Genomic DNA, 144,179 nt, shown 5'->3' with positions numbered 1-144,179 from the left:
AAAGAAATAGTTTCACATTTTGTGAAATATGCTTGTTTGCTTTTTTTTCTCCTCTTTCTTTCTTGAAAGGTCCCATATTGTAAAAAGTGAGATTTTCATATCTTTTATATTATAAAGTAGGTTTAAGTGCTTTATAAATACTGTTAAACTATCAAAACGCTCAATATACGGAGAAATACACACAGCCCGTATTCAGAAATTGTGCGTTTGAAACAAGCCGTCACGATTTCTGTCCATTTGTGATGTCACAAATATACAATATTTGGACCATTACACGGTTTTAAATGTAAACATTCTAAATGTGTCCCAGTTTATTTCCTGTTGCCTTGTATTTTAATAACATCAGCTGACAGGAAGTAAACATGGACCCAAACTGTTGCCTAGCAACGCAATTCCGTTGCAATTCCGTTAAATGCACTAAAACGGAGCGTTTCAGACAGAGGGTGAATATAGGTATATTCAAGCAGACAGTACGAGGAAAATAAAGTTTTTTTTAACATTACAGCATGTAAACGTGTTTCTAGTAGAAACACAAAATACAAGTAAGAACCTGAAAATGAGCACGATATGGGACCTTTAAATTCCAGAAAAGAGCTTCTAGATTAATACATAAAGCTTCTCACTGTGAAACTACAAATCCATTATTCATAAAGTCAGGTATCTTAAAATGTTTGGATATTGTGCATGTAAAGACATTAGAAATAATTTTCTGAGTTAGGAATAAAAGCCTTCCTGTTAGTATTGAAAAAATATTTAAATTAAGAGAAGGACGTTATAATTTAAGAGGGTTGTGTGTTTTTGAAACAGGTAAAGTGAGAACCAATGTAAAATATAGATGTGTCTCAGTTTTGGGAGTCAAATTATGGAACTGTAGAAGTGTATAGTGATGAGTAGAATTTTTTGTAGCTCTCTGTTGAGCTCTCCTCCTCCAGTTTATCTCCACTGACTTTATAAACGTCACTATTTTTGGGGACTTTATTTAGCATATTCTGTGTGTTCTCTTCGGTCCAGATGTCAAGCCTTCTGCAGAAGTCCAGGTCAGTCCTCTCCAGGGTCTGAAATTAGCACCCGCCACCTGCCAAATGTCCGTAACTTATTGGCAATGGCGGATAAAATGGCCAGGCCATCCGCCCCCATGGTCGTAGTTGTAAGTTTCACTTTTAGGTGACTTCTATTCAGGTTGTGCCCCCTTCTATCAGTTACTGAAGGTTCAAATGTCGACGTTAGAAGATTATTTTGTCTCTTCTAGTACCTACTCCATCGAGCGGGACCATGTCATTTATTTATGGGGAGGAAAGAAGTAGCCAGCAGTAGCTCTATAATCTGGTGGTACGGCAGCGGATACTGAAGGAACTGGCCTTCTACCTCCGAGAGGTCAAGGCCCAGTTACGTGCTGGTTAATCTTGTGTGACAAAGAGAATTTCCAAACAGACGGGTTAAAGCATAATAATACAATTTATTCCGAACACTTAATGTTGCATAAGTAAAATAAAAGAGTTTACAGATATCTGGATCCAACCTACATGTCCCTGACAACATACAGTGCATGGGTCAGTTCGTGAAGTCTGAACCCCGAGCTATCCCTGATCCAGCCTATTCATGGTTTACACAATATTAATATTCATGAGCTTATGGCACGTGATGTTTCTGCTGCAAGTCTTCTTCGTTATCTCCTTCTGACTCCTTCCTCTTCTTGACCTTGCAAAAGAAAAACACCACCTGCCTTTCCTTCCTCACAATCCCTCTATTCATAACAAATACAACAGTCAGGTTCACTTTTGTACATAATAAATCCAACAATACCTAACCTTAAATATACATAGACTGTATAATATACACAGAACCCTAACCCTGTATCACTTGCCTGACGGCAGCAGGGGGAGGTTGTGTGTATGATCTACTGTAAGGACACCAGAGATGGAAAGTTTTCACCACTCTGAAGGAAAATGTCAACACCTGTCCAGAGCATTAGGGACTCATTAGCTCCAACACTGCACACCGTTAGACTGGCGTCCGGAGGTTTACAGTCTATCTTCAGTATGATGCAATCCAATACAATAACACCAACAGCTTCAAAACATAGATTTGAGTTGAATCAAATGTCTTCATAATGAATTAATCAAAGCTTTTACAAGTACACACTTTATTGTATTGTTATGTCCACCCTGTTGTCCATTTCACTCTATTCAAATGACTTCTCCAAGTATTGAGATGTTTATATAGTAATCTGTATCAGCTCTGGTGGAATCAGAACAGGAGAAAGTGAAGGTATACATCATAAAGTCGGGTTGATTTAAGATAGGGTCCTTTTTATTTTTTCATTTTGTTTTTATTGTATGGAGTACGGATGTTAGGTAGCTTTTTCCTTTGGACTGTTTCAGATTATGTCCGCATATATTCAGGCTAATAAAATATAGATTCTTCTTGGAGTCCTTTACTGGTTTATATCAACTACCTCACTATTACTCCTGATAGCGACCGTGTTTCCTGAGCGGAGCTTGCAGGGTGAGAGAGCTAAACATTTTTCTTTTTTCTTTTTTTTTTAGCTAAATCCATTATTTTATTTTATTTCTCTCTTTTTTATTTTGTTTTCTATTTATTTACTTTTTTATTATTTATTTATTAATTTATTAATTTATTTTTATTTCCCTTTTGTGTGACCAAGACCAACAAGGGGTGGAGGGGTGGTCCTTTTTCAGTTTTATTTCATGTCACAGTCACTGAGTTATATTCTATATTTGATAGATGACCTTTACCATGTCTGTAAAAAACACCAATAAAAAAAGATTTGGAAATGAATAAAATATAGATTGTGTTGTAGTTTAAATAACCGGTGAGAGCTAATTCCTTCTTTATTAGTTGAAAGAGAATAAACAGATTGTAAAGAGTTTTTTTTTACAAGTGAAGACCACACACAGACAAAATCACTGATGTCTTTCCCAGCATTAAATGTATTTGATATTTTCCCCGTTAGTATGAAATAGTGTACGAACAACTCCGAAACAGGACTTCAGGGCTTCTTTAGAGTTTTTTGTGGATGCGTGTCGGCACAAGTTGTACAGAACAGATATCTCTTGAGGTACTTCCTGAACGTCTTGTCTCGTAGCCCGTAAACGACGGGACTGATGAGGCGAGGCACAACCTGAACAAACACTGAGATAGTGAAGCGAATGTCCAGCACCCCTTTTGGGAACAAATAAGTCAGACCGTCGATGATGAGATGGAAAACGTAGGTGAGCATGCACAACAGCAGCTGGAAGCCGTGGAGGAGGACCGTGTTCCTGGCTTTCTTGGCGTCTGTAGAAGCTGCCTGTGCGGTGAACAGGATCCTGAAGTATGTGTAGAAAAGAGTGAGCCAGACAATGACCAATAACACGGTGTTGGACACGTCTCTCTTCTCTGTCAGATAGGGTTTTCTGAAGATATTCTCTCGAAGACAAAAAACTCTAGAGCGAAAGAATTCCTGCGATTCTGTCGCCAAAGCGACGAATAAATCTGGTAGGATGGAGAGCGTACTTATCACCCAGATCAGACCGATCACAACGTACGTCTTCCTGACCGTACAGATGTTGGTGCGGTGGAGAGGGAAGCATATGGCGATGTAACAATCGACGGCCATGACAGCCAGCGTGAGGGGATTGTTTAGGTTGGCGAATACGGCTGTCATCAACAGAACGATACACAAGGAGACGTTGAGAGTGAAGACGATGTAACTCAGGACCTGAATGAGGGTGAACAGGGTGAGCAGGATGATGTCATTGATCACCAGGTGGATGTACAGGATGTAGCGAGGGTTCATGTTGAAGACCTGCAGGGACGGACACAAGTGGTTAGGAAATAAGAGGACAAGAGTAAAAACCACGTTACTGACTATATTAAAATCAGGGCTGTCAAAGTTAATTTAACGGCGCTAATTTCTTTAACCTATTAACACAATGTAGAGTGAAGATACTGGTATCATATGAAACTAAAACACCTGATGAATCCATCGGGACAAGCCATGTAATTTTAGCTTGTCATGAAGGAGGCTCCAAACTCACGCTAAAGTTTGGCAAGGAAAAACTGTCATGGGCATTTCCAAAGGGGTCCCTTGACCTCTGACCTCCAGATATGTGAATGTCAATGGGTTCTATGGGTGCCCACGAGTCTCCCCTCTACAGACATGCCCACTTTATGATAATCACATGCAGTTTGGGGCAAGTCATAGTCAAGTCAGCACACTGACACACTGACAGCTGTTGTTGCCTGATGAGCATATTGTTTTATGCTAAATGCAGTACCTGTGAGGGTTTCTGGACAATATCTGTCATTGTTTTTTGTGTTGTTAATTTATATTAATTATATTATCATATTAATTACATTTATATATATATATATTTTATAAAATTAGACTTCAAAATCTAGATATTTCATATTTTAGTATCTTCACTTGTTCGCAAGAGAGACAATGTATTGAAATGTCAAATCATCCCTCGGCCTTTAAATTCAGTTGTATATTTCCTCGGCTGCCTGTTTTGTATGGAGGACCACAAGAGCCACGTAAATAGTTATAGAGCATTTAATTGGTTAATAACTAATTATACAATAAAAATAGGCATTAAAGGTCCCATATCGTGCTAATTTTCAGGTTCATATTTGTATTTTATGTTTCTACTAGAACATGTTTACTTGTTTGCTTTATAATATAAAAGATATAAAAATGTCACTTCTTACAATATGGGACCTTTAATAAATGTGTTTTACAATTTGTGTTGTACAATAAAAATAGGTATTAATAAATTATTATTGATTGATAATGATTGATGGATTAATATTTCATTTGTAAATTATTTTCATAATTAATCTTTTTATTGCCCATTAAAATATCAAACAATGAAATACTTTGTAATTTTGTCCATAGAGTAATAAATTGATTTGTAAACACATTTATTAATACCTATTTTTATTGTACAATTAGCTATTAATCAATTAAATGCTCTATTACTATTTACGTGACTCTTGTGGTCCTCCATAGTTTTAATCCACAATTTTATAACAGAAAAAAACAGTAAATAGCAGGAGGGGTGATGTAAATGCTAATGTATGTACAAACACTGATGTAAGTAGAGAGAGTTTTCTTCTTGTAGGTTTGTCATCACCTTAAAAAGCCGGAAAAATATGATTTTGTGTGTTGTCTGTTGTTAATTGATTTCCAATAATAAACATATACAGTACATACATTTGCATAAAACAGCATATTTGTCCACTCCCATGTTGATAAAAGGATTAACTACCTGACAAATCTCCCTTTAAGGTTCATTTTGAACAGAAATGAATGGATTGACAGCCGTGATTATAATATTTATCAAAGCACACGGCTTACTCCTAAAGAAATCAAATGTACACTTTTTTTAGAAATAGACATTACTGAGACCTGATGTTTAGTGAATGTGTGTACCAGGGTACCGTTGACGTAGTTGATGGCGATGCAGAGAACCACAGTGATCACATTCTTGATTATGGCGGTGTTTAAAGTGTCCCGGTAGACGGCGGTCGTGAAATTCCTGCTGGTGTTTGAAAGACTCATGAGTCAACCGACGAGGTTCTCCAGACCTGTTTTACTGGAGAGAACCGTCGGGTACGTTACAGAACATAATAATAGATTAATATTATATTTGATCAGCAGGTCAAGTTCTTTGAAAAGCTTGAAAGCATCTCTCATAAATACAAAGCTTTACAATGTTAAATGAAAATTAGATTTGGACTCATACAGGCCATAAACGGTAATAGTTTTATTTTGAGTTAATTTCTCACTGATATTTGCACCATAAATGAATAATGTGATCATTTCTGTATTCATCACCTTCCTGTTACAGATCAGAGTGTTTTTTTTAGATTATTATTATTGTGCTCTTTAAAGATTCCACTTATTGCCCTGAATAAAGAATAAACTGAAATGAAATAACATCAATAAAATAGCCTGCTAGTTTTTATCAATACAATAAAATCTGAACTGCAACAAGTGTAAATAATACAGTTAATAATGACTGGTCCTGGTATCGTGCATACTGCCTCACTATCAAACATCATTTATATTATTAGTTACACCAATAAGTCTGCTCATACTGTATATATATATATATATTTTTTTTTTTCAATCAGACATTAGACATAATCAGACATGATTGTATGAAATAGATGTTTATCAACTTAAAGATTTTGTCTTGTCATAGCAGGAGAAGACGTGTTGCATTCAGTGTCCCAGTATAACATCAGCACCCTGAAACCAGACAGCTAACTGGAATACAGTTATTAATCACACCTGTTGGTTTTCCTGCTGTTACATGTAAGAACGCTCAGTACATTGTATGAAATAGATGTTTATCAACTTAAAGATTTTGTCTTGTCATAGCAGGAGAAGACGTGTTGCATTCAGTGTCCCAGTATAACATCAGCACCCTGAAACCAGACAGCTAACTGGAACACAGTTATTAATCACACCTGTTGGTTTTCCTGCTGTTACATGTAAGAACGCTCAGTACATTTGCTATAACTGGTGGTGCACCAAAACACAAAAAGTTTTAAGGTTATAACAAATATATTCTGAGCACACAAATAATGAACATCTTGATAGGCACGGAGGGAGATTCCATCCATGTTAATGAGAAAAAAAAAACATTATTGTTATTTTCAAGAATGAGAATGAGCCACACGCACAAAATCTTAGTAAAAATGAAGATATGGCCTCTTAATGAACACAGAATAACGCAGAAGGAATATGTACCCACCTTGGTAATAGTCATGTATGTTAATCCTCCACACAGTGGGTCAGATGTCTTTTATACAGTAGTAATTAAATGTAGATGTCATGGGATCAGGAGCATCGGTTGGTTCAATGTGTGTGTTTGGGCTTTCATTAGCAGGTAGACATTAACGAAGGCCTGAGACTATTTACACACAGTGTGCTGTTCACCTTTTTTGTTTAGTTTTGCTTCCCAGCTGTACACTTTAGATCAAATTACAATAAAATGACATTACTGTGCATTGATTTGATGCTTCTGTACAAAGTGACTTACTGTAGAACTTAAAGGGGACATATCGTGCTCATTTTCAGGTTCATACTTGTATTTTGTGTTTCTACTAGAACATGTTTACATACGTTAATGTTAAAAAAAAGCTTTATTTTCGTCATCCTGTCAGCCTGAATATACCTGTATTTACCCTCTGTCTGAAACACTCCGTTTTAGTGCATTTCAATGGAATTGCAACGGAATTGCGTTGCTAGGCAACAATTTGGGTATTGTATATTTGTGACATCGCAAATGGACAGAAATCCTAACAGCTTGTTTCAAACGCACAATTTCTGAATACGGGCTGTGTGTATTTCTCTGTTTATTGAGCGTTTTGATAGTTTAACAGTATTTATAAAGCACTTAAACCTGCTTTATAATGTGCAAGACCTGAAAATCGCACTTTTTACAATATGGGACCTTTAACAAAGGCCTGAGACAATTTACACACAGTGTGCTGTTTGCCTTTTTTGTTTAGTTTTGCTTCCCAGCTGTACACTTTAGATAAATTTACAATAAAATGACATTACTGTACATTGACTTGATGCTTCTGTACAAAGTGACTTACTGTAGAACTTTAAATAATCTCCTCATGTACACCTGCCCTTTAGGCAACAATACAACCACAATCATTTCAATATGTAGGAACTTAATAAAAACAAAAAAACTTTACAAAAAACACCTTTTTCTTGTTAGGGAATCAGGGATAAATGAATTCTGGATAAATAAAGACAACGATTAATGGCAAATACATACAACTTTTATTTGAAAATAATAAAAAGTGCAACTTCAGGACCCGCTGCTTCAGTTCTCAAGATACAAGGCAGTAGAATATTTAACTCAAATTAAAATGAACCAACAGACTTTCCAGCTAGATACGTGAGGGCGATGCTGCGTGCACATTTATATCATAACGGGGAAAAGGTAATTTTCTCTTAATAAACAACAAATGTGGACAGGGAAAGCACCTGTGGATTGATAACACCTCGTCACTTAACACCCCCAAAGTGAAACTCTGCCGACCGGCTCCTCTGCACCGCAGCGCCGGCAGCTCATGCAGACCGGCGCCCGTCTCCCACCACGCCGCTACCGGGCGAGGGAGCGAGAAGTCCCGGTATTGTGCCATAAAGTGATCATCCGTCAAAAATTGATATCCACTCGTGGGAGCGCATGCAGCATGTCATTTGCATGATATAGGCAATAATAGGCTACAATTGTTTCCGATTATGTGTTTGGAATGTCAAATTTCCAGGTTTATATTTGGAATTAGACTGTAATAATAATGGATGGGTTATGGGGATGGGTTATAGAAATGATCTCCTTTGCATTATGGCTATGGATTATTTGACGTGCTCTGTGCCCTAGATTATAAACCAGCACAGTACTTTTTTACCTTTGCTATTACCACGGACATACATTGATGTGTATTTGCACATAATGACCGTTTGATCCAGATAACAGCAGCTGGAGACTATAAACTGGCCGATAGCAGCAAGATGGCGCATGTTGATGAAGTCATACACAGGGAGAGTGACCTGCAGTAACGTTTAACATTTCTTTACTAATAAAAGTGCTAATAAACTAATGAATACAAGGTGCAAATTCTTAGTATCGATACAATCGATTATTTACCATGCAAATGGATTTTATATCGATATACGTCTCCAGTGAAGGACAACTTGCAGAGTACCTATTGATGTAGTTGGATCGTAGGAATATAAATCGATACATCGATGTAGTAGATGACTCGTTACACCCCTGTTAGTTCTAAAGACATAAGACGAAGCCCTCTCCTCTCCTCTCCTTTCTTTCCCTTTTCTTCTCCGCTCGTGAAAATGATAAAAATTCTGCAAAATCAGCAGCGGTCATAATTTTTGCCGCTGCATTCATATTGGGGAAACACTGAGTGTACTTTCACACCGTAAAGTCTAACCCTCTTTGTTCTCAGTGGCGTTTAAGATGCATCCATCTATCTATCTATCCATCTATCCATCTATCCATCTATCCATCTATCCATCTATCCATCTATCGCTCTATCTCCCAGCCAACATTCGTATGTATGGCCCATGTGGGTAGTAAATGGGCTGAAAAATGGGCCCTATATGGGATTGCTATGGTTTCCATAATGGCCCAATTTCAATTGCCCACATGGATTCCATGAAGGATTACAATGGGTGTTATACCTGGGCAACATACCCAAGACCCATCTTAGTCCCAGCCTTAAGTTCTATGTGGGTACTACATGGGGACTCCATGGGCTGAAATATGGGTTGTAAGTGGGTTTTTCCACAGTTTCCATGTTGGCCCCATGCCAGTTACCCTTGTGGGTTTCATGCAGGAGTGCACTGGGTGTTATATGGGCCCAATCTGGGCAACATAAACCAAAACCCATCTCTAATTTCCCATTAGTGACCCACCTAGGTCCCACATGGGTAGCCCACTTGGGGGAGCCCATGTGACAGGGCTACATTTGTGTTGCCCATTCTGAGCCCATACACTAATTTCCCATTAGCGACCCACCTACAACCCACATTAGTTGACCCAGATAAGATGCCCATTTTGGTACCCAGGTACCTCCAGCATAACCCATGTGGGGCCCAAATAACCATGTTGGCTGGGCTATCTATTTATCTATCTATCTATCAATCTGTCTCTCTATCTGTCCATCTCTCTATCTCTCCATCCATCCATCCATCTATCTATCTATACCTATGGGTTGATGTTTGCTCTCACTGTACACAGCAGATACTTTTGTAAATGCTGTCTAAATATTTGGTCTCGTAGCCCGTACACCATGGGACTGACAAACCTGGGGAATATCTGGACGATGATATAGGAAACAAAGAGGATATGTACATAATGTTTCGGGAACCAGTACACCAGGACCCTCTGTAACAGATGGGATACATAGGTCAGCATACACAGCAGCAGCTGAAAGCCATGAAGCAGGATGGTTTTTCTGGCCTTATGTGTGTCTCCATCGGCTGATTTAGCCGCTTTAGCTGATTTAGCAACTGAGAAGATCCGGATGTACGTAAAGAAGAGCGTGAGCCAGTTAAGTAGATAGTGTATGCAACATCCCTCTTTTTCAAGTGTATAGGGTGTCGGAACAGTATATCCCTGTTACAATAAATAGTGGAATAAAATACCTGTACGGGCTCTGTCGCCAGAATAACGAAGATGTCCGGCAGGGCTGAGACCGCACTCATGGACCAAATCCAAGCAATCAGAATATAAGTTCTCCTGATGGTACAGAACTCAGCATGTCGCAGCGGTAAACAGATAGCGATGTAGCACTCCACCGCCATGACGGCTAAATTTAACGGGGTGTTGAGGGTGGTGAAGACGCTAAAGGTAATAATGAGGCAACACAAGGAGACATTGATTTTGTAGAAGACGTAACTGAAGACAAAGAGGCTGATGGTCGTAGTGAGCTGGATCATGTCGTTTACCACCAGGTGGATGAAGAGGATGTAACGGGGATTCACATAAAACACCTGGAGGAGGGGGGGGGGGAGGGAGAACGGAACCAGTCAGTTAAATCATCTCAACTTTTTTATAACTTTAATCCATCTATTTCTTTCTTAGATTATTAAGATCAATATCATTCATTTATCAGTTATTATAAATGAATCAAATTGACCTTTATGGAGCCCCAGAGGAGAGAATTAAGTACAGATAAATAGAGAAATTAAATAATAAGAGGAATATAAAACTCAAATTGGAATAGAAGTAAAAATAGAAACTACACAAGAGGAAAATTACTAGGTTACATTGGTGTTGTGGTTTGTCAGCAAGGTATATGTTACATACACAGACTAATATATATGATTAAGTAATGATACCTGGTGTTTATCTGTATTAACCCCCTGAGACGCGCTGACTTTACTGTCTTTCAGAGGCTCAAGTAGGTTCATTTTTAGTACTCGAGTGAAGCTACTAATATCATATGAAACTACAAAACCTAATGAATCCATATGTTGGGAAGGAGGTTAAATAACGCTCCAAAGTTGGGCTGAATTTTATCAAGGAAAATTTGGCATGGCCATTCTCAAAGGGGTCCCTTGACCTCTGGCCTTCCAACAAAACAGCCCCTCTCCTCTATCAGCCCTAATGTTACCTGCAGCAGTTCACATCAGCAGAGGGAGGAGGACAGGAGGACAGGAGGACAGAGGACAGGGGACAGGAGGAAGGACTGATACTGACTGATGTCTGTTTTCTTCAGTCTTTAAAGACTTCACTTAGTATTTTCGTGTCAGGAATATGATTTTATTTATTAACATCCTAGATTGTTTCCAGTGAGATATTAAGGAGTTTATATGGTGGCTTTGCTGCTGTAAACTTTACTGTTGCTGCTCTAGAAACAACATTTAGCCTAGCTATACATAAAATACAGTATATGTATATGTATAGCTAATATGCACACTTCAATATTTGTTTATTTATCGCAAGTCATATCATCATCGCAATATTGAACAGTGTTATCCTCATATGGTGCAGGCCTAGTGTGAGAGGATGCCCCTTGCGTAGTATGAGAGTTGTGTGGAAGAGTGCCAGTTCTAGTGCTACCTTTTTGTACAGCGTGGCTGTGGCTTACAAAAGTCAACAATAAGTAATATTCTTATTAGGAATAAATTTGCCTCCTGCGTGAACTGTGCATTGCTGAATAGGGAAGGCCTAGCTACGTTACTGTATTTTAACATCGGTCATAATGGTGGTACTTGGAGGGCCAAATATTTTCTTAGGTGGTACTTGGTGAAAAAAGTTTGAGAACCACTGCACTAGAGCATTCAGAGGATGGATGGATCAGACCAGAGACCTAGAGCATTCAGAGGATGGATGGATCAGACTAGAGACCTAGAGCATTCAGAGGATGGATGGCTTTCCTAGCTACATTAACAATAAAGGGGTTTCTGAGCAGTTTACACAACACAAGTGCTCGCCATCCAATCACTGAAAAATGCAATTCTTGCAGAAATCTCCAAAATTCAAAAGTTTTTGATCCCCATCACAGCATGGCTTTTTCTATGGTGTTCCTCAAGGTCTTGGAGTCTTAATGGAACAACTTATGAGACATAATAGAGCATGGGGATGGATTCATGTTTTTCCTGATTTATGACTAGAATAACTTGACACACAGGGCTGAGCAGCATCTCAAATTAATCTTGGGCTTTCAGATGATGTACACCACTTCTATGTGACATCTACAGTTGACCTGCTATCTCCCCCTAAAGACCCCCTTAAGACCTCCTATACCCCCTAAAAAAGACTAAAACAACTCTAGAGGGTATATCTCAGAGGGTATATAAATATAATAGAAATATAATGCTGTATAAAATGTAATAAAACAGTATAACATATTAATGCACTACAGTGTAATACAAAAACAATGATAAAGGATTGTGACCTGGTGTTTTCTGAAGGTGTGAATCAGGGTACCATTGATGTAGTTGATGGTAAGGCCAAGACACAGAACAATCACATTTTTGGCCACAGCTGTGGTGTAGGAGTCTCGATAGGTCGGACCGGTCGTCACATTAGAACCATAAGAAGAGGAATTCATTGAGCTGATTTGAGGATCCTGCAAGCAAAAATATTTGAATGTTAATTCAGTGCAAATTTAAACCGAATGTGTTCATCTTTATATCAATAATGTCCTATTTTCACATTTTCCCTCCATGGCAGGAATACCTCGGTAAATAATTCAAAGGACAGTAAAGTAAATGTAAAACCAAGTAGCTCATCTTTACTTTTTATAGTAAAAGCATTCATCCTTAAATATTATCCATCCAGAAACATCACGCTTATATTTGCATGGATCGTAAATGTTCCACAATGTTAGTCTTTTCTTCAGTACCAAGAGTCACATGTTCAGTATTATTTCAGAAGGACACCGTCACACTTTTCCAACAAGCTGAAGATCATTTATGTGAAAGTGAAAAGTGGAAATCGTATTTGCTTCTGTAAAAATCGTCTAACAAGTTTGAAATGAGATCAACAAATTGTGAATATATTGTTGTTGTTGAATGATCATCTCAAAACAACAAAAACAGGCTGTCATTTTTTTAAATGAACAGCTTCTTTAAACACACGTTTACCATCTAGTTGTTAAATTGTATGTTAGAAAAGTGTGCCGTGTTTGAGCATAATATTTTCATACAGTTCAAAAGGGTTTCAGTACTATAAACAACAGCGTAATAAAGTACGGCACTAATACAGTGTGACTCTCTTACCTCAGATAGTACACTCCACTTTATGAAATGGGTCTGAAATCAGGTTCATGGTTTTATATGAAGCAGGATGATGCAGGACGACCTGCAGCATGTCAGAGAATGGTAGGTCATTGGACCAGGACCTGTCAGTAGGGTTGGCCGACTGTTTCATATTGTCCAATCGTGGCTACTCCAGATTTCGATGGGCGATCCGATCTACAGGGAGCATCTCCGTGGCTCAGCGTCTGGCGGAGCTTTAAAATAATACAACCTTTAAAGGACCAGTGTGTAACATTTCTGTGGCTCTATTAACAGAAATGTAATATAATATTAATAACCATGTTTTCATTAGTGTATAATCAGCTGAAACTAAGAATGGTTGTGTTTTCATTAGCTAATGAGTCCTTCATATCTACATAGGGAGCGGGTCCTCTTCATAGAGTCCTCCATGTTTCTCCTCCATGATGCTCCTCCATGATGCTCCTCCATGTCTCTCCTCCATGTTGCTCCACCATGTTTCTCCTCCATGTCTCTCCTCCATGTCTCTCCTCCATGTTGCTCCTTCATGTTTCTACATTAGCCCAGAAGGGACAAACCAAACTCTGGCTCTAGAGAGAGACTTTCACGTTTTTACCTGAAGGCCACCGTAGTTCTCCGACACTCTGGTGAAACTGCGGTAACGTGAGCCGCAGAGTCTTAAACCGTGGTGCCGCCCGCCGCCATCTGACTTCCTGTTGCTCCATAAAGTTGTGTTATTATGGCCAACACCGTTACCACGGTTTAACACTCATCGGCTCACGTTACCATAGTGTTGTAAAGGGAGGAGTGAGAGGAGGGGGACTCAGTTGGTTGCAATCTGCAAACACACCACTAGATGTCACCAAATCCTACACACTGTACCTTTAAGCTGCAATTCATAAAAGAGTGAACATTTTATTTTAAATATTTAAACATTACTTTTAAAAATCTGTTTCTGTGCTTGGTGCAACTATATCACATCATCATGTTCTGTTTATCATTGTTATCATTAATGTCACAATAAACAAGTCATTAACTAGGGCTGTACCAAATAGTTCCAAGCGTCATTCATAACGTTGACATTCAAACTATTATTATTATTACACCGCTGTGTTGAATACTCGATTCTGATTGGTCAATCACAGGGTTCTAAAGTCTGTTATTTCTTTACAGCAGACCGTTACTATGTATAACAGACCGTTGCTATGTATAACAGACCGTTACAATTAGGGATGTTAATAATTAACCTTTTTAACCGTTAACCAACATACACTGACAAACGCTATCGGTTAAAAAGGTTAAAGGAAATATTAATAATTAATTAAAAAGCTGAGAAAAACATCCGCTGCTACGTATAACAGACCGTTGCTACGTATAACAGACAGCTGCTACGTATAACGGACCGCTGTTACGTATAACAGACCATTCCTACGTATAACAGACCGTTGCTATGTATAACAGACCGTTGCTACGTATAACAGACCGTTGCCGTGTATAGCTGACCGTTGCTACGTATAACAGACCATTGCTACGTATAACAGACTGTTGCTACGTATAACAGACCGTTGCTACGTATAACAGACCGCTGCTACATATAACAGACCGTCGCTACGTATAACAGACCGCTCCTACGTATGACAGACCGTTGCTACGTATAACAGACCATTGCTACGTATAACAGACCGCTGCTACATATGACAGTACGCTGCTACGTATAACAGACCATTGCTATGTATAACAGACCATTGTTACGTTTAACAGACCGATGCTATGTATAACTGACCGTTCGTTGCTAAGTATAACAGACCGTTGCTACGTTCGCAGTTCTGATGTCGGACTCTGGAGGACCACTTTTGTGTCAAATTATTGATTTCTTTGAAGCTAGTATGACATGGTTGGTACCGATGGATTCATCAGGTTTTATAGTTTCATATGATACCATTATCTTCACTCTAGCTTTAAAACTGAGCCACTACAACCTCCGAAAGGTCGTTTGCGTTAATGCATTAAAGAAATTAGTGGCGTTAAGCTGTTATTATCGCGTTCACTTTGACAGCGCTAGTTGATATACTATGAAAAATAAAACCACTTAATTTTAATTCAACAATATCTTAGAAATGATTACAATACAATATTATTTCTTACAACAATTTAATTGCAAAGAAAACATAGTGACCATGAATTGGAAAATGAGGGTAATATAAAAACAGTTTTTCTCTACACTCTAGTTTAAACCTTAATGATGAGGTGATCCACACATTATAAGTCAATAAATAAAACCGATAATGTCAGGTTTCTCCAAATTTAAGTGTTGGTAAATGACAGTGAATTTAGCTCTAAGCCGGACCACTGCATAGGCCATGACTTGTACTAAAGACGTGGCAAATAGAATTAAAAAGTCAGTTCATGTAATCTTATTATACTGCAGCTTTGATTACTGCATTAGATATGAAAGGTTATCACTAATATCAGATGAGGATCATAACACGCTACAAAAGTTACATAATGATCTAAAATGTACTCAGCTATAATCCTCTCATGAGGCTGGTGAAAAGTTTAATCACAGAGACATTTGTTGCGACTATATCACATCATCATGTTCTGTTTAACATTGTTATCTTTGATTTCACAATAAACAAGTCATAAACTAGGGCTGTACGGAATAGTTCCAAGCTTCATTCATGACGTTGACATTCAAACTATTACTATTATTACACCGCTGTGTTGAACCCTCGATTCTGATTGGTCAATCACGGGGTTCTAAGGTCTGTTATTTCTTTACAGCAGACCGTTGCTCTGTATAACAGACCGTTGCTACGTATAACAGACCGTTGGGATGTATAACGGACCGCTGCTACGTATAACAGACCGTTGCTACGTATAACAGACCGTTGCCATGTATAAAGGACCGATGCCATGTATAACAGACCGTTGCTATGTATAACAGACCGTTGGGATGTATAACAGACCGTTGGGATGTATAACAGACCGTTGCTACGTATAACAGACCGTTGCTACGTGTAACAGACTACTCCTACGTATAACAGACTGCTGCTATGTATAACAGACCGTTGCTACGTATAACACACAGTTGCAATGTATAACAGACCGTTGCTATGTTTAACAGACCGTTGGGATGTATAACAGACCGTAGCTACGTATAACAGACCGCGGCTATGTATAACAGACCGCTGCTACGTATAACTGACCGTTGCTACGTTTAACAGACCGCTTCTACGTATAACAGACCGCTGCTATGTATAACAGACCGTTGCTACGTATAACAGACCGTTGCCATGTATAACAGACCGTTGCTATGTATAACAGACCGTTGCCATGTATAACAAACCGTTGCTATGTATAACAGACCGTTGCTACGTGCAACAGACTACTCCTACGTATAATAGACTGCTGCTATGTATAACAGACCGTTGCTACGTATAACACACCGTTGCTATGTATAACAGACCGTTGCTATGTATAACAGACCGTTGGGATGTATAACAGACCGTTGCTACGTATAACAGACCGTAGCTACGTATAACAGACCGTTGCTACGTTTAACAGACCGCTTCTACGTATAACAGACCGCTGCTATGTATAACAGACCGTTGCTACGTATAACAGACCGTTGCCATGTATAACAGATCGTTGCTATGTATAACAGACCGTTGCCATGTATAACAAACCGTTGCTATGTATAACAGACCGTTGCTACGTGTAACAGACTACTCCTACGTATAACAGACTGCTGCTATGTATAACAGACCGTTGCTACGTATAACACACAGTTGCAATGTATAACAGACCGTTGCTATGTTTAACAGACCGTTGGGATGTATAACAGACCGTAGCTACGTATAACAGACCGCGGCTATGTATAACAGACCGCTGCTACGTATAACTGACCGTTGCTACGTTTAACAGACCGCTTCTACGTATAACAGACCGCTGCTATGTATAACAGACCGTTGCTACGTATAACAGACCGTTGCCATGTATAACAGACCGTTGCTATGTATAACAGACCGTTGCCATGTATAACAAACCGTTGCTATGTATAACAGACCGTTGCTACGTGCAACAGACTACTCCTATGTATAACAGACCGTTGCTATGTATAACAGACCGTTGGGATGTATAACAGACCGTTGCTACGTATAACAGACCGCGGCTACGTATAACAGACCGCTGCTACGTATAACAGACCGCTGCTACGTATAACAGACCGTTGCCATCTATAACAGACCGTTGCTATGTATAACAGACCGTTGGGATGTATAACAGACTGCTACTACGTATAACAAACCGTTGCTACGTATAACAGACTGCTGTTACGTATAACAGACCGCTGCTATGTATAACAGACCGTTGATACATATAACACACCATTGCTACGTATAACACACCATTGCTATGTATAACAGACCGTTGTTATGTATAACAGACCGTTGCCACGTATAACAGACCGTTGCTACGTGTAACACACCGTTGCTATGTATAACAGACCGTTGCTATGTATAACAGACCGTTGGGATGTATAACAGACCGCGGCTACGTATAACAGACCGCTGCTATGTATAACAGACCGCTGCTACGTATAACTGACCGTTGCTACGTTTAACAGACCGTTGCTATGTTTAACAGACCGCTTTTACGTATAACAGACCGCTGCTATGTATAACAGACCGTTGCTACGTATAACAGACCGCTGCTACGTATAACTGACCGTTGCTACGTTTAACAGACCGCTTTTACGTATAACAGACCGCTGCTATGTATAACAGACCGTTGCTAAGTATAACAGACCGTTGCTAAGTATAACAGACCGTTGCTATGTATAACAGACCGTTGCTACGTATAACAGACCGTTGCTACGTATAACAGACCGCTGCTAGACCGCTGGATGATAGTGATATAGTAGATATCGAGTTGACAACTATGTAAGTGCAATAAAACTTTGCAAGTGTAAAGCCAAGATACATTATTACACCTGTTCAACAAGCATAAACATGATGAAACGGTTAAACATGGAGGAAAGCAACGTTTCAATCTGCGCTGTCCGCTGTCTCTCATCCTCTGCTGCTGTTTACACAAGCAGAGCGCGTTAGCTCAGCGGCTAACAGCTAACCGTAAACACGTGTAAGTTATATAGTTGAGTTGTGACTGACTTTAGTTCCTCTAGTAAGCCGTGTTTCAGTGTATGTGTCCCGGGAGTTTATTGTGAAGGAACGGAAGACGTGAAGCTGTGATGCGCTGTTATTGACGAGGCTGCAGACTACAGAGCCTCTGTGTTACTAATTTATTATCTTCATAAAGTATAGGAGCAGCGTAACCCTCGGCTACACAAGACTGAAACTAAAGCTGGCAGTAGGGTGTGTAGTCCAACTGTTTAGGTTAGTTTGTCATGTATCTTACTGGTAAACTGATCAGCTGGCTGTAATCAATTCTAGATCTGATAATCTGCAACCACTCTCCTCGTTTGTGTGATGCAACCACATTTGGTTTAAACTCCTGTATTCAGAGCCCAGCCTTATAATTAATCTGGATACAACGATGACCTTCATTTACCGACAGCATGAGGATAAACGTTATTTCCTAAGATGTGCCATCTTTGGATGGCAGTTTACTACACACAGATACCTTCTGATGTACTTCCTGAACGTTGTGTCTCGTAACCCGTACACAATAGGACTAATAAAGCGAGGGAGGATTTGGTATATGATAAAGGAAACGAAGCGAATTAAGACAACAAAACTTGGGAAATGGTATGTGAGCACTTGATTTAACAGTGGCTGCACATAAACCATCATACACAACAACACCTGGAAGCCATGAAGGAGGATAGTGTTTCTGGCCTTTTTAGCATCTGCATTAGCAGCTTTGGCCACAAACATAATCCTGAAGTACGTGTAGAACAGAGTGAGCCAAACCATGACCAGAAACAATATGTTGGATACTCCCCTCTTCTTTTGACTGTAGGTGGTCCTAAATACAGTTTCCCTGTGGCAGAACACTCTGCTATTCAAGAACTCCAGAGGTTCAGTGGCCAAAAGGATGAAGACATCCGGCAGCACGGACAGCGAACTCATCGTCCAGATTACGCCAATTACAATATATGTTCTTTTGACCGTACATATGGTGTTGTAGCGGAGAGGAATGCAGACTGCGATATAGCACTCTGCTGCCATAAAAGCTAAGTTGAGGGGGGTGTTCTGTGTGGTGAAGATGGCTGGCAAGATGAGGAGGCAGCAGAGGTGGACGTAGATGGTGTGGAAGGTATAGGTGAAGATGAAGAGGGAGATGCTGGTCGTCAGCTGGATCATGTCGTTGACCACCAGGTGGATGAAAAGGATAAATCGAGGGTTCATCTTGAAGATCTGAATTGAGCAGAAAAAATTGGGGGTTAGATTGCCGTATATTACACATCTCATGCTATACAGACACATTGTTAAAATGTACGTTATTACACCTACACCAATATTTCTAACAGTAATGACTAGTTGTCTCCTCAATGTTTGTTCTACCATCAGCACTCGTTTTGTACCACTTGATATGCGTCAGTCGCATTTATCTTAAACCCCTGTGATAGTGACATTACATTTAGTGACAGAATTATTCAGATTGGATCAACTGGCTATAACATGATGTTCACATATTGTCAAAGTCAAGTTAAAGTTTATGTGGAAGTGTTGCTTACAGAACAATTCTATGTGAGTAGAGGAATTGCAATTATTTAGAAAAAAAAAATGCATTCTTGCAAACGGAGAATGGTGGTGTGGTTAATATGGTGCCTTCAGATGAAACTGGTGAGCTCGTGTTTACAACATGGGAAGTCGTGTACACGACATTCTTTGCATTCAAGTGGTTAAGTTGTGAAGAACACCGCTTCTAAGCAACGACAATATTAACCATGCTGTCGGTCAAAGAGGATAATGATTTAGCAAGCTATCAAGTAGGTAACAATGCAGTAAAGGTATGATGACAGAGGAAGAAGATGAGGGCGTTGGGAATATCAACATTTTTCTCAGACATATTATAAAATTATGAAGAAAAACAATATACGATTTGTACTGTATAGCATCATTGCATCATTTTTCAACCCAGTTTAGATGAATTTTCTGTTCATCAGACCACTAATGAGACCAGAATTATCTCAACAACACCGACTCTCTCTCTGTCTGGCTCTCTTCTTCACCGTCTACCCATGGCAAGGCGGCCGGCTGCTGCACTGAGGAGCCGCACCGCCGCACGCCACCCACAACGGGACTTTGCGCTGGTTTTTCTATTGGGATGAAAGTTGTGCTCCCCGACGTTCAGACCTGTTAGAGACCCACAAACCTCCGGTATCGCCTGCTTTCCGTTAATTTATCTCCAGCAGGAGGAGACGGTAAACAAGAGAGAGAGTGAGATAAACAGTCAGTGTGTTGTGTTCATTCTGACGGTGGGATTTGTGTAATTTCACTGTGCTGATTTCACCTGTTCACCGCACACACAAACACTGCTGTGAAAATAAACACACTAAACTAAAAATAAAAGGAAAACCCTCAGTTAGCTGATGGAACAAGTTGCTCAGACTCAAACCAGCATGAGTGAGCCTGCAGCTTGGAGGATGACCTTTGACCTGCAGCTTCTACTATAGTCCTACTATGTCCTTTCACATTTTAATAACAAGCTTCTTTTTTTTTTAACTTTGAGCACAAACTTAAATTATTTGTCAAAATGACTCAAATAAATATGACATATCATAGAAATGCCAAAACACAAGTTGTGTGATATTGGTGCTCCTTTGTCATTCTTGCATTAAGACTCTCTTCGTGCAGTCACTGGAAGATGACTGTACTTTTGTAATGTTGCTCTCTATTATAGAATAAAACATGGTAGTGAAGCTTCAAGTTGAATAATTATTTTTTTTTTTGTTCCAACATAGCTACCTGTCCACTAAATTGATGTTTAGTGCCTTTGGTATTCAAGTATGAAATAATTAAACCAAGTAAACATGCAATTTACACATGTGAACCTGTAGTAGGATAAAATTGACATAAGACAGGTTACAGGAGCTAGAAAATGAAGTGTTGATGCAAAAATAATCTGACAATTGTTATATTAACCAGAAGGAGAACACTATATTTTTAAAACCAGCTGTTTGGGAGAAAAGCAGCTACAAAAGAAAAGAGAGAAAATTAAAGGGAGGAGAGATATTTCCAACTTTCTTTCCTTGCTTAACTAATAAAACTTTCTCTTTAGTAGAAATATAATTCCACACACGTGATGCTTGTTGAATGTGTGGATCATAGTGGCGTTGATGTAGTTGATGGTGATGCCGAGGACGACAACGATCACATTCTTGCTGACAGCCATAACGAACGTGCTCCTGTAGTTCGCCGCTCCTGTCACGTTGCTCTCCCCTGGTGTCACATTCATGGCAGCATCTGATCAACTTGTTAAAGCAGAAGACAACATATATGATGGTAAAATACCACATGTATCATTTTCCATGCTTATATATTCAGACTTTTTTCATTTTTAATGAAATTATTAGAAGTCAAGTGGAGCAAACAAATACATACTGACCTCAGATAGCAGAGTCTGATCCGGAGATGAATCGGATTTAACATCATGGTACTTGGTGGAGTTTTTTTAAACAGCAAGTGCGTGTGCACACTTCTGACATGAAACAAACCCCCACCATGTGTGACGTAGTAGATGTGTATTTTTAGATGTAGCCTGGTATTAACTATGTGTACACAGTTTACCACAGTGGACAACATGGGATGGTTCTACAGCTGAATGAACTCTGAAGGAAGAAATTAAAAAACTCCTACATGCTTTGGAAAACAATTCACTGTTTTGAAACACCTCGAAACGCTGTCACCATTCTGTTATCAACATCCTCCTTCTCTTCCCTTCGTGGTCTATTAGTGATTTTAAAAGCAATAACACACATAAAAAAAAGTTATAATAGACATCTTTATTGTCTAATTTGTCTTTGACTTCACAGACACGGATACACTTAAAGGGACTGTACGTACGTTTTTACACATATAAATGTTTTTGAATTGTTTTTTATTGCCAATGTGTGAACAGGTTGTAACCTAACCTAAAAAATGAGACCTTCTACAACTATGTTTCCTCTCTCAGCGTGTAAACTGCTTTTAATATGAAGAATGCGGGCCGTTTTTTCCGGGAAAATCCAACAGATGTGACCAGGGTCTGAAATTAACTTGTTTCACTTCCTGCCTCTGTGGCAGACAAGTATTTATTTTTGTCTGCCACTCAGAAATTTTATCTGCCACATTTGAAATCTCTGCGCTAAATGAAGGAATAACTTTCTAGATCTGATGTCATTAAATGTTCGATATATTTTACACAAAAAAGCATTATATGCATTGTAAATTACAGTGTTCGAAGGAGGGTAATGTACACAGTACTGTACTTTGTTATTGTCATTTATAATGGTTATTTGCATAAAAACACACAATTTAATGATTATGATTATTAATATTTGTTTTGATCAAAAAAAATCTTGGCAAGTTGTTATGAAGTTAAATAGGTCAAAATTAATCTAATATCTATTTTTTATTGATGTGAAAACATCTCCTTCAAACAACTGGATTTATTCAAGTTTCTCACCAAAAACGTAATTTTACGAGATTGCATTTGAAGGATCGCGATAACGTTGTAATTGACCTTCACCCAATGAGCATTTTGCTGAGCAGACCATGAACGTGTCATAATAATAACTCAGTGGAACCTCCGTTAACGTTAGTAGCTCCGCTATTTTACCAGTCAGAACTGTGCTGCTAACGGCTGGCAACAGCTAACGTTACTAACTCTACTCCAGCTGATTTCAACACAGGTTTGCTGTTCACAGTGTCGCTTTATCAGGTAAAAATAGGGTGCATCCCCTCAGGTTTAGTAGCACCACGCTGTTGAGTGCTTTTTTTTTTCTCTCCGCCGTGTCTCCGATCAAACAAACTGAAACATGATACGGCGTGCTTTTGCGTCATTGTGCAGCGTAACTGTGGGAAAGCATCAATAAGAGGAATCGATAGTCACGGAGACATGAGATGCCAAGAAAGCGGACAAGTACAGTTCTCTATTCCTATCACTAGCATTTTCCCTGCCTGCCAAAGTGGCGGATGTCCTGATGATTTCACCTGCCACTGCCAACAATTTACCCACATTTGGCGGGTGCTAATTTCAGACCCTGATTGTGACGTCATCTGCGCTCGCAAGTGCCTTTATTTTTTTTCAGCTCCGTTACAGGGCGACCAGTGTGCAACCATAGCTAATGTTCATGGAGTCCGCTAACGCCAACAAACAACTGGCCGCCACCACAACTCAGACTCCAACACAAACTCCACAAAAGCACAACAAAAAACAAAGTTGTGTCTAGTGTCAAGCCCGTCTGGCATTACACAAGGGCGTTGAAGTCCTATAGAGTCCCCAGTCGGCGCCCTTTCCAGGACGCCAGCCAGAGATTCCAAGAAGATCGGGTACTCCGAGCTGCCGTTTGGTGCATAAGCGCAAACAACAGAGACTTGCTCTTAGCGACCTGCAGCCGCAGAGAGGCAACCCTCTAGTTCTCCAGTGAGAACTCCAACACAGCGACACTCAGCCGGGCCCCCCATATCAGTATGCCCACATCCGCCCGGTGCCTCTCACCCTGGGCTACTCCTGAAAAGGCGAGACTCCAGCCTTTCTCCAGGAGTTTGGTTCCAGAACCAGAGCTATGCGTGGAGATGAGCCCAACTATATCTACTTGATACTGCTCCAACTCCCACCCCAGCTCCGGTTCCTTCCCCGCAAGAGGGGTGACATTCCACGTGCCAGGAGCCAGTCTGCGATGCTTGGGATCAGCACGCCTAGATCCCCGCCTTAGCCTGCGGCCTGGCTCATACTGCACCTGACTAAATGCCTAGCCCTACAGGGGGGGGGCCCACAGGGTGGCGGCTCTATGTAGTTGTTTCGGGCTCTGCCCGGCCGGGCCCCATGGGCCAAGGCGTGGCCACCAGACGCTCACCGGCGAGCTCCCCTCCCAGGTCTGGCACCAGGAGGGGGCCCCGATTTCCCTATTCTGGGTGAGGTTACACACCTCTTTCGGTGCTTATTCATAGGGTGGTGTGAATTAACTAAACTATTAACTTAACAAAAATTAACAAATTCAGTCTCAGTAACTCAATTTACCAAACATATAGTTTCTAACTTGAAATCAACAAAGTAAAGGACATCATTGGGTAAGTTTTAGGATTCTGATGTTTCTGTAAGCCCTCGGTATTATAATCCGTGAACTGATTCTTACTGCGGGCTCATTTTACACAACAGATACCTTTTCAGGTACGTCCTGAAAGTCTTGTCTCGTATGCCATAGATGATTGGACTAATGGATCGTGGAAGGACCTGTACAATAATGTAACAAGCGAACAGGGAGTCTGGGTAATTCTTTGGGAACCATTGCAGCAGAGCCTCTTTTAACTGGGGTGTTGCGTATCCTGCCATACAAAGCAGCACCTGAAACCCATGGAGGAGGATTGTGTTTCTGGCCTCTTTAGCATCTTTGCTACCTGTTTGTGCTGTGAACAGAATTCTGAAGTAAGTGTAAACGATAACAACCCAAACTATAACCAGATACACAATATAGGTCGTATCTCTCTTCTTGATGATGAGGGGATTTGGGAAGACAGTTTGTCTGAGACAGAAGACTCGGGAATGAAAGAAGTCCAACGGCTCCGTGGCCAAAGTGATGAACAGATCAGGAAGAACAGACAACATGCTCGTCGCCCAGATTAAACCAATCAGCATTAACGTTCTCTTCAAGGTACAGATCTGCATGTGGCGAAGGGGGATGCAGATGGCGATGTAGCACTCCACCGCCATGCAAGCCAGGTTCAGAGGGGTGTTTTCAGTGGCGAATAGAGCAAGCAGGATGAAGGTGCAACAGATGGAGACATTTATTTTGTAGAGGATGTAGCTGATGATGAACAGCAGGACCGTCAGCGTCATTTGGATCATGTCGTTGACCACCAGGTGAATAAAAAGGATGTAGCGTGGATTCATGTAGAAGATCTGACGGTTGGAAAAAAGAGTGAAGGTTTGTTCAAAAGTACACGTAAAACAGTATTATACATGAATAGCACCACTTACATTAAAGAGACATTCTGCCACCTATTATTTGGATGTCCAATCAGTGCTAATTGTAAATGTAGTCCACTAAAGAAATTTCAGACAGAGAAAGCCATGCCGGCTGTGTCTACATGTACCAGGATGCATTGTGCGCAAACAGCGAGTTCACTATGTCTGATAAATAAACTAAATAAACTCACAAAATGTCAATAAAGGAAATATTCTTACACCTAAACAGAAAAATACATCCGTACACCTTCTGAATTAAGGTTCTGACACTCACTCATCTCACTCATCTTCAACTGCTTCTCCGAGGTCAGGTTGCGAGGGCAACAGCTCCAGCAGGGGACCCCAATCTCCCCTTTCCCGGGCCACATTAACCAGCTCTGACTGGGGGATCCCGAGGCGTTCCCAGGCCAGTGTGGAGATATAATCTCTCCACCTAGTCCTGAGTCTTCCCCGTGTCCTCCTCCCAGCTGGTCATGCCTGAAACACCTCCCTAGGGAGGCGCCCAGGGGGGCATCCTTACTAGATGCCCGAACCACTTCAACTGGCTCCTTTTGACGCAAAGGAGCAGCGGCATTACTCCGAGTCGCTCACTGATGACTGAGCTTCTCACCCTATCTCTAAGGGACACGCCAGCCACCCTCCTGAGGAAACCCATTTCGGCCGCTTGTACCCGCGATCTAGTTCTTTCGGTCATGACCCAGCCCTCATAACCATAGGTGAGAGTAGGAACGAAGATTGACCGGTAGATCGAGAGCTTTGCCTTTCAGCTCAGCTCTCTTTTTGTCACAACGGTGCGGTAAAGCAAATGCAATACCGCCCCCACTGCTCCGATTCTCCGGCCAATCTCACGTTCCATAGTCCCCTCACTCGCAAACAAGACCCCGAGGTACTTGAACTCCTTCACTTTGGGTAAGGACTCGTTCCCTATCCGGAGTAGGCAATCCATCGGTTTCCTGCTGAGAACCACGGCCTCAGATTTAGAGGTACTGATCCTCATCTCGACCGCTTCACACTCGGCTGCGAACCGATCCAGTGAGTGTTGTAGGTCGCAGACCGATGATGCCAACAGGACCACATCATCTGCAAAAAGCAGCGATGAGATCCTCAGCACACCGAACTGCAAAACCACCTCCCCCCGACTACGCCTTGATATCCTGTCCATGAATATCACGAACAGGATTGGTGACAAATTGCAGCCCTGGCGGAGGCCAACCCCAACCGGAAACGAGTCTGGCTTATTGCCGAGAACCCGAACACAGCTCTCGCTTTGGGCGTACAAAGATTGGATGGCCCTGAGAAGTGACCCCCTCACCCCATACTCCCACATCACCCCCACAGCATCTCCCGGCGGACCAGGTCATACACCTTCTCCAAGTCCACAAAACACATGTAGACTGGATAGGCATACTCCCAGGCCCCCTCCAGGATCCTCGCGAGAGTGAAGAGCTGGTCCGTTGTTCCACAGCCAGGACGGAATTCACATTGTTCCTCTTCGATCCGAGGTTTGACTATTGGCCAAAACCTCCTTTCCAGCACCTTGGAGTAGACTTTACCAGGGAGGCTGAGTAGTGTGATACCCCTGTAATTGGCACACACTCTCTGGTCCCCCTTTTTGAATAGGGTAACCACCACCCCGGTCAGCTTCCTACAGCTTCCAGCTCTTCCTCTACAATAGAGGGTATATCAGTCGGATTCAGGAGTTCCAGTATAAACTGGAAAACACAACCAAGACCAGCAGGGTGATTTTTGTGATTGGATTTAGCTAATTTAATGGTTTGCCATACAAGCCGACAACAAGCAGAGAGATACAGCGAGGGGAAAAAAGCTTGTAGAGCAGTCCGGCATATTTTCAAATCTTACTTCGTGAATTGAGGATTTATTTCAACCAAACCAGAATTGCTGATTGTTGGAAACTAGATAGACTAACAGACTAATGGTTTTGTTGAGTTTTATTTTGATTCTCTCCAGTTTGCATGAAGTGTGTTTTACGATGTCTTAGTTTGATGTAAGAGAGAAACTTAAACTCAGAAGGTAAATGGTTGTATTATTCTGTTTATATGTAAGAATATTTCCTCTATTGACATTTTGTGAGTTAATTTTGTTTATTTATCATACGTAGTGAACTCGCCGATTGCGGGCAATGCGTCCTGGTACATGTAGGCACGGCTCCACAGCAGGAGAGATCAGCTTTCTATGTCAATATAACAGCACTGGGGAATTTCTTTACTGGACTACATTTACCATCAGCACTGATTGGACATTCAGTAACGTATTTTAAAACTGCTGTTGTTCCCCTTTAATGTGCTCTCTGCAAGCAGGTGTCTGTACTCATCACAGATTGTTTGTGAGGGAAGATGTACCACTCTGTAACACCACCGAACAACTGCAAGTGGAATGTTTTTATATGGAGTAATACGTCTTCTCGAGTAAAACACTATTGCTGATCATGTCACATCAGTTTCAGAAGTGTTCTTCTGACAGTTAAACTTTTACTTATATCAATAATTTAAGGTGATCAATGTAATGAAAGGAATGTCTTACCTGGTGTTTACGAAAGGTGTGGATGAGGCTTGCATTGATGTAGTTGATGGAGATGCCGAGAACCACAACAATCACATTCTTGGTCACAGTTTTAGTAAAAGAGTCTCGATACTCTATAACCACGGTCATATTGACAGATGACTCGCTCATCTCTAACAAAGGAGAAAACAGGATAGTAAATATGGACAATAATTTAAAGGAAATGCATTATTAATCCACATGTGAGATAATCACAACAACATGCACAGTTCTCAGATTTAAGACCACAGATTCCTAGAAGAAAATGTATTATTATATACTAACTATTCTTTAAACTATTAATATGAGTTTTATGTGTTGTTTACTATTATAAACATTATTATTATTAAAAAACACACATAACGTTCGTTAAACTGAGGAAAAAGTTTTAGTTGAATGACTTCCTGATAAATAGGGAAGCATTGTTGGAATATGTTCTAAAATGCAAGTACAACATACACACTTGTGTGTGAAATCATAATTATATTCTATAACAGCATCACTTCACATTAAATTATGATGCGGTAGAGAGTCCGAGATTTACACTATTTAAACTGGATCATGACAATTTCCACAGTACTAGTTTTTACTCATCTACAATATTTCTACCTGTATTAATATAATTTAATATAATATCATAGATATTCAAATTTAATATTTTTACGACCAAAATATCTGAAGCAACAGTTGGACATTGTTGCTGTGAGGTAATAGTTGTGAATTCTATGTGTTCTGGCAATCAGGATGAGAGAATTCAAAGTATAAAATGTCCTGTAACATTAAAAAAAAGTCACATTAAACATAAAATACACCTGTAAACTTCACCACAACAGGCCTGTATGGGTAAATCTCTCATAGACAATACACAACCAACCAACACGGTTATATACAGTTTATATGTCAGTAGTGTCAGAACACAGTACCAGGTACAGAACAGTTCTAAGCAACATGAAAGAACTGGTACGCAGTTTATTCACTGTGGTTTCAATACTCCATTTATTTCTACAGTGACAGTACATACCTTACCACATGCACATAGACCAGGACACCAGATAGACCAGGACACCACATAGACCAGGACACCATATAGACCAGGACACACACATGCTGCTTCAGAAAAGCTAAGACTTTATATGTGGTTTGGTTGGCTGGGGTGTGCGTACGTATATTTAGATACTGCATGTGTGTGTTTGTGTGTGTGTGGGGTGGGGGGGGTGGGGGTATTCAGAAACAGATTGTGCGCTGTTGCGGCCGCTAAACCTGCACAAACAAATAAATAGTTGTGTTTATACGTTAAAGAAATTAGTGGCGTTAAAACAAATATGCGTTAATGCGTTATCACGTTGACTTTGACAGCCCTAATTTTTATTCATTAAACTATCCAGCATCATATTAGAATTAAAATCTCCACCTTGAACAGACATTATGTACATTTAAGTACATTGTCCTTTTTTTTTTGTGATCAATTCTTTTTTATTGAAAAGGTATAGAGAAAGATGTTACATATCATTCATTTTATCTCTTTTATACATCCCCCTCCCCCCATACACAGGTACATATACAAAGCCCTCATTCCAGGTCTAATGCACAACCCTATGTCCCCCCTCCCTTCCCAAGGCGACCCCTAAATACCCCCCCCCCCCCCCACCCCCCTGATCTCTTTCCCCCAAAACAAAAAACAAAAAACAAAAAATAAAGTCAAAGTTACTGTCGATCACGCTATGTTTTATCTTTAACTAGATTGTAAACTGCATCCCACGCTCTGAGGGTCTTACCGCTGGCCCCGTGCATTCGGGCCACGGACCCCTCCATCAAGATAATTTCTAACATCGAGTTAGCCCACTGTTGTCTAGTCAAGGAGTGCGGTGGTTGCCATCTTAAAGCCAGCATTTTCTTGGCTGCAGTAAGACCAGCCCATAAAATACGTTGCAATTCAATTTCTGTTGCAAAGACAGATTTAAAGAGGAGTCATCAGTTAATAAAAATAAAATAGGTGAGAGTGGAATCCTAACTTCAAGAATGTCGCTTAAGGTGAGAGATATTTGCTTCCAGAATTGAGACACAGCGTGGCATTTCCAGTACATATGCAAGAATGAACCCAGAGCACCAGATGGACACAGATCGCAATTGGGAGATGTAATGATCTTCATAGAGTGACGCTTTCTAGGGGTGAGGTACATCCTGTGGGCAAATTTATAGTGTATTAATTGATGATCTGGATTTTTAGATGTACCACACAAATTTTTCCACACCGTGTCCCAGGAAACCTCTTCGTCATTTATATCGGTTAAGTCCCTACGCCATGCAACTTCTACTGATAAATGTTTACATGGTACAGAAATAAATGTGTAAAGTTTAGAGACCATCCCTCGTGTTAATCCCACTGAAGCCAATATTTTATGAAAAGGGTGTGTAAGGAGCGTTAATCCCCATGGTACACCATATGTCCGCATGGCTGACCTCAACTGCAAGTAGAAAAAAAACGATGAGCCCGGGAGATCATATTCAGCGCGTAAATTGTTAAAGGCTCGTAAGCCACTATCACCATACAGGTCCTTTAATATATTTACTCCCCTGGTCTTCCATTGTGGAAATGAAAAAGGTATGTTGCCGGAAAGAAGGGAGAAATTATTGAAAATTGGTGAATGATTGTGCCATTTAAGATCTGCATGCGTCTGCTTCATTACAGTACGGTAGGTTACAAGTAGAAATGAAATTATAGGGCCTAAACGTAATTTGGCTTTTTTCAGTGGTATGTTGGAATACACTAGGTCTTGTAGTCTATGAGGCGACGATAAATTTTCCTCAATTGGTCTCCAAGAGGCTGAAGAACTTGGGTTGAGCCATGTAGAGAGAGGACGTAACACAAAGGACCAGAAGTACACCTTAAAGTTTGGTAGACCCAGCCCTCCCTGTGTCCTGTCTCGTTGGAGAGTTGTCAATTTTAAACGATGCCTCTTTCCTTTCCATATGAATTTGGAGATTGACGTATGAAGTTTTTCCCAAAACCCAATAGGAGGAGCAAGAGGTATCATAGAAGAATAAAAATTAACACGAGGGAGTACATCCATTTTAACTATTGCTATTCGGGCTTGGAGTGAATTTGGGAGATTTGCCCAGCGTTCGAAATCCTTCTCTAAGCAATTGTATATATTTTGAAAGTTTCGTAGTGCAATGGAAGATATAGAGGGGAAAATATCAACACCAAGATATCTGAAACACTTAACTATTGGTATATGGGAGGGCATGGGGGTTTGAGAAATAACTGAATTTAAATGCATCAATGCTGATTTTGTCCAATTGATTTTATATCCCAATAGCAAGCTGAACGAATCGAAAGTGGAAAGCAAATGTGGTAAAGAAGGACCTGTGTTACCTAAATAAAGAAGGATATCATCAGCATACAATGATATCCGGTGATCAGTGTTACAAAAAGTGATGGGATGTACTAATGGATGTTGTCTGATTTTATGCGCCAAGGGTTCAAGGGACAGAGCGAATAGTAGCGGCGAAAGGGGGCAGCCCTGGCGAGTTCCCCTAGAAATTGGAAACTGAGCGGAGCAAGTATTGCCAGTAATGACCATTGCCGAAGGATTTGCATATAAAACTTTGATCATGTTAATGAATTGTGTACCTAGTCCAAATTTATCTAAAGTAGCCCAAAGATAGTCCCATTCTAGCCTATCAAACGCTTTCTCAGCATCCAACGATAGGACCGAACAGGGAGAGTCAATACTACCCGTTGCATGGATAATGTGCAACAGACGACGTACATTATCAGCTGCATGACGAGTTTTAATAAAACCAGTTTGGTCATTGTGTATCAGTTTTGTAAGATGTACCTCTAATCGGGTTGCCAGTACTTTAGCATATAATTTAATATCTCCATTCAGAAGGGAGAGGGGTCTGAAGTTACCGCAATGAGTCAAATCTTTATTTGGTTTGGGAAGCACTGTGATTATGGCTGTGTTGGCACTTATGTTAAATTTACCCTTGTCAATTGCTGTATTAATCATATCCAATAACAGTGGGCCTAGTTTATCCCAAAAAGTAAGATATAGTTCCGGTGGAATTCCGTCCAAACCTGGGGATTTGCCTTTCTTCATATTACTCAAAGCCATCCTTACCTCTTCTAGGGAAATGGGGGTATTGAGCACTTCGTTGTCATTGTCAGATACAGAAGGCAGATTGAGTCCTTGAAAAAAACCTATACATGTACTTGTATCAAGTGAGATTTCAGATTTATAAAGGGTGGAATAAAAGTTCTTAAATTCAGTGTTGATATCCCGAGGGTCAATCAAAGTACGGTGAGGTGTTTTAATGGCCGTAATAATTGAATATTTTTCATGTTTTTTCAATCTTAAAGCTAAAAGATGGCTTGGTCTGGCTCCATTAAAATAGTATGTTCTTCTGGTCCTGTGCATCAAAAACTCTGCTCTACGTCTCAACAAAGAGTTGAGTTCAGCTCTTGTCACCACTATACTCCCCTGTAACACCTCTGAATGTGTAACTTGTTGTTGAGCCTCAAGCTGAGCGAGAAGATTCTCCAGTTCAGCTATCTTGCTAAGTTTGCTTTTATGAAGGTGAGAGGAGAACGCAATTGAGGAGTCCCTAATACAGCCCTTTATGGCATCCCATAAGAATCTCGGGTCGTCTACTGAGCCAACATTAAAACCTATAAAGGTATTTAGTTTTTCCCTAAGAGAGACACAAAATTCTTCATTTTTGAGAAGCAAGACATTAAAGCGCCATCGTGATGCCCTGGGAGGCGTGCCCTGGAGTGTGAACTGCGCTGAGACAATACTGTGATCTGATAGAGAGCAGGGCTTGATTACAACACTATGTATTTCAGAGAAAGATGCAGGTGAAGCTAGTACATAATCTATTCTAGAGAAACTTTGATGTCTTGCTGAGTAAAAAGTATATTGTTTAGATGTAGGATTGATCGTTCGATATAAATCTGTTAGATTAAGTGCTGATATGAAGTTCTGAAAATCTTTAGATGTATGTAACTGGGTGGACGTGATACGCTGAGCAGATTTATCCAATGTGAAATTTAGAAAAGAATTCATGTCTGCACCAATAACAAGTGAGAAATCCTGAAGATGTAGTAAGGTTGCTGTTAAATTTGGGAAAAACTCTGGTTCATATTAGGATGGAGCGTAAACAGAAATAAAAGCGAATTTACGCCCAGATACATTAGTCTTGATATAAGAAATCCTACCGTCCTCACTACCAAATTGTCCTATTATATTAATTGAGAGATTACGTTTCAGTACTACTAATGAGCCCCTGGTTTTGGTATCTACCGATGCAGATGCAGCCACATAGTAGTGTTTATTCGAAAAACGACGAACATCTGCCGTTCTTAAATGAGATTCCTGTATGAAGGCAACATCCACTCGTAATCTACGCAGGAAGTCTAAACAGGCCGTGCGCTTAATTTGACCATTCAGCCCGTTTACATTCCAGCTGACTACATGTATATTACTCATGTTGACTAAAAATAACTAACATATGTTACAGTATATTTGAAATCAGAGAGGAAAAAATAGCATATTCCCCAAGTAATGCAGTGATCCAACCACTGTATGAATTTAGAGAAATGAAAGAGATCAGTCCCATCCCAAAAACCCCAGTCGCCATAAACCCGCCACTCTCCAAACAACATGAGAGCATAACAAATAAAAATAATAACAAAAAAAAAAAGAACCCCACACATATACATAATAATAATGATGTTAATAAATAAAGTGAAATTATAAAAAACACACAAACAAACAAAAAACTCCCTGACTCCTCCTAGGGAGTCGGAGTTTTCCCCATCAGCTGGACCCGTGATCCTCGAGTGGCATGTTGCGGCGTTATTGCCACCATCGCGTACAGCAGCCCCCCTTCCCTCCCCATAATAGAAACAATTGTATCATACCTTAGTCGTTTTAATTACACAGCAGATTTAAACTAAATTAATCAAGTGTACTGTATAAGTATTGAGTTTTAAGAACAAAAAGAGTGCAAGCTTAGGGCTTGTAGCTTATAGCACAATTAGCATCGTGTCAGATATCTATTGCTGCAAAAGTCCAAAGCCAGCCTGTCCTAGTTAGAGACACAGCATACAGAACAGAGCAGAGCACAACATTGAAGTTGGCTTTCCTTATTAAGAAACAAAGAAAAACTGATACTTAAATAAAAGAGATGCAAACCAGTAATGAGTTTGCATATGCCATATCTTATATCTTACAGTCCACTTCTTATAGTTCACACAGAGCTATCCAGCCAAGTTACCTGAATGAGTGGAGGCTCTATTCTTTTAAGGAGTGCACGAAGTTATTCGCCTCTTGTGGAGTGTTGAAGAGATGGGTCACTCCTCCACCTGTTGCCTTAAGTTTCGCTGGATAGATGAGAAAAGTACGAAAATCCAGTTTCTGCAGAGCGTCCATTGTGTTGGAGAAGGCCAATCTGCGCTTGAAAGTATGCGGGCTGTAGTCAGGGGTGAAGCGGATGGTCTTCCCTCCTATTTCCACGGCGGTGCTCCGAGCGGCTTTAAGTATCATGTCTCTGTCGGTAAAATGCAGCAGCTTTAAGATGAATGAGCGAGAGAAAGGCTTGCCATTTGCGTCTTCCTTGGGAGCTCCTACGCGGTGTGCGCGCATGATTTCAACTGGACCCAACACCCAAACCACTGTGGGATGGCATCCGACAGGTAAGCAAGAGCATGAGATGTCTCTGCGTTTTCGGGCACACCGTGCACACGGATATTATCTCTGCGTGACCTGTCCTCCATGTCAGCTATCTTGTCCTCTAACCGGGCGCGACATACAGCGAGCCGGCTGTCCCACTCCACCGAGCGATTTTCGCTCTCCTCTATATAATCCACACACTTTGAGATATCAGCTTTTATGACAACCATCTCGCCACAAAATACAGCAGCTTGCGCATCCACCAGAGCCTGCGTCTTACTTGTCAGTTGAGCGACAACGTCCTCCACAAGTCCAGGGATAGCTTCCTTGATAGCTTCTGAAACTGCTAGCTTAACTAGCTCAGCCAACTCCTCGTTGTCAGCTGAACGAGAAGTTACCGACGTTTTACCAGCCATCTTCCTTGTGTTCGCCGCCATCAGCGTGTGTGAAATGTGTTTAGAAATCAATTGAGGCGACCAAAACTTTTAAAAAGTTTGCTAAAGTATGAAGATATCATTAAACTCTGCGGGGGTTCTGCGGAGCGATGGTCTATGCCTACTACATCTCCTCGCAACGGTCACGTGACATTGTCCTGATAATACATCTCTTTCACTATTTATTGCATCTCTTCTCATCTTCAACCATTTATCCGGGGTCAGGTCGCGGGGGCAACAGCTCCAGCAAACAGCTCCCCAAACTTCCCTTTCCGAGGTGGAGAGATATAATCTCCGCTTGTAACCGCATCTAGTTCTTCCAGCCCTCGTGACCATAGGTGAGAGGAGGAACAAAGATTGGCCGGTAGATCGAGAGCTCATCAATCCCCGGGGCTTTGCCACTGTGGAGTGGTTTGACTACCTCAGTGAATTCCACCAGGGAAATTGATTATGATCCCCTATCAGCTTACAGCTCTGCCTCTACAATAGATGACGTATTAGTCGGATTCAGGAGTTCCTCAAAGTGCTCCTTTCACCGCCTGAATACGTCCTCAGTTGAGGTCAATAGTGTCCCATCCTTATTGTACACAGTTTGGATGGTTGCCCGTTTCCCCCTTTTGAGGTGCTGGACGGTTTTCCAGAAGCACATTGGTGCCAACCAAAAGTCCTTCTCGCTGCTCCGAACTCTTCCCACACCCGCTGCTTTGCCTAATTCCCAGCAGTGGCTGCTGCCCTTCGGGCCTGTCAGTACTTTGCAACTGCCTCCGGAGTCCTCCGAGATAACATATCCACCTGACCACCAGTGTCCACCACGGTGTTCGAGGGTTGCCGCCCCTTGAAGCACCCAAGACCTTTTGACCACAGCTCACCGCCACAGCTTCAGCAATGGAAGCTTTGAACATCGCCCACTCGGGTTCAATGCCCCGAACCTCCACAGGGATGCCAGAAAAGCTCCGCCGGAGGTGTGAGTTGAAGATCGCTTGGACAGGGGCCTCCTCCAGACGTTCCCAGTTCACCCGCACTACCCTGTTTGGGCTTACCAGGTCTGTCCAGAGTCTTCCCCCACCCTCTGACCCAACTCACCAGATGGTGATCAGTTGACAGCTCCGCCCCTCTCTTCAAAAGAGTGTCCAAAACATGCAGCCACAGATCAGACAATACGATCACAAAATTGATCATCAACCTTTGGCCTAGGATGCTCTGGTACCATGTACACTTATGAGCATCCTTATGTTCGTTATAGACAGTCTATGACTAGCACAGAAGTCCAGTAACAAACGACCGTTAAGGTTTAGATCAGGGAGGCCATTCCTCCCAATCACGCCTCTCCAGGTGCCTCTATTGTTGCCCACATGCGCGTTGAAGTCTCCCGGCAGAGACCCATACAGGACTCCATTTAGGGTATCCAAAAAGGCCAAATACTCCGAACTGCTGTTTGGTGCATATGCACAGACAACAGTCAGAGTTTTCCCCCCATAACCCAAAGAGGTAGGGAGGCAACCCTCTCGTCCACCGGGGTAAACTCCAATTTAGCGGCACTCATCTGGGGATTTCTGAGTATCCCCACACCTGCCCGGCACCCTCACACCTAGGGCAACTCCAGAGAAGAATAGAGTCAAACCCCTATCCAGGAGTATGGTTCCAGAACCGAGGCTGTGCGTAGAGGCAAGCCCCACCAGATCTAACTGATAGCGCTCCACCTCCCGCACAAGCTCCGGCTCCTTCCCCCACAGAGAGGTGACGTTCCACATCCCCAGAGCCAGCCTTTGCCACCCGGGTCTGGTCCGTCGAGTTCCCTGGCCTTCACTGCCACCCATGTGGCAGCGCACCCAACCCCAGCGGTTCCTCCCACAGGTGGTGAGCCCACAGGATTCTTTCAGTATTCACTTGAAATAAATATTTGAATGCAGGAACTTTACTGGATTTGTCCAGTAAAAAAATCCAGGAAAAGAATTTAGTTTCGAGACTTACGGTTCAAAAGCTACAGGACAAAATGTAAAGTTCATTGTTTTAGCGCCACCATCTTGCCGAATTGCACCATATTCGACACTGCACTCCATGGGGTCTCCAGTAATACACCTGCCAAGTGTGAAGTAGATCAGATGAACAGTTCTCGAGATATGTAAAGGACATACCCATGTACAGACAGAGATTCCTTTCTTTTCAGATAGACTAGTGCAGTGCCTGTTCGGAGTGCATGCCCGTCCAGACCGGGCCGATTGATCGGCCCCCAGTAGTGCTGCTTGCAGCGTTGTTGAGAACCCCGTTTACCATGGTCACTCAGACATCCTATCTACACATATCTACCAAATGTGGTTGCAATAGCATTAAGGCAGATGAGCGGTTCTCGAGATATACGAGGGACATACCCACGTACAGATAGAGATTCCTCTCTTTACAGTTAAATGTGTTGATACCGCTGCCGAAGGACAATACAATATCTTAATTATTTTACGTTGAGATATATGAGCATATTTTTCTATAGGAACTTTTTTTCAGATTTAAAACTTTTCTAGGAGTCGGAAAGAAAAATATAAAAGGTTGGAAGGAAAATCATTGAACAATCATTATAATGTAAGTGAAAAATGCATCACAAACCAGCCTGCTAAACCAGAAGCTGTTAAGTTAAATAAAAAAAAGATTAAGAATATGAATAAGTGTTCAATGCCACCTACTGTATCGGTAGATATGATACTTGGTACCAAAAAAGTATTGAGGTTTGATGCTCAGCCCTTATTTTAACACACTTTTGCTTAAACTATTTCTTCCACAATTTAATAAACTTCACAATAATGAACATATTAAGTCTCAGTAACTCAACTTTGACCAAACACGTAGTTTCTAACTTGAACACATTAAAGTCAAGTTTTAGGATCTGACGTTTCTGAATGCCCTCGGTATTATAATCCATGAACTGATTCTTACTGCGGGCTCATTTTACATAACAGATACCTTTTCAGGTACATCCTGAAAGTCTTGTCTCGTAAGCCATAGATGATTGGACTAATGGATCGTGGAAGGACCTGTACAATAATGTAACAAGCGAACAGGGAGTCTGGGTAATTCTTTGGGAACCATTGCAGCAGAGCCTCTTTTAACAGGGGTGTTGTGTATCCTGCCATACAAAGCAGCACCTGAAACCCATGGAGGAGGATTGTGTTTCTGGCCTTTTTAGCATCTTTGCTAGCTGTTTGTGCTGTGAACAGAATTCTGAAGTAAGTGTAAACGATAACAACCCAAACTATAACCAGATACACAATATAGGTTATATCTCTCTTCTTGATGATGAGGGGATTTGGGAAGACAGTTTCTCTGACACAGAAGACTCGGGAGTGAAAGAAGTCCAACGGCTCCGTGGCCAAAGTGAAGAACAGATCAGGAAGACCAGACAACAAGCTCATCGCCCAGATTAAACCAATCAGCATTAACGTTCTCTTGATGGTACAGATCTGCATGTGGCGAAGGGGGATGCAGATGGCGATGTAGCACTCCACCGCCATGCAAGCCAGGTTCAGAGGGGTGTTTTCAGAGGTGAAAACAACAAGCAGGATGAAGGCGCAACAGATGGACACATTTATTTTGTAGAGGATGTAGCTGATGATGAACAGCAGGACCGTCAGCGTCACTTGGATCATGTCGTTGATCACCAGGTGAATAAAAAGGATGTAGCGTGGATTCATGTAGAAGATCTGACGGTTGGAAAAAAGAGTGAAGATTTGTTTTAGAGCAGTGTTTTTTTAAACCTTTCAGGTCAAGGACCTGTAAACTGACACAAATTAGACCACTGACTACTATTTGATTCAGTCCGAGGGTCTCCCATCTGACATGCTTTTTGCCTTTACAGAAAATGTATGAAACCTATGACCAAAATAGTCATACTTTCTTTTATTGTGTTACTTATGGATGGGATTATAGTGAAAATAAATGATCCCCCTTTTTGCTGTGAACCCCCTGGAACCTCTCAAGACCCCTGGGGGTCCCCAGTCCCCACTTTGAAACCCATTGTTCAACTGTACAAGTAGAACGAATAGCAACACTAACATTAACTTGATGTTTGTTCCATTTCTGACAATCTGCTGTGAAATCATTAAACTATGAATACTTTTAAATCCAGCACAGATTAGGGTTGGACATGACAACATGTACCAAGAGACAATAAAAACTTTTCTCTGTACTTTGGCAGGATTTAATTAACAAAAGCACATATTACCATTGTTTTGTTTAAATCTATAAATTTCCATATAATTCCTTATATGGTACTATAAAGTAGGGGTTGTATACGACGTGCATCCTCCCGTGTTAAATCCAGCATGGTAAACACTACACATCCAGTAAAGCAGGGGTTCTCAACCTTTTGCAACTGAAGGCCCACTTGTGATTGTCAAAACATTTCCAAGGACCACCTTCCCAAATAAATGAGTAAAAAACCTAACATGTTTATACAACAAATAATAAACTGGGCTGTAGATATGTGTTATGCCACTGTCAGCTGTAATGACCAAAATACATATTCTGCTTACCCTCAGTGAGACACTTAGGCTTGCCTCTGGGAAATAATGAGATCAAGTCGTGGTGGGATGGGTGAGAGGCTGACACGCAGAGTAGCATTCAAGGTTGCTTTCAGTTTGTTCCTTGCCTTTGATTTTGTGATAGTCACAACCCTGACTCACATAAATAGGTGGTGGTGAAAGGCAACAGAAATTTGATTGCCCGTTTTGACAGAGAGGGATATTGACTGGCAGCCAGTATCCAGAATGAAGCAAGGTCTACTTGTGTGAGCTGAAGCTTCAGGCTGCTGTCTGCTGATAGTTCCATCAGTTCATTTTCCAACACAGTGGAGAAAGCTATGTCTTCTGAAGCAGGATCCACAGCGAAAGGGTCCAAACTCCAAAGGTTTCCATCTCGTGCATCTTCTGGGAAGTAGTCTGTAAACTTTCCTGACAACTGAGTCAAATGCTGGGTTATAACACTGGATATGTTGACATGAGGAGTGGCTTCCAAAGTTTCACTTAGGAGTGAAAACACGTCAAATCGTCCCTACTTGACTCTTCTGTTCCACAGAATAAGTTTTTTCTTGAAGCCCTCAATTTTGTCTGAAACCAAAAACACTGTGCTGTTTCTTCCTTGCATTGATATATTGAGCTGATTTAACTGGTCAAATATATCTGATAAGTAGGCCAGTTTTGCACAAAAGTTACCATCAGTGTAATGCTCAGCAAGAGGGGAGTGCTGCTCTTCCAGAAATATGTGCACTTCTTCTCTCAGTTCAAAAAGCACGAATCCTAATTTAATGTATTCAGGGTCATATTTCCTCACCACACGCTTCGGAGCTTTTACTGGCGCAGGGTTGTCTCCCACATCACTTTTTCGCTTTAAAAACCGATCCATTTTGTCTCACTGCATCCGAGAACGTTAGCTAGCTAACAGTGGCAAACACGTTTGTCTCTACCTGATGATGTTTGGTGTTTTTACACGAGGTCTATTAAAGGAGGTTAGGTCACACTTAATCAACGCGCCTTCGGGGTACCGCACATGCGCAGTAATATCTGCTCTGCACTCGCCGAAATTGAGCCGATCGCAACGCACGACCGCAGCTCCAGTTACACTGCGCATGTGTTATACCCAATACAAGACCCGTGTCCGCCCGTGTCTCAGCCTCCTTCAATAGGCTTTGGTTTTACAGCAGCTGGCATCTTACCTCCTTTAGGTTTTACCTGTTCACTTTGCTAAATAATAATAAAAAAATAATCTAGTACCACTGTCTCCACGGCACACTAGATGGCGCTCTGCGGCACACCGGTGGGCCGCGGCACACTGGTTGAGAATGGCTGCAGTAAAGGATGGAAACACTTTGGGTTTCACACATTACCAAGAAAACGAACTCTGTCATGGACAGGAAACGTTATCGTATCGCGGTAACGTGCGGTCCAGCCGGCCGTCGCTCTCATCTCTGTGGTAAAATGGGCCGACGCTACAACTGTAGAGCACCCATATACTGACATTTATGTTCTCTGCATTCAAACGGCCCAGATGGAGCTGACCATGGATGGATAAAGAGAACGGAGCTGATGGGAGAGCTAGAGACCACCTTGGAGAAGTTAGAGGAAGTAGATACGTGGGACTACGTCCACTTTCAAAATAAGGTGTTGGAACTGTATATACAAAATACATCTATGGAAATAAGATTGATTGGATTATATTCACCAGAAGTATAAAACATTACATGTCTTATTAAGAAAATACCACTAATTTGTGAGAAAAGATTTAATAATTAATTCCTGACAATGACTGATAGATTTGACTTCAGGACATCTCTGACTACATACATGTTGAAAATCAAACATTTTTACTGGATTCATTTAGAGGTTTTCCAAAGTAAAAGTCCCTAGAAGTGTATGATTCAACTTTTTCCCATGGTCTAGTGGTAAACAAGTCAACAACAATCACAATAAATCAGAATACTTGAAAAACGCAACACATATTGAATCAGCGCTCAAGCATGGTGATAGTATTGAATCAGGAGATAGATGAATTGTCCCAGTCCTACTATATAGTGCTATTGTGTGATATGATTATATACTGTGGTAGAAAATTATCAATATTGTGATCAATATAATAATTATGAAACAGAACCTCCTGTATGAAGATTAAATAGATAGTAAAAATAAAAATGTAGAAGGCTATACATGTTATTTAAATGTGTCAGGTATTTATTTAATTGACATTAAATATGTTCTGCTGTTAGTAACAGACATTGACTCACTAATTTAAATATGTTTTCTTAGCATATTTCTTCAGTAAATCTATCCAGCCCGCATTAAATACTGAGGTTCTGTTATGGCCGTCGGCGTTCGGTACCGCCACACACAGCACCCTTCAGCGTCGGTATGAAACGCAGCAGGCTTTCCATTAACTATAATGTAAACCTATCCGCGGCAACAGTAAACGCTCAGGGATAATATGCCAGGAGTGTGGTGAAGTAGTTTAAAGAGCGAGGTGGGGGGTCCAACAAACACAAGACGTCTGTTCGTGCCCCATGTTGTGTCCCAGTGATATTTTCACCGTACAAACGTAGTAGTTTTAAGCACAACCATGTATTTCTTTCCTAAACCTAACTATAGTGCTTTTGTTGCCTAATCCTAAAGTGACGCCAAGCGGCGTGAAAAAGCGGCGGTATGTGACGAGTTGGGATGAGAACGTATTGATCTATCATCAGTGTTTTCATGTAATGAAAGGAATGTCCTACCTGGTGTTTACGAAAGGTGTGGATGAGGCTTGCATTGATGTAGTTGATGGAGATGCCGAGAACCACAACAATCACATTCTTGGTCACAGCTTTAGTAAAAGAGTCTCGATACTCTATAACCACGGTCATATTGACAGATGACTCGCCCATCTCTAACAAAGGAGAAAACAGGATAGTAAATATGGACAATGATTTAAAGGAAATGCATTATTAATCCACATGTGAGACAATCACAACAACATGCACAGTCCTCAGATTTAAAACCACAGATTCCCCAAAAAAAACGTATTATTATGTACTAACTATTCTTTAAATTATTAATATGATAGTTTTATGTGTTGTTTACTATTATAAACATTATTATGATTAAAATCAACACATAACGTTTGTTAAACTGAGGAAAAAGTTTTAGTTGAATGACTTCCTGATAAATAGGGAAGCATTGTTAGAATATGTTCTAAAATGCAAGTACAACATACACACTTATGTTTGAAATCATGATTCTATTCTATAACAGCATCACTTCACATTAAATTATGATGCAGTAGAGATTCCGAGACTTACACTATTTAAACTGGATCATGACAATTTCCACAGTACTAGTTTTTACTCATCTACAGTAATTCTACCTGTATTAATCATAGATAATCAAATTTTATATTTTTACGACCAAAATATCTGAAGCAACAGTTGGACATTGTTGTTGTGAACAGTAATTTTTGTCCAATAGTAAGAAAAAGAAGCTCATCTCAGGTTCAGGGCGTCAACTTGAAAGATGAAAATCAATGTGTTGTTATTTCAAATTGAAGTGAATAAATTTGAAATGTAGAAGTTAATATGTAGGATCCAACAGAACATGAGGTGAACTCATTTAATCATTTTTAAGAATTTAAAAATTATGGCATATACTGTATATCTATATTTGGTAAGAAATTAATCAGTTAATTAGATGTTTAAATTTGGTCATAGTTGTGACATTCAATGTCCTTTAAACAGCAGATGCATTCATTGTTTTGCTATCAATCATCTTTGTAGAATTAGTCTGTCATGTCTTCTCAAATAGTCTATTCTGTATAGAGTTTTTAACCAAACTTGTCTTATCTTCTTATCACATGGACGTACTGAGGAGAGATGCTGGACAGTGCTGGCGAGCTAGCCAGATGTATGGTGGACTGAGACAGCTGGAAGCTCCACTTGAAAGCCCGTCTGGGACGACCCAATGACATCAATTCCGATAGTTGTATTATCACTCTTTCCATCCACCACTATTGGTTTTGTGTTATCAGTCCTACTTATATTAGCTATTACAACTGCTAGGCTACTATTGTGGCTGCTTCTCTATCTCTCTCTCTCTCTCTCTCTCTATCTCCCTCTCTCTCTCTCTCTCTCTCTCTATCTATCTATCCCCCCAGCCGGTCTCGGCAGATGGCCGCCCGCCCTGCGCCCGGTTCTGCTCCAGGTTTCTTCCCAGTAATTGGGGAGTTTTTCCTGGCCACAGTGCGCTTGGTGGATCCTGTTGGGTCTCTAAACTATGGTGTATGGTCATAGACCTGCTCTATATATAAAGCGTCTTGAGATAACTTCTGTTGTGATTTGACGCTATACAAAAATAAATTGATTTGATTTGATTTGATCTATTGCTTCATCCAGCAGACTCAGATCTGTGTTCTGGCAATCGGGATGAGAGAATTCAAAGTATAAAATGTCCTGTAACATAAAAAAAAAGCGTCAAATTAAACATGAAATACACCTGTAAACTTCACCACAAACAGGCCTGCGTTGGTAAATCTCTCAGGGACAATACACAACCAACCAACATGGTTATATACAGTTTATATGTCAGTAGTGTCAGACCACAGTACCAAGTACAGAACAGTTCAAAGGAACATGGATGAACTGATAAACACGTAATTCATGTGGTATCAAACCTCCATTCATTCCTACAGTGCCAGTACTTACCTCAGTTCATGCATCTAGACCAGGACACCACATAGGCCAGGACACCACATAGACCAGGACACCAACAATGCTGCTTTAGAAAAGCTAAGACTTTATATGTGGTTAGGTTGGCTGGGGTGTGCGTACAGTATGTATATTTAGATACTGTGTGTGTGTGTGTGTGTGTGCAAAAATGAACATCCAACTAGTGATGGCACGATACCAGAAATTTCGTAGTCGATACCAATACCAGTGAAATTCCACGATTCTCGATACCAATTCAATACCACGGTAAAACAACAAAAGTAAAACAATAAATCCCATCATGTACTTCAACTTCCACTCCTTTATTATTGTTTGCATTCTGGTTTTTGTTAGGAAGTTAAACAGGTCATGATCCCTCTCTGATATCTATTTTATATTGATGTAAAAACCCAGTACTCATTTTTATTGAATAGAGCTTGAACACATCATAATGTAAATCAGTAGCACCTCCCGTGTTGAAATTGGCCAACCCGTTCTCACTCCCAACTCATTAAATACCGCCGTTTGGTCGGCGCCCCTCGGCATCGGAGACCGACATACGGAGGCACCCTTTAGCGACAATATGTGACGAACCGGGGCCCGATTACGGTACGGAGCGTTCACCCTAATCAAATGGACTTTGGGGACAAGTGGACTCGGATCCGGGCCCAAGTCCCTGGTGTGAAAGCACCCTGAATGAATGGGCATGTTTACCATTGATGTACACTATTAAAATAACTGGATACAGCGTTGGAGGCGGGGCCCCGTTCATTACTATGAAAGTCGCTCAGTGGAGCATGAAGCCTAAATGGCTTGACTTCCGTCTGGAAAAGTACCCGGATCTTGGGCACATGGAACATGCGCAGTAGCGTCCGCTCGGTCACATGACTCGGTCAAGGGGTCCCAACGTCACGCCGTTGTCACGGCTGGCTTGTGCTGTCGTCACGGTCTGGGTCTCATTCACATGAACAGAGGAAGGGAAATAACTCTGGATTCAGCTATTAGTGCATTTTACAACTTTTAGGACCTAATGATTTAAATAAGGACCATTACAGTGTTCTTACTGGGAAGTTGATTTACCTAAAAAAAAAAAATTATCCGCTGAGTTACAAACATCTCTTTCCCAATGTAAGTCTATGGCAAAAAAGTCATTTTTGGGCCCAATGGCATCACGTGACAGACACGGAAGTTGCAGTACCGCCGTTTGGCTACTACAAAAGTTGGAATCAATGACCGGCGCTCTTCCTGGAGGGCTTGGTGTTTACAGTCGAATCTAGACGAGTCCTGTCAGGAAACAGGAGGAGGGGGGAGACTCCCAGCGGTTGGAGGTTGGCTGGGAACTGGTTGGCAGTCGGCTGGAAGTCAGCTGGGAGGAGAAATTCTAGGTGGCTGCATCTGTAGAGACCACAATCAAACTATTTAGAACGAATATTGGCCGATAACGATCGGTGGCCGATCCATCGGAGCACCCTTATTCAAGTTAAATCAACGTGACTCTGGTGTGACCACGTCCACCAATCAAACCTCAAACCTCCATCTAGTTTCTATTTTTGTACATGTTTAGAAAACATCTGTGAGGTTCAACAGTAGGGTGTCAGAGTGGGCTGGGGCCTTTCCTCATCTAGAACCACACTTATCATCTCATCTGTGGGACGTCTGTCACTATCATGTATAGACCTTGGTTGTTTTTTTCGGGGAGTCTTTTCCTCATCCGATGAGAGGGTCGTGCTGTAAAGGACAGAGGGTTTTATATCCTGCACAGATTGTAAAGCCCCCTTAGGCTAATTTGAGATTTGTGATATTGTGCTATACAAATAAAATTGACTTGTCTTGACTTTTTCATTGCCATTCTGTTGCCAAGGCAACGGCTATTGTCCAAGTTTACTTCCTGCCAGCTGCTGCATTTAAAACATTGCAACAGGAAGAAAAAAGGGGCCAATTAAGAATGTTTATGTTGTCTCGTTGGAAAAAGTCTGTAGTTTTTGTATCATGATCATGATGATTCACCTATCTCCCGATGCGATACTACCCCGATACTTGGGTGCCGAGTATATGTGTTGTGATTTTTAAGTATTGTGATTCGATATTGTGATTTATTGTGATTGTTGTTAACTTGTTTACCACTAGACCATGGGAAAAATTTAATCAAACACTTCTAGGGACTTTTTACTTTGGAAAATCTCTAAATGAATCCAGTAAAAATGTTTGATTTTCAGCATGTATGTAGTCAGAGATGACCTGAAGTCAAATATATCAGTCATTGTCAGGAATTATTTATTAAATTTTTTTATCCAGCAACCCGAAGAGCAAAGAATAAAGACCTTTCCCTCACAGATTAGTGGTATTTTCTTTATAATTTATAAAGGACATATAATGTTTTATATTCCTGGTGAATATAATCCATTAATCTTATTTCCATAGATGTATTTTGTATATACAGTTCCCTTTGTTAACACCTTGTTTTGAAAAGTGGACGTAGTCCCACGTGTCTACTTCCTCTAACTTCTCCAAGGTGGTCTCTAGCTCTCCCGTCAGCTCCGTTCTCTTTATCCATCCATGGTCAGCTCCATCGGGGCCGTTTGAATGCAGAAATGTCAGTATATGGGTGCTCTACAGTTGTAGCGTCAGCCCATTTGACCACGGAGATGAGAGCGACGGCCGGCTCGACCGCGCGTTACCGCAATACGATAACGTTTCCTGTCCGTGACAGAGTTAGCATGCAGCTTTAGCTGACATTTTCAAAAATCCTCAGTGTATTCATGAAGCGAGTCATGCTGCAGGACGAGCAACCACCTCATCAGCCCTCATTAACAGTAAAGGTCAGTCTCTCTGGGGCAGCTCGTTATGTAGCATCAGAGGGATTCATCCCAGATGTCTTCTGAGAGAGTTTCTCATCATTGTCATTAGCTGTGATATTTAAGATGATTGATTTTAAATGGCTTTTTTAGTTGATTAAAAACAAGTTGCAGCATTCTCAGTAGAGAACAGGTGATTAAGTTCACTGCTGTTTAAAACAAAACGATATTCTCTGTGGACACGCTCTTCATCAACAACCACGACGGACCTGTTTGTTCTTTTATGAACTTTCACCATGAAACTAATTAACAGAACATTTCCTTTAGTGCAAGTCAAAGTTTGTTTGTGGTGATCACAACTTTCTCTTGAAGCCACAAGAAAACATTTATAGTAATTAAACAAAGTTACTATTAAATTAATGTCTATATCCAGTAAACGTATCTGTTATATAGAGCTGATACGTTTAGATGAATGTTCAGTTAATTAGTCGATAGAAAGTGATACTTTCAGGTTTTTTGATTGTAAACTGAATATCTTTCTCTTTTGGACTGCTGGTCCATCAAAACTAGATATTTAAATATATCAACGTGGGCTCTGGAGACTGTGATGGTTTGTGACATTTATAAGATACATGATTAATCACTTAATCAAGAAATTAATTAGGGATGCACCAATCAAACCTTTTCTCTCCCGATATCAATTCCAATACATAGATTGAGTGTATCTGCCTCTACTGAGTACTGATCATGTACTCTATTGAGTACTGATTCTAGACCCTACAGAGTACTGATCCTGGACTTGACCAATATCGACCCTGTGCTCTACCGAGTACTGATCCTAGACTCTACTGAGTACTGATCATGTACTCTATTGAGTACTGATTCTAGACCCTACAGAGTACTGATCCTGGACTTAACCAATATCGACCCTGTGCTCTACCGAGTACTGATCCTGGACTCTACTGAGTACTGATCATGTACTCTATTGAGTACTGATTCTAGACCCTACAGAGTACTGATCCTGGACTTGACCAATATCGACCCTGTGCTCTACCGAGTACTGATCCTAGACTCTACTGAGTACTGATCATGTACTCTATTGAGTACTGATTATAGATCCTACAGAGTACTGATCCTGGACCTTACAGAGCACTGATCCTGGACTTTACAGAGTACTAATCCTGTGCTTGTACCAAGTACTGACCCTGTGCTCTACCGAGTACTGACCCTGGACTCTACTGACCCTGGACTCTACTGACCCTGTACTCTACCGAGTACTGACCCTGTGCTCTATCGAGTACAGATCCTGGACTCTACTGAGTACTGACCCTGTGCTCTACCGAGTACTGACCCTGTGCTCTACCGAGTACTGACCCTGTGCTCTACCGAGTACTGATCCTGGACTTTACTGAGCACTGACCCTGTGCTCTACCGAGTACTGACCCTGGACTCTACCGAGCACTGACCCTGGACTCTACTGAGTACTGATCCTGGACTCTGCCGAGTACTGACCCTGTGCTCTACCAAGTACTGACCCTATGCTCTACCGAGTACTGACCCTGGACTCTACTGAGTACTGATCCTGGACTCTACTGAGTACTGACCCTGTGCTCTACCGAGTATTGAGCCTGTGCTCTACCGAGTACTGATCCTGGCCTCTACGAGTACTGATCCTGGACTCTATTGATCCTGGACTTTACAGAGTACTTATCCTGTGCTTTTCCGAGTACCAACCCTGGACTCTACCGAGTACTGATCCTAGACTCTACCGAGCACTGATCCTGGGCGCTATAGAGTACTGATCCTGGACTCTACTGAGTACTGACCCTGGACTTTACTGAGTATTGATTCTGGACTCTACTAACTAATGATCCTGGACTTTCCCGAATACTGATCCTGGACTCTACTGAGTACTAACCCTGGACTGTACCGAGTACTGATCCTGGACTCTACTGAGTACAGATCCTGGATTTTACCGAGTACTGATCCTGGACTCTACTGAGTACTGATTCCCTGTGAATATCAATTCCTCTGTATTGATGCTTTCCGACAGTTCCGCTGCACGAAGACGTAACGCCATACGCTGTATCATGTTTCAGTTTGTTATGGACCGGAGCCACGGTGTGGTTAGTACCGTTAGCTGTTTGCAGCCGGTGGGCAGCACAGTCCTGAATGGCTAAATAACGGAGCTAGCTGCTAACATTGGCGGATGTTCCATTGAGTTACATTATGATGTGTTCAAGCTTGATTCAGTAAAAATGATTACAGGGCGAAAATAAATTACAACGTTCTCATGACATGTTTGAATGGAATCTTGTAAAATGTAGTTTCTGGCCATGAACTTGAATAAATCTTGTTGTTTGAAGGAGATTGATTTCAAAAGTAGCAGATACAGTGTCTGAGTGGCAGACAAAATTATCAGCAAAAGTCAGTCTCTCTGGGGCAGCTCGTTATGTAGCATCAGAGGGATTCATCCCAGATGTCTTCTGAGAGAGTTTCTCATCATTGTCATTAGCTGTGATATTTAAGATGATTGACTTTAAATGGCTTTTTTAGTTGATTAAAAACAAGTTGCAGCATTCTCAGTAGAGAACAGGTGATTAAGTTCACTACTGTTTAAAACAAAATGATATTCTCTGTGGACACGCTCTTCATCAACAACCACGACGGACCTGTTTGTTCTTTTATGAACTTTCACCATGAAACTAATTAACAGAACATTTCCTTTAGTGCAAGTCAAAGTTTGTTTGTGGTGATCACAACTTTCTCTTGAAGCCACAAGAAAACATTTATAGTAATTAAACAAAGTTACTATTAAATTAATGTCTATATCCAGTAAACGTATCTGTTATATAGAGCTGATACGTTTAGATGATTGTTCAGTTAATCAGTCGATAGAAAGTGATACTTTCAGGTTTTTTGATTGTAAACTGAATATCTTTCTCTTTTGGACTGCTGGTCCATCAAAACTAGATATTTAAATATATCAACGTGGGCTCTGGAGACTGTGATGGTTTGTGACATTTATAAGATACATGATTAATCAATTAATCAAGAAGTGAATTAGGGATGCACCAATCAAACCTTTTCTCTCCTGATATCATTTCCAATACATCGATTCAGTGTATCTGCCTCTACTGAGCACTGATCCTGGACTCTACGAGCACTGATCCTGGACTCTACCGAGTACTGATCCTGGACTCTGCAGAGCACTGATCCCGTACTCTACTGAGCAATGACCCTGGACTCTACTGACTACTGATCCTGGACTTTACCGAGAACTGATCCTGGACTCTAATGAGTACTGATCCTGGACTCTGCAGAGCACTGATCCCGTACTCTACTGAGCAATGACCCTGGACTCTACTGACTACTGATCCTGGACTTTACCGAGTACTGATCCTGGACTCTAATGAGTACTGATCCTGGACTCTACAGAGTACTGATCCTGGACTCTACTGAGTTAAAATAATTACTGGGTGAAAGCAAATAACACCGTTATCATGATATGTTTGAATGGAATCTTGTAAAATGTAGTTTTTGGCGAGAAAATTGAATAAATCTAGTAGTTTGAAGGAGATAAATTTCAAAAGTGGCAGATACAGTGTCTGAGTGGCAGACAAAAAAAAATACTTGCCTGTGTAGATCAGTCACTTCATAGCTCATAATAATTCTGTTAATTACTGCCCAAATAACAAATCTAATCATGTTTATTAAAAACGTTGTTATAGTTGGTCATGTTTGTTCGAAAGAAAGAAAGGAAGGAAGGAAGGAAGGGAGGGAGGGAGGAAGGAAGGAAGCACTGGAACAAACATGTGTTGCATCACAGTCTACTGAGGAAATGTGGTAAAGGTCATCATCAGTAATGACGCTGTTGTTTGAAGCAGCAGCTGATCCCCGCGGAGCTGCTCTTTAAACACGATCCACCAGGAGTTAGCTCTGTTCCTCTCATTGTTTCACTCACGTCTCAGCATGTCTGCTCACCTTCTTCAAAAGTAAACTTGTCGTTGACCCGCTGACATCAAACTTTAGTCATCAGGGTACGCTTCACCTTTCAAATGCAACTTGAGTTGTGAAGAAATTCTCAACATTAAAAGTTATACAAATGAAAGTGAAGTGAAAATGTTTTGAGTTCACTAAGTCTTGTTTTTTAAACGCCTTTTCACCAGAAATATAAAAGCTTGAACTCTCTTTTCACGTATAGACCTTGCTAATATATACTGTGTATAGTGACATTAGTAGCTTAAGTTGATTAGAAGTTTGTCTCCTGTATTAGAGATTCTGTGAATTTAAGAGATGAATCATGAATCATCAGAAGTGAATTCTTGAGCACATTTACATATAGAAATAACAAGCTTTGTGTATTACCAAATCATTTAGTTATTAATTGAACCTAATCATGTGGCAGTACCTCTGCAGCCCACTAGATGGCGCTCTGAGGCCCATCACTGGTTGAGAGTAGCTGGTCTAAACCAAGTTCTTAGTATCTCATCACCTTCTGGTTTAACAGAACTGCTATTGAACGTAAAAAAGCACCAAACTGAGTGTTTATTGGACGTCCTTTTGAGCAGAATGTTCTTTGTGCTGATACTGAACAGGCATACTGGGCACAGGTCCAGGGGCCCAAAGAGTCAGGGGTCAGGGGGCCCCTGGACCAGAGTTCTTGATCCTGATCAGACTCTTGTAATATCGACTATCTGTCAACCACATCCAATCCAATATTGGTTTTTGATAAGGTTTTATTTTAATAGGGCTGTCAAAGTTAACACGACAGTAAAGCGTTAATGCACATTTGTTACTAATTTCCTTAAAGCATTAACACAACTTGTGATTTTAAGGTTGTAGCGGCTCAGTTTTAAAGCTAGAGTGAAGATACTGGTATCATATGAAACTGTAAAACCTGATGAATCCATCGGTACCAACCATGTCATACTAGCTGGTAGTGAAGGAGGTTAAATAACGCTCCAAACTTAGGCTACATTTTGACAAGGAAAAACTGTCATGTCCATTTTCAAAGGGGTCCCTTGACCTCCTCCCTCCAGATATGTGAATGTAAATGGGTTCTATGGGTACCCACGAGTCTCCCCTTTACAGACATGCCCACTTTATGATAATCACATGCAGTTTGGGGCAAGTCATAGTCAAGTCAGCACACTGACACACTGACAGCTGTTGTTGCCTGTTGGGCTGCAGTTTGCCATGTTATGATCTGAGCATATTGTTCTATGCTAAATGCAGTACCTGTGAGGGTTTCTGGACAATATCTGTCATTGTTTTGTGTTGTTAATTGATTTACAATAATAAATATATACATACATTTGCATAAAGCAGCATATTTGTCCACTCCCATGTTGGTAAGAGTATTAAATACTTGACAAATCTCCCTTTAAGGTAAAAAATGTGATTAATTTGCGATTAATAGTGATTAACTACGACAATCATTTGATTAATCATGATTAAATATTTCAATTGATTGGCAGCCCTACATATAACATGATGCATTGCTGCAGTTTAAACTGCCATTAATTTGCGATTAATCACGATTAACTATGGACAATCATGCATCTCATCGCGATTAAATATTTAAATAGATTGACAGACCTAATTTTAATATCTACTTGGATTTTCTCAAATGGATAATGTAATTTACTACTAATTATAGGAAATTTAGAGACAAGAACATTTTCCATGTAATTTGTACCAAGTTATGTATTCTTTCCAGGAAACCTCTTGAAAGTTATTAAACCATTACAGACCTGTAAAATAAAATGCATGATTCTCAGGCTTTCTTTGACACTTTTATTTTGTTAAGTGTGCTGTAGTATTAAATTTAATCTTCATCCGCAGAGTGATGAGTTCAGCTGCAAAACGTCTACAAACTAAAACATATAATTCTGAAGTGAGACATGAAACCTGAAATGTAAAAATACTTCTTCTCCCCAAAACAGACACATCACACCAAAAGTGAAAAGTTGACTCTTTTATTGCCTTCTGTGCTGTAATACAGGGATTCATCAGGAAAATACAAGAAAGGCAAAGCTAATAGAAAATATACAAAAATACATACAGGCATTCAAATATAAAGGGGTATACTTATGTGGTGGTCTTTTGTTTTGTTTTTTTATACAAAACTACAAGAGTGAGACAAACTACCAAAGTTCTGGTGGTCATTCATTTACATACAGAGCCCCTTTAGTCTAATGTGGTTAGATGATGACAGACTGAATCACGTTATTACAATAATAATACTCAGACATGTGACACAGGGCACTGTAAGACACAATCTATGTGAATGTAATGAATGTAAGGCCGTATTTATTCGGAGTAAAATAACTGATTCCTGTCCATCAACAACAGACCACAGCGTTAGTGAAGAGGGGATCGTTTCAACTTCTTAACTTCCCTTTTTGTTTTAAATCTAAACCACGTTCCTCTTCAACAGAAAACGACCCGAGCCAATTTAATATTGGGAGTGGTAACAACATTTTTTTTTTAATCTAATTTGCTATTCTACTGTGGTAGAAAAACAGACAATCTGCTATAAATACATCATATTCAACAAACCGTACAAAACAGATCAAGTATAAACAATGCACTAACAGACCAATGGTGTGTGACTACGAAGAACACTGTGTGTGATGAAAACTCGTAATATTTTGTGCTTATATCTAATATCTACAATACATTGATTACTTCTAGTTTACAGAGATAGCCGACATGATGATCCTCTTTGTGAGTGTGACTGTTGTGTAACATCAATCGATCAATAACAGACCTCCTGAACGTCGGTACCCTCAGGTTAACAGAGGAAATGTTTTCTCTGCTCGGTGACGGTGGGAACGTAGATGTGGTGTTGTTGTATCTTTCTTTTCTTTTTTTTTTATTTTAAGATAAAAAAGTGTACAAATCCGGTGATTTACAGCTATAGGGAATGGGAACCGCTGAGCATTCTGGGGCGCGCCGCAATTTTTGGAGGGTAGCGTACGGAGCTACTGTAGACTGTCGTTATATATCATCGGTCTGTTCATCCGTCATCAATCGATCATCATCAGACATGTATAAAGTACGTGTGAATTAGGAGGACTTTGACAGTTTGCCTCCCGTTATGGTCACTGATGTGTTTTTGTATTAGTGAACACCTGCAGTAGGTCAAAATATGTCAATCTTGGAGGTCAAATTGTCCAGTTTATAAACAGGTAGGTATATGACATTAAGATCTACAAGCCAAATGACGACTACACAACCATCCAGATAAAGATAAGCTAGCTAGTGTTATGCTAACAGAATACTAATAAAACATTTGTTAATACTGCATATTTAATCTACAGGTATCTTGTAAAATGATAAACCCATAACGTTAGCCTACCTTTGTGTCTGACTGTATACTAGGGCTGCACGATTATGGCCAAAATGATGGTCAATATTGAGATCAAGATCTATTTGCGACAACATATTTTTATTTCTGCACTTTCACTTTAAAACAAACAGAGAACTGCTTTCACTTCCACGCTGTGTTACATTCCTGCTGATGTATAAATCAAGGCTGCACCATGTCGGTAAAAAACTGACGTTACAACAGTTTTTTTTCCTGCAATATGAAAAGATACGTGAATATTCACCCTACCCTTTTTGCTAGCTACTTTTTAAAGTTAAATGCATCAATCTAGTGCACTTTGAGAGCAAAAGAAGAGGCTAAATAAACAATGTTATGCTCTCAATTTAATCATAAACACATTGGTTGTATAGATAATCTCTGTAAGTAATAAAAACATCTGGATCAGTGGCTGGTGGCTGTTAGTTTAGAGAGCGCTTGCTTCGCAGCGTTTTCTATGAGCAGAACACATTTCAAACGTCAGTATCGTAGTCGATAATGTTCATTTAATTGTGGGAAGCCAAAATCGTGATTAATATTCTATTAATTGTGCAGCCCTACTTTATACTATATATACCACAATTCAGCTTTTGAATCTTATTCTCTGTGCAGTGTTTTGTGTTATCTATTGATACTTGCAGTAAACAGCCAGCGGATGGCGCTCTCACCCTTTATCCTCCAAAAAATGTCCGACCCGCTGTCGGTGACGTCCCATTCCCATTCCCTATACCACAAATCTGATTCTATACCACGAGCTTTCTGATAAATGCCGTCCTTGTCAGCGTGAAGAGCAGCAGGCCGACCGAAGGCTACAAAGGCTCGGTGTGAAAAGACACACAAAGGTTTTTTGTCTGTTGGTTGGAAGGGGTTTCTGATGAGCCCTCCTCTTCCTCAATCTGTTATTCTTCCTCCGTGGCGTCCCGTCGGCTCACTGGGATGCAGATCAGATCACTTCCTGGAGAGAAGCTGGTTCTCCAGCTGCTCCAGACGAGCCGTCATCCCAGTCAGTAGACGCTCGGTTAAGGATTAATAACACTGTATGTCTGCTCATGAATATGTGCATGAACAAAAGTCACATATTTGTAGGTTTACAAATTAAGACGTCTTTTTGTTCAGACGTCTAAACATGAATTAAAGGATAAGGCCGGCATTAATCTATATTTTTCTTACTGTTAACAAATCCCATGAAAACACCAAAACCATATTAGTCCATCATCATACTGTCTGAGTGACTTCCTGTCTGTGTCTCTCAGCTCCAAGCTCACTGGTTCCTACTGAAGATATCAATCTCTAAAAACACAAATATATAGTTTAGTCAGCTCCAGGGATGACGTATTTCTGTACTCCAACAGGAAGTCATCATCTCCCTGGTTCCCTCCACTAACAGGAAGTCATCATCTCCCTGGTTCCCTCCACTAACAGGAAGTCATCATCTCCCTGGTTCCCTCCACTAACAGGAAGTCATCATCTCCCTGGTTCCTTCCACTAACAGGAAGAGATCATATCCCTGGTTCCCTCCACTAACAGGAAGTGATCATCTCCCTGGTTCCCTCCACTAACAGGAAGTGATCATCTCTCTGGTTCCCTCCACTAACAGGAACAGATCATCTCCCTGGTTCCCTCCACTAACAGGAAGTGGTCATCACCCTGGTTCCCTCCACTAACAGCCAATGGGATTGTTCCATTGGGTTTTGGATTGTTACAGATAATAATCTCTGTACTAAACACACGTTTATGATACTGACACGTTTTGTTCATCAAGATAATCTCCACTTATGAACACCACTTTATGATTTATGAAGTGTGAAGTAAAAAGCTGACGTTAGGCTATAAATGAACTACACCACGGTCACATGAGCTCAAGTATAAACATCGGCGTGATGACGTTTAGTAGTCTCATTTAGACACGTGTCTAACTCACCAGCGGGATATTTACTGACGTATTTAATGTCGTAGAACAAAACGTTAAAGTCTCTCCAGCTGGTGTTAACCACAGACCTTATTTCAGACATCTAACTAAAAACATATTGACTTCCAGACGAGGGAACAGGAAGTGACATCATGCTGACTCATTTCTGGCATTCAGGACTCATTCCTATTTGGGACTTATGTGAGGTCTCGGTCTGCCAATGGACCGAAAATCAGTCAAAAGAGAGATGCAACTCAAGCCATAGTTCCACATCTGTAACATCCATCATCTTGGCCTTAAAATCACATTTTCTTTATATGACCACTGAATCAAATGACGGGGTGTAATTCTGCAGGTTGGTCATCAGGATGAACCCACAGAGGAATGTATGTGGTCACTTTATCTGATGGTTCCTGTTTGAACTGCCAACCGGTTCTTACCACCGGTAAGGCTTATTAGTGTTTGGATGTCGATGTGTTTTTAAAGGATATGTTTGGTTGTGAGCTGCTCCAGGCTGCTCATGGTGGCCTGCTGGAACTCCACCAGACTCTCACAGGCACACGGGTCCTTCACCTCAATCTCCCCCTGACTCTCCTCTGTAGAGACACAGAACGACACCTTCACTTCATCTGGTCATGTTATGAGACACTTACTTACTTCCACTTCATCGCTCTGCTATAAGTTCATCACATAAACTAGGGCTGCCAAAGTTAACGCGTTAACGCAAATTCATTTTAAAGCCAGAGTGAAGAGAAAACCTGATGAATGTATTAGTACCAACCATGTCATACTAGCTTGTCGCAAAGGAGGTTAAAACATGACCATTTTCAAAGGGGTCCCTTGACCTCTGACCTCCAGATCAGTGAATGTAATTGGGTTCTTTGGGTACCCACGAGTCTCCCCTTTACAGACATGCCCACTTTATGATAATCACATGCAGTTTGGGGCAAGTCATAGTCAAGTCAGCACAGTGACACACTGACAGCTGTTGTTGCCTGTTGGGCTGCAGTTTGCCATGTTATGATTGGAGCATATTGTTTTATGCTAAATGCAGTACCTGTGAGGGTTTCTGGATCAATATCTGTCATTGTTTTGTGTTGCTAATTGATTTACAATAATAAATATATACATACATTTGCATAAAGCAGCATATTTGCCCACTCCCATGTTGATAAGAGTATTAAATACTTGATAAATCTCCCTTTAAGGAACATTTAGAACAGATAAAACGTGATTAATTTGCGATTAATAGTGATTAACTACGGACAATCATTTGATTAATCATGATTAAATATTTCAATTGATTGGCAGCCCTACATATAACATGATGCATTGCTGCAGTTTAAACTGCTCTTCAGCACTGTGTGGATTATTTAGTGCCATTTGTTTATGTGTGAAAAAGGTTTTTTTTGATGTGGTTATCTTTTTGGTATGATATCATGTTATTGATTTATACTTTAGTTCTTTTTCTACATCTGTCATGTACTTCATCTGTCAGCAGAAGGAGCCAAAGAACACAACATCGTCACACTGGGACCAGTTACACATGTGAATCTCATCTCTTAGATGTTACTTTATGTTGAACAAAACCTTTAGAAACTAGTATTATGATTAACCCCCTGAGACCCACTACTGTTGACCTGCTATCTCCCCCTAAAGACCCCCTGTACCCCACTAAAAAAGACTAAAACGGGTCTATTGTGGGTCTCAGAGGGTTAAAAAGAAAACTCAAGGGTCAGCTGGTGAAACATGAATATATATATATAATAAAATATATATATATATATATAAATAATATATATATATAATATATATAATAAAATCCTGTGAGATATTTTGTAGTATTGTATTGAAGTATTGCAGGATGTGAGTGTCGTACCTGGGCAGATGTTGAGTTTGAGGTTCTCAGCGATGGTGCTGATGGCGCTGAAGTCGGTGGTGTAATAGAAATGTTTCTCCACAGGCTCAGATGCAATCACACGAAGCTCGTCCTCCACAGCTTTTCCGACACCCACCGCGTACATGGTGATACCTGGAGACGTGCACGGACACGTACACATATATATGTAAACATTAATCTGGAATAAGAAGAAGAAAACAAACCCTCACACTAGCTAGTCTTACCGGCTTCTTTGGTCATCTTGGCGTACTCCGTGATGTCGTCCTGTGAGCGTCCGTCTGTGAACACCAGTCCGATTCGGGGGATGTTGCGGCTGGAAGGACGTGCGCCCTCTGCCTCTGAGAAGCTGTTCTCCAGCATGTGTTTCAGGGCCAGACCGGTCATAGTGCCTTTCTCCATGTAGTTCACCTAGACCAGGACAGGAACAACAGTTCACTGTTGGCATCTGTTCCTGTTGGACGCCCACCAGGGCTGGGCAATATATCCATAACATATCGATATTTATAACTTTGCGGTTTTGGTGCTTCCGTGTAGTTTGTGTTGGAACAGCATAGCCAAATGCGATCGCGCATAAGGAACACCGACCCGATTTATACGTGTTAGAAGTTACAAACAGTCCCTTTAAGGAACGGATCAAAAAATGTGCGATTTATTTGCAATTAATTGCAATTAACTATTAAATTAAATATTGATGAAAGCCCTAGCATTAAAACATGAACATGAAAAAAACAAATCAATTCTACCTTCATGACTGCAGCTTTGATGTCATCAGCAGTGTGGTACATGTTGAGAGGGAACTCGGTCCGGACCCGGCTGGAGTACTGAACCAGACCCACTCTGGTGCCGTGAGCAGACACGTCCAGAGAGTCCACGACCTGAAGCACAGGAAGAGGGGAGGGACGTTCATCGAACACAGCACAGCTGACACAAGCTACTCTATTACAGAGGTGGAAAACAAATCGCTTCACCTATGTATCGCACATTTTTTTTTTTATGGTTTCTAAATAGATGTTTTAATGCCAGCATTGATATATTTGCTTTATCTGAGTCTCTGTGGAGGTAGAAGGAAGTTACCGCTTTTATTGTTGTAGTCTGAGTAAAGTGACGTTATATCCATTCCGTATCCGTCAACCAAAACAAACCTCAAAAAGTCTAAAACGTTGGAGGGTCAGCGTGGATACGACCTGCACCCTCCCATGTTAAATCCAGCGTGGTAAACACTACACATCCAGTAAAGGATGGAAACACTTTGGGTTTTACACATTGCAGAAAAAGCAGAGCTAGACATCACGTCTAAAGCTGCATGCTAACTCTGTCACGGACAGGAAACGTTATCGTATCGCGGTAACGCGCGGTCCAGCCGGCCGTCGCTCTCGTCTCCGTGGTCAAATGGGCCGACGCTACAACTGTAGAGCACCCATATACTGACATGTATATTCTCTGCATTCAAACGGCCCCGATGGAGCTGACCATGGATGGATAAAGAGAACGGAGCTGACGGGAGAGCTAGAGACCACCTTGGAGAAGTTAGAGGAAGTAGACACGTGGGACTACAAATCAAACATTTTTACTGGATTCATTTAGAGATTTTCCAAAGTAAAAGTCCCTAGAAGTGTATGATTCAACTTGTTCTCATGGTCTAGCGGTATCAAGTTAACAATCACAATAAATCAGAATATCGAATCGCAATACTTAAAAATCACATTATATATCGAATCAGCACCCAGGTATGGTGATAGTATTGAATAAGGAGATGGAGGTGGATCATCCCAGCTCTACACTATTAGTGTGCTTTTATTGTTATATTTGTGTTCATTATTTCTTTTTAATTCCTGCGTCACTTCCTGTGCGCCAAAACAGACAAACGCAAATAAATAATAACATTTCAAATTGTTGTTGTTATTTTAAGTATTGTGTAATACATATTGATATTGAAATACTGTATGAAAACATGCCCCACCTGGTTAACAAACTTTTTGACCAGCTCAAAGTTTTGTGGTCGGACGCTCTTGGAGCCATCGATCAGAAGCACAAGGTCGATGTTGGCAGACTTGCAGGCTGAAAGAGGGAGACGTGAGAGTGAATGAGTCCTAATGTTAAAACACAGCTATTATTCATGTTGGACAGGTTAGTAATGAATGGGATACATTGAAATGTATGGGATCCTGACCAGCTGAACCACCTCAGATGGTCCCTTTAGAGGTGAAGGATCGGCGTCTCTACTCTGAGCTCCCTCCAGATGTCTGAGCTCCTCACCCTCTCTCTAAGGCTGAGCCCAGCCACCCTACGGAGGAAGCTCATTTCAGCCGCTTGTGTCTACGATCTCATTCTTTCAATCACTACCACATCTCATGACCATAGGTGAGGGTTGGAACGTAGATGGACCGGTAAATCAGAGCTTTGCCTTCCGGCTCAGCTCCCTCTTCACCACAACTGTCCGGTACAGCGCCCACATAACTGCAGACGCTGCACCGAACCGCTTGTCCATCTCCCACTCCATTTTTCACTCACTGGTGAACAAGACCCCGAGATACTTAAACTCCCTTGCTTGGGGCAGCGAGTCACTCCCCACCCGGAGGGAGCAGTCTAACGGTTTCGGGCAGAGAACCATGGCCTCAGACTTGGAGGTACTGACTCTCATCCCGACCTCTTCACACTCGGCTGCAAACCGCCCCAGTGCATGCTGAAGGTCACGGTCTGATGAAGCCAACAGAACCACATCATCTGCAAAGAGCAGAGACGCAATTCTGGGGTCCCCACACTGGAAACTCTCCTCTCCCCGGCTGCGCCTTGAGATCCTGTCCATGAAAGTCACAAACAGGTTGTTGGCCAACCCTGGCGGAGGCCAACAAACAACGGGAACGTGTTTGACTTTGTGCCGATTATATGGACGCAGCTCTCACTTTGGTTATACAAAGACGGGATGGCTCATAACAGCGACCCCGGTACCCCATATTCCTGCAGAACCCCCCCACAGGACTTCCCGGGGGACACGGTAGTAAGCCTTCTCCGTAGACTGGATGGTCAAACTCCCATGACCCCTCCAACAACCCGCGAGGGTAAAGAGCCGGTCCACTGTTCCACGGCCAGGACGGAATCCGCACCGCTCCTCCTGGATCTGAGGTTCAACAATCAATCAGAATCTCCTTTCCAGCACCCTAGAATAAACTTTCCCGGGGAGGTTGAGCAGTGTGATACCCCAATAATTGGAGCACACCCTCCGTTCCCCATTTTTAAAAATGGGAACCACCACCCGATCTGCCATTCCACAGGTACTGACCCCGACCTCCGCGCGACACTTGAGAGATGTGTCAGCCAAGAAGGTTTTCTGACGTCGTCACATTTGGATTAAAGTTAAGATATTTATCTGCACCAGTTGGATCAGCAGTCTGTCAGTATAAATCTGGAATGGGTGATGAATATTCATCTGGAGGTTACTGGCAGGCACAGCCTCCCAGAGGAGAAGAAGAAGATCCTGTCTTTGTCCAGTTCCTTGCAGACATTACTGAGCTGTTTTTAACATCACACAGCTGCATTTCATCTCCAGTTAAATAACCCCCTCTCTTCTTACTCTAATCCTAATCTCAGCTCATCTGATCTCGGTGTCATGACTCCTGATTAATTACAGTTTTTTTTATGTTTTGATTTAATACATATCAGAGTCTAATTTCCAGTTTGTTTTCTAGAATAGAATAAAATACTTTATTGTCTGCTTTTTTGTACAAAAGGCAGAAATTTGTCTTTGGCTCCCATGTGCAAAAACTGCTTTTAAAAGAGTACATTAAAACACAATATATCACATCCAGACAGGACACATTAAAACACATTAAAACACATTCACATGGACTGTGTTGCCATGGTGATAGCATGGTGACAGTGGGGTCTGTTTACGGCCTGTAATTGTTCTGCCCAGTCTGACAACTTTGGAAAACTTTGTCTTGCTTTTGACACTGAGGTGCTCAAACCTGACCTGCTTGGCTTCTGTCGCTGTTGTGTTTTCTGTTGGTTTAGACTGATCTAACGATGCTGACCTCCTGCTCCAGACATTCCTGCTCCAGACCCTCCACCTGTAACAGCTGGGTCCTGTAGGACCTTCAGGAACTTCATCCCCAGGACCATCAGGACCTTCATCCTCAGGACACTCAAGACATTCATCCCCAGGCCCATCAGGACCTTCATCCCAGGGCCATTAGGACCTCGATCCCCAGGACCCTCAGGACCTTCAACCCCAGGACCATCAGGACCTTCATCCCCAGGACCCTCAGGACCTGCCTCCCCAGGACCCACAGGAATTTCATCCCCAGGGCCATCAGGACCTTCATCCCCAGGACCTTCATCCCCAGAACCCTCAGGACCTTCATCCCCAGGACGATCAGGACCTTCATCCCCAGAACCCTCAGGACCTTAATCCCCAGGACCATCAGAACCTTCATCCCCAGGACCCACAGGACCTTCATCCCCAGGACCCACAGGACCTTCATCCCCAGAGCCATCAGGACCTTCATCCCCAGGACCCTCAACCTTCATCCCCAGAACATTCAGGACCTTCATCCCCAGGACCCTCAAGACATTCGTCCCCAGGACCATCAGGACCATCATCCCCATGACCATCAGGACCTTCATCCCAAGGACCCACAGGACCTTCACCCCCAGGACCCACAGGACCTTCATCCCCAGAAACCCCAGTATATAAGACAGCAAGTGAACATTTTGAACTTTGAACTTTGTGTTGGAAGCAGAACAAATTGGCCAGCATAAGGATGTGAGGGACCAAATAGTGCTGGCTAGACGACCGGGTCAGAGCATCTCCAAAACTGCAGCTCTTGTGGGATGTTCCCAGTCTGCAGTGGTCAGGACCTTCCAAAAGTGGTCAAAGGAAGGAAAACCGGTGAACCGGCGACAGGGTCGGACCCGAGGCTCATTAATGCACGTGGGGAGCAAAGGCTGGCCCGTGTTGTCTGATCCAATAGAAGAGCTACTGGAGCTCAAACTGCTGAAAAAGTTAATGCTGGTTCTGATAGAAAGCTGTCAGAACACAGTGAGGAGCAGTTTGTTACGTATGGGGCTGCGTAGCTGCAGACCGGTCAGGGTGCCCATGCTTTTTCCGAATTTTATGGCTGATCGTTGTATAACACAGGTAGTTGATCAGATAGTGGACTTACTGCCGCAGCTCTTGCCGTCCTCCTGCAGCAGTTGTCCATCTGGACAGATGCAGTAGTACGATCCTGGAGTGCTCACACACTGGTGCTCACAGCCGTGCTCCACCGTGTTACACAGGTCCATGTCTGCAGAGACACAGTCAGCCAGTCAACACATAGAAACACATACACAGACACAGAGAAATGTAAACCAGTGGTGAAAACTACCTACTTTAGGGAATGGTATGCATCTATTACTATTGTTTATTAAGTCTTTAGTTTCAACTTGAGATAAGATCAGAAAATAGTTCAGTTTTTAGAGACTTTTTTCAACCTGTAGATCTCCAGAGAGGTTAAAGATGCACAGACACACGTTAGTCAGACTCCTCAGTCTATCCTGAAGGTCTAGCAACATTTAGACAACAGAATGAAGCTGAAGTAGATTTAAGATCAGGGCTGGAACAGAGAGAAAAGAGCTTAGGGGAAGAACAACGATTCACTGACTGGTGCAGGTCTTTTTGTCTTTGTTGAGTTTGAATCCTTTGTTGCAGTCACAGGTGAAGACGCCCGGAGCGCTGATACAGATCTGTTCACAGTCATGCTTTCCCTCAGCACACAGGTCGATGGCTAAATAACACACACACACACACATTCTTCATTAGAAATATGCAACTGATCATCCATCTGAGAGACAGCTATGGGCTGCAGCAGCAATGACACTGTATGTTTAACAATTTAATTAATCCGTTCATTATTTTTTAGATTAAATGAAGTAGTGATTTAATCCAGAGTGATGTCTTCAAACCTGAACAAGAGTCCAGACACCCAACAGAATTTAATCCACAGAAGTCTTCAGCTCCTATTATCTTTACTAACTGATTATCTAAAAAGAGAAAGAGCTGGCTGCAGGATAGATTCATTTCATTCTAAGTGTGTGTGTGTGTGTGTGTGTGTATGTGCGCGAGGGCCTGACTAACGTGTGCAGGTCTTCTTGTCTTCGTTCAGTGTGAATCCTTCGTTGCAGTCGCAGGTGAAGACGCCGGGCGTGCTGACGCAGATCTGTTCACAGTCATGTTTCCCCTCAGCACACAGGTCAACGGCTGAATAACACACACACATTCATTTAAAGTGTGTGTGTGTGCGTGGGTGTGTGTGTGTGTGTGTGTGTGTGTGTGAAGACATTTTATTGCTCTGGTAAAAATATATTTTCCAGAGTCAATTTTTTTCAATTTAAATTCATCCTTTAGCTGGTTGATTCTCCCTTCGGTCCTTCAACATGATATTCAGATTAGCCGGTAATACCAAAGTCAGTAGTAGGGGTGGAAAAAAATCCATTCACCTATCTGAGTCTATGTGGAGGTAGAAGGAAGTTACCGCTTTTACTGTTGTAGTCTGAGTAACGTGACGTCATATCCGTTCCGTATCCGTCAACCAAAACAAACCTCAGAAAGTCTAAAACGTTGGAGGGTCAGCGTTGATACGACCTGCACCCTCCCATGTTAAATCCAGCGTGGTAAACACTACACATCCAGTAATGGATGGAAACACTTTGGGTTTTACACATTGACAGGAAAAGCAGAGCTAGACATCACGGCTAAAGCTGCATGCTAACTCTGTCACGGACAGGAAACGTTATCGTATCGCGGTAACGTGCGGTCCAGCCGGCCGTCGCTCTCATCTCCGTGGTCAAATGGGCCGACGCTACAACTGTAGAGCACCTATATACTGACATTTCTGTTCTCTGCATTCAAACAGCCCCGATGGAGCTGACAATGGATGGATAAAGAGAACGGAGCTGACGGGAAAGCTAGAGACCACCTTGGAGAAGTTAGAGGAAGTAGACACGTGGGACTACGTCCGCTTTTCAAAATAAGGTGTTAACAAAGGGAACTGTATGTACAAAATACATCTATGGAAATAAGATTGATTGGATTATATTCACCAGAAGTATAAAACATTACATGTCCTTTATAAATTTAAAATAAAATACCACTAATCGGTGAGGGAAATGTCTTTATTCTTTGATTTTTGGGTTGCTGGATAAAAAATGTAATAAATAATTCCTGACAATGATCCTGATATATTTGACTTCAGGACATCTCTGACTACATACATGCTGAAAATCAAACATTTTTACTGGATTCATTTAGAGATTTTACAAATTATAAGTCCCTAGAAGTGTATGATTCAACTTGTTCCCATGGTCTAGTGGTAAACAAGTTAACAACAACCACAATAAATCAGAATATTGAATCGCAATACTTAAAAATCACATTACATATCGAATCGGCACCCAAGTATGGTGATAGTATAGAATCGGGAGATGGGTGGATCATCCCAGCCCTACCATATTCCAGTTTGGGGAACTTAAATCATGTGTGTCAGCGGCTCCATCAGGTTTAATAAAATCTGCTCCTCCGTTACAGCAGCGGTGGTGATTTTATCTGTGTCATTAACAGTGATCATACACTCCGTGCTACTCACCCTTGCAGGTCTTGCCGTCGTCCAGCAGCCTGTATCCGTGGTTACAGCGGCAGTGATAGCCATTGAGCACACTCACACACTCATGATCACAACTGTGGTTCCCGAACGAACAGTAGTCGATCACTGAGGGGAGGAAAGCAGCGAGGCCATAAAGCAGCGACATGTGTGGGATCACACCGACGTTCTGTTTGTCTCACAGTAAATCTGACAAGATCACGACACATCACCAGATCGGATCTGTTAACGCAGCATGACGCCGCTGACGTGGTGGTTGTATGGAAGTTTAACATTTAACAATAAGGCTAGGTTTTCTTTATCTTATATTATTGTTTTAAAATAACTTGTTAAGCAGTAATATAAAGGGAGACAAACAGGACGCGGTGCAAACCCACTCAGCTTCATGAGTCAGCAGAAAAATCATGAATCAGCAGCTCGTGAAGCTCTGAATCCATTTCAGCATCAATGAACATGAATTCAAGCCAAACACACGTCTTAATATAAAGCCAGGAGCTACAAGCAGTTGTGTGATATGATTTACATCAGACCGGCAGCACATCATTCACAGTAGGCTCTCATGACCACGCCTCCCTTTAGAGGGGAAATCAATCCCTCATATGTCCCTCATAGACAGTAACAGAGTAAACAGAAGAAGTTGAAACATCCAAAAAATATTAGACAATTATCCGAAAAATATTAGTAAAATATGTGAAAATAAATTGTGAAAATATCCCACGAAAAATCTGGAAAACATCCAAAAACATATTAGCTGAAAAATAATGGTAAAATGTGTGAAAAGTATTTGTGAAAAATTTCCAAAAAAATATCAGAAACATTTTAAAAAATCCAAAGACGGTAACAGAATACACGGAAGAAGTTGAAACATGTCTCCAAACTTCTACTGCAAACAAACTGCTAACAGTAATAACGCTATGCTGAAGAGTTGCTGTGTAGTTGGTTGAACCAACAATAAATCCAGAAACACTAATCTCTGATCTGTTCCACTGCCATGTCCTAAAACAAAACATGTGAATATTCACTGTCAGTGTGCTAAATGGCTCAATGATGCTAGTGACAGTGACTAGCATGGCTAGCTAACGTTAGCTTGAGTAATACAGTCGTAAATTAACGTTCTAGCAGCATCAGACTAAATCTCAGCCTATAGATCAAACAGTTGGTTATTAACAGACAACACTCAGCCTAACGGGATTCAGTCAGATATGTAGAGATGTCTTGATCAGTAATATCCTCCACTGTGTTGGACGGGGGAAGACTGAAGGGACATGGCGGCGATCAACTTTCATTTATGAAGGTATCGCCAACGCTCAGGTTCAGGCAAGGTCTCTAAATAATTAATAGACGTGGATAAACAAACATTTGTAGAACAAGAGATGAATGAAGACCAACTGGTCAGAATTACAATCAAACATACGTCAGATCACAGTAAAGTCTGTGAGATCTTCAGTTTTCTGTCGCCCTAAAGGGGGCGTGGCCTTGACTTTTAGTGAAGTACCCGTATGTGCCGGTCTGATGTATTAAGTGTGTGTGTTGTGTTACAGTTTCTACATGTGTGTGTGTGTGTGAGACTTACTTGAGCAGGTCTTCTTGTCCTCGTTCAGTTTGAATCCTTTGTTGCAGTCGCAGGTGAAAGAACCAGGTGAGCTGACGCAGACCTGCTCACAGTCGTGTTTCCCTTCAGCACACAGATCTATGGCTGAAACACACACACATACACACAAACACATGCATAAGATCTAATGAGTAACTTACTAACTAGAAACATGGAGGAGCAACATGAAGAGGACCTGCTCCCTCTGTAAATATAAACGACTCATTCTAAGTTAATGAAAACATAACCATTGATATTATCAAGTGATTTTACACTAACAGAAACATACTTATTAATATTATATTCCATTTCTGCCAATAGATCCCCCTAAATGTTTAACACTGGTCCTTCAAGTACGTAACTTATATGACAAATAATCAACGTTGACTTTTGGCCTCACACGGGGCACCAATAGTGGTGCAAGTCTGGTGTTTTTTGACCCACCCATCCACCCCGACCTTTTCCCTACATGCCGTTCACCGCTCTTTATACTTCCTGGTTCACAATTACGTGAATAACATGTGAGTTACTTTTCGTAGGTTTAGCTGTATGAGACCAGCCTGTTTGAGATACTCCTCCTAAGTCCAGAACCTGCCTGAGAATCAGCACGTTTTTAACTTTTCTGCAGTCTCAAAGTGATCCAGTGGTCGTTGTCTGAAAATCCATGAGAACACTGCAGAAAAGAGCTGATCACAGATAATCTGGCATGTTTTTAAAGGGGCCATAATTGAATCAGTGAAAAAGTGGGACCCAAGTTGTCTCAGTTGTTTTGATTTTTGTCTGAGTGTTTGTCCATGTCGGTGTTGTTCTTTACTTCCTGGGTGTGACCCGTTGTCTTATGTTACCTGCACATGTTTTGCCGTCGTGGTTCAGGGTATATCCAGGCAGACAGAGGCAGTGGTAGGAGCCCGGCGAGCTCTCACAGATGTGCTCACAGCCGTGGTCGGACTCCAGGCACAGATCCACACCTGCAGCAGAGAGCACATCCACAACAATATCAGCTCCAGCTCAGTGAACGGTTTCACTCCATCAGCTTTTCACTGTGAGTGACGCAGTTCTACATCAACCCACAACTTTCTGTAATTGTGTTTTTTTTGTGGTTTGAAGTAGACTCAGCTGGAAAAAGGTTGTAAAAAAAACCTTGTCGGACATGAACAGTTTTGAAAAAGGATTAAGAACGATGCAGCAGAATTAGAGATATTATCTTTTTTATTCCACTCTTTCTTCTTCCTTGTCAAAACCTGGCTCCTACATTACCCACAATGCAACTTGACCATTTGGTGAGAGATCGTGGTGTGTTATGCTAGTAGCAACTAATGTATCCTGCAGCAGAGATGAGCAGCTACAGAGGTCTGGTAACATGTCTTCTTTCTAACTCCACACCTCCACATTATTTCACTTTTCTAACTTGTATTCTTCAACCGACGCCGACTCTAGTGACATCACTTGAGGACATTTATCAGACGTCACACAGCAGCTCCCTCTGGAGACACTAAAGGCTTCATACTACTTTAAAACATACTTGACCTCTGATCTGGGTACCCATGAGTCTCCCCTTTACAGACATGCCCACTTTATGATAATCACATGCAGTATAAATGTGTTATTGTCTCCTATTTTAAAATGATGTGTTTGAATATTTCTGCAAACTGGGTTCCCTAACAGTCTTGAATTCCATGAATTGGGTATCACTGTAAAGCTGAGACTCTGGTGGATCCAATGAGCCCAACTGTCTTCATGTGTGATGATGTTAGTCCCCAAAACTACATTGACAATAAGGGCGTTTCTGAGCAGTTTACACAACACAAGTGCTCGCCATCCAATCGCCGAAAACTGCAATTCTTGCAGAAATCTCCAAAAGTCAAACGTTTTTGGATCCCAAATCACAGCATGGCTTTTTCTATGGTGTTCCTCAAGGTCTTGGTGTCTTAATGTGGTATTTTGGAGGGATTATTGATCATTTTGATCAATTCTCGAGTGGTAAAAAATGGTTAAATTTAGCACCAAATCTGTGTAACAAATGATATCAACTTATGAGACATAATAGAGCATGAGGATGACCATCATATACTTCTATCATAATGTTCTAAACACTGATATACTTTCACTATTTTATATCATGTTTATTTCTGATTTATGACTAGAATAACTTGACACACAGTGCTGAGCTGCACCTCAAATTAATCTTCAGCTTTCAGATGATGTACACCACTTCTATGTGACATCTACTGTTGACCTGCTATCTCCCCCTAAAGACCCCCTGGACCCCCCCTAAAAAGATCAGGACGGCTCTATTGTGAGTCTCAGAGGGTTAATGTTATAGATAAATACTTAATTTGATTTGATTTGATGTTGAAGGCTTTACCAATTATCATATTAAGTCCTCTTAGCAGACCAGCAGTTAAACACAAGATGACGTCTTCAGTCATGATTGAACGTGCTGGTGAGAACCAGACATCATCTTTTATATTTCTTTAATTTATTCTTTCATATTCATCCACTGACTCCAGAGATTTACAGTCTGGTCTAGAATAACAGCAGCACGGGGAAATGTCTCACACTTAAAGGATTTGTGGAGGCTGTTATTAAACAGTATTATGTTCTGAGGGTTTTTTTCTATTCACTGTGTTTTTAAGCACATAAAGAATCGGGTGTTTCCCCAGATGAAGCCAACAGCACGACCTTTAAATTCCAAAGACTTGGCTGCAGGTTTTTACTTGTTTCATGTTAAGCTGACTTCAAATAACAGTAATCCTGGGAAAGTGAAGATTTAAGATTTCACATTCTAATAAAATCTCATTTTGTAACTCATTTAGCATCCTCTCATTAAACTAAAATAAAAGAAATAATGTAATAAAACAACTCATCCAAACCAAGTCAAAGTAAACCTCAAGACGAATGTAATCTGATCTTTGATATGGAGGATGTTTGTCTCAACAGTAGAGACGATTCACCTCCTGATTCTATACTATCACCATACTTTGGTGCTGATTCGATAAGTATTGCGATTCCATATTGTGATTTATTGTGATTGTTGTTAACTTGTTTACCACTAGACCATGGGAACAAGTTGAATCATACACTTCTAGGGACTTTTACTTTGGAAAATCTCTAAATGAATCCAGTTAAAAATGTTTGATTTTCAGCATGTATGTAGTCAGAGATGTCCTGAAGTCAAATATATCAGGATCACTGGCAGGAATTATTTATTACATTTATTATCCAGCAACCCAAAAATCAAAGAATAAAGACATTTCCCTCACAGATTAGTGGTATTTTATTTTTAATTTATAAGGGACATGTAATGTTTTATACTTCTGCTGAATATAATCCATCAATCTTATTTCCATAGATGTATTTTGTATATACAGTTCCCTTTGTTAACACCTTATTTTGAAAAGCAGTCTACTTCATCTAACTTCTCCAAGGTGGTCTCTAGCTCTCCCGTCAGCTCCGTTCTCTTCATCCACCCATGGTCAGCTCCGTTGGGGCCGTTTGAATGCAGAGAACAGAAATATCAGTATATGGGTGCTCTACAGTTGTAGCGTCGGCCCATTTGACCACGGAGATGAGAGGGACGGACCGCCGTGTTACCACGTTACGATAACGTTTCCTGTCCGTGAAAGAGTTAGCATGCAGCTTTAGTCGTGTTGTCTAGTTCTTCTTTTCCTGTCGATGTGTGAAACCCAAAGTGTTTCCATCCTTTACTGGATGTGTAGTGTTTACCACGCTAAATTTAACATGGGAGGGTGCAGGTCGTATCCACGCTGACCCTCCAACGTTTTAGACTTTCTGAGGTTTGTTTTGGTTGACGGATACGGAACGGATATGACGACACGTTACTCAGACTACAACAATAAAAGCGGTAACTTCCTTCTACCTCCACATAGACTCAGATGAAGCAAATATATCAATGCTGGCATTAAAACATCTATTTAGAAATCGTAGAAAAATAAAATCACGATACGTAACTGATTTGATTTTTTTTTCCCGCCCTTACTCAACAGCCGCTTTTAAAGATCCTGTGGTTTGTTAGTAAATCAATGAACATGCCAAATGTATAGTGACGTCATTTCCTGTCCAGTCTCACCACAGAGCTTGTCCTGGAACTGCAGTCCAAACTGGTGAATGAGGTCGAAGGACTCCACCAGGAAGACGTGGTCTTCGAATGGCGGGGACGCCATGGCCCTCAACGATGCCATGTCGGCTCTGGCCACGCCTACAGCGTAGATCTCAATGCCTCTCTCTCGGGCCTCCGCCGCCACCTCCGCCACGCGGTCCTGAGGACGTCCGTCCGTCACGATGACGACCACGTTGGGGACCTGAGGGACAGAAAACCACTTCCGGATCAGAACTCAGGTAATGAAGGGAGGACGCCGCAGCTGTTAAACAGTCAGAACCATGTGTGCGTAAAGTTTTTACAGGAAAAATAATCATATAAAAAAAAAAGCTGTTCATAAACGACATGAACTGCTTCTACATTATATCATAATGTAAGATAATACGATATTTAGGTCCCAGCTCACAAAAGTAAGACAAATAAAACAATCATATCTATTATCTATATATCTATAAGATAAGTTTGCTGGATAGTCATCCAACTAAAATGGAAGGAGTCTCTCTCCGTCCGTCCGTCCGTCCGTCCCTCTGTCTGTCCTTCCATTATCTCAACAGCCGTTCATCTGATCAACTTCATTCTTGGTGGGTGTTTTGCCGAAGAGTTTAGAAGCAAAGAGACGAAACTGGTGTTTTTTTGACAACAGCCGCTAGATGGCGCTGCGGTAGCGCTGCCGCCATTTTGAACTGAAAACACCACTGAGTCTGTGTCCATGGATGTATAAAGAGACGTCTGTAAATCAGAGGATATAAATCAACTTCCCAGTAGGAACACTTCAATATCCCTCATTTAAATCATGATGTCATAAAAGTAGTAAAATTAACTAACAGCTGAATCCAGAGTTATTTTCCTCGCCATAATGAACGGTCATCAGACCCACGGGACCGCACCGCCCTGCACGCTCATATGACATATCTGGTTCTGCCAGCTTACCGTGTTGGATGTATTAACGTCTCTGTTTCCAAACAACCGGCTATCGGCCAGTAGCTAGTAGCGCTAGTAGCTAGTAGTGCTAGTAGCTAGTAGTGCTAGTAGCATGACATCAACAGAATTTAATGGAGTTGTAGGCTATTTACTAACACGCAGGACAAAAGACCAGGACACAACCTCTCCTACATCCATGGTCTGTGGTCTATTGGACCCTCTTCTACATCCATGGTCTGTGGTCTATTGGACCCTCTTCTATATCCATGGTCTGTGGTCTATTAGACCCTCTTCTAAATCCATGGTCTGTGGTCTATTGGACCCTCTTCTACATCCATGGTCTGTGGTCTATTGGACCCTCTTCTACATCCATGGTCTGTGGTCTATTGGACCCTCTTCTACATCCATGGTCTGTGGTCTATCGGACCCTCTTCTACATCCATGGTCTGTGGTCTATTGGACCCTCTTCTACATCCATGGTCTGTGGTCTGTTGGACCCTCTTCTACATCCATGGTCTGTGGTCTGTTGGACCCTCTTCTACAGCCATGTTCTGTGGTCTATTGGACCCTCTTCTACATCCATGGTCTGTGGTCTATTGGACCCTCTTCTACATACATGGTCTATGGTCTATTGGACCCTCTTCTACATCCATGGTCTGTGGTCTGTTGGACCCTCTTCTACATCCATGGTCTGTGGTCTGTTGGACCCTCTTCTACAGCCGTGGTCTGTGGTCTTTTGGACCCTCTTCTACATCCATGGTTTGTGGTCTATTGGACCCTCTTCTACATCCATGGTCTGTGGTCTATCGGACCCTCTTCTACATCCATGGTCTGTGGTCTATTGGACCCTCTTCTACATCCATGGTCTGTGGTCTATTGGACCCTCTTCTACATCCATGGTCTGTGGTCTGTTGGACCCTCTTCTACATCCATGGTCTGTGGTCTGTTGGACCCTCTTCTACAGCCATGGTCTGTGGTCTATTGGACCCTCTTCTACATCCATGGTCTGTGGTCTATTGGACCCTCTTCTACATCCGTGGTCTGTGGTCTATTGGACCCTCCTCTACATCCATGGTCTGTGGTCTATTGGACCCTCTTCTACATCCATGGTCTGTGGTCTATTGGACCCTCTTCTACATCCATGGTCTGTGGTCTGTTGGACCCTCTTCTACATCCATGGTCTGTGGTCTGTTAGACCCTCTTCTACAGCCGTGGTCTGTGGTCTTTTGGACCCTCTTCTACATCCATGGTCTGTGGTCTATTGGACCCTCTTCTACATCCATGGTCTGTGGTCTGTTGGACCCTCTTCTACATCCATGGTCTGTGGTCTGTTGGACCCTCTTCTACAGCCGTGGTCTGTGGTCTTTTGGACCCTCTTCTACATCCATGGTCTGTGGTCTATTGGACCCTCTTCTACATCCATGGTCTGTGGTCTGTTGGACCCTCTTCTACATCCATGGTCTGTGGTCTATTGGACCCTCTTCTATATCCATGGTCTGTGGTCTATTGGACCCTCTTCTACATCCATGGTCTGTGGTCTATTGGACCCTCTTCTACATCCATGGTCTGTGGTCTATTGGACCCTCTTCTACATCCATGGTCTGTGGTCTATCGGACCCTCTTCTACATCCATGGTCTGTGGTCTATTGGACCCTCTTCTACATCCATGGTCTGTGGTCTGTTGGACCCTCTTCTACATCCATGGTCTGTGGTCTGTTGGACCCTCTTCTACAGCCATGTTCTGTGGTCTATTGGACCCTCTTCTACATCCATGGTCTGTGGTCTATTGGACCCTCTTCTACATACATGGTCTATGGTCTATTGGACCCTCTTCTACATCCATGGTCTGTGGTCTGTTGGACCCTCTTCTACATCCATGGTCTGTGGTCTGTTGGACCCTCTTCTACAGCCGTGGTCTGTGGTCTTTTGGACCCTCTTCTACATCCATGGTCTGTGGTCTATTGGACCCTCTTCTACATCCGTGGTCTGTGGTCTATTGGACCCTCCTCTACATCCATGGTCTGTGGTCTATTGGACCCTGTTCTACATCCATGGTCTGTGGTCTATTGGACCCTCTTCTACATCCATGGTCTGTGGTCTGTTGGACCCTCTTCTACATCCATGGTCTGTGGTCTGTTAGACCCTCTTCTACAGCCGTGGTCTGTGGTCTTTTGGACCCTCTTCTACATCCATGGTCTGTGGTCTATTGGACCCTCTTCTACATCCATGGTCTGTGGTCTGTTGGACCCTCTTCTACATCCATGGTCTGTGGTCTGTTGGACCCTCTTCTACAGCCGTGGCCTGTGGTCTTTTGGACCCTCTTCTACATCCATGGTCTGTGGTCTATTGGACCCTCTTCTACATCCATGGTCTGTGGTCTGTTGGACCCTCTTCGACATCCATGGTCTGTGGTCTATTGGACCCTCTTCTACATCCATGGTCTGTGGTCTATTGGACCCTCTTCTACATCCATGGTCTGTGGTCTATTGGACCCTCTTCTACATCCATGGTCTGTGGTCTGTTGGACTCCTTTTTGGATCCTTGACATGAAAAGTTTGAGATTTCTCTCAAAATCTGTGAGCTGGATTTTTCTAACTTCCATTTATGTCCATCGCTCACTTTATGCTCCTCTGGGAAGCAGCCAGGTTAAAAGTTTAATAAATAATTACAATTAAAATAGGTGGACGTTTTACTGGCGTCTGGTAGTCACTTTAAGTCCAAAATGGCGGAAGCCTAGCTCTGCTGCTAGGCGCTGATGTTGCACTTTCACTTTTTAGTAATATATGCTCTTTGGTGCAGTGTTGAGTGCGAGCTCTTGAGATCTACAGGACATTTTTATTAGTAGTGTGTTATCTACACACTGTGTAGTGTATAGAGAGGGGACCCCTATTAACACCGCCAAACAGCATGCTGGGTACGGCTCGCTCCGTCTCACGCTACATGTACGCTAAATATATAGGCTGCGTTCCAAATGCTATACTTTTTCTTTTTACTTTTAGTTTGTACTGCAGCTGCTCTTACAAAGTACGTACTCTTGCATGCAGTATGCATACTATTGGGACTAACTACTACTTCATAACATTATATAACACACACAACATATAACACAACATATAACACACACGGTATCTTACCTTCGGCCTGTCGCCCTCCTCGGCGATAAACGCTGCGTTCATCACGTATCTGATGGCAAGTCCCGTCATTGTACCCTGAGCGAGGGGGATGATCTGATTGATGCCTTTCACCATGGCGTCCAGTTTAGCGTGGGCCTTCAGAGAGAACTCACTACGGACCTGAGGACCAAAGAGGAGAGAGGGGGAGGTCGTATTCATCGTCATCATCATCATCATCATCATCATCATCACCAAACTTCACTGAATAAATCAAGAATCCAAACATGGATGAAGATGATGTCTACAGTACCTGGCTGGAGTACTGGACCACGCCCACTCTGGTGGCGTTGAGTCCGATGTCCAGCGTGCTCAGGATGTCAATCATGAACTTCCTCATGGTCTCAAACTCGTGTGGCCTGACGCTGCGGGAGCTGTCGATGAGGAAGACCAGATCCACCGGACCAGACTTACACTTCTGCTCTGGACCTGAGAGGAGGAATAAAAACATTCAGCAGAAGAATGAAACGGAAAAACCTTCTCTAAAAAATGTGATTTTCATCTGATGGAGGCGAGGACTGAGATAGAACACAATTACATAAATAATAATCAAAGAAAACGGTGAAGATGTTGATCTCTCTGTGGTGTAAATAATGTTATACTTTTATTTATTTCTTTGTATTAATATTTACATTTATTTATTTATTTTTGATTCATTTTTGCATTTATTTTTGATTTATTTATTTTTGCATTTATTTTATATTTATTTTTTAATGTATTTATTTATTTATGCATGCACAATTTTCTCTTTGCATTTCACCCTTTATTTATTTCCCCAAACTTATTTATTGATGTATTTTTTTCTTTTTACATTTCTTTATGCATTTCTGCCTCATTATGAAAATGAGGCAATAACCTCTTTTACCCGACGGACCCGGTACCGGTTCAGCTGAGCTGTGTATTAAAACACTGCCTTCAAAAACTTCATAAAATGCTGTGGTGGTCTTTTTTCTGAATAGTTTCTAAATGACGAGGCCTTAACGCGACTAAAACAACACTCAGAGTGGATGTGGTCCAAACAATGTTTGTTTGACAATGATTTCAATATTTTAGTTAAAAAATCAACACACAAGAAATTGTATTTTTACTTTATAATATTTGTTTTATATTGAATGTACATACTTGACTTGATTCTTTTCAGTTATCTTATTTACGTTGTTATTGATCTTATTTGTTATTATCTACTTGATCATATTTCATTATCATAATAAAACTACTCCATTTGGAGTCAAAATTATACAATGTAGTTGTTTTTTTATTGGTTTTATACTGTGCACAATGGTAGAATATGATAATGCACAGGGTAAATGTCATGGCCAAAGGCTTCATTGTGTGCACATAGCCTCCTGTAGTGGATATCAGTAGTAGTTTAGAGCCAGATTTCCTCTCAAGAGGTAGAAAACCCATTTGGCACACACCCAAATGGAGAGTCCTCCTGTCTAATCTAGAAAACATTTTAGGCGAGGATAAAAAACGTAAATTTTTCCTTTGGTTCATCACAATTTACTGAGGCATAGTAATAGTCACAGTTCTCTGAGGTCTTACCTATCCATAGAGACCAAGATCATGCATATAGACCTGGTAGTCGTGGAGCTATGCTGGATTGATTTTGGGTATGTCTGTCTAGGAGAACCACACCTTCCAGCACCTTAAGAGGTTAACACCTTTTTCTAAGTTAAATGTCTCATTATGTCCTGATAAAATACAACCTGCTTTTATGTCATACGAAACATTATATTTATTTTGTATTTGTTTAACCTTTGTTTAGCCAGGAGAAAAGACAAAATCCTATCAGATGGGGGTCCTTGGTCTAATTTGAGTCAGTTCAGGGTCCTTGACTTGAAAAGGTTTGGGAACCGCTGCTTTAAGAAATAGAAGTAGTAACGTGTCGGTATTCTGTGTGAATAATGTGACATAAAGTGTCTCCTACTTAACACCCAATACTTTACGTGGGAGAGTCGTGTGTTTCTGTAAAGCAGCAGTTCATGTGTTTGCGCTCTGGTATAACTTTCGCATCATTCACCACCTGAACTCCCTCCTCCTCATCCTCCTCTTCCTCCTCCTCCATCACTCCAGACTCCTGTTTTTGTCTTTAGTTTCTCTGCGTCTCTGTGAACTCTGTTGTAACATCATCTCGGCTCAGCCGTCATGGGTGAGCTACGAGGTGAGTCTGTGTATTTGTGGCTTTGTGAGGTGGAAAAGTCCATGATTTCTTCACAAAGGGTTCGACTGGATGTCGCAGCGTGTCGGATTCTTGTGGAATCTGTCTTATAAATGTGGCCACCTCATCGCCTGGCCGTATAAATCAAGTCATCCTCCAGCTGCATATGTCATGTAAACCACATCCAAATGTCCGATATGTCCCAAAACGTCAGTGCCTTTAAATATAGTTATGATTCACATGAGAAGAGTCCTGTTCAGGACCACGACGGAGGATTCTCAAGTTTGTAGTTATTTATCGTCAAATGCAATAAATACAAAGAAGCAGGCGTTGGTAATGGAAATCTTAGATCTCAGTAAAAATGAGAATCTAAGACATAAAATAGTGCAGAAGTTAGAATATAATAATATAATATAATAATATAATATAATATAATATATAATAAAATATAAAATGTGTTTGTGGTAGAGAGCTTGTTGTGACACTAAGACTGCACAATTAATCGAATATTAATCACGATTTTGGCTTCCCACAATTAAATGAACGTGATCTGACGGTTAAAATGTGTTCCGCTCGTAGAAAACGCTGCTGCAAATCAAATCAAGTCTTTTCTAAACTAACAGCCACCAGCCAGCGATCCAGATGTTTTGGCTTCACTTATTACTTACAGATATTATCTATACAACCAATGTGTTTATGATTGAATTGAGAGCATAAAATGTCTATTTAGCCTCTTATTGTTGCTAATTTTGCACTCAAAGTGCACCAGGTTGATACATTTAAAGGGACTGTTTGTAAGAATCAGAAATTGCTTGTTAACAGTGACACCTGTGGCCGTTAAGTCAACGAAAGTCAGCGTCCTGTTGCTGGCGCTTGTGCTCGCTCTACATAGACATGACCGAGCATCGCTCAACACAGTGAGGAGACACACGTCAGCTAAAAGCACAATATCACTCTATATTTCAGCTGCTTGGCAGTAATGTTAGCTGACCAGACCAAGGTCTCTCCATGAATCAATGCTGATCCTAGTGTTGGCTTTTCCTGCCTCAGCCTCCCGACCACGGCCGGAGGGAACAGGGGAGACACCGGAGTTTTGGTCGGAGACGATAACGTTTCTCTCTGTGGAGCCCCGTCACTTCACAAGACACGGGAAACCTCTGTTGGTCTGGAGGAGCTGCAGCAGTTATTTCTGCACAAACGTCCACTGTATATTCACTAGATATTCTCAGAGCTAAACTAACTCTTCTGCAGTGTGGAGTGTGCGTGCATGCGAGTGAGAACAAGCGCGGTGAGTGAAGGCAAGCAGGCAGAGGAGCAGAGACTCCGGCCCTGGAGACCAGGGCTACGGTCTTCCCTGTGTCCTCTGGCCACAGTCCGGGGGCTGGAGCAGGAAGAGTTGACACTGTTTAACAGACGGGCTTCACTAGATACAACTTTGTGGTTTTGGTGCTTCGGTGTAGTTTGTGTTGGAGTCTGAGTCTGAACAATGATTATAAAATGATTTATAAGTGTAAGGAGTTACAAACAGTCCCTTCAAAATGATCTTGTAAACTGGCTACTGGTAAAACAATCTGGACGTAGACGCCGTCCCTCAACGTCATCGCTGATCGGACTGTAAACAATGAGCAGCACACTTTAGAAGAAGTCTTGACCCAGATATCACCAGAACCATGGATGTATAATCAGACCTGGATACAGCGCCGCCGTTCAGCCTTGCTTCATGTTCTTCCAGCGGCTACTCACGGTATTGCGATGCGGCCCAAAAAGCATTTCGCCGTAGACCTCCGTTATAAAAGAGACGTCTGTGGAACCGACACCTCAAAAAAACAAGCTCCATTATGACTCTTTCTATTCTGAAGTTTTTGATCCATGGAGGTTTTATATTTGTAAAACTTTCCTCAAGCTGAGAGAAGCAATTTAATAATAATAATAATAATAATTTTTTCCGTCATCACGATGTTAAATCCAACGGCCAGCAAGAGAAACACTACTGAGCATATTCAACGGGCCGAGCACCCCGGATGCACCAGGCGAGCAATTCTGATTGGACTGGATAGGCGCCATGTTGGGGTCCAGTTCTCATTATACATCCATGACTGGAACCCCAGAAATATTGTCCGTCTGACCGATCGGCGATGGGTTCAGAGATGATGTTCTCACAACATAAACAACCTGAAAGTGAGACACATCCTGACTTCCACTGACTCCAGTCTGGGAGGAAGATAATACAAACACCATCTGTCTTTTCTCTTTATCAGAATGGTCTTTTTTTCTCTCCCAGTATCGGCACACTGACCTGCTTTAGGCCTGGCGGTGGCGAGGACGGCCAGGGTCAGCAGAATGATGATCTTCATCCTGTTGATGGCGATCTAACAGACTCTGGAGCCAGACCTGGATCAGACTGAGAGGAGGGAGCTGGAGGGGAAGCAGAGACAAAGACAGAGGAGGTTATTCGAGGTAACAGCAGAGGAGTTTATGGTAATTATACCTGATTATTTGGTGGTGAGTCACAAGAACAGACAGATCCAGAATTCAGGGTCAACAGTGAAGTTTTATTAACATATAAAAACATTGTTTTAACAGCTTTTTAACCCTCTGAGACCCGACCGACTGTACTGTCTTTCAGAAGCAGTTTTAAAGCTAAAGTGAAGATGCTGGCATCATATATAACTATAGAACCTGATGAATCCATCGGTACCAACCATGTCATACTAGCTTGTCATGAAGGAGGTTAAATAACGCTCCAAACTTACACTAAATTTTGGCGAGGAAAAACTGTCCATTTTAAAATGGGTCCCTTGACCTCTGACCTCCAGATCAGTGAATGTAAATGGGTTCTATGGGTACCCACGAGTCTCCCCTTCACAGACATACCCACTTTATGATAATCACATGCAGTTTTTTAATGTTAGTTTTTACTTTGTACTGAAAACTGAGGAAGGATGGATGGATGAAGTCATGGAGACACATTAAATAAACACTAATCAACTAGTTGCTCCTCCATCTCTGAGCTCCATATTACTACTACTTTATGCTTCACGTTAAGCATTAGCTCATGTGTTAGCCACGGCCGCCATGACAGCGGTGGTTGTCCTTCCTTCTTCAGTCAGCTTGGTTGTCTATTGGCTATCGTTCTTTCCCACGTGACTGCGTCATCGGCTGTCCTCGGGAATCCAGCTGATTCTGGTCCTGATTCCTCCTGACGATGGTCAGCAGTCCTGATCGTTTGATGGATCTAAAGATGATCTCTCCAGATGTTCCTGTGGTGTGACGTATGTTAAGAGTGTTTTTTACATCCACCGATCGGTGTCCCCGGGTTTTTCTCGAGGACACAACAGGATATCTGATCGTAAATATTCAACATGTTTAACATTTGTTCAATAATATAATTTAATAATTTGCTCATGTTAAATATTTCTGATGGGATATCTCTGATGGGATATCTCACATTTTACACATCTGGAAACATCTGAAACATCTTCCAGTTTGGTTCCATGTGTTTCCCTTTGTGCCGTCATCTGAGTTTCTCCTCTCTGTGATGACTGTAGAAGCTGCAGTAGATTCCTGCCTGTCGTGTTTGTAAAGTGATAATAACGTTGATGGCGGGCGTGTTTCGGAGGGACATTCCTGTCCCGCCCCGTCGTAAAACTCTGGGCTGCAAACACCTGGACAAGCTGCTCCGCTGCTGCTGCTGCTGCCGCTAATAGAAGGCTGTGGATGAGCATCATCTGGCCGTGTGTCTGTCAGCTCCAGCAGCAGATAATGAAGTCTGTTTACCTCCAGGGCACGCCGTCAACTCAAGACAGGCTCCGTGAACGCCAGCTCTCTTCCTCAGGTCCTCAGCCAGAGCCTGTGGTCATCATCAGCAGCTCCGGTCTGAGTAACGAGTCAACAGACAAGCACAAAGCCTCTTTTCTCTGTTTACGTCTCTGTTTGTCTCGTTGTCTTTCTCTCTTTCTCTCTCTTTCTCTCTCTCTCATCCGTCATGTATTCAGGAGCGTCTCTGTAGTGAACGCCAGGTCAGCCACATGTTTGGAGCACATTATCCCTGCTGCTGCTGCTGCTGCTTCTGCTGCTGCAGCGCTAATGTCTTCCACAGTGACCTGGACAGAACGAACCGTCCACAGTCTTTAGTTTATAACACCTATTGTTGAGTCCTCCCACTCCGTTCACATGGATCTGCTTCAAGGCTTCATGTAACCGCTCTGACTTCAACCGCACTAAAACAAAAGCTGACTGTTCGTCCGTCACATCAGACGGATCTGTTGAACTGTTTAAAAGTCACCTGAAGTATCAGCTTTATACCGTGTTGGATGTCCTTCGGTATCATGAGGACTGTGTGCATGTTTACATGGTTTTCTCATCACCTCCAGCAATAAAATATTTACTATACATCGCCAGAGAACCACATTTCTGTTCTTAATATTGGGATACAGAACTGTCATTAACCCTCTGAGACCCACAATAGAGCCGCTTTAGTCTTCTTTAGGGGGTCCAGGGGTTCTTTAAGGGGTCCAGGGGGTCTTTAGGGGATCCAGGGGGTCTTTAGCGGGGTCCAGGGGGTGTTTAGGGGGGTCCAGGTGGTCTTTAGGGGGGTCCAGGCGGTCTTTAGGGGGAGATAGCAGGTCAACAGTAGATGTCACATAGAAGTGGTGTACATCATCTGAAAGCTGAAGACTAATTTGAGATGCTGCTCAGCACTGTGTGACAAGTTGTTGTGTAAAGGGGTTTAGAACATTATGATAGAAGTATATGATGATCATCCTCATGCTTTATTATGTCTCATAAGTTGATACCATTTGTTACAGAGATTTGGTGCTAAATTTAACCATATTTTACCACTGGAGAATTGATCAAAATGATCAATAATCCCTCCAAAATACCACATTAAGACACCAAGACCTATTCACATTTTAGAATAAGAGACAATAACACATTTATACTGCATGTGATTATCATAAAGTGGGCATGTCTGTAAAGGGGAGACTCGTGGGTACCCAGAGAACCCATTTACATTCACATATCTGGAGGACAGAGGTCAAGGGAGCCCTTTGAAAAGAGTTATTTAACCTCCTTCATGACAAACTAGTATTTCATGGTTGGTACCGATGGATCCATCAGGTTTTTATAGTTTCATATGATACCAGTATCTTCACTCTACCCAGTAAACATGTGACGTCAGGAAGACGTTCAGATCATGTCTGTATAACGTCCGTCAGTCCAGACCCACTTTTGTACGTCTGGTGGACGTGCAAGTTGGGTTCAATATTTGAACGTCTGGTTCGGGGCCTTTGTGGACGTCTGCGGACGTGCAACTCAGGTTGATGTTAATAGTTGAACTTTAATAAGACGATTAAAAAAGACGTTGCAAAAAACGTTCATTTTGGCTCCTCAGGGGACGTCTTTTGGACGGTCGACAGAGACGTTAAATTGATGTCTTTTGGACGTGTCTTTGCTCAGCGGGTAGCTTCAAAACTGAGCCGCTACAACCTCTGAAAGACAGTAAAGTCAGTCGAGTCTCAGAGGGTTAAACTGCACAAACTATCAGTGACTTAAAACACATCATGTCCATCAGCACTAGGGAGAACCCTGCAGCGTGCGTGCGTGCGTCTAGGACAAAGACTCCTCAGTATGACTCTCTGTAGCCGACCACCATCACCACCATCACCCCTTTCCTGTCTCCCTCACCGGCTGCTCACCCAACAATAATCTACTACCGTCCTGCTGCTACTGAGCATGTGCACCACCTACACCCCCCCACTCCCCTCCGCCGTGGGTCACAGACCAACATATGTTCTATAATTACCTACAAAGAGCATCATTGAGCTCAGATGGTTTAAAGGTCTCCCTGACTGGACGTAGACTCAGTTAACAGAGTGTTTCTCACTCAGCTGTTAAATATAGACGGAGATCTTATTTCCTTCAATTAACACGTTCAGCTCATTAACCCTGCGGGATCACAGTTTATTCAGAGAACTACTGCGGGACATTACAGGATGATTAACTGAATGACCTGCTATAGTTACTGGAATAAAATGTTAACCTTTAACTATAAAGTCACAAAGGAAGAGGCAGCGTCGTGGAGCAGCGTGATGCCTCGTCCAGCAGCAGACGGCGTCTATAGAGCTGCTTATTAAAACAGGAGTCAGAGAGCAGCGGCGGTTGTTGACGTTGGCGTGAACGTGAGATTACCGCGACAAATGAAACAGTGGTTTGTTTCTTAAAAGGTCTTTTCAAGTAGCAGGCAGTAAAAATAACCCGCTGGACTTCCTCCAGTCTGATTTCTGTGGCAGCAGACGTTCACAGTAGAATAAAAAGCAGCTTTTATTGTAAGTTTCCAGCTCCGACCATGAAGACGGGATGAGGATTTAACAACATATAAATCAGTGGGACCGTCTGGCTGCGGTGGGAAAAGGACTCATATCTTTTTTTAAGTGAAAGTAGATTAAAAGTAAAAATCCAACATTCAAGATTTACTTAAATAAAAAGTATTACGAGTAGGGCTGTCAACCGACTCAAATAGTTAACCGTGATTAATCACAAATTAATCAGGACCAAATCTCATCTGTTTAACAGCATATTCAGTCCTGTAAACACGGGGTTAAACCCTGGGTAAAATAGAGGCTGAAGTTCAAATAGAGTTTTTATTTCTATCTGCTCTTTATTTAACCAGGACGTCTCTGTTTCTCTACACGAGAGTTTAGACTAGATTAGATTAGATTAGATTAGATTAGATTAGATTAGATTAGATTAGTTTAGTTTAGTTTAGTTTAGTTTAGTTTAGTTTAGATTAGATTAGATTAGATTAGATTAGATTAGATTAGTTTAGTTTAGTTTAGTTTAGTTTAGATTAGATTAGATTAGATTAGATTAGATTAGATTAGTTTAGTTTAGTTTAGTTTAGTTTAGATTATTTTATTTTAGATTAGATTAGATTAGTTTAGTTTAGTTTAGTTTAGTTTCGATTAAATTAATTAGATCAGATTAGTTTAGTTTAGTTTTGATTAAATTAGATTAGATTAGATTAGTTTAGTTTAGTTTCGATTAAATTAGTTTAGTTTAGTTTAGATTAGATTAGATTAAATAAATTTAGATTAGATTAGATTAGATTCGTTTAGATTAGATTAGATTAGTTTAGTTTAGTTTAGATTAGATTAGATTAAATAAATTTAGATTAGATTAGATTTGTTTAGTTTAGTTTAGATTAGATTAGATTAGATTAGATTAAATAAATTTAGATTAGATTAGATTAGATTTGATTTGATTTGATTTGTTTAGATTAGATTAGATTAGTTTAGTTTAGTTTAGTTTAGATTAGATTAGATTATATTAAATACATTTTGATTAGATTAGATTAGATTAGATTTGTTTAGATTAGATTAGATTAGTTTAGTTTAGTTTAGTTTAGTTTAGTTTAGATTAGATTAGATTAGATTAGATTTGTTTAGATTAGAATAGATTAGTTTAGTTTAGTTTAGTTTAGATTAGATTAGATTAAATAAATTTAGATTAGATTAGATTAGATTTGTTTAGATTAGATTAGATTAGTTTAGATTAGTTTAGATTAGATTAGTTTAGTTTAGATTAGATTAGATTAGATTAGATTTGTTTAGATTAGAATAGATTAGTTTAGTTTAGTTTAGATTAGATTAGATTAAATAAATTTAGATTAGATTAGATTAGATTAGCTTTGTTTAGATTAGATTAGATTAGTTTAGTTTAGTTTAGTTTAGATTAGATTAGATTAGATTAGATTTGTTTAGATTAGAATAGATTAGATTAGTTTAGTTTAGATTAGATTAGAATAGAATATTGGAGTCCACACTAGTGGACAGGTGATTTTACCTGAAACCAGAACTTTATTTATGTAAACAGGACCAATATAGGACATCCAATTGGAGGGATGGGATGAAACGATTAAGTCAATTAAACAATCGGAAAATTAAAAACGAAATTAAAATTAAAAGAAAATTAATCTGCAACTATTTTCATAATCATTGCCTAAAAGTTCTCTAAATTTAAGTTTCTCAAACGTGAAGATTTGTTGCATATGTGATAGTAAATTGAACGTATTTGGGTTTTAGACTGATATCTAATAATAAGGGCTGTCAATGTTATCTGTTCTAAATGTACCTTGAAGGAGATTTGTCAAGTATTTAATCTTCTTATCAACATGGGAGTGGACAAATATGCTGCTTTATGCAAATGTATGTATATATTTATTATTGTAAATCAATTAACAACACAAAACAATGACAGATATTGTCCAGAAACCCTCACAGGTACTGCATTTAGCATAAAACAATATGCTCCAATCATAACATGGCAAACTGCAGCCCAACAGGCAACAACAGCTGTCAGTGTGTCAGTGTGCTGACTTGACTATGACTTGCCCCAAACTGCATGTGATTATCATAAAGTGGGCATGTCTGTAAAGGGGAGACTCGTGGGTACCCATAGAACCCATTTACATTCACTGATCTGGAGGTCAGAGGTCAAGGGACCCCTTTGGAAAATGAAAATTTTTCCTCGACAACATTTAGCGTAAGTTTGGAGCGTTATTTAACCCCCTTCGTGACAAGCTAGTCTGACATGGTTGGTACCGATGGATTCATCAGGTTCTATAGTTTACTATGATACCAGTATCTTCACTCTAGCTTTAAAACTGAGCCGCTACAACCTAAAAATCACAAGATGTGTTAATTCGTTAAATAAATTAGTGACGTTAAAATGAATTTGCGTTAACGCGTTATTATTGCGTTAACTCTGACAGCCCTACTCAGTTACTTTGTGGAAGATGAAATGAAATTCTGGGTCCGGATGCAGGACATTTTAAAGACTGAGAATAATTCAACACTTGTGTTAACTGAACAAAACAAAGCGTCTTTATGTCAGAAGAAAAGAAAGAGAGGAAGATGAGGGAAGAAGGTTTAATAAAGAAGCAGCATCATGTGACGCTGAACGAGTTCATGTGAGTCCTGGACTTCCTGTTGCTGCTGCCCCCTACTGAAGCAGAACATGTTAATACATTCTGCAGACTTCCTGGTGTCCACTGAGTTAACCCGTCTCACCCAACTGACCCAGCTTCAGTCTCTGTGGCTTCTGCAGAACTCATTATGGTCTGTCCGTCCAGGGAGAGGGGTCATCCTCTGCTGCTCTTCCTCTGAAAGGGGTTGGTTTGTTTGTTTGGGGAGTTTTTCCTTATCTGAAGCAAGGGGTCAAAGGTCAGAGGGAGGCGTAAACTGGACAGATTGTAAAACCCTCCTGGGGCAAATTTTTTGATTTGGGCTGTAGAAATAAAACTGACTTGACATAAACTGCATGAGGTGAGATGGAACATTTCATGTGGTTTTTGTTGGAGGAGAACAGAACTGCAGCTATGGATTATTTTTGATTATTCTCCCAATTAACTGATACATCATTTTGTCTCTAAAATGACAGAAAAATGTATAATTATAATAGATGACATATTATTAGTAGGGCTGTCAAAATTAACGCGATAATAACGCGTTAATTCAAATTTGTTTTAACGCCACTAACTTATTTAACGCGTTAACATATCTTGTGATTTTCAGGTTGTAGCGGCTTTAAAGTTTTAAAGCTATAGTGAAGATACTGGTATCATAGTAAACTATAAAAGCTGATGAATCCATCGGTACCAACCATGTCAGACTAGGTGGTCATGAAGGAGGTTAAATAACTCTCCAAAGTTAAAGATAGGGTTGACGTTGTTGGAAAGCTAGCATCATTTGAAAGTAGCGTGGCCTCTGGAGCTCCGTCTAAAACTGTCATGTCCATTTCCAAAGGGGTCCCTTGACCTCTGACCTCCAGATCAGTGAATGTAAATGGGTTCTATGGGTACCCACGAGTCTCCTCTTTACAGACATACCCACTTTATGATCATCACATGCAGTTTGGGGCAAGTCATAGTCAAGTCAGCACACTGACACACTGACAGCTGTTGTTGCCTGTTGGGCTGCAGTTTGCCATGTTATGATTTGAGCATATTGTTTTATGCTAAATGCAGTACCTGTGAGGGTTTCTGGACAATATCTGTCATTGTTTTGTGTTGTTAATTGATTTACAATAATGAATATATACATACATTTGCATAAAGCAGCATATTTGTCCACTCCCATGTTGATAAGAGGATTAAATACTAAGACAAATCTCTCTTTAAGGAACTTTTAGAACTGATCAACAAATGTGTGATTAATTTGTAATAAATCACAAGTAACTAGGACATGTGTGCATACGTGTTTGCATAGTTGAATATGCGGTTAAACAAATGAGAATGAAACTAAATGTGAAGTTGGATGTGGTCCTGAGTAACACATGTCAATCATCATACGTCTGGATCGATCCTCTTCTAAACCGTCCAGCGTCTTTCCAGCGCTGCTCCGTTTAGTTTGACTGATGTGACTTCACACTGATCCTCTGGCGTCTCACGTCATCTCAAACAAAACAAATGTGTTCCACAGAATATCTAAATGTGCAGTAGTTCCTCTATCGGTCAGTAAATAACTCCGACTGCAGCGTTTCAGCTTTCAGGTGAGCTTCTGCTTGTTTTTCTGCCGTCTGATAGGAAACACAGGACGAGTCCTGCTGTTTGTTTTCATCAGGTTGTAATGTGTTTAACAGCCTCCGCCTGTCTCTATACAGAGACACTAGAGGACGTACATGTACGTAGATGACACATCAGCCTGTATAACAGAGACACTAGAGGACGTACGTAAAGGACACGTCAGCCTGTATAACAGAGACACCAGAGGACGTACGTAAAGGACACGTCAGCCTGTATAACAGAGACACTAGAGGACGTACATGTACGTAGATGACACATCAGCCTGTATAACAGAGACACTAGAGGACGTACGTAAAGGACACGTCAGCCTGTATAACAGAGACACCAGAGGACGTACGTAGAGGACACGTCAGCCTCTATACAGAGATACTAGAGGACGTACATGTACGTAGAGGACACATCAGCCTGTATAACAGAGACACTAGAGGATGTTCGTAGAGGACACATCAGCCTGTATAACAGAGACACTATAGGACGTACGTAAAGGACACGTCAGCCTGTATAACAGAGACACTAGAGGACGTACGTAAAGGACACGTCAGCCTGTATAACAGAGACACTAGAGGACAAGTCCTGTTTTATCCAGCTAAGAAACATCACAAAATTCAGATGCATCCTGTCTTCCACAGATCTTGAACTATTAATTGATATTCTTCCATCTACTGTATATTGCTGTCCCTCTACACCTGCCTCAGTCCAACTGCTTCAAATCACCTACAGGTGGTTCAGAATGCAGCTGCAGGTTATTAACCAGAACTAGCCGTCTGTTCTGACATCCCGCCGGCTTCCTGGAAAATTCAGAACCAACTATCAGATCTTGTTACTCACATTCACTGATCAGCCGTAACATTATGACCGCCTCTCTAATATTGAGCAGGTCCTCCTCCTGACCCGTGGGGGCAAGGACTCCACTAAACCTCTGAAGGTCTGCTGTGGTATCTGGCACCAAGCCGTCAGTAGCAGATCCTTTAAGTCCTGTATAAGTTGCGAGGTGGGGCCTCCGTGGATCGGACTTGTTTGTCCAGCACATCCCACAGATTCTCCATCGGATTGAGATCTGGAGAATCTGGAGGTCGAGTCAACACCTCCAACTCACCGCCATCCACATGATGTAAAAGAAAACGTGATTCATCAGACCGGGCCACCTTCTTCCATTGCTCGGTGGTCCAGTTCTGATGCTCACGTGCCCATTGTAGGCGCTTTTGGCGGTGGACACGGTTCAGCACAGGCACCCTGACCGGTCCCCATACACAACAAACTGCTCCTCACTGTGTGTTCTAACACCTTTCTATCAGAATCAGCATTCACTTTTTCAGCAGTTTGAGCTCCAGTAGCTCTTCTATTGGATCAGACAACACGGGCCAGCCTTCACTCCCCACGTGCATCAATGAGCCTCGGGTCTGACCCTGTCGCCGGTTCACCGGTTCTCCTTCCACTTTTGGTAAGTCCTGACCACTGCAGACCGGGAACATCCCACAAGAGCTGCAGTTCTGGAGATGCTCTGACCCAGTCGTCTAGTCAGCACTATCTGGCCTTTGTTGTCAAAGTCCCTCACATCCTTACGCTGGCGCTTTTGTTCTGCTTCCAACACAAAGTTCAAAATGTTCACTTGCTGTCTAATATATCCCCCCCACTGCCAGGTGCCATGGTAACCAGATAATTAATGTTATTCACTTCACCTGTCAGTGGTCTGAATGTGATGGCTGATCGTTGTATAAGGCACTGCATGACCTCGCCCCCAGTTACATGTCTGATCTCCTAGTTCCTTATTCTACCTGTCGACCGCTCCGATCCACAAATCTCAGCCTTCTATCCATCTCCCGCTCCAACTGTAAAACAAAAGGTGATCGGGCCTTTTCTGTCTCTGGAATCCCCCCTCACCACCAATCTATCAGATCAATCTATGAGATCGATCTATCAGATCAATCTATCAGATCAATCTATGAGATCAATCTATCAGATCAATCTATCAGATCAATCTATCAGATCAATCCATCAGATCAATCTCAATAGACAAGCCTTTTACAGGCCTCATCCACATACTGTATGTGTTTGTCTGTGTCAGTCTGGTCCGTCTGTCATTGTTCGATGTTTTATGGGTGTGTGCAGCACTGTGTAACGGTGTGTTTTAAAAGGTGCTATATATATTTAGATAAAGCTTTACTTACTTAAATGTCGGGGCTTTAAAGAAACACAACTACTATATATTCATTAAGTAGTGACCAGGTCAGAGTGACCTCATATCTACAGTCTGTTGTATTAAACGTACAGCAGACTTCAGTTCCAGCATTATTACAGCTCACTAAGAATCCAGAACCACTGGTAATAAGAAAAGAATGTCTTTGTGGGAGTTGTGAGTTTTATACAACTGGTATTTATGCATGTGTACTATCTGCAAAGATTTCAGTAGAAATAACATTATATAGAAAAGATTAGCGGTCAACAAGCAGAATAACAACCTGAAACAGCAGCAGGACTCTCCGAGGAAAGGTGTGTGTGAGAAAGCAACAGGTGATTATCTCCTTATACACACACACACACACCAGTGGTCAGATAAGAGAGCCGGGATGGAGGGCAAACATGAACACACACTCACTCACAGACACACGTTTTCCTCTCTTACTGTAGACTGTACTGGAAACACACTGGTTTCACTGGTTTCACTGGCTGCTCCACTGACTGACTGAAGGACGTCTGACAGGTTTTAACAGAGCCAACGTTTCCTGCTGTGAGATAACTGAGCATCACTGCAGCATCTGGAACATCTGGACTGATAGACACTAGAAGAGGATCTGAACCGAGAGGCTGCAGGACAACAGGCTGATCTCAGGTCAGCTGCCACTCAGAAACCAGTAAGAAGAACTTGTTATGTGTCAGTGATTGTTTGTTATTGTCACATTGGATATTAATAAAGGTTTCATGTTTTCATTTAAACCTTGACGCGTCGTCTCCAGTTAGTTTAGTTACACAGAGATCAACATTTCAACAGACCGTCGAGCGGCTGTTAGAGCTGCTGATGGACACTGAGCTCATTGTCTGATATCTGACAGATGTTTGTCCATCTGAGTCCAAATGTCTGACTTGTCTGCCAGAGGTCCTTCTCAGTTGATGCTGCCGTTCTCTTAATAACAGCAGAGTGGCAATGAATCGGAGGAACGCCAACAGAGCCCGCCATGGATGAGCTGGACGTCGGAGACGACGGCAGGAAGGGTGAGTACGAGATGACTCTTCATCTTATTGATATCGTTACAGTTATTATGTGACGTCAAGCAACAACCAACAGTTCAGACAAATGAAGCAGAGAGCGTCTGAGGCTGATGGGAGTGGTGTTAGTTTCACTGATGGACAAATTCCTGTTTTTGTTTTTATATATTTATTTAAAGTCCGTGTAAAGCCAAAATAAATCTGCATTCTGGGTCATCGATCCGGACTTTCGTAGTGGCCAAACGGCAGTACTGCAACGTCCGTGTCCGTCAAGTGATGCCATTGGGCCGGAAAAAAAGACTTTTCCCACAGACTTATATTGGGAAAGAGACGTCTGTAACTCAGCGGATCATTTATTTTTAGGTGAATCAAATCCCCAGTATGAACACTCTAATAGTCTTTATTTAAAAAATTACGTTTTTAAAGTTGTAAAACGCACTAATAGCCGAATCCAGAGTTATTTCCCTTCCTCCGTTCATGTGAGTGAGACCCAGGCCGAGGCTGGAGCGCAAGCCGTGACGAGGGCGTGACGTTGGGACCCCGGGACCAAGTCAAGTGACCGAGCAGACACTACTCCGCCAATCATCTCGGACGCTGCAAAATCCGGGTATTTTTCAGACGAAAGTCGAGCCATTTAGGCTTCATGTGCCAATGAACAACTCTCATAGGAATGAACAGGGCCGCGCCTCCAACGCTGTATCCAGTTTTTTTAATACATCCACTGGCTCAGCCCGTGGACGGTGTGAGGACGGTGTGAGGACGGTGGGAAGACGGTAACGGCCCCCGTCGCGCAGTCTGCCCCTCGCGGGACCTCTCCCCGGTGCTGGAAAGGCTTGGGGCGAGGGTGGCTCTTTACAGTGCCCCCCCGACCCCCGCCCATGGGATGGATTTCAATTATAAAAATACAAAAACAGTGATAAAAATGCAAATGCCCAACGTGGGGCTTGATCCCATAATCTTCGGATTATAATTTCTTGCTCTACCGACTGAGCTAGCCGAAATAACCCTTGGTAATTTCATGGGTTTCTATTTTGGATTTCCAAAAGCAGGTCGCTGAAGACGGGGGGGGTTATGTTAAGGATGACTCCACTGCGTCATGGAGCCATGGTTTCAGCCCTGCCTAAAAAATCCTGAACACAAACCAGTTTAACAGTCTAACTCCACAATCCAGTACTACAATGTTCACAGACTTTTCATGTTTTCACTCATTATTTTCCAACATTTGTAATGTGTTTAGAAACAAATCTCTGAATTTCCTTTACACGGCCTTTAACCTTTATTTAACCAGGCAAGTCAATTAAGAACAAATTCTTATCTACAATGTCGGCCTGGCAGTCTGATGTGATGATGGCGCTAGATGAAAAGTCAGAGGAGCATTTCAGTGTGGAGAAAGAGGAGGAACCAGGTTGTGAACACGTGGAGCTACGTGGAGCTACGTGGAGCTCAGCTCCTCTGAAAGAGACATGATTTACCCAGAAAGCCTCATTAGAGACTGTAGATGTTGCTCTAAGATATCAACACAATCTCGCAGCAGTTCATGAAATAGTCACAACATTGTATCGATTTGATTCGTGTCAAATGAAGTCTTTTCAGTCTCCTGGTGTCCACGTGTACAGCGCCGTCCCACCCCTGAATGCTAGGATGTAATCTGAACCACTAACATGGAGAAGATCTGTCCTGTCAGTCGACTCAAAGCTCTTCTTCCTCTTCCTCTCCACAGGAGGAACTTTATTTGACTTTAACAAACTGTAGAGAAGAATGAACTGCTCCCCAACCACCACAACTAGAAACCAAATGATGCTTCAGTGATTTTAAAACATCTTATTTACTCTTTTCACAATCAATCAATCACCCAGCCGTGACCCCTGACCTCCTTCCGGGGTCGCGACCCTGAGGTTGAGAAACTGACAGGTGACAGATATTTGACCCCGTCGTTGACATCCTGTTGGAGAGTTTCTGTGCCTCAGTTTGTCAGAGACGCGACGACTAACAGAGGAGGTTTCAGTGTTGAAGACAAACTCAGAGCGTCTCTGTAGCTCAACAGCTTCTCCTAAGTTGTCCTTCACGGGACACGTATATCGATATGAAATTGATCTGAAATGCAAAAATGGATTGTATGGATACTAAGGATTTGCACCTTGTATTTAAACGTTATATGAAAGTGTTTTTTTAGCACTTTTATTAGTAAAGAAATGTTAAACGTTACTCCGGTTCACTCTCCAGTCATGCGTCAGCCTGCCAGCTCCGCCCTCGCAGCGCGAGCACGCATCCATGGCGTGCATGCGGCCAAACGGCGCAATGGATTCCTCGCTCTCTCACCCGGTAACGGCGTGGAGGGACACGGACAGCGGTTTCACGGGAGTAAAGTAGAAAGCAAAACAGAAATTCAACTAACGTCAGTCTAACAGAGTTTTAAAATGTTTTCATATATGAAAAATGCCCAAATGAACCCTGTAGGTGGACTACTGGATTACTATCAGCAGATTATTTAAACAGCGTTTGTAGAGGAATGATTCCGTCCCAAGCTGTTTGATCACTATCAGCTGTCTGATCGCTGTCAGCTGTCTGATCGCTATCAGCTGTCTGATCGCTATCAGCTGTTTGATCGCTATCAGCTGTCTGATCGCTATCAGCTGTTTGATCGTTATCAGCTGTCTGATCGCTATCAGCTGTCTGATCGCTATCAGCTGTTTGATCCCTATCAGCTGTCTGATCGCTATCAGCTGTTTGATCGCTATCAGCTGTCTGATCGCTATCAGCTGTCTGATCGCTATCAGCTGTTTGATCGCTATCAGCTGTCTGATCGCTATCAGCTGTCTGATCGCTATCAGCTGTTTGATCGCTATCAGCTGTTTGATCGCTATCAGCTGTTTGATCACTATCAGCTGTTTGATCACTATCAGCTGTCTGATCACTATCAGCTGTTTGATCACTATCAGCTGCTTGATCACTATCAGCTGTTTGATCACTATCAGCTGTTCGATCACTATCACCTGTTTGATCACTATCAGCTGTTTGATCACTATCAGCTGTTTGATCAAATCAAATCAAATCAATTTATTTTTGTATAGCGTCAAATCACAACAGAAGTTATCTCAAGACGCTTTATATATAGAGCAGGTCTATGACCGTACACCATAGTTTAGAGACCCAACAGGATCCACCAAGCGCACTGTGGCCAGGAACTATCATATGGTTGATCACTATTAGCTGTTTGATCACTATCAGCTGTTTGATCACTATCAGCTGTTTGATCACTGTCAGCTGTTTGATCACTATCAGCTCGTTGATCACTATCAGCTGTTTGATCACTATCAGCGGTTGATCTCTGTATTATTGATCTACCGTTTATATTGAAAATGAGGACAGAAGCAGCAGGTTAAATCACTGTTCATTTAACTTCAATAGAAGTTGGTTTATTATATTTTTTGTTAAATATTGCACTGACTTGTATCTTGAGAACTGAAGCAGCAGGTCATGCAGTTGCACTTTTTATTATATTCTAATAAAAGTTGTATGTATTTGTCATTAATCGTTATGTTTACTTGTTTATATCCATAATTAATTTATCCCTGATCCCCTTACGAGAAAAACTTTGAGGAATCCTGACCTGCTCTGTCCAGTATCACATATTTATTTCACAGTCACACTGACTGAAGTTTTGGCAAAGAAAGTTACTGTATCGATTTAAAATCATTGAATCGTATCGTATCGCTCTAGATGAGCCAGAAATCGTCATTGAATCGTATCGGAACCATGGAAATCGTATCGTTGTAAAAACGTATCGTTACACCCCTATGATACTGCATTGATTTTTAATTAATAGTTTAAATGCAAAGATTGACTCAGTCAATACTTTATATAATTTCCAGAGAGATGTGTCCTCTCAGAGTAGTGCTGTGATGTTGGATGTTATGGGAACTGTGATAAATGCAAATGTCACGTCAATGTGACGTCATGATTCGTATCGTATTGCCAGATTGTTGCCGATACACAGGCGGGTTGTGAAACGGTTAAAAGGAACAAAGATATTGATGCTTCACAAAATAAAGTTTTTATATTCAGATTTTCCTCTAATCTTTTTTTTTCTCAGTCATCATTTTATCCTTCAGATCTCTAAAAAGTATTGAAATAAATCAATGAATCAGCTCACATAGATTTGTTTTAAGAGGTCGGACAGACAGAAGGAGGACAGACAGAGGGAGGACAGACAGGTAGGACAGACAGAGGGAGGACAAACACTTCCTGTGACCACGTGTGACATCATCAATCAGAGTGATTGACGAGGAAACTTTTCAGATTAAAGCAGCAGGTGAAGGAGAGATGATGACAACACAGCAGCTCTGTGGTTCAGACAGACAGACAAGAAGACAGACAGGAAACAGTTAGACCGGTCCAGTATCTGGTTCAGAGTGATTGACAGACAAGAGACAGTGAGACAGACAGGAGACAGTGAGACCGGTCCTGTGTCTGGTTCAGAGTGATTGACAGACAGGAGACATTGAGAAGGACAGGAGACAGTGAGACAGCTGCAGCCTCCCTGAGACGAACACACAGCTCTTCTTGTTAGCAGCTGTAGATTGGAGCCAGATGTTGACTCTGCTACTGTAGATTGGAGCCAGATGTTGACTCTGCTACTGTTAGCAGTTTTACTCACTGCCTGACCGTTTTACTCTCCAGCTGCCTGCTTGTCTCACCCACTGACTTCCTGTCTCACCCACTGACTTCCTGTCTCACTGACCAGAAGAGGCTGATGGCTGACTCTATTCAGATGTATAGGACTATTAAGATAGACGTCTATATCCATCCGCTGCATCCAGCTGCATGTATCTCTTGATTCATGAACTGCCACTCTGACCAACCCTCCAGTTTTCCTGTTTTTTTTCTCCAGATTTATGACAAATTTTCACACCTTTTTTTCCTCTTCGTTATCTCAACGTCTCCGGCTCTGCGTGGCATGTCTCAGCACTATGACTCTACTGTTTCCACCCAGACAACAATACAGCTGCACCAGATGTTGTTTCCTAGTGTGACGATGAGGAGGGCTGCTGGCGCCTCGTCCTCCTCAGAGAGAGAGAGACGGAGAAATACTCTAGCAAATTTCAGACGTCCTAGGAAAATAAAAAATTCTGTTTCTGAGGGAGCGTTTTAAGGGACGGGGGGCGTGCATGTAGTAACGTCTGGGCAGTGGCGTGCACAGACTCTCTGAGGGGCAAGAGATAAATACATGAATGGATGAAAATTGATGGATATTAGTTGATGCTGGTCTGATGCAGCTCAGAGGTGCCAATTACTCTGTTTTCTTTCCCGAGAATTAAAAGTAAAATTTAAAGTATTTAACATAGAAATTCTGTTGCAGTCAGCGCTCGAGCTGATGGACGTCCCGTCGCCCTGGGGCCGAAAAACGTAGGACCGGGGAGAATAAAAATAATTCTGGGACGAGAATTGAAAGAGAAATACCTGTTATATTAGAATGAACTGTGATGGAAATGATGCACGTTGTGTGTAGCGCACGGTTATTACTAAACCTGCTTGACAACATAAACTCACACACACACATACGTGCTTATAGACAATATCAGGACTTTTGAAAAAAACGTGACAAATGGGGACGTGCTGTTCCCAAGGTCCTAGACACTTGGGAATCAAAGTATTATGCTTCTACGAATATATCCATCTGTTGAGATTTTCTAAGGCTACATTTTGGTCAGACCTGGTTTTAATGCTACGGAGGCTTTAGAACACTGTGGTGAGCTCAGAAAAATGAAAAATTTCTTCATTTTTCCGGGCGTCCTGATATTGAAGGTGTGTTATCATAGAATTGTCCTCATTTGTCATGAAAACAAGTACACGCACACACACACAGAGCGGAAATATTTTACAAAAAATAGAATAAACCAACTTCTATTACAGTTAAATGAACAGTGGTTTAACCTGCTGCTTCTGTCCTCATTTTCAGTATAAACGGTAGATCAATAATAAATTATTTAACACTAAATAAAGTTCATGGTGTAGGAGTAGCAGTGGGAGCGTGGACGGACTGGTCGTGTTGCCGTTGTATTTTATCTGACCTTTACATATTCTGCAGACAGCGAGTGATTTATCGAGGACATCTCCCTTTTTCTAAAAGCCAAAATGATTCCACACGCTGGACCTCAACCACGGTCTGAAAATCTCTCTCTGGTCCGACTCTTCCTCGCCATCAGCCTGCTTTGCCTTGTGGTCGTCTTTCTGAGATCGGCGCTGCTGGCGCATGTCGATGACGTCATACACGGGGAGAGTGAACCGGAGTAACGTTTAACATTTCTTCACTATTAAAAGTGCTAAAAAATACGTCCATATAACGTTTGTCGTCCTTAACTACAAGGTGTAAATTCTTATTTACCTTGCAAATGGATTGGAGATCGATATACGTCCCCTGTGAAAGACAACTTGCCGAGTACCTATGGATGTAGTTGGATCGTAGGAATATAAATAGAGACATCGATGTAGTAGATGAATCGTTACACCCCTGAACAAACAGCATATACTGCCAACCTATGACCTCCAGCAGCCGCAGCGGCAACAGAAAAATGATTCCCAAGTCAACGAGGTAAACTAATGTTAGCAGTTAGTTAACATTAGACTGTTTGATGATTAACGGTTAATGGTTAACGTTACAGTTAACGCTCGCTAACCAGTCAGCAGCCGACGTTTGCATTTACCGTGAGTGAGCTGACGGTAACGTTACGGTAACTAAGAGGAATACAAAACACCCTGTGTGACTTAAAACTTGTTTTAAATGCCGACAAAACAAAACTCCAATGCAGAATGTGAGCCAGTGAATCTCCCTCCTGTCACCTGTCACCACTGTTCAGGGCTCTGACACTGAGTCTGTATCTCATTACAACTATCTGGAATTGGGATTCTCTGACTTTTGTGCCTCTCATTCAGCAGCTAGTGAAAAAACGTACTGCCCGGACACACTAGGAACGTCAGGAGCGCGTGGCGGCTGCGTTACCTGTTGTTTTTTATTTTGGCGTCCGTGTTAACAGGTTAGAGCAGCCACACTGGACATGCGTCTCACGCGCGTCTCACGCGCGTCTCACGCGCATCTCAGCTCCGTCTCTTCTAGAGAATAGAGGTCTCGCCTATTTTTGACGCGTGCCGTGCACATCTCCCAGCAACAACAGACAGTGAAAGTGCTCTATAGACTGTATATTAACATCATATCAGCTACATTACTACAGTTTCCATGTCTAGACATCTGTAGAATATGTCACAGACAGTGAAGGTGATCTATTGACTGTATATTGACATCATACCAGCCAGATTAATACAGTTTCGAGGTCTAGAATATCAAAAATATGTTACAAAGATAAAAAAAAAAAGTAAAAACTTATTTTTAAATCAACACTTCCTGCTTTCATTTCAAAATAAAAGCACCAAGCGTTTTTTCTGTGGACAGAATTCCTTCATTTGTTAACACAAGGTTTTTATTCTGAAAAATGTGCCGGACAGTGTTCTAGAACATAGAGTGACTTGGAGAGCTCCATGAATGAATATGAGTTTTAATTGTGGATTATTACTATTATTTACAAATTACGACACGTTTCTGCACTGAGATTTATTACCAGTTTTAAAGCCCTTAAAGCCGGTTTCCTCTGTTTGCGTTTGGTGTCACTGATTGTTACCATGGAAACTTGGTAAATGAATCATTGTGTTTCCATCCAGCATATGAATAATACGCCAATTTCTTAAGTAATTTTGTGTGTTATCACTTCACATTTTTTGCTTCAGGCTGCAGCAATATGAAGTCCTGGTAGGGAGGAGGATGGCATGGACAAACAGGTCAAACTAACACTTTGACCAGGAAACCGCTGCTCAAGTCAACGTTGATTTATTAACACTTAACTTACGTACGTTACTTCAATTAGCATACTTATTTTAATACAAACCAAGCTTTTACTAAACATAACGAAGTAGTTTTGTTTGAATTCACACCGTTATCCAGCTCAGAAATTGACCTATCAGTCCCATCAGTCCCATCAGTCCACCTGTCTATATAACTGTCTACCCGTATATATAATGCCTGCACAGAGCATCAGCTCCAGGCAGCCAGTGTGAACCCAGAGCATCACTCACTCCCTCACTCAACGGCACCTCTTGTTCTTCAGATTATTATAATTCGAGTACTAAATCTCTTTTCTTCCTTCATTAAATCTCTTCATTTTAAACACACTACAGAAATGTTAAGATACGGTTTTCTTTCTAACTTTATAGCGATCAGAGAAACAAAGATAAATCTCTTCACAACAACCCAAATGTGTTTTTAACCTCATTAATTATCAGCAGCAGACTGGAGTCTCTGACCACAGGTTAACAGGTTAATGTTGAAGGTCTGTAGGAGTCAGAAGCAGCTTCTGATCTCCTGAATAAAGACTTCATTATTTTGTCTATAAAATGTCAGAACAGTGAACATGCTGATCAGTTTCTCAGAGGACATAACTAATGTTGAATGAATAATAATAAAATAAATAATAAGGTGACGGGCGCTGATATCAGTTATACATCTTAAGATATTCAGTTTATCATCATTTAAGACGATTAAAAGCAGCTAATCATCATATTTAGAAGCCGAACAAGAGATGATGAAAATCTGTTAATGAAAACAGCAGCTGGTTGATTCTCTCTGTGGCATCAAACAGTCACAGCACTAATACTAATAATTATATTATCACTAATAATAGTATTATTACACTGCAGGCATCATGTCTAACAGTCAGTAATAATATGAATTATATTATCACTAATAATGATTTTATTACCCTGCAGGCATCATGTCAAACAGTCACAGCACTAATAATAATAATAATTATATTATCACTAATAATAGTATTATTACCCTGCAGGCATCATGTCAAACAGTCACAGCACTAATAATTATAATTATATTATCACTAATAATGATTTTATTACCCTGCAGGCATCATGTCCAACAGTCACAGCACTATTCATAATAATAATTATATTATCACTAATAATAGTATTATTACACTGCAGGCATCATGTCTAACAGTCAGTAATAATATGAATTATATTATCACTAATAATGATTTTATTACCCTGCAGGCATCATGTCAAACAGTCACAGCACTAATAATAATAATAATTATATTATCACTAATAATAGTATTATTACCCTGCAGGCATCATGTCAAACAGTCACAGCACTAATAATTATAATTATATTATCACTAATAATGATTTTATTACCCTGCAGGCATCATGTCCAACAGTCACAGCACTATTCATAATAATAATTATATTATCACTAATAATAGTATTATTACACTGCAGGCATCATGTCTAACAGTCAGTAATAATATGAATTATATTATCACTAATAATGATTTTATTACCCTGCAGGCATCATGTCAAACAGTCACAGCACTAATAATAATAATAATTATATTATCACTAATAATAGTATTATTACCCTGCAGGCATCATGTCAAACAGTCACAGCACTATTCATAATAATTATATTATCACTAATAATAATATTATTATCCTGCAGACATCATGTCCGTCTGCTTCTCTTCGCTCTTCATTATCAGGACGTTTAATTGGAGCATTAATCATTTCATAATGAAACCCTCTAACAGTTTGTCTCCTCTCATCTTTACACCCTCCAGAGAGCTCCAGGAGCCAGACCGGGTTCTCCTCTCTACTGTACCCGGCTCCTCTGACCCCAGACACGGTCAGCCCGCTGACTCACCTGGGCACGCTGCTGGCCGGACACGACGCTCCGAGGACCGGATGGGACAGGTAAGACAGGCGACCCAGGGCCAGCTGCTGCTCAATATGTCCCGGGTTAAGACAGAGAGAGGGGGGTTGGGGGGTCTAGGTCTGATGTAGTTTATCCAGGACCTGATAGTCTCCGTGCCGGGAGGATGCGTTGAGGACGGCGGGAGCGCGCTCTGCTCGGTTCACCGGTGGAATGAGCTGCTGGACGAGTCAACCGGAGGAGGACAAGTAGCAGTGGAGGCAGAGACCCCACCCGGCAGAAACCCCACCCACCTCACTACAGACCAGAACCACGGGGAGGGACACACCGAGCTCATGGCAGTATGGAGAGGTGGAGGGGTGGAGGGAGGTGAAGAGAGGTGGAGGGGTGGAGGGAGGTGGGGAGGTGGAGAGGTGGACGGAGGTGGAGAGAGGTGGAGGGGTGGAGGGAGGTGAAGAGAGGTGGAGGGGTGGAGGGAGGTGGAGAGGTGGAGGGAGGCGGAGAGAGGTGGAGGGAGGTGAAGAGAGGTGGAGGGGTGGAGAGGTGGAGAGGGGTGGAGAGGTGGAGGAAGGTGGAGGGGTGGAGAGAGGTGGAAGGAGGTGGAGGTAGGTGGAGGGAGGTGGAGAGGGGTGGAGGGAGGTGGAGAGAGGTGGAGAGGTGGAAATAGGTGGAGAGAGGTGGAGGGGTGGAGGGAGGTGGAGGTAGGCGAAGAGAGGTGGAGGGAGGTGGAGAGGTGGAGGGAGGCGGAGAGAGGTGGAGGGGTGGAGAGGTGGAGGGAGGTGAAGAGAGGTGGAGGGGTGGAGAGGTGGAGAGGGGTGGAGAGGTGGAGGAAGGTGGAGGGGTGGAGAGAGGTGGAAGGAGGTGGAGGTAGGTGGAGGGAGGTGGAGGGAGGTGGAGAGGGGTGGAGGGAGGTGGAGAGGTGGAAGTAGGTGGAGAGAGGTGGAGGGGTGGAGGGAGGTGGAGGTAGGCGAAGAGAGGTGGAGAGAGGTGGAGAGGTGGAAATAGGTGGAGAGAGGTGGAGGGGTGGAGGGAGGTGGAGGTAGGCGAAGAGAGGTGGAGGGAGGTGGAGAGGTGGAGGGAGGCGGAGAGAGGTGGAGGGGTGGAGAGGTGGAGGGAGGTGAAGAGAGGTGGAGGGGTGGAGAGGTGGAGAGGGGTGGAGAGGTGGAGGAAGGTGGAGGGGTGGAGAGAGGTGGAAGGAGGTGGAGGGAGGTGGAGGGAGGTGGAGAGGGGTGGAGGGAGGTGGAGAGAGGTGGAGAGGTGGAAGTAGGTGGAGAGAGGTGGAGGGGTGGAGGGAGGTGGAGGTAGGCGAAGAGAGGTGGAGGGAGGTGGAGAGAGGTGGATAGGTGGAGGGAGGTGGAGAGGTGGAAGTAGGTGGAGAGAGTTGGAGGGGTGGAGGTAGGTGGAGAGAGGTGGAGGGAGTTGGAGAGAGGTGGAGGGAGGTGGAGAGAGGTGGAGGGAGGAGGAGAGAGATGAAGAGGTGGAGGGAGGTGGAGGGGTGGAGGGAGGTGGAGGGAGGTGAAGAGAGGTGGAGGGGTGGAGAGGAGGAGAGAGGTGGAGAGGTGGAGGCAGGGGGAGAGGTGGAGAGAGGTGGAGGGAGGGGGAGAGGAGAGAGGTGGAGCGGTGGAGGGAGGGAGAGAGGTGGAGAGAGGTGGGGCCGTCGTGCACGACTCAGTCAGTCCGTCACTGACTGACTTTAAGTTTAATTGACAAGAAAAATGTAAAGTTACAAGCTAAAAATGGATGCAAAAATGAAGTGTAATCCAAAATAAATTCATACATATATATGAAGTGATCAAGGGGCCTCCTCTCTCTCTCATATTATGGTAGGTCGGTAAGGTCGCTTCTTTTGGGCTTTTTTTGGGGGGGGAGGAGTTGCTACTTCTTGGCTTGTTTCTCTCGCAACATCTGGCAACACTGTCAGAGTCCATCAGAGTCCGTCAAGGTCAGTCGGACTTCGTCAGAGTCCGTCAGGGTTAGTCAGGGTCAGTCAGAGTCCTTCAACGACCGTCAGCGTCCGTCAGAGTCCATCAGGGTCAGTCGGAGTCCGTCAGAGTCAGTCAGAGTCCGTCAGGGTCCATCAGGGTCAGTCAGAGTCCGTCAGAGTCAGTCGGAGTCCGTCAGAGTCCGTCAGAGTCCGTCAGGGTGCATCGGCATCAGTCAGAGTCCGTCAGAGTCAGTCAGAGAGCAGGAGTTCTCTTTAGGAGGTGAAAGTACGTTCCTCTTCCTCCACTAGAACAACCTGTAGACCAGAGGAAGAGTTCTCTTCAGGAGGTGAAAGAACGTTCCTCCTCCTCCTCCACTAGAACAACCTGTAGACCAGAGGAGGAGTTCTCTTCAGGAGGTGAAAGTACATTCCTCCTCCTCCACTAGAACAACCTGTAGACCAGAGGAGGAGTTCTCTTCAGGAGGTGAAAGTACATTCCTCCTCCTCCACTAGAACAACATGTAGACCAGAGGAGGAGTTCTCTTCAGGAGGTGAAAGTACGTTCCTCCTCCTCCACTAGAACAACCTGTAGACCAGAGGAGGATTTCTCTTCAGGAGTTGAAAGTACATTCCTCCTCCTCCACTAGAACAACATGTAGACCAGAGGAGGAGTTCTGTTCAGGTGGTGAAAGAACGTTCCTCCTCCTCCACTAGAACAACCTGTAGACCAGAGGAGGAGTTCTGTTCAGGTGGTGAAAGAACGTTCCTCCTCCTCCTCCACTAGAACAACCTGTAGGCCAGAGGAGGAGTTCTCTTCAGGAGGTGAAAGCACGTTCCTCCTCCTCCACTAGAACAACCTGTAGACCAGAGGAGGAGTTCTCTTTAGGAGGTGAAAGTACGTTCCTCCTCCTCCACTAGAACAACCTGTAGACCAGAGGAGGAGTTCTGTTCAGGTGGTGAAAGAACGTTCCTCCTCCTCCACTAGAACAACCTGTAGACCAGAGGAGGAGTTCTGTTCAGGTGGTGAAAGAACGTTCCTCCTCCTCCTCCACTAGAACAACCTGTAGGCCAGAGGAGGAGTTCTCTTCAGGAGGTGAAAGCACGTTCCTCCTCCTCCACTAGAACAACCTGTAGACCAGAGGAGGAGTTCTGTTCAGGTGGTGAAAGAACGTTCCTCCTCCTCCACTAGAACAACCTGTAGACCAGAGGAGGAGTTCTGTTCAGGTGGTGAAAGAACGTTCCTCCTCCTCCTCCACTAGAACAACCTGTAGGCCAGAGGAGGAGTTCTCTTCAGGAGGTGAAAGCACGTTCCTCCTCCTCCACTAGAACAACCTGTAGACCAGAGGAGGAGTTCTCTTTTGGAGGTGAAAGGTACGTTCCTCCTCCTCCTCCACTAGAACAACCTGTAGACCAGAGCAGGAGTTCTCTTTAGGAGGTGAAAGTACATTCCTCCTCCTCCACTAGAACAACCTGTAGACCAGAAGAGGAGTTCTCTTCAGGAGGTGAAAGAACGTTCCTCCTCCTCCCCCACTAGAAAAACCTGTAGACGAGAGGAGGAGTTCTCTTCAGGAGGTGAAAGAACGTTCCTCCTCCTCCTCCACTAGAACAACCTGTAGGCCAGAGGAGGAGTTCTCTTCAGGAGGTGAAAGTACGTTCCTCCTCCTCCACTAGAACAACCTGTAGTCCAGAGGAGGAATTCTCTTTAGGAGGTGAAAGGTACGTTCCTCCTCCTCCTCCACTAGAACAACCTGTAGACCAGAGGAGGAATTCTCTTTAGGAGGTGAAAGCAAGTTCCTCCTTCTCCTCCACTAGAACAACCTGTAGACCAGAGGAGGAATTCTCTTTAGGAGGTGAAAGTACGTTCCTCCTCCTCCTCCACTAGAACAATCTGTAGACCAGAGCAGGAGTTCTCTTTAGGAGGTGAAAGTACATTCCTCCTCCTCCACTAGAAAAACCTGTAGACGAGAGGAGGAGTTCTCTTCAGGAGGTGAAAGTACGTTCCTCCTCCTCCTCCACTAGAACAACCTGTAGGCCAGAGGAGGAGTTCTCTTCAGGAGGTGAAAGTATGTTCCTCCTCCTCCACTAGAACAACCTGTAGTCCAGAGGAGGAATTCTCTTTAGGAGGTGAAAGAACGTTCCTCCTCCTCCTCCACTAGAACAACCTGTAGACCAGAGGAGGAATTCTCTTTAGGAGGTGAAAGCACGTTCCTCCTTCTCCTCCACTAGAACAACCTGTAGACCAGAGGAGGAGTTTTCTTTAGGAGGTGAAAGTATGTTCCTCCTCCTCCACTAGAACAACCTGTAGACCAGAGGAGGAGTTCTCTTTAGGAGGTGAAAGTATGTTCCTCCTTCTCCTCCACTAGAACAACCTGTAGACCAGAGGAGGAGTTCTCTTTAGGAGGTGAAAGTATGTTCCTCCTCCTCCACTAGAACAACCTGTAGACCAGAGGAGGAATTCTCTTTAGGAGGTGAAAGTACGTTCCTCCTTCTCCTCCACTAGAACAACCTGTGGACCAGAGGAGGAGTTCTCTTTAGGAGGTGAAAGTACGCTCCTCCTCCTCCACTAGAACAACCTGTAGACCAGAGGAGTTCTCTTCAGGGGGTGAAAGTACGTTCCTCCTCCTCCCCCACTAGAAAAACCTGTAGACGACAGGAGGAGTTCTCTTTAGGAGGTGAAAGTACGTTCCTCCTCCTCCCCCACTAGAAAAACCTGTAGACGAGAGGAGGAGTTCTCTTTAGGAGGTGAAAGTACGTTCCTCCTTCTCCACTAGAACAACCTGTAGGCCAGAGGAGGAGTTCTCTTCAGGAGGTGAAAGTATGTTCCTCCTCCTCCACTAGAACAACCTGTAGTGCAGAGGAGGAATTCTCTTTAGGAGGTGAAAGTACGTTCCTCCTCCTCCACTAGAGCAACCTGTAGACCAGAGGAGGAGTTCTCTTTAGGAGGTGAAAGTACATTCCTCCTCCTCCACTAGAACAACCTGTAGATCAGAGGAGGAATTCTCTATAGGAGGTGAAAGTACGTTCCTCCTCCTCCTCCTCTAGAACAACCTGTAGACCAGAGGAGGAGTTTTCTTTAGGAGGTGAAAGTATGTTCCTCCTCCTCCACTAGAACAACCTGTAGACCAGAGGAGGAGTTCTCTTAAGGAGGTGAAAGTATGTTCCTCCTCCTCCACTAGAACAACCTGTAGACCAGAGGACGAGTTCTCTTTAGGAGGTGAAAGTACGTTCCTCCTCCTCCACTAGAACAACCTGTAGACCAGAGGAGTTCTCTTCAGGAGGTGAAAGTACGTTCCTCCTCCTCCACTAGAACAACCTGTAGACCAAAGGAGGAGTTCTCTTTAGGAGGTGAAAGTACGTTCCTCCTCCTCCACTAGAACAACCTGTAGATCAGAGGAGTTCTCTTCAGGAGGTGAAAGTACGTTCCTCAATCTCCTCCACTAGAACAACCTGTAGACCAGAGGAGGAGTTCTCTTCAGGAGGTGAAAGTACGTCCTCCCCTCCCCCGTCTCTTCTCTCTGTGGTTCTGTGTTCTCTGTGTAAAATACCAGAGGGTCTGAGCTCCCGACACACTGAACTTTGACCTTTGTAGAGGGGAAGGTCTAATTTAGGCTACTGCTGGCACCCTGGTGACTGACACACACACACACACACACACACACAGAGCCAGTCAAGTGTGATCCCTGAACTGTGAACTCAGCTCAGCAGGTCGACGTTCCTCCTCACAAGGAGCAGCTCTCCTCTGAATACATGCACCACTGTGTGAGGAAGAAACAAGGTTATTCAGCCAAGTTATCTGGAAATAGACACATCCAGATAAATATAACATGTCCAGGCCTTCATGATGCATCGATAGATAGATGGATGGATGGATGATTCAAGGCTTTACTTACTTACGTACTTCAGCATATTTCAGAATAAAATCCGGAGAGTGTTGCTAGTGTTACGGCGTGCTCCTTGATCTCTTTAGTGTAAGGTGGTCATATAACTCAGCAGTGTATAGTCAGTCTTTTTCTCCTCTTGACGTTCTGATAAAATCAAACAAGTTTAATATTATCGTGAGTTCAATGACGTTCGATGGGACAGTGGTTAGCTAGCTATAGCTTAGTCAGCTGGGATTTCGAGGGCTGTGGCGTTTTGTCCACTTGTTTTTCAAAAGTTTTTATCTTGTAAATAGTGACCCAGCAAGATCCCCAGTCTTTGCAAAATATTTTAGTCTGTGATCAAAAACTCTGTGACTTAAGACTTAGATGTGAGAGGATGTCAGACTTCAGTCTTTTAAAAGTCTTTTCAAAGTCTGCTAGTGGATGGTAGGAGTAAGTAAACCTGCCAGGTAGCGAACAGAAACTGACCCGCCGTCCCTCAAACTGACACTAGAGAAGGACATGAAGCGTGGGGCCACTGACCATCAGTATTTGACAAGCTGAGAGTGAGAACGTGTTGGCCAGGCATGTATCATATCATATCTTTTATCACATGTCATGTCATGTCATATCATTAACATGTATTGTTTGTTTAAAACAATACGGATTGCCTGATAATGGTAAGAACAACAAGTTGTGGTTTTACCAGCTGACTACGAGACAATTTACTATTTATTTACCAGACTATTTTTTGTCAGGGTGAAAAACGAATGAGCATCTTTCCTAAAATATTGAAATATTCTTTTTAAAACAATGACTGAAATATTCAAGTCTTTATTGAATTTGTTCCGAATTATTGTACTATGAAAAAATCCCATCGACACGTTTATTAATCGTGTTTCATGCACTGGTACACTGTTTTTGTCACAAACTCTTTTTTTGCCGTATATTTCCATGTCTTCCTCCTCTTCCTCCTCTTCCTCCTGTCGTGTCAGCAGTCTTCATTATGAGCAGCATTCCAGCCCGCGGCCCCACGGCACTACATCCTCATTACGTCGTTACTGCAGAGAGGAAATGCAGCTAATGTGACAGCTGCTATTGTTAGTGGAGCGACGGGGCCACTCCTTCCGTCACTCACCTGCTGCTCACTTCAGCTTTCAAAATCTAATCACACACATGAGTTTGAGACCTCGTTTCTGTTTCAATCTAATCACCAACAAACACTTTGAAATGAAATGCTCAAACTGAAGGATGAATGATTTTTAATCACATTTCAGATAAGGCTACCTTGTGATTGACAGGTCGCTGCCACAGCGTTGTCCGGTCTGGGAGTTGTCCGTGTTTTCGTCTTAGAACTTTAACCCTTTCACAGTGTGTTAAAATCAAAGTTAATTATAACCTTTTTGGTCGCCTAAAAATGTCTTATTCAATGTTCGGTTGAACTTAGCTCCACCCTCTCATGTCACTTCTGGTTGCAAAAAAACAAGATGGTGACCGCTAAAAACCAAGACAACGATGGCCAAAAACCAAGATGGTGACAGCTAAAAAAAATTCCAAGATGGAGACGGGCAAAAACCAAGATGGTGACGGACAAAAACCAACATGGTTATGGTCAAATACCAAGATGATGACGGCCAAAAACCAAGATGGTGACGGCAAAAAACTAAGATGATGACAGCCAAATTCCGAGATGGAGACGGACAAAAACCAAGATGGTTACGGCCAAATACCAAGATGGTTACGGCCAAATACCAAGATGGTGACTGCCAATTACCAAGACAGTGACGGCCAAATACCATGACGACGGCGGACAAAAATTAAGAGGGTGACGGTCAATTACCAAGATGGTGACAACTAAAAAACAAGATGGTGACGGCCAAAAACCAACATGGTGACGGCCAAAAACCAAGATGGTGATGGCTAAAAACCAAGATGGTGATGGCCAATTACCAAGACGGTGACGGCCAAATACCAAGACGGTGACTCCCAAATACCAAGATGGTGACAGATAAAAACCAAGATGACGATGGACAAATACAATGACGACGGCGGCCAAAAACCAAGAGGGTGACGGTCAATTACCAAGATGGTGACGACTAAAAAACAAGATGGTGACGGCCAAAATGCCGAACTCGAGGCTTCAAAACTGCACAGTTCACGAACCAATAGATGACGTCACGGTGACTACGTCCTCTTCTTATATACAGTCTCTGGGTTGAACGTACGTTCTGCGTATCACAGCTGAGCTGACAGTCACCAGAGAGGAGCTCCACTGCTAAAAGCTGATGATTCAGTCCGAGACGATGGTGATTTATTGGAGTCCGTTCAGTTTGAAGATACCGTGTTAATGATTTGTTTGTACATACACTGAACACCTATAGAATACCACGTATAGAATAGTCCTGGGCGTCAGATCTTGACAGATCTCAGACTGTGGACGTATTAGTTGAACTGATCATGGATTATAACCTTTTATTTCTGTTCCTTTGTGTTTAGCTGCACATGACTGGATGAGACTTTCTGGGCTCTGAAATAAGACGGCTTCATGGTTTGAAAGTTCACAATACAAAGATTAATAATTAAGCTTGTGTGCTGTTTGAGATTTACTGGCAGCAGTTTAACAGACGTCTCTTTTATAGCTGTGAGGGAAGTTTTCAGTTGACCACCAGGATGAATGAACAGTGTGACCCTCCAGCTCTGTTAACACCTCCATGAGACAAACACACACACATATACAACACGGTATTTCCTGGTTGTTTGTGACTGACGACCTTCTTGTCCAATCAGGAGACTGGACCTGGGGTTTGAAGGCTGTCAGTTACTGGGAACAACGAGGGAACCAGGAAGAGAAGCTCACGCTGACCAGAGCGTCACCATCCTGCACGCCAAGGTCGCTCAGAAGTCCTACGGCAACGAGAAAAGGTTTGATGATGTTTCCGAGGAGCTTTTCAGACAGTTAGGTGAATAAACACGCAACAAACTCAAAGTACACTCATAGCTCAGTGTCACCTCCAGTCCTGAGAAGACCAAAAATTAGCATACTTCAACTTTATTTTATGAAGTATATTTCCCCGAAGTATAATTTATGTAGTAAGTTTTTTTAGTTTATAAAAGTATACTTTTAAGTGTACTTTAAACTTTGAGTACACAACTAGTTTACATCTAAGTTGTATTTTGTACTGCAACTATACTATGAACTATATTACAAGTGGCGGGAGGTGGAGAGCTCGGCGCCCGGCAGCAGCGCCTCCTCCGCCGGTCCCCGCTGGGAGCCGACTCTACGCTGGTGGAGGACCAGGCCGTATTACAGGGCCTGCTGGAGGGAAGGGAGGCATGGGTAGAACCAGAACCAGGACTGAGGGGGGAACACTGTCAGACCCTGCTGCTGCAGAGAGGTTTTCTAAAGGGAGTCTGGTGCTTGGAAACACTACGGCTTTTGTCCACAGGGACCGCCAAAATCAACACAAAATGAGAGTTCCTCGTAGTAACTTTAAAGTAAAAGTATCAACACATCTGAAGATACATGCTGTGTTAAAGCATAAAGCAGCATATTTACCCACTCCCATGTTGATAAAAGGATTAAATACTTGACAAATCTCCTGTTAAGGTACATTTTGAACAGATAAAAATATACGATTAATCTGCGATTAATCGTGATTAAATATTTGAATTGATTGACAGCCCTAGTCCCAATACATAGTGTGTCAAATACAGAATGCCAAAAATACCAGGATGTCCTACTACATCCGGTCACATTTTCAGTATGAAGCCAACATGCTGTTCTGGATATTCTGACCCACAATCCTCTGCACAGTGTTTATATGAGCAAGAGGGTCAAAGTAGTAACAAACAAACGCAGTAGTATGTCCCATAGTATGCATACTGCGTGTAACAGTACGTAGTCTGTGAGAGCAGTTGCAGTACGTACTAAAAGTAAAATGAAGAGTGTGAAGTTTGGACCACACATTATTATTAATTATAATAATATTATTATATTATTATTATATTAATAATAATAATAATAATAATAAATACAAACATTTCATCAGAATACAGGTGATGTTCATGTTTGATTCTGACCCACAGGTTCTTCTGCCCTCCTCCGTGTGTTTACATCAGCGGTCATGGATGGAGAGTCATGCAGGACCATCTGAAAGGTGAGGAAAATAAAATATAGTCCATTTTAGAAATAAAACGTCTGTTCCTCCCTTCATCCCTCCATTGTCCCCCCATTCTCCTCCAGCTGCTGGCGGTGCAGACTCGGTGTATCGGCTGTCTGGTTACATGTGTCTGGACAGCTCCGCTCAGTCTCAGGCCGACGCATTCAAACTGGTGTTCGATGAGCAGCCAAACTGCAGGGTGAGTGCACTGATGTAATGCCACGTGCATACCTGTCTGTCATACCTCTCTGTCTGTCTGTCTGTCTGTCTGTCTGTCTGTCTGTCCGTCTGTCTGTCCACGCAGCCTCCACCCGTCTGTCACATTCCCTCAATGACACCAATTATCTGGAAGTTTAAACTGGCCTTCGTCCCGGCTCAATTATCTTCTACATTCCTCTCCAGCAACAGGAGCTCTGCTGGGTCCATATATTCCCTCCTCCTCCTCCTGTTCCTCCTCCTCCTCAGCAGCAGCAGTGGATGAAGACACATCCGTATTTACATACTGATTTTATAGGTTTCTTATTTTCACACATTACCAGTATAAATCAATTTACATCAGACGTCAGACATCATTCAAGAGATGAATGAAGACCAACTGGTCAGAAGTACAATCAAACATACGTCAGATCACACTGAAGTCTACGAGATCTTCAGTTTTCTGTCCCCCTAAAGGGGGCGTGGCCTAGACTTTTAGTGAAGTATCCGTATGTGGCTGTCTGATGTATTAAGGTTTTTCCTTATCTTTTATTAATAAAGGAGAAATCTTTCATTGAGAAGTTGTTCCCACTTTGTACTCATCCAGAGGTCCAACACTGTCTTCCATCTTCCCTCCCCAGGACGACTTGTGGAGTCAGTAAAGTGTCTGTGAGACGGTCAACAGTGTCTGAGACCTCGTCCTCCACAGACAGTCACTGTGAGACAGATAGAAAGCAGAATCTGTCTTTTTTTTTTTTAAATCTGTCACACAACTTCCTCCATCACTTGTCGGCTGTATAAACAAGTGAAAATGAGTCAGCTGAAGGAACCTTTTAGTTCCTTAAAAGTAGTTCCAGGGACTAAAAGACGGGAACTTTCGGTGGAAACCCGGCTAAAGTCCCTCACACTCTCTCTCTGTCTGTCTCTGTGCTCCAGATGTTTGCCTCTGCCAAGTCGCTGTTCATCTCTGATCAGGACAAGAGGAAACACTTCTGCCTGCTGCTACGACTCTTCCTGGGCAACAGACAGGAAGTGGGTTCGTTCCAGAGCCGGATGATCAAAGTCATCTCTAAACCGTCCCAGAAGAGACAGTCCATGAAGAACGCCGACCGTGAGTTCAGTCACACTGTCCACTGACAGGGTGGGACGTAAACTAGTGGTTGAATCTAATCGACAGTTTCAGTCACATGTTAACATGTTTTATATGTGTGTGTGTGTGTGTGTGTGTGTGTGTGTGTGTGTTTTCAGTGTGTATCTCCTCGTGCTCCAGAGTAGCTTTGTTCAACCGTTTACGCTCTCAGACGGTCAGCACTCGCTACCTCTCAGTGGACAGAGGAGCCTTCATCGCCAGCGCCAGACACTGGACCGCCTTCACCATCACCCTGGGTACACATGTGTGTGTGTGCGTGTGTGTGTGTGTGTGTGTGTGTGTGTGTATAGTGTAATAAATATATAAATGTCAGTTAGATGGTAATCTGCATGTGAAGTCGGTTATAATAATCATCCACACACAGTGATCAATCAAGAGGTTTCTACTGTAGTTAATAATGTCGCCATTTCTCTGACATCTATTCATCTGTGAGTCAACATCAGGAGTTCAGAGTCTTTGTCAAAGACTCTGAATCAGGATGAACAGTGACATCAGACGCGTTACGTTTCAATAAATACAGTCAGTGTGAGCTTATTTATTTAACTCAGTGGACCTCCCACCTCCAAAACCTAAACCACACACACACACACACACACACACACACACGTTTTGTCTTTATTCATCTGTTGATAGAAACGTAGGAAAAAAATGTTTTATGGGAAAAAGTTTTAATAAGATTTGAATATGTGTTAATTTGTGTGTGTGTGTGTGCGTGTGTGTGTGTGTGTGTGTGTGTGTGTGTGTGTGTGTGTGTGTGTAGTGGAGGACCAGCGTGCTGACCAAGGCGACTTTGTGCTGAGCGAAGGCTTCATCTGTTACGGCTGTGTGGTCCAGTTAGTGTGCACTGAGTCTGGAGTCGCTCTGCCACCCATGGTAACACACACACACACACACGCACACACACACACACACACACACATACACACACACAGATGTATAACAGTATACTGTATATATTCTAGTCCATCAGTCGATGACATAAATTGATTTAAATGATAATGAACGTTGTCGATGTCTTCCAAACAACATGTTTCGAGAAAGTATAAATTGAATATGTCTTTGATTGTATATAATTATAAGTATAGTTATTACACCGCTGTGTTGAATACTCGATTATGATTGGTAAATCACGGCATTCGGTCTGTTATTTCTATATAAGCCGTTGCTATGTATAACAGACCGTTGCTATGTATAACAGACCGTTGCTATGTATAGCAGACCGTTGCTACGTATAGCAGAGCATTGCTACGTACAGCAGAGCGTTGCTACGTACAGCAGAGCGTTGCTACGTACAGCAGAGCGTTGCTACGTACAGCAGACCGTTGCTATGTATAACAGACCGTTGCTATGTATAGCAGACCGTTGCTACGTATAACAGACCGTTGCTACGTACAGCAGACCGTTGCTACGTATAACAGACCGTTGCTACGTACAGCAGACCGTTGCTAAGTATAGCAGACCGTTGCTACGTATAGCAGACCGTTGCTACGTATAGCAGACCGTTGCTACGTATAGCAGAGCGTTGCTACGTACAGCAGAGCGTTGCTACGTACAGCAGAGCGTTGCTACGTACAGCAGAGCGTTGCTACGTACAGCAGACCGTTGCTATGTATAACAGACCGTTGCTATGTATAGCAGACCGTTGCTACGTATAACAGACCGTTGCTACGTACAGCAGACCGTTGCTACGTATAACAGACCGTTGCTACGTACAGCAGACCGTTGCTAAGTATAGCAGACCGTTGCTACGTATAGCAGACCGTATAGCAGACCGTTGCTACGTATAGCAGACCGTTGCTACGTATCGCTGATTTTCCAGCTCAGCTCAGGAAATTAACCCTAATGCTAGGTTATTTTCAGCTGTGTGCATCACTTTTTAGTGTCACTTGGAAACAGTTTACGTTGTCGCAGTGCAGCTATGTGTTGTCAAATTGATGAAGAGGGTTTTTTTTTATTCTGCTTGTCTTTTGTCTATTTACAGTGCGTTGAGCTCTCATGGCCACCGTACAAGGATGATCATACTTGCCAACCCTCCCGATTTTCATCGACCTCTCCCAGTTTCCTCCCGATGTCACAATTCTCCAGATCTTTTTTTTTTCCTTTTTCGTTATCTCAACCTGTTTCTGGCGCGACACAGCGTGTATCAGCCCTACTGTTTCCACGCGGAAACCCGGATGACAACACCTAATGTTGTTTTCTGGCGGTGGAGAGCTGCTCGCAACACAACGCAGTTTGAGCTGCGCTCACCACACATCACAACGCACAGCACCCGAAGTCTGGCTTTTCTTCGACGCAGTGAAAAGTCGTCATGGCGCGATGCAAACCGTTATGGTACGTGTCCACAGCGGCGTTTTTTATCGCGAGGGGACACGCTGCTTCCTAGCTTTGGACGTTTGATGGGAAACAAGGCTCTCCCCACCTGATTGGACGAACTCTTTCCCTCGCGGGCTGTTGCTCCCAACTTTCAACCGGAAACAACATGGCGGCTCGTTTGGAAACTTTCTTCTCTTACTTCATGAAAATAGTTCACCGAAATGTGTTTCTGAAAACATCTGAGGTGAGAAGTAATCCATGCAGTTGCTGAATCTGTCTTTATTCTAGATCAGTGGTTAGTTTAAAAGATTCTCTGGAGTTTCCAGAGAAGGCGAGTTGCGTCGGACACCCCTGATTTGCATAGTAGCCGAGACCTCAACTTTATGTAAATGAGGAACGATTGTCGTGACGCCCCGTCTCTCGAATCACGCCACCACGCTACCAGAATGCATTGCACGGCTGCTTACATAGACAATGAATGGGAGGCGTCGAAAGGACGGAGGCTGTGGACACATACTTAGACATAACATGTTTCAGAAGTCAGTGGTGGCGTCGTCACGTTGTGTCTGAGAGGAGCTTCAGTGAGAGAAGGGGAGAGAAATTGAGAGAACTAAGAGAAAGAAATACTCAAGCAGGAGCAGAAATGAATGAATAAAAACTGATGAATATTAGTTTATACCAGAGATTCACACACCAAGTTCACACCAGAGAATCATTCAGTTTTTTCTTCCTGAGAATTAAAAGTAAAATTTAATTTTAAAGTATTGAAGATTAAAAATGCTGTTGCAGTGAACTTATTATTTTGTTATTTGTATTCTTTAAAAGTCACAGGAATGCAGGAAACAAAGTCTCTGAACCTCTAATGTGTCTGGTGGGGGACCCCCAGACCCACCACTGTGGGTCAGAAATCCTCCCTATGTTTGAAGTCTCAAGGTTGGCGAGTGTGAGGACGACTGTTGTTCATTTAGGATTAATCAGCGTTGGGTTTTAGTCCAGCAGGAAGTCTCTCGTTAGTCTGAGTAGTGCAGCACTGATGCATTGTGGGTGGATCTTTCCTGTTAAAACACAGTGAAAGCAGTAGTGGGATCTAAAACCGACCCTGTAGGAAGACCGTAGCCGCTCTGATCCTATACGTCTTACAGATGTGTGTGTGCAGCTGTTAAAGCCTGACCTCCACGTTAAATTAAACCTCTTAACAGAATCCTTCACAGTCTGCTGAGCAGACTCTTTCTGCTGTCATAACAACCCTGAAGCTCTATTATCACCACGCTGCACCTCTACATGTTGTTCTACTGAGGCCTTCAGCTGCTGCGTTTGTTTGGAGACACAGAGGTTCTTCTTGCTGACTGTCGGCTGGTTGTGGTCTGTGAAGGTAGACGGTGAGACCAGAACCTTCAGCTGGATCAGCAGCTGTGTGAATAGGAGTGTTTAGATATAGTGTGTGTGGTGCAGTGGAGGGGGGGTGTTTGAATGTGTTAATACTCAGGATTAGGGCTCAAGGTCTGGAGACACCTGGATGGATCAGACTAGAGACCTAGAGCATTCAGAGGATGGATGGATCAAACTAGAGACCAAGAGCATTCAGAGGATGGATGGATCAAACTAGAGACATAGAGCCTTCGGAGGACAGATGGATCAGACTAGAGACCTAGAGCATTCAGAGGATGGATGGATCAGACTAGAGACCTAGAGCATTCAGAGGATGGATGGATCATACTAGAGACCTAGAGCATTCAGAGGATGGATGGATCAAACTAGAGACCTAGAGCATTCAGAGGATGGATGGATCAGACTAGAGACCTAGAGCATTTAGAGGATGGATGGATCAGACTAGAGACCTAGAGCATTCAGAGGATGGATGGATCAAACTAGAGACCTAGACCATTCAGAGGATGGATGGATCAAACTAGAGACCTAGAGCATTCAGAGGATGGATGGATCAAACTAGAGACCTAGACCATTCAGAGGATGGATGGATCAAACTAGAGACCTAGAGCATTCAGAGGATGGATGGATCAAACTAGAGACCTAGACCATTCAGAGGATGGATGGATCAAACTACAGACCTAGAGCATTCAGAGGATGGATTGATCAGACTAGAGACCTAGAGCATTCAGAGGATGGATGGATCAAACTAGAGACCTAGAGCATTCAGAGGATGGATGGATCAAACTAGAGACCTAGAGCATTCAGAGGATGGATGGATCAGACTAGAGACATAGAGCCTTCGGAGGACAGATGGATCAGACTAGAGACCTAGAGCATTCAGAGGATGGATGGATCATACTAGAGACCTAGAGCATTCAGAGGATGGATGGATCAGACTAGAGACCTAGAGCATTCAGAGGATGGATGGATCAAACTAGAGACCTAGAGCATTCAGAGGATGGATGGATCAAACTAGAGACCTAGAGCATTCAGAGGATGGATGGCTTTCCTAGCTACATTGACAATAAGGGGGTTTCTGAGCAGTTTACACAACACAAGTGCTCGCTATTCAATCACTGAAAAATGCAATTCTTGCAGAAATCTCCAAATGTCAAAAGTTTTTGATCCCAAATCACAGCATGGCCTTTTCTAGGTGTTCCTCATGGTCTTGGTGTCTTAATGTGGTATTTTTGGAGGGATTATTGATCATTTTGATCAATTCTCCAGTGGTAAAAAAAAATGGTTAAATTTAGCACCAAATCAGTGTAACAAATGATATCAACCCAAAAATTGCTGCAACAACTTATGATACATAATAGAGCATTGGGATGACCATCATATACTTCTATCATAATGTTCTAAACCCTCATACACTAGAACAACCTGACCCACCGTGCTGAGCTGCATCTTAAATTAATCTCCAGGTTCCAGTTTTCAGATGATGTACACCATATGTGACATCTACTGCTGACCTGCTATCTCCCCCTAAAGACCCCCTTACCCCATTAAAGACCCCGTGTACCCCCCTAAAGACCCCCTGGACCCCCCTAAAGACCCCCTGTACCCCCCTAAAGACCCCCTGGACCCCCCCTAAAGACCGCCTGGACCCCCCTAAAAAAGACTAATACAGGTCTATTGTAAAGAAGGGTGGAGTGGAACCGTAATGAGAATCTAATTAATGTCCTCATTTTGTCTTTTTCAAAGCACAAATAAATAACATCTAAATCTAAATAAAACCATACAGGAGCTCAGGGTGTCCTGGGACCAGGGCTGTCCCTAATGTCCCTTTATATAGTGACAGATGTAAGAGCTCCCTGTGATCATCCAGCTATCATTATAATAAAATATCATCTTGACTCTTCAGAGGACATCTGTCTCGTTGGTGTCTCCAGGTGATCCGAAAGGTCAACAAGCAGCACGCCATCCTGGACGTGGACGAGCCCGTCTCTCAGCTCCACAAGTGTGCCTTCCAGTTCCGAGACAACCCACACGCATACCTGTGTTTATCCAATGACAGCATCATACAGTACCAGGTGAGACACCCCCCCCCCCCCCCCCCCCCCCCCCCCCCCCCCCCCCACCCCTCTCTGACGTCCCCTCCATCCTGGTCCTCCCTCTCTAACGTCCCCTCTGTCCTCTGGTCCTCCCTCTCTAACATCCCCTCCGTCCTGGTCCTCCATCCTGGTCCTCCTTCCAGGCCCCGTCCAACGTCAGAGACCCCAGCAGAGTGGTGCTGAACGACGGGTCCTGCTGGACCATCATCGGAGTGGAAGCGGTGGAGTTCACCTTTAATCAGGGTCCCGCCTGCATCCAGACACCAGTCACTCCGTTTCCTGTCATCACCGGGTTAGAGGTGAGTCCCACCAGCAGACCTGAGGACACTTCAGCACCTTCACATGATAACACATCTGCTCTTCACTCAGCGCCAGGTCGGCCGCAGAGACCTGCAGAGGCACCACGTATCATAAATGTGTCTGGGGATCGGGTATCGGAGAGTACGCCAGTCTATGTACTGATCTGACACCATCATTTATTAACCCAGAAAACAATCAACTTGTTTAACCAGAAATCATAATCTTCTTCTTCTCCGCTCCAGAACAGCAGCCTGCACTGTGCTGAGGCCCTGGAGGTATCATGGCTGCCACTGGCTACTACTGTTTTAGAGCAAAGAAGAACTGATTGCAGGTGCTAGTGGAGATTGTAACGGTAGTCAGAGCGAGGAAAATGTCAGCCATTTTTTGATCACGCTGGTATCGGTATCGGTATCGGTATCGGGAAGGAGAAACTGGAATCGGAACATCTCTAATATAGTTCCCTGTATATGTTTGATGACCGGCAGGTTGTGTGTGTGTGTATTGCTGCAGGTGAACGGCGGAGGACACGTCGCCATGTTGGAGGTCCACGGAGAAAACTTCAGCCCTCATCTCAAAGTGTGGTTTGGAAACAGCGAGGCCGAGACCATGTTCAAGTGAGTCAACGGGACATTTATTCAGGTCAACAGGTGAGAAAAGGGAGGATGAGGAGTGATCAGTGAGGAGAGGGAGGGATGAAGATGATGCTGCTGTTATGTCATCATGTCTATTAACAGGCGTACAGTAGAATAGAACCTGCAGACAATTTATATATATATATATACATATATATATATACTGTATATACTACACTCTATATACCGACAGCTGTCATCACACTTTTATTGTTGTCTGGTTGCCTTTCATAGCTGCTGGACGTTAGAGAGGGAGGACCAGGACGGAGGGGACGTTAGAGAGGGGTTAACCAGGACGGAGGGGACGTTAGAGAGGGAGGACCAGGACGGAGGGGACGTTAGAGAGGGAGGATACTAGGGGTCGGGCCCCTCCAAAGGGTCACCAGATAAATCGGAGGGGTCCTGAGACGATTAATGAGAGAGAAGAAGAAGAAACTAAGTTCTGACCCATAAATTTGAGTTAATTGTGCAGAGTTTGACCTCTTTGACCTTGTCGGGACTAGAACAGTAATTTAATGAAACAGAGAGAGAAGTTAATCAGGAGAACCTCTGTTAGTGGAACTGATACCAACTCATAACATCTGAGACATGACGAGGAGCCTCAACCAAACTCTGGTTCCTGTAAGAGGCCACAAGCCAAAGAAGATTGGAACTACTGGTTTAAACTTCATTAACTGGTCGTATGCTTTTTATATAAAGTACAAGTACCTCTACTTGAGTAAATGTGTTACATTCTTCCTCTGGACGACCTTTATAGAGTCTGGACTTGATTACAGTTTGTAGGTGATGTGATGTCATGAGTAGCTTCTGTGTCGGTGGATTTTTGCTTTAACAATCTGTTTCTGAGGCCCTGTTTTTATTTATTTATGACTGTTTGGTGCCGTTGGTCTCCAGCTGCAGCTCAAAGGGAACGCCTTCACCCTCCGTGGAGATCATAAAAGATGGTTTTATAGCAAATTAAGTGGCACTTCAACTCCAAAATATGACGTAACGGAGCAGGTTACCATCCCAAATTATATTTCATTTGACCCAGAATTTGAAAACACTTTGTGGAGGAATTTCAATAAAGAACAGCAGGTCAGTGTGTCTGTCCTGCTGCTGTTTGAGGAAAAGATGTCTGACTTTCAGTCCAATAAGTTTGATGTTTAATAACTTACCTACATAAAAAACACAAGAAATGTGACAATATGTCGGAGTATGTCACAATACAATATATTGATGTTGTCCCTCCTCAACAACAATCACAACATTAATTCACACAAGAATCCAAAAGTCATTCAATAAAACACCAACAATACTCTCATTCACAATACTGGACACCCTGAAAGCAACTGCTCCACATGTTGGGAAAGCTGGTTAGCTTAGCTTAGTGTCCAGTCTTTATGCTAAGCTAACAGACTTCTGTTTTTATGCTAAGATAAGCTAACAGGCTGTAGCTTCAAGAAAGCAAAAAATCCCATTTCCCTAAAAAACGATTAATTTGAATGCACTGGGGCTCAGGGCCCACTCTAGTCCATTTGGTTCCCTAGGCCAAATTCAGATTTGGAGCCACACCCCTCCGGCGCTGGCGGCGCTTCCACAGGACTAGGGCTAGGGTTCAACCCCCTAGAACCCTAACCCTAGCCCTGTAAACCACAACATACATCAGACATCAAAAAGGGGTTTAAGACAAAACTTAAGGTTTTTATGTTCATAAATAACTGTATTTATTCTAATATGAATGAAGAATTGGTCCCTGGTTTTGTTGGCCTAAAAGTTTCAACAAAAGTTTTCCCAACAAGTCTGACTAAAAATGTTCCTGACAGTCATGACATTCAGCTTACTGAACGTACTAGTATTCCTGTGTTTGGAGAGTCGGAGCGAAGCCTGAGAAGCATAAAGGCTATTTTATATTCAGTTGTGTTCATCAGCAGGAGGATGATGGTGGTGAGTTACAGGACGGCGCAGCAGACACTTGACATTCAGGCGTCCCCTCACAGAAACTTATGTGACGCGTCCCGAATCAAAACCACGTCCCTGACGTCAGAGTCCACCTCAGAGCCCACACCTAAAGTGCTGAGGCATCGTAAGTCAGGGTCTCTGGCTGAGGGCGGCTCGCCACGACCTTCTGCAAATATCCCTCCCATCAGCAGCAACACGGCGGCGAAGAGGAAAGACGTGTTTATATAGTAACACAGACGTCCTCTATGTGCTGTTGGTACGAGAAGCTGCAGCCAATTAGGAACACGATCCCTCACTGCCACGCAAGCCCCAGGTGGGCCATATATATACAGTGGAGGAAATAAGTATTTGATCCCTTGCCGATTTTGTAAGTTTGCCCACTTACAAAGAAAAGAACGGTCTATAATTTTAATGGTAGGTTTATTTTAACAGTGAGAGACAGAATATAAAAAAAAAAATCCAGAAAATCACATCATATAAAAGTTATAAATTGATTTGTATTTTATTGTGGGAAATAAGTATTTGATCCCCTAGCAAAACATGACTCAGTACTTGGTGGAGAAACGTTGTTGGCAAGCACAGAGGTCAGACGTTTCTTGTAGTTGGTCACCAGGTTTGCGCACATCTCAGGAGGGATTTTGGTCCACTCCTCTTTGCAGATCATCTACAAATCCTCAAGGTTTCGAGGCTGTCGCTTGGCAACTCGAAGCTTCAGCTCCCTCCACAGATTTTCTATGGAATTAAGGTCCGGAGACTGGCTAGGTCACTCCATGACCTTAATGTGCTTCTTTTTGAGCCACTCCTTTGTTGCCTTGGCCGTATGTTTTTGGTCATTCTCGTGCTGGAAGACCCATCCACGACCCATTTTCAGTGTCCTGGCTGAGGGAAGAAGGTTGTCGCCCAACATTTCATGGTACATGGCCCCGTCCATCCTCCCTTAAGATGCGGTGAAGTCGTTCTGTCCCCTTAGCAGAGAAACACCCCCAAAACATAATGTTTCCACCTCCATGCTTGACGGTGGGGATGGTGTTCTTGGGGTTATAGTCAGCATTTCTCTTCCTCCAAACACGGCGAGTCGAGTTGATGCCAAAGAGCTCGATTTTGGTCTCATCTGACCATATCACCTTCTCCCAAGCCTTCTCTGAATCATTCAGGTGTTCATTGGCAAACAGACGGGCCTGTACATGTGCCTTCTTGAGCAGGGGGACCTTGCGGGCGCTGCAGGATTTTAATCCATTACGGTGTAGTGTGTTACAAATGGTTTTCTTGGTGATTGTGGTCCCAGCTGTCTTGCGATCATTAAGAAGTTCCTCCCGTGTAGTTCTGGGCTGATCCCTCACCTTTCTCATGATCATCGATACCCCACGAGACGAGATCTTGCGTGGAGCCCCAGACCGAGGGCGATTGATGGTCATTTTGTGTTTCTTCCATTTCCGAATAATGGCACCAACAGTTGTCTCCTTCTCACAAAGCTGCTTGCCAATGGTCTTGTAGCCCATTCCAGTCTTGTGCAGGTTTACAATCTTGTCCCTGACGTCCTTGGACAGCCCTTTGGTCTTGCCCATGGTGGAGAGGTTGGAATCTGATTGTGGACAAGTGTCTTTTATACAGGTAATGAGTTGAGACAGTTGTCTTTTATACAGGTCACGAGTTGAGATTCAGAGTACTTTCTTAAAGCGAGAGGACTAATCTAACCGGTCTGTGGGGGCCAGAATTCTTGTTGGTTGCCAGGGGATCAAATACTTATTTCCCACAATAAAATACAAATCAATTTATAACTTTTATATGAATTGATTTTCTGGAATTTTTTTTTTATATTCTGTCTCTCACTGTTAAAATAAACCTACCATTAAAATTATAGACCGTTCTTTTCTTTGTAAGTGGGCAAACTTACAAAATCGGCAAGGGATCAAATACTTATTTCCTCCACTGTATATATAGGTGTGTGTAAAAAAAAAAGTATATATATATATATATTCTCACTGCTAGTGTTTCATGGCATCCTCAGAATTGTGTAATGTAATTACGAATATTAGGTAATGTAATTAATCTACTTCAATAGTTTATTTTCTACTGTTGTTGCTCCTCAGTATGGAGGATAAATAAATGAATAAATAAATGACTATGTCATTAAATGTAGCAAAATTAATATAGAAAATAAATGTAGCCATTAATTAATTCATAAAATGTGACATAAATGGATATTTCTGTTTTAATTTGCTTCTTTATTTATGTTTGTATTAATTCCCCTATTTATTTACTCTTCTGTTTAATTTTCCCTTTTATTTATTTATTATTTATATTTGCATTTATTTTATATTTATTTTTAAATGTATGTATTTATGTATTAATAAATGTAGTTATTTAGTTATGCACGATTTTCCCTTTGCATTTCACCCCTTATTTATTTCCCCAAACTTATTTATTTATGTATTTTTTTCTTTATACATTTCTTTATGCATTTGTGCCTCATTATGCAAATGAGGGGGCTGTCGCTCAACGTGTGTCATCGTGGGGTCAGAGGTCATAGATCAAATACAGAAATAAATAAGGGGTGAAATGCAAAAGGAAAATCATGCATAAATAAATGCATAAATAAATACATATGTTTAAAAATAAATAAAAAATAAATCAATGAATAAAAATAAATGCAAAAACAAATGGATAAATACAAAATAAATGCAAAAAAAATAAATACATTTAAAAGGTGATAAAAAATAAATACATAAATAAATAAAAAGGAAAATTAAACACAATAGTAAATAAATAAGGGAATTAATATAAAGATAAATAAAGAAAGAAACCAATTAAAACAGAAATATGAATTTAAGTCACATTTTATCAATTAATTAATGGCTACATTTATTTGTAATATTATTTTTGCTACATATAATGAAATGTTCATTTATTTATTTATTAATAAATAAAATGTATTTATTTATTTATTTTGGTAGGTTTCTTCCTCCACACTTCAGCTTTAGCCTCCCTCAAAGTCTCAGAAAAAACAACAGAAGTGCAGATTATTAAAAAATAATCATCAAAATGATTTTGTTTACTCTCTCTTTGCACATTTTATGTCCACGTTGTTCAACATTGTCACGTCTATAAGTTACTGTGTCGCTGAGGTTAGTCTGTTTTATCATTTTAACTTAAAAGTTGACATGGTGGACATGTTAGGCAGCAGTTGTCTCTTCACACGTCCAGCAGAGACGTCAGCATTCATTAGGAGTCGCGTTTCCGTATTTTTAGCTCTGGTTTGGTTTCCACCAGCTGAAGAGGAAACTCTGATCTAGTGAAGGTTGACGGGAACAATAGAGATCATCTAACCGTGAGATGACGGATCTGTTTTTTATTTCCTCTCAGGTCTCCTAAATCTCTGCTCTGCGTCGTCCCTGACGTCTCCGTGTTCAGAGACGGCTGGCGTTGTCTGCGACGCATCATCACCGTCCCTCTGTCTCTCATCCGATTGGACGGCCTGATCTATCGCACGTCCTTCAGTTTCACCTACAGCCCCGAGCTGCAGCCGCCGCCGTGCGTCCGAGGAGCAGCGGGAGGAGGGAGGAGGGAGGGAGGGACGGAGGGAGGCCAGCAGGACGACGTCCTCTTAGAGACCATCCATCAGGAGTTCACCAGAGCCAACTTCCACCTCTTCATGCAGACGTAGCTACGCTGCTCTCAGCGCTGGAGGCGGTGACGTCTAGGCTACATGTCAGTAGCTGCTGAGGAAACGTCTCTGACTCTGACTTTATCTCTGTCCAGGTGGACATCACTGATCTGGTAGAACAGCTGACAGTGTAACATCAACTTCTCTATCATATCATTTCATCCATCTTCATGACCATCACGCCTCCCATCAGTCATGAACTGCTTCGCTTTTATAATACATTTTTTAGCATCTAACGTCATGTCAAACTCTTTATTTCTGACATTTAACATGTTGTTAGCAGCTGTTCTTCACAAGATTGAATAAGTCTCATTTTTTAGGTTAGATTACAACCTGTTCACACATTGGCAATGAAACGATTAACACACGTTTATACGTGTAAAAACGTACGTACAGTCCCTTTAAGAGAGTTTGGTGAATCCAACACTTGTACAAGAGTAAGAGAGGTTTAGGATAAGAAGTTGTACGGTATATTCCAGTAGTTCATCACAAGTTCAGGGTACTGGGAGGAAGTGTAGGACTCAAAGCTTCCACAGCGCTGCTGGACTAATCTGATGTATTGTGTTTTGTGTTGCCTGTGATTTTCTGCTGTATTACACATCTGACCAACAGTCGGCTGCAGAGCCTCACGTCTTTGTCCCTTTAACAATGAAAGCCTTCATCCTTATTATGTTAATCCGGTGAATTAAAGTGTCTGGTAGCAGCAAAACGCAACAAACTAACAGAGCCGACATCACCTCTTTGTTCCTGCTGTACGTCTGACCTGAAGTTAAGTCATTAACGGCTCTTTTGTTCCAGCCAAGTGAAGCAGCAGATAATCACAGCGGCGTGACGGGACCTCCCTCGTGGCTGCTGCTTCAGAGGAAACCTCGTTTCATCCATCACATACTTCTCATTCTTAACATGGCTGCAGCTCCTCAGAGGAAGGTCCTCTGTTCAGCCAGCTGATGGTCCGCTAGCGAGACACATAGACGACATCTCGGTCGGGTTTAGTGACGCTGCATCAGAAGATTTCTTTCTGTCAACGTGACAGTTTTAAAATCAAGTTTTTCATCACATTGCAGAGATGTTCTCTGAGCGCACACTGAGAGCTCAATCCTGATCCTGAAGAACAGCAGGCAGATGTTAAGTTACTGACCTGAGATGAACTCGGCAACCAACGCGTTCTCACTCCCAACTCGTCAAGTACCGCCGCTTAGTCAGCGCCCTCGCCATCAGAGACCGACGCATTCGATGTTGACTTGTCAGAATGACGTTGTAGCTATCTCTAACTGGAGTTAGGGATAGTCAGAATGTAATTACAGATATCTAGAATTAGAGTTGTGACTAGGTGAAATGACGTTGTAGATATCTGTAATTACGTCAGAAGGGGGAGAAGGAGCGTTTTGCCGTGGATGGGTTTACATGTTAGTTAATGGAACGCCCGGTGTGATTCATACCGGCGCTGAAGGGTGCATTTTGCGGCGGTACCGAACACCGGAGGCAGTGACAAAGCCTCTGTATTTAACGCCCTGGGAATGAGAACGGGCTGGTAGAACGCACAAAAAAAATGTAAAGATATCATACGAACTGTTAACGTTGTTTGAATAAACCTCAAAACTCGTACTGGATGTGAGCTTTAATTACTTTTAGAGTATCTGGAAAGTTCCCTTTAACTCTGGACTAAAAAATCAACTAAAAACAAAAACAAGGAGCCCTTTTTGGTCCCAGACTTTAGTGGCCGACACATTTCCAGTAGTTTGTCCCTCATCCACCCAGACAGCAGGCAGCCATGAGGCAGCGTACACAGGCCGCCACCTTAAACTAAAAACTTAAACCTCCCTTCCTCCATACTTCACGTGTCTAATATTCTGAGGGGAACCGAGCGGCATGTGTCTCTTTTCCTGTACTAGTTCTCCCTTCCTCTCCTCCTCCTCCTCCTCCTCATCTTCCTCATCATTAACTAGACAAACATGTGTGAGAGAGGAGGAAGGAGACAGTCTCAGGGCTCCTAATCTCTATCATGTGGGAGAAACTTCAAACTGAGAGATTCACGTGCCCAAAACACCGCCGCCGCCGCCGCCGCCGCCGCCGCCGCCGCCGCCGCCACGTTTCCATCCCTCCTGATGAATGAGACGCCATATGAAAGGCACCATTCTTCGGCTCCCATCTACAGGAACACACCTCCATTCTTCACCCAGCCTCCTCCACCCCCCTATAGAACGAGTTAAACCCTCCGGAGTTTAAGGTCATTTTCACTGTTTTCATTCAGATGAATAGCGTCTCTTTAAAACAAGAAGGACAATCTGTCATCGCAGCATTCACTCTGTTTCCTGACGCTTAACTCAAATACAGCTTTTCTTTCTGCTACAGAAGAGTTAAATACAGTGGTGGTTTGACATTATTACTCTTTATGTACAGTATGTATGTATATGATTATATGTGTATATATGTATATGTGGCGCCTGGTTCTAAAAACTGCGGCCGCCTCGATCTCGTGAGGTTTAACATTGCCCACGTGTGCACGACGTCAGAGCAAGTCGGACACAGATCTAACCCATGGATGTATGAAGAGAACTGGATACAGCGTTGGAGGCAGGGCCCCATTTATTCCTATGAAAGTTGCTCAGTGGAGCATGAAGCCTAAATGGCTCTACTTCCGTCTGGAAAAAGTACCCGGATCTTGGGCAACTGGTCCCAACGTCACGCCGTCGTCACGGCTTGCGCTACAGCCTCGGCCCACATGAACGGAGGAAGGGAAATAACTCTGGATTCAGCTATCAGTGCATTTTACAACTTTTAGGACCTAATGATTTAAATAAGGACTATTAGAGTGTTCGTACTGGGAAGTTGATTCACCTCAAAATAATTTATCCTCTGAGTTACAGACGTCTCTTTCCCAACGTAAGTCTATGGGGAAAAGTCTTTTTGGGCCACATGGCATCACATGACGGACACGGACGTTGTAGTACCGCCGTTTGGCTACTACGAAAGCGTATTGATACACTCGTGATCGATACAGTCATGTGATCGATACAGTATGGCAAGTGATTTTAACATTTAATAGCTAGACAGGATCCATCCATCCATCCATCCATCTTCAAACCGCTTATCCGGGATCGGGTCGCGGGGGCAACAGCTCCAGCAGGGGACCCCAAACTTCCCTTTCCCGGGCCACATTAACCAGCTCTGACTGGGGGATTCCGAGGCGTTCCCAGGCCAGAGTAGAGATATAATCTCTCCACCTAGTCCTGGGTCTTCCCCGTGGTCTCCTCCCAGCTGGTCGTGCCTGGAACACCTCCCAAGGAAGGCGCCCAGGAGGCATCCGTGCTAGATGCCCGAACCACCTCAACTGGCTCCTTTCGACGCAAAGGAGCAAGGACTCTACTCCGAGTCCCTCACGGATGACTGAGCTTCTTACCCTATCTCTAAGGGAGACGCCAGCCACCCTCCTGAGGAAACCCATTTCGGCCGCTTGCACCCGCGACCTCGTTCTTTCGGTCATGACCCAACCCTCATGACCATAGGTGAGAGTAGGAACGAAGATTGAACGGTAGATCGAGAGCTTTGCCTTCTGGCTCAGCTCTCTTTTCGTCACAACGGTGCGGTAAAGCGAATGCAATACCGCCCCTGCTGCTCCGATTCTCCGACCAATCTCACGTTCCATCGTCCCCCTCACTCGCGAACAAGACCCCGAGATACTTAAACTCCTTCATTTGGGGTAAGGACTCATTCCCTACCCGGAGTAGGCAATCCACCGGTTTCCTGCTGAGAACCATGGCCTCAGATTTAGAGGTGCTGATTCTCATCCCGACTGCGTCACACTCGGCTGCGAACCGATCCAGTGAGTGCTGGAGGTCGCAGACCGATGATGCCAACAGGACCACATCATCTGCAAAAAGCAGCGATGAGATCCTCAGCACACCGATCTGCAAACCCTCCTCCACCCGACTACGCCTCGATATCCTGTCCATGAATATCACGAACAGGATTGGTGACAAAGACAGGATATCCATTAAAAATATCTGCAATGTCATTTTGATATCCGTTATTCACATTGAGGATATCCGCAACTGAATTCTGAGTAGTCGTAATTCCAGTTCAAGATTATCTTTAATTCCCCTCAATTGAAGATATCTACATTGTCCTTTTTAGATATCTGAAATTAAATTGTAATATCCACAGCGGTCCCTGACCACACGCCTCACAGCCGGCTGCACATAGAGACAGATGTTATGTGTCCACCTCGGAGGACTAAAGGCTGGTTGTGTTTAAAATTAGGTTGTAGCTCGTTGTCTACCTCACTACGGTTAGAAAGAGCCCTCGTTGGTGTTTTAGCTATGTTTCTCTGATGAGTTATTGATCCGGGAAGTTTGACGTTATAATGAGGTTTGAGAGATCTCTAACTGTTATTTAGGATAGTCAGAACTGAACTACAGATATCTCTAGCTGTCGTTTTAGATTTATCGTGTGATACAGAAACAACGAGGACGTTTGTGGAGACTGATAGAACTGTTCTGTTGTTGTTGGAGCTCTAATCAGAACCAACAAGAGGAAATGATGGAGAGTCCTTTAGGAGCTGAGGTTTAGAGTGGAGGTGAAGGGGTTAAGGTCCGGATTAGGTTTAGTATTAAGGTTAAGAATAAATTAAGGCTTCAGCTTAGTGTTGTGTTTAATGTCAGAGGGAAGTTGGATTAGAATAAAGGTTGGAATGGTCACAGTGAAAACAGTCTGTGTGTACAGAATCAGTATTCTGGCGGGGCCCTCACAGCGAGGTCGGGGGCCCTGGTCTCTCTGGGCTCTCTTTGTGTATTACAGTGGGATAAAGGAGCCTACTGTCCAGACCTGCTCCGCTCTACCACAGTCCTCTTCCTGTATGTCATCACCTTCACATCACTGTGATGGACAGGCAGCGGCTGAAAAAAGAGAGGAAACATGAGAAAATGCAGACAGGTCAAAAAAAAAAGAGGAGAAGAAGAGAGGCCGGCTGAAACAAGAACGAAAAGACAAGAGAAGATCTGGATAATGCCGGGTCCACACTACACCAGAATCCAGCTGATGTTGGTCCTGATTCCTCCAACGATGGTCAGCAGAGTCCTGATTGTTTGATGGTTCTAAAGATGATCTCTCCAGATGTTCCTGTGGTGTGACGTATGTTAAGAGTGTTTTTTTAAATCCCCCAACATGACTTCATCCATCCTCACATAGACGTTTATCATCTTCTGTCCCACTCATTCATTCATTTGTGTGCACGAGATAACAGAGAGCCAGCACAGCGCACGGCTGCAGTCTCTAACTAGAGTGATGTGGTGAGCTGTCAGGCCATGCACAGCCACGCACGGCTAAGCACAGCTAAGCACGGCCACGCACGGCCACGGCAGATCCGAATGTGCCACAGGTACGTCAGGTTATCCATCCTGATGAAAACGCTTATAGAGCGGGCAGATTAGCAAGTGCACGTGCACACACACAAACGTGCACGTACATGAACATTCTGTACACTTAAGCATGGATGTATTAAGAGAACTGAACCTATGAAAATGTCTCAGTGGCGCATGAAGCCAAAATGGCTCGACCTCCGAGTGGAAAAGTACCTGGATGCTCCGGCGATCTTCAGCATCCATTGGGTCCATGGAGCAGGCACAGTAGCGTCCGCTCAGTCACATGACTCGCTCACAGCCGTCACGCCGTCGTCACGGCTCGCTAGCTCCGCCTCCCAGCCCTCGCTCCAGCCTCGGTCTGTGTCTCATTCACATGAACGGATGAAGGGAAATAACTCTGGATTCAGCTTACAGACGTCTCTTTCCTAATGGTAGTCTATGGGAAAAGCCTTTTGGGGCCCAATGGCATCACGTGATGGACACGGAAGTTGTAGTACCGCTATTTGGCCACTACGAAAATTGGCATCAACAACCATCGCTCTTCCTGGGGGCTTGCACTTAAGTGTCCCAGCTGAGTCTTCCTGCCCGTCGTCCGCCATGTTTGTTTACACTAAAGTCACGTTTGATCGCCAGAGATTTAGTGAGATTTCTGTTTTTTTTAGTGGGGCCTCTTGTTGTTCGTGAATGAGTGTGTGTGTGTGCTGTTTGGCTGCTGTTCAGGCTGATGATAGATGATAAAGATACTTGAAGGAATGTGTCAGAATGAGACTGTCAGTTTAAAGAAAAGAGCTCAGGACAAAAGTTATGTCCACAGAAAGAGAGGCAGATAAAAGACAAGTGGAGACAACAGATGACTGTCTTTCTCTGACATGAAGACACTATCAGCTCGTCCTCAGAGAAGAAGACAAAGAGCTCCCAGCTGTTGAGCTGCCGCTGCTGACAGCAGCTCTCAGTGAGGAATCCTCCTGAAATATGAGCAGAATGCTAATTGTCAGAAGCTAACGGAGCATGGGAAATATGGGAGGAATGCTAATGATGGTTAATGGAGATTATACCCAGGTGGTGGTGGTGAGGAGGATTCTGGGAAGACGATGGGGAGATTGTGTTTAACTGACTACCAGCTGGGATTGACTGATTCAGACACACCGTTAACCTGCAGGAGCTCTCTCTTAAAGACCTCTTAAAGATAGAGAATGTACCAGGGACCCCTTAAAGATAGAGAATATACCGGAGACCCCTTAAAGATAGAGAACATACCAGGGACCCCTTAAAGATAGAGAATATTCCAGGGACCCCTTAAAGATAGAGAATATACCAGGGACAGTCCTTGTCAGTCCTAGTCATTCCTAGTCAGCCCTAGTCAGCCCTAGTCAGTCATAGTCAGTCCTGGTCAGCCCTGGTCAGCCCTAGTCAGTCATAGTCAGTCCTAGTCAGTCCTTGTCAGTCCTAGTCAGCCCTAGTCAGTCCTAGTCAGCCCTAGTCAGTCATAGTCAGCCCTAGTCAGTCCTAGTCGGTCCTTGTCAGTCCTAGTCAGCCCTAGTCAGTCATAGTCAGTCATAGTCAGTCCTAGTCAGTCCTTGTCAGTCCTAGTCAGCCCTAGTCAGTCATTGTCAGTCCTAGTCAGTCCTTGTCAGCCCTAGTCAGCCCTAGTCAGTCCTAGTCAGTCCTAGTTAGCCCTAGTCAGTCCTAGTCAGTCCTAGTTAGCCCTAGTCAGCCCTAGTCAGTCCTAGTCAGTCCTAGTTAGCCCTAGTCAGTCCTAGTCAGCCCTAGTCAGTCCTAGTCAGCCCTAGTCAGCCATAGTCAGTCCTAGTCAGTCTTAGTCAGTCGTAGTCAGTCCTAGTTAGCCCTAGTCAGCCCTAGTCAGTCTTATTTAGCCCTAGTCAGTCGTAGTCAGTCCTAGTCAGCCCGAGTCAGTCCTAGTCAGTCATAGTCAGCCCTAGGCAGTCCTAGTCAGTCCTAGTTAGCCCTAGTCAGCCCTAGTCAGTCCTAGTCAGCCCTAGTCAGTCTTAGTCAGTCTTAGTCAGTCCTATTCAGTCCTAGTCAGCCCTAGTCAGTCCTAGTCAGTCCTAGTCAGCCCTAGTCAGTCTTAGTCAGTCCTAGTCAGCCCTAGTCAGTCCTAGTCAGCCCTAGCTAGTCCTAGTCAGCCCTAGTCAGTCCTAGTCAGTCCTAGTTAGCCCTAGTTAGCCCTAGTCAGCCCTAGTCAGTCATAGTCAGCCCTAGTCAGTCCTAGTCAGTCATAGTCAGCCCTAATCAGCCCTAGTCAGTCCTAGTCAGCCATAGTCAGTCTTAGTCAGTCCTAGTCAGCCCTAGTCAGTCATAGTCAGCCCTAGCCAGTCCTAGTCAGCCCTAGTCAGTCATAGTCAGTCCTAGTCAGCCCTTGTCAGTCTTAGTCAGTCATAGTCAGCCCTAGTCAGCCCTAGTCAGTCCTAGTCAGCCCTAGTCAGTCATAGTCAGTCCTAGTCAGCCCTTGTCAGTCTTAGTCAGTCATAGTCAGCCCTAGTCAGCCCTAGTCAGTCCTAGTCAGCCCTAGTCAGTCATAGTCAGTCATAGTCAGCCCTAGTCAGCCCTAGTCAGTCCTAGTCAGCCCTAGTCATTCTTAGTCAGTCATAGTCAGCCCTAGTCAGCCCTAGTCAGTCCTAGTCAGCCCTAGTCAGTCTTAGTCAGTCCTAGTCAGCCCTAGTCAGTCCTAGTCAGCCCTAGCCAGTCCTAGTCAGACCAGACAGTTTCTGTCCGTCTGAGTCAACCTGAACATCCAACATACAAACAAACCTTCAGTCCTGACAAGAACAAATACAGATGTACATTCCTCCTGTTCACTGCTACATGGGGAATACCTCAATGTGTGTGTGTGTGTGTGTGTGTGTGCGTGTGCGTGTGCGTGCATGCGTGCATGCGTGCGTTCGGCGTGTGTGTGTTACTCACATTGTGGGGACTCGCCTTCCTTTTGGGTACAAAATTCAACTCCCCATAACGTGAATACATTTTTACATTTTAGGGTGAAGACTTGGTTTAGGATTAGCTTTAGGTTAAAGGTGCCAAATGCGAGATTGGTAGCAGCTAACGGTGCTAACAGCGCTAACAGTGAAAACAATGGCAACAATGCTAAAAGAGCTAACAGTGTTAGCCTGAGGGGGAACCAGGGCGGGAAGGAGTTATCAGCTGTAACCGGAGTCTGAGCGCAGTGCAGAGCGGCTGCCTGAGCTAGCCAGTGGGGCACGCTCACGTGCACGGACATGCACTAAACGGCACTGCAGGTAGACATTACTCCACTAAACCTTTACACAGCAAATAGTTGTTTGCTGTTATATCAAAGCTCTGGATATCGTATAGAGCACCTTTAAGGTTAGAGTAAGAGTTAGGATTTGTGTGTGTGTGTGTGTGTGTGTGTGTGTGTGTGTACGTGCGTGTGCGTGTGTGCGTGTGCGCGTGTCCAGGGTCATGTGGAGAGCAACACTGTGAGCAGAGAGGTTTTACGAGGCTCTGCAGACATGAAGCCTCATATCGTGGTGCGAGAAGTGTTTTACGAGCGAACAGCGAATATCATCCATCATCATCAGACAAGTCTGAAACAGCCTCCACTCTGGAAATCACCTGGATGTGGAAACACCGCCGAGGGTCTGGGTATCATCGGATAATCCGTTATTCCTTTTGAATTCAGAAAGGAAAAAACTTTTTTTTATTTTTTCGTTTTAAACCAAAAACGAGAAAATGGCCGTTTTCTCGTTTTTGGTTTCTGAATCAAAAAATGAAAAACGAACCCAAACCGGGCCGTTTTTTGTTTTTGCGAATTCCTTTTCTCATTATTCGTTTTTAATTGAAGAACGGAAGTCACGTGGGTTTTTCATTTTTTCGTTTTAAACCACAAACGAAAAATGGAATCACGTGGTGCTCTGTTTGTTTTTTGTTTCCAAACGAAAAACGAAAAAAACAAATTAAAAAAACCATCCGATTTAGTTTCTTCAAGTTTCTTTCTGTCATTTTCTGTTTTGAATCGAAGAGCGGAGAACGGCAGTCACGTGACCAGGAAGTTAAGGCAAACATGTCAAAATAAAAGCCAAGAAGATAGTTTGGTCATTCTATAAAAGTGTAACATTATTTAAGCACAGGATCAAAGTAACAGTAGAAGATAAATAGGCTAAATAAATACACAAATAAATACATACATAGATATTTTTTTTTTTGTTCTTTTCATTAACACATGAATGTCTTTTATCCAAAAAGTGTGTGATAAATTACAGGGAGGGTCTCTACAGATGTTATACAGAACTCTCACATAATTGACACTTTTCTCAATCACACCCTTACTATGGGCTGTTTCTTTATGTCGGCAGGTGAGAAGCACTATAGCACTATGTGGCTACTCCTTTCAACACACATGACACTTCCACCTGATCCCTTCACTCCATTAGGAAGGCTGTAGCCGAGTAGTTCTACATCATGATAATGCTGATTTTTCAACCAGTGATTATGACATTAATGCCAGCTAGACAGAATAAAGCTCTGTCTGTCATGACAATAGTACTGGACTGAAGGCCACTTCATCACTCCAGATACTGTAGATTTAACAGATACCTGCTGTCTTCAGATGGTTGTAAAGAGTCACCCGAGTAAAGGAAAGGCCTTCAGTACAGTTCTACTGTCATGACAGACAGAGCTTTACTCTGTCTAGCTAGCATTAATGTCATAACCACTGGTTGAAAAATCTGCATTATCATGATGTCGAACAAATTAAGTAAAATTACATATTATACCAAATAGGCTAGAAATGATTGAAAAGCATCATAAACCACCAAACAGAATACAGAAAGTTAGTGATTTCAGTTTTTTAGTGAACTCAGGCTGATTAATCATCATATTAGACTATGATGTCTGAAGGTTGGCAAACATGCTGATCAACCATACTTATCTATCATTGACCATGTTTATTGACTTGACTTTTCATCTATAAATGCGTCAAAATTGAAAATTTGACTGAAAAGAAAATCCTTGGGGATTGAGGAGTGGTGACCTCTGACCCCTACAGTGGGTAATGTCACAGAAGGCCTACTCATAAAATGCACTGACTTCACTGATAGCGAATCCTCCTCCAAACTAAATTGTAAAGCTGAAGGCCCCTCAATATGATCTGATCAATACAATACAATCAAACTGTATTGTCCACCAGGCTGGAAATTTGTCTTCAGCTCACAAAACACAGAAAACAACAGACATTAAAAACCAGACAGCAGTTAGTAAAAAACAGAGACAGGTTATGTTACACATTAAAAACAGTTCATGTCAGTGTCTGTGGCTCAGATCTGCTCAGTCACTGTGTTGAGTTAAGAATATTGATGGCATTTGGGATGAAAGACTTTTTAAACACATGTTTAGTTGCCAGAGGGACTCTATAGCGCCTCCCGACTGGCTGAAGAGAGGATGGGAGCTATCTGCCAGGATGCTCCTCGCTTTCTTCCTCGTCCTTTCTGTAAAAAGTTGAGTCAAGGGCTTTTGGGGTTTACCAACTATTTTGCCTGCCATTGACACAATCCTAGACAGTTTATTCTTCTATCTACAGTGTAGGTGACCATACCAGGCAGGAAGGTTAAAGGTTAAAATCCTCTCAACAATAGTTTTGTACACTAATTCTAAAATCTGCTGGCTGACACCGAGGCCACTAAGTTTCCTTAGAAGACAAAGTCGCTGTGAGCATCTCTTGAAAATATACTCTGTATTTTCAGAGAAGCTCTCCTGGGTGTCCAGGACTGTACCGAGGTATTTAAAGTGTTACACAGTTTCAACATGTTGGCCATCAAGTGAAACTGGCTCTGTGATCAAATGTTGTTTTGTGCAGCACATGATTAATTCTTTTGTCTCGGCCACATTGATTTCTAGCTGGCTAGTGTGACACCGTGTCTGAAGGGCTGTAGTGTGGGCCAGATAGGCAGCTTCACCTAGTGGGCCTGTTTCCTGTAAAAGGCCAACTAAGGCCATGTCATCTGCATACTTAAACAGTCTAAAATGTTTCTCATTGATCATAAATTCATTAGTAAAAAGAGAGAATAGCAAAGGGGAAAGAACACAGCCTTGTGGGCAGCCCGTCTGACATGTTCTCCCTGACACAGACCCTCTGATCCACAACACTAACCCTGTGTTGATGTTGAGATCAAGGAGCCTTTTCAGGAGAATATGCGTCTTCATTGAGTTAAAAGCTGAGCTAAAATCCACAAATAAAGCTCTGGCATAACCTTTAGGATGCATAAGGTGTTTTGTGGACGGTGTTAAGCAGAGTCAGCACAGCGTCGTCTGGGCTTCTGTCGCTCTTATTTAAGCGAACTGGAGCAGATCTAGCTTAGTCACCACTGTGCTGGTCAGGTGGCTGGCAAGAACTCGTTCCATGGTTTTACACAATATGGAGGTTATTGCGATGGGCCGAAGATCATTTGGCTTACTTGCGCCTGTTTTTTTTAGCACAGGCCTAATTATTGTGAATTTCCATGATTTTGGCACAGTGCATGTGTCTAGGATATATAATTAATTAGGCTTTTTTAGGTACAGTATGTATTTATTTAGCCTATTTATCTTCTACTGTTACCTCGATCCTGTGCTTAAATAATGTTGAACTTTTATAGAATGACCAAACTATCTTCTTGGCTTTTATTTTGACATGTTTGCCTTCACTTCCTGGTCACGTGACTGCCGTTCTCCGCTCTTTGATTCAAAAGAGAAAATGACAGAAAGAAACTTGAAGAAACTAAATCGGATGTTTTTTTTAATTTGTTTTTTTCGTTTTTCGTTTGGAAACAAAAAACAAACAGAGCACCACGTGATTCCATTTTTCGTTTGTGGTTTAAAACGAAAAAACGAAAAACCCACGTGACTTCCGTTCTTCAATTAAAAACGAATAATGAGAAAAGGAATTCGCAAAATTTTTTTCATTTTTTGATTCACAAACCAAAAACGAGAAAACGGCCGTTTTCTCGTTTTTGGTTTAAAACGAAAAAATAAAAAAAGTTTTTTCGTTCTTGAATTCAAAAGGAATAACGGATTATCCTGTTCTTCAATTAAAAATGAATAATGATAAAAGGAATTAGCAAAAACAAAAAACGGCCCGAATTGGATCCGTTTTTCGTTTTTTGATTCAGAAACCAAAAATGAGAAAACGGCCGTTTTCTCGTTTTTGGTTTAAAACGAAAAAATAAAAAAACTTTTTTTCATTCTTGAATTCAAAAGGAATAACGGATTATCCGATGATACCCAGACCGATAATGAAATCGCTCGCAGCGTTATGTAACGCTTCTTTTGAGGTCGGCTGTTTGGAAGAGAAGTGAGTCTTCCACAGTTTGATGGACTGAATTCAGTCTGATGGTTTTACTGTTGTCCTCTCAGTGGGCTGAAGAGCCAGATGTGGTCTGGCTGACAGATGTTTCACAGGTTCAAGTGCTGCTTGACACCATCTAGGTGGTTTACATAAATATAACATGATGACTTATCATATTGGTGGATACAACTTAACATGATGTCTTACGGTATATGTCCACATCACCGGGCTTCTCAGTATCGGACGCTTGATGATCTGCCACTAGACACAAGGCACCTAATTGGACCATCTTGGCTTTTAGCCGTCTCCATCTTGGTTTTAGCCGTCACCTTCTTAGTTTTTAGCGGTCACCATCTTGATTTTTAGCCGTTGCCATCTTTGGCATTTAACGGCGAACACACGGAACACCAGGCACTGACGGTGTGTGTGTGTGTTTGTAATATGTGTGTTTTAATGACCTTTGACCTGTAGTGGAGCTTACTGAGCTTCACATATTCCTGACAACCTGTGAACTGAATGCCACCGGACCCCTGGGAGTACACACACACAGAGTAACATAGTGTATCCGTTGGCCAGCTGGAAAGTAACGACCCAGTGTCGGTTAGTTTCAGGCTCTCAACTGAAATACACTCAGTGTCCACTTTATTAGGTACACCCAGCTACAATTAATGCAGTGTAATACAGCAGGTCTGAACCTCATGAAGGCCATTGTGTACATTTGTTTTGTTTTTTTTGCACCTTATTGATAATCTTTATTATTTATAATTTTGTTTTATTTGCAGAATCAGAATCAGGTTTATTTTGCCAGGTTTATAAATACACTGAATTTGACTCCAGTAGTATGCAGCTCTCTCACTGTACTGACACAGTATTGTTTGTTTTCCACACTTCTAACAGGCTTTCTGTTGGCATGATTCAACTGTCCCATCTCCAGTAAACTGACTTTCAAATGTGATAAATTCTCTTTTCAGTGGGAGGAAGAGATTCAGCAAACAGACAAAACATCCTGTCATAAAATAAAGAAGAGAGAGACGACTGAAGCAGGAGGTCCTCACAAGTATGTTATAATCAACCTGATGGCTGCTGAGGTTACTGTTATATCAGTGCGTGTGTGCACGTATGCATGTGCGTGTGTGTGTTAACTCTGAAAGTGAACCTATTTCCTGGCAGGAAGCATTTACCCACAGGGACACACACACACACACACACACACACACACACACATGGTAGTCACTACCTACCATCAGGCTGTAGCAGTAAATCCTTCAACGCTGCGTTTTATTACTCATGAATTCATCTTTTCATATATATTTATATATAAGTGGTAGATTGAGTGATTTCTTTGTCTCTCTAGTGAACTTCTTTCTGTTCACCACAGGAACATTTAGGAGTGCTTTGCTCACTACGGAGTGATAATAACCCTGTTGCAGGTCAGTATCCATGTGTTCTTCTTTAATCTACACTGAGACATACGTGTTTCCAGATGGTCTAAACATGTCGAGGATTTGCACCAACATGACAGAACACACATTTAGATTAAAAGAAATAAAAATCGTTATGGTGTAGTTAAAATAACTGTTTTAATGAATATGGGTGGGGAATAAGGAGTGGTGTACCGGTGACTGGTGGTGGAGGAGATGGAGGAGGAGGAGGAGGAGGAGGTGGTGGTGCTGGGAGGGTTGAGGCCAGCAGAGGGCTCAGAGGAAGAGGAGAGGCCTGCCAGGAGGTGCCTGTGTGGAGGGTACGAGCTCTTACTAGTTTATTACTGTGGAGCAGCTGAGCCTCTCTCTGGGTTTATATCACTGGAAACTACCTCTCTTGTTAGGGTTAGTGTACAGAGTACCTGAGTGGGTAGTGAACAGAGTACCTGCTCAGGTAGTGAACAGAGTACCTGCTCAGGTAGTGTACAGAGTACCTGAGCGGGTAGTGTACAGAGTACCTGAGCGGGTAGTGTACAGAGTACCTGAGCGGGTAGTGAACAGAGTACTTGAGCGGGTAGTGTACAGAGTACCTGAGCGGGTAGTGAACAGAGTACCTGAGCGGGTAGTGGACAGAATACCTGAGCGGGTAGTGTACAGAGTACCTGAGCGGGTAGTGAACAGAGTACCTGAGCGGGTAGTGGACAGAATACCTGGGCGGGTAGTGGACAGAATACCTGAGCGGGTAGTGAACAGAGTACCTGAGCAGGTAGTGTACAGAGTACCTGAGCAGGTAGTATACAGAGTACATGAGCGGGTAGTGAACAGAGTACCTGAGCAGGTAGTGGACAGAATACCTGAGCGGGTAGTGAACAGAATACCTGAGCGGGTAGTGAACAGAGTAGCAGCACAGCTGGTGGAGGTGGAGCACATTTTAACTACTTTATATACTGATGGATAGTTTAATCTATAGAACAGCATCCTATTTAATAAACTGATCACATGTTGCATTTGTATAATCTTAATCTGTAATTAACTCCTGCTGTTAGATAAATGTAGCTGGGTAGAAGTAGAAGGTAGCATACAATTTTAATTGTACTGAATTACAAGTACAAGTTGGATACCACCACTGGCTTTCACCGTATTTGATTACTGACGTTGTATATAGTTTGTCTTGTCAGATGTAATGAGAGCAGACGTTCTCATCATGACTCTCATTAGTTGTAAAAGATGAGTTTCTGTCCTGCCAAAGGCCTCTCTGGTGTAGCTTACAGCCATGATTAAATATCTGAGGTTGTTCAAGTACTGAGTAAATACAGCCGAGAGCAAATAAAAGAGCTCTTTTAGGTTTAGTTCTGGCTCTGGTGGACAGTTTGAGGTGGTCTGGTCCAGGCACAACCAGGCCCTATTTGTATTTGGCTTCAAATATTTAAACTAGCTGAGAGGATTTTATTGGACGCCATTAGACACATCAAAGTAGTGTGTCAAAATAAATGTATCACATAATATAAGTCTTAACTGAAGTAAAACTTACTGACTTAAGTGAACCGGTTACAAACCAGCAGAGCTGGAGGAAGATATTTTACTTCAGTAAACGTACTAATACCACAATGTATAAATACAAGTAAAAGTCATGCAGTTAAAGTACAAAAGTATTAGCATCAAAATATACTAAAAGTACCAAAATGAAAAGTACCCATTATGCAGAATAATATATATTATGTTATTGTATTATAATTATTGATGCTTTAATGTGTTCATCACTTTAATGTTGCATTAATGGACCATGTTGGAAATATGTGTTTTCACTTTAACATGTTATCCTTTGGATAGTTTTTGTTTTCTTTGTCTTATAATCCATAAATATGGGTATACTCTCTTATTTTAAGTTTAAAGAAGTATAATAGCACACTTGAATAACCTTCCTTTTTGTAAAGCCGTAGGCACACTGCCCGCTTCAGGCTCGCGTGACGGCAGCGTTGCGTCGTGGCTGCGTGATGCCCACCTAGGGTGTTCACACTAGACGCAAGTTAGCTGCCTGTCGGGAGCGTGTCTGCTACCTGTCAGCTGTGTTTCTGGTGCTGCTGACAGCCTTTTCTTTCTACATAGAGTTTGCCTTTTAATGGCCATTTAACTTCATGATAAATATAATTTATATTTATTTTAGACAGAGAAAGGTTCAGAAACGTGTGGTAATTAGTAAATAATAGTAATAATCCACAATTAAAACTCCGTACTGTATTCATTTATGATGCTTTCCAAGTCACTGCTTGTTCCACATCACTGTCCGGCACATATTTCAGAATAAAAGCCTTGTGTTAACAAATGAAGGAATTCTGTGCAAAGAAAACCCGCTTTAGGGCTTTTATTTTGAAATGACAGCAGGAAGTGTTGATTTAAACCCCAAACTTTGAGCACTCAAAGTGACTGCATGTTCCACAGCACTGACTATTCATATTTCAGAATAAAAGCCTCGTGTTAACAAATGAAGGGATTCTGTCTATAGAAAAAACGCCTGAGGGCTTTTATTTTGAAATGAAAGCAGGAAGTGTTGATTTAAAAACAAGTTTACTTAACTTTACTTTTTTTTTCATCTCCGTAACATATTCTACAGATAAACCTCGAAACTGTAGTAAAGTCTTGCTGGTATGAAGTTAATATACAGTCACTAGATCACCTTCACTGTCTTTGACATATTCTACAGATGTCTAGACATGTAAACTGTATTATGTAGCTGATATGATGTCCATATACTGTCAATAGATCACCTTCACTGTCTGTTGCTGCTGGGACACGCAGCTGAGACGCGAGGGGCCCGCGTGTAAAATAGGCGAGCCTTCTATTCTATAAAATGGAATAGAAGGCTCTATTCTAGGCCGCATGAGACGCGCGTCTCATGCGGGCAGTGTGTCCACTCTAACCTGTTAACATGGATGCCGAAATAAAAAACAAGCCGCCACGCGAGACTCACGCAAGCGTCATGCGGGCAGTGTGTCCACCACTTAAGGCCGCCATGTTTGATCGCCAGAGATTAGTCCTGCAGTCACCTGACCTCCTGCTCATCTGTTCTCACTTCCCCATAACTCATTCACTACAGAACATACATGTACCAGCCTTTGTTTTTCACCTGCTGTCTACAGCGTTCCTCCGTCCTCTCCAGTCTCCTTCTCTTAGTGTCCACATGCTGCTTGTTGTCTTTGGATTAACCTGTTACCTGCCTGTCAGACCTTCTGTTTCATTTGGACTTTGTAAGTTTATTTCTTCAATAACTTCATCTGTTGATCTCCCCACACTTCTGACACACAAAACATTTCAGAAGGAAATATTGAACTTTTTACCTGAGTTCCTTAAGATTTTACAAACAAAACATGTGATCAGTTTATTAAATATGATTAAACTATCCATCAGTATATAAAGTAGTTAAACTGTGCTCCACCTCCACATTAAATGATGCTTACATGTCAAAGCATCAGTGATAATATTCCAATATATATATAATAATAATATAATTCTGGAAGGGACCATTCTGCTCAACTACTTTTGTTCTTCAGTGAAGACTTGTAACAGAGTATTTTACAGAGTGTATTCCTACTTTTACTGAATAAATGCTACATGGATGCTGGATAACAATACAGTCCTGACAGCTCAGGTCGATCTCATGTGGAGCTTTCAGCTTCTCTAGTTGCAGCTGATCGCTGTGGGGTTCTCGTAGATTTGTTGCTGGTTCATCGTTCTTGTGTAGATGCAGTCTGTCACTGATGAACAGTTCTGTCTCTATCTGTGGTTCGCCTCAAGTTCTATTAGTTGGTTCTGTCTTGAGAGACACATGTACACTTCCCAAACTTGGCTTTATGACATCATCCTTTGATGTAGCATTTGATGATGTCATCAAAGCACTTGGAGCGTTCGATGATGTCATCAAAGCACTATGAACATTTTTTATATACATTTACTTTATTGTACACAAGTTCATATACAGAAGTACTAACAAACATAGACAATTAAAAAAAAAGAATTACGTAATGCTAGAGTTCTATGCATCATATTTCATTCAATCACTTAAAGGTCTCACTGGCTTCTTTGTTTTTAACATTAGGTTAGATGGTGCTATGCTGTTTGAATTCATTGATAAAGTGCAGGAAAGTTGGTTCCTGATCAGTTTTTTTATGAATATGGAATTTTCACAAAAAATAAATAGTTGTATGTTATACAGGATGATATTTTCAATCTTATATTGACTAAATTATGACATCAAACATAGACATTGTGGAAACAGTTCCATTCAATCTGACTCGTGCAGAGTTCCACAGTGACTGCTGGTCTTTAAATGTTTACATTCTATTTAATGTGAACAGTTTGTTTCAGGCGATCTCCACACAATAAGTCCGCTTTTCATTTAAGGGTTAAATACAGATGTTTTTAGGATTTGCCACCATTGGTTATTTGTGCATACTCTTAAAATACGTCTATGTATGTGACTTTAGAAGAGTACGAATTTTCCCACCTAACCCCCTATTTTTGCGGCTGACAGGCTCAGATTGTTATATATTTATTTAGTAATTTATTTGACGGAGACAGTATATGTAGGCTTTGTTACACTTTGATGCAATGTATGTAGGACTTCTAGCCGTCGCTAGTTTGCAGACCTTGTCCCTGGTTAGGCTTTTAAGAAAAAAAATAAAATAATAATAAACATCATAAATTACAATCAATTTACATATGTCACATGTTACATATGTCATTATAGCCTAAGTGTCTGACAGCATTATGGAAAGGACCCTTCAGAGAAATACAGCGTTTTTCTTTACCTTCCGCTTGATCATGTCTGTTTGTTATTGCGTCCGAGTCCTGCTCAAGGAGCTCAAGCCTCGTTGTGAAATCTGAATATCTGTATCCTCAAATAAATACGGGCGGCCATCGAATTCAGAGTTAGCTGACAAAGTTGTTAGCTGTAGCCCTTTTGTTTGTCACATACGTGGTTAGCCATTTCAGATAAGCGGGGGCTGGTTTGATGAGTCGTAATTATACTGATGAAATAGACAAACAAATTATTA

General features: G+C 42.4%; 6 protein-coding genes, 1 long non-coding RNA gene and 1 pseudogene across 8 annotated transcripts; 2 read left to right on the top strand and 6 right to left on the bottom strand.

Moving 5' to 3' along the window:
- Nucleotides 1-2,934: 2,934 nt before the first annotated feature.
- Nucleotides 2,935-5,566, bottom strand: LOC119497943 (odorant receptor 131-2-like). Its single transcript, XM_037786387.1, has 2 exons — nt 5,414-5,566; nt 2,935-3,808 (listed from the first exon to the last, which is right to left on the bottom strand). Exons 1-2 carry the CDS (start codon nt 5,564-5,566, stop codon nt 3,011-3,013), a joined length of 951 nt encoding a protein of 316 aa, XP_037642315.1. The 3' UTR covers nt 2,935-3,010.
- Nucleotides 5,567-9,758: 4,192 nt separating this feature from the next.
- LOC119497953 lies at nt 9,759-12,612 on the bottom strand (annotated as a pseudogene).
- A 6,258-nt stretch (nt 12,613-18,870) lies between these two features.
- On the bottom strand, nt 18,871-21,703 carry LOC119504147 (odorant receptor 131-2-like). The gene is made up of 2 exons (XM_037796248.1): nt 21,548-21,703; nt 18,871-19,659 (listed from the first exon to the last, which is right to left on the bottom strand). Exons 1-2 carry the CDS (start codon nt 21,701-21,703, stop codon nt 18,871-18,873), a joined length of 945 nt encoding a protein of 314 aa, XP_037652176.1.
- Nucleotides 21,704-24,580: 2,877 nt separating this feature from the next.
- LOC119497964 (odorant receptor 131-2-like) lies at nt 24,581-28,105 on the bottom strand. Its single transcript, XM_037786423.1, has 2 exons — nt 27,956-28,105; nt 24,581-25,348 (listed from the first exon to the last, which is right to left on the bottom strand). The coding sequence occupies exons 1-2, from the start codon at nt 28,103-28,105 to the stop codon at nt 24,581-24,583; spliced, it is 918 nt and encodes a 305-aa protein (XP_037642351.1).
- A 9,903-nt stretch (nt 28,106-38,008) lies between these two features.
- On the bottom strand, nt 38,009-42,638 carry LOC119497970 (odorant receptor 131-2-like). Its single transcript, XM_037786437.1, has 2 exons — nt 42,334-42,638; nt 38,009-38,776 (listed from the first exon to the last, which is right to left on the bottom strand). The coding sequence occupies exons 1-2, from the start codon at nt 42,481-42,483 to the stop codon at nt 38,009-38,011; spliced, it is 918 nt and encodes a 305-aa protein (XP_037642365.1). The 5' UTR covers nt 42,484-42,638.
- A 12,394-nt stretch (nt 42,639-55,032) lies between these two features.
- matn4 (matrilin 4) lies at nt 55,033-101,742 on the bottom strand. Of its 2 annotated transcripts, XM_037786346.1 has the most exons (17): nt 101,421-101,742; nt 80,168-80,286; nt 75,964-76,139; nt 75,675-75,833; nt 71,590-71,821; nt 68,345-68,467; nt 67,482-67,604; nt 65,894-66,016; nt 64,387-64,509; nt 63,914-64,036; nt 63,434-63,556; nt 60,232-60,329; nt 59,015-59,146; nt 58,496-58,679; nt 58,251-58,403; nt 56,863-56,967; nt 55,033-55,469 (listed from the first exon to the last, which is right to left on the bottom strand). In XM_037786346.1, exons 2-17 carry the CDS (start codon nt 80,223-80,225, stop codon nt 55,411-55,413), a joined length of 2,094 nt encoding a protein of 697 aa, XP_037642274.1. In that variant the 5' UTR covers nt 80,226-80,286; nt 101,421-101,742; the 3' UTR covers nt 55,033-55,410. The 2 variants fall into 2 exon arrangements, with proteins under 2 accessions (XP_037642274.1, XP_037642281.1); XM_037786353.1 differs by lacking the exon at nt 64,387-64,509.
- Nucleotides 91,630-125,837, top strand: rbpjl (recombination signal binding protein for immunoglobulin kappa J region-like). The gene is made up of 12 exons (XM_037795978.1): nt 91,630-91,666; nt 101,338-101,470; nt 110,001-110,135; nt 111,300-111,370; nt 111,457-111,572; nt 112,505-112,679; nt 112,817-112,954; nt 113,479-113,591; nt 118,352-118,492; nt 118,657-118,812; nt 119,324-119,427; nt 124,750-125,837. The coding sequence occupies exons 1-12, from the start codon at nt 91,630-91,632 to the stop codon at nt 125,048-125,050; spliced, it is 1,620 nt and encodes a 539-aa protein (XP_037651906.1). The 3' UTR covers nt 125,051-125,837.
- On the top strand, nt 113,815-114,423 carry LOC119498101. The gene is made up of 2 exons (XR_005209053.1): nt 113,815-113,857; nt 113,897-114,423. It is a non-coding gene; the product is annotated as an uncharacterized LOC119498101 (long non-coding RNA).
- Nucleotides 125,838-144,179: the final 18,342 nt, after the last annotated feature.

Source organism: Sebastes umbrosus, chromosome 1 (genome assembly GCF_015220745.1).
Source record: "Sebastes umbrosus isolate fSebUmb1 chromosome 1, fSebUmb1.pri, whole genome shotgun sequence".
NCBI lineage: Eukaryota > Metazoa > Chordata > Actinopteri > Perciformes > Sebastidae > Sebastes > Sebastes umbrosus.
Note: the sequence above shows the minus strand (reverse complement) of the source record. Positions and strands in the feature narration are given on the sequence as shown.

Bases quoted from the DNA above. Each gene is read 5' to 3' on its own strand.
- LOC119497964 (XM_037786423.1), bottom strand. From the start codon at position 28,105: ATGAGCGAGTCATCTGTCAATATGACCGTGGTTATAGAGTATCGAGAC. The intron at 25,349-27,955 runs GTAAGACATTCC...TCCAACCGTCAG, and splicing joins ACACCTTTCGTAAACACCAG to ATCTTCTACATGAATCCACG.
- LOC119504147 (XM_037796248.1), bottom strand. From the start codon at position 21,703: ATGAATGTGACACCAGGGGAGAGCAACGTGACAGGAGCGGCGAACTAC. The intron at 19,660-21,547 runs GTGTGTGGAATT...TGCTCAATTCAG, and splicing joins ACACATTCAACAAGCATCAC to ATCTTCAAGATGAACCCTCG.
- LOC119497943 (XM_037786387.1), bottom strand. From the start codon at position 5,566: ATGAGTCTTTCAAACACCAGCAGGAATTTCACGACCGCCGTCTACCGG. The intron at 3,809-5,413 runs GTCTCAGTAATG...CCGTCCCTGCAG, and splicing joins ACACATTCACTAAACATCAG to GTCTTCAACATGAACCCTCG.
- rbpjl (XM_037795978.1), top strand. From the start codon at position 91,630: ATGGATGAGCTGGACGTCGGAGACGACGGCAGGAAGG. The intron at 91,667-101,337 runs GTGAGTACGAGA...TACACCCTCCAG, and splicing joins CGGAGACGACGGCAGGAAGG to AGAGCTCCAGGAGCCAGACC. The intron at 112,955-113,478 runs GTACACATGTGT...GTGTGTGTGTAG, and splicing joins CGCCTTCACCATCACCCTGG to TGGAGGACCAGCGTGCTGAC.
- LOC119497970 (XM_037786437.1), bottom strand. From the start codon at position 42,483: ATGGGCGAGTCATCTGTCAATATGACCGTGGTTATAGAGTATCGAGAC. The intron at 38,777-42,333 runs GTAGGACATTCC...TCCAACCGTCAG, and splicing joins ACACCTTTCGTAAACACCAG to ATCTTCTACATGAATCCACG.
- matn4 (XM_037786346.1), bottom strand. From the start codon at position 80,225: ATGAAGATCATCATTCTGCTGACCCTGGCCGTCCTCGCCACCGCCAGG. The intron at 58,404-58,495 runs GTAAGACTAGCT...GCACGTCTCCAG, and splicing joins CAAGATGACCAAAGAAGCCG to GTATCACCATGTACGCGGTG. The intron at 56,968-58,250 runs GTACGACACTCA...GTGTCTCTACAG, and splicing joins CAAACTCAACATCTGCCCAG to AGGAGAGTCAGGGGGAGATT.